The sequence below is a fragment of the Mytilus trossulus genome, chromosome 6, assembly GCF_036588685.1.
Source record: "Mytilus trossulus isolate FHL-02 chromosome 6, PNRI_Mtr1.1.1.hap1, whole genome shotgun sequence".
NCBI lineage: Eukaryota > Metazoa > Mollusca > Bivalvia > Mytilida > Mytilidae > Mytilus > Mytilus trossulus.
In genome coordinates, this window is record NC_086378.1 from 66728010 (window position 1) to 66872188 (window position 144179).

The following is a 144179-nucleotide window of genomic DNA, read 5'->3' on the forward strand; positions in this document are numbered from 1 at the left end:
CATTACTTGACATGTATTGACTATTGTATACTCTATAACATTGTATTAAATTTCTTAAAGATTTGGTGAAGTTAAACTCCAATTGTCATCTACAAAGCAAGCACCAGATGGACTGAAATGCACATCACTTTACACCTGTCTTCAAGGCAGGGGAATATAGGTGGATGCTTTTCATCTTGTATGATATCCAATGTACCCATTAGGAATAAGGAACAACTTGAAAAGTCCTTAACACATTTTTGCTATACTCAACTTCAGTTGGAATGCCTTATTCATATGTAGACCTTAATGGTTTGAAAATGGTTTAATAAGCCTGTTATTTAGTGGTTGTTGTTTGTTTATGCGTTACATATTTGATTTTCATTCATATTTTGTATATAAATAAGGCTGTTAGAGTTCTTCTTTCAAATTGTTTTACATTGTCATTTTGGGGCCTTTAATAGCGGACTATGTTTTATGGGCTCTGTTCATTGTTGAAAGCCAAACAGTGACTTATAGTTTTGTTAATTACTGTGTCATTTTGGTCTCTTATGGAGAGTTGTCTCAATGGCAATCATACCACATCTTCTTTTTTATAATACACATACAATAATTGCAATTGACTTTAATAAACACAACACAAACACATTGAAGTATTGTTTATTATTTTTTATGAAATGTATTTATATTTATGATAAAAGAACACACTCGTATATGTCAAAGGAATGTTATTTATATATAGTCTGCCTAATTGTTAAACATTTCTAAAATGCCCTGTGCTTCTTCATGTTAATAAAAATTGTGCTCAAACCTCAAAAGAATCTAATCTCCTTTTTTTACCCTGTAACTTATCCTTTACTCTTCTCACTCCTTGTATATTAATATTTTATTAGAAAAAGAGGGAAAATAGGCTAAAAAAAAATTGGTGCATACTGTAAGTCCTAAATGTCTCTATGTAAAAAATTTCAAATTTATTTACAATTTGCATACTATTCTTTCTGCAAATTACTTTTTAAAGTGTATGAATATGGTCCTTTGTATTTTTTTTTTTGCTCATTGCTGAAGACCCTACAGTTACCAATAAAGCTAATTTGTAAGTATTTGCTCTCTGGTGGAGAGTTTTCTCATTTTGCAATCATACCGCGTCATTATTCCATTTTTACACCCAATTAACTAAATACACCACAACTTTTGATTTATAAAATCATAAGCATCTGAGGTTCGTTTATGCTACTGTTTGCACATACAAAATATATATATACCCATAAAAGATAAGGACTCTTACTACCCACTGCTGCTGCAATGGTTTGCAAAAAGCATAACACTCAGCATTTAAAAATACACATATCACACTTCATACATATGCTAAATTATATCAACATTTAAAGAAAATGAACACAAGTTGCATATACAAACACAAATAAGAAATAAATTAAGCAGAATTGAATATAAACTCTCAAACAGACCTTAAATTGGCTTTTAACTTGCCAGTTTAAATAGAAATGTTGCAAAATCTATAAAGAAATAGAACTTTTTACTAAAAAATCTAGTCGATATGGAAATGTTTAAAGTATTAAGAAAAAATATCTCAACAAGAATCAAGAATTAACAGTTAAAAATGTGTTCCAATCTGAAACAGAATTGTCCAGCAACATACAATGTTAATTCTGATAAGATCACAATACTACACATTGTTCTATCCATGTTTTGAAAACCATAATGTGTGCAAGGTTTAGTAAGTACAGGTTTTTAAACTATTTGTTAGTTTGGTTTCTTTATGATATGTTTACTACCTATTTCTTGGTACTTATCAACTAATACTCAATTCAAATTCTAACTATTCACTATATATTGCTGTGGCACATCTCAAACATTCTATGTCATGCTAAAATGGTATGTATATTATGCCAGAAATTATACTTTGAGAGAAATAAAAAAGAAAATTAAATATTACTGACCACCAAAATGGTTCTCATGTGACTTTGATGTTACATAATGTACTGTCGAACAATCAACCACCAATGTAAGATGCTGCATTTAAACCCATGAAGTTGACTGTCAAATAAAATGTACAATTAGAAACAAATAGTGGATCATCTAAAAACTAACCTGATTTTCTGACACAGCAGAAATATCCCTTTTCTATTTCTAAAATCTCTAAGAGTTACAATACTGATGATAATATGAAATATTGGGAATTTTGTTAATAGATATAAGAAGATGTGTTATGAGTGCCTATGAGACAACTCTTCATCCAAGTCACAAAATGTAAGTAAAAGTAAATCATTATAGGTCAAAGTAGTCTTCAACACAGAGCCATGGCTCACAAGAGCAGCAAGCTTTAATGTATAGATCCAAACAGCATGGTCCTATTGGAAATATGTTCAATTAATCTCAATGAAATCTATAAAAATCACTTTATTATTATCATTTAAAATCTTAAAATATTTGAAAGAGTTTTATCCATTTATATTTTTCTGTAATTCTGATAGCTTTTGTTTTTCCTATATTATGTATATCTAAAATACATAATCTGTTTAGAATTGGAGTCATGCATTTCAGCAAATGGCAACATCACTAGAGAGAAAATGAAAACAATTCATTGTAACCCATTTGCAGTGCTTCTCTTGCTAGCTCATTCAAACAATTTATACATAACTCTAGCAACTTACTGACTCATCACAAAATAAGTTCTTTGATTGAGAACTACTAACGTCAAAAATATATAAATACTCATGAAAACTATATACATAAATAAAACATACTATATTAAACACATTGCTTGTAAAAAAACCATTAAGTAACAAAAATATATTCTCAACAACATTATAAAACTAATAAATTATTTAACTAAGTAGGAACTTATAATAACAGTGTATGACAAAACATTTGTTACATTACTTTTCACATTTATTCACCTTTTCAATTTCTGTTTTTTTTTTTATTTGAGTTATCTTTTCCTTGTAAACAGTTTTCTGTAAAAGAAACAGATACACCTTTTGGTATTTTTTAATATTTTGTTTATATCATTAGGAGTAAAATTCTTGCTTAACCTTTACTTTAAGTTAAATAATTGCTAAATCTTCACTTTAGTAAAATCATTGCTTAATCTTTATTCATAGTATAATCCTTGCTAAATATTTACTTTAAAAATGTAAAATCCTAACTGATAAACAAAATTTACAACCATAATGGGCCCAGATGTAAACTAATGTGAAAAGTAACGCAACATAATATTTAAACTACACTCATCGACCAGGTTAACAATCCACATTTACACATCAAGTGTATAATAATTGATGTCCATAAAAACAACGTTGATTGGTGTAATTTTGTACAGGTTAGTATAAACAATTATACAAATGGAATGACAGCGTATAATACTACAAAAATGTATCACTATAATGCTATGGTTGGAATGTTTTTGGAATTGGACTGATTTATGTGCTACATATTATTTCACAACATAAATCATAAAATATATTGTAAAATATATCCCAAAAATTTACTGATCTGACATTTTGTGGTGAGGTAGGAAAAAATCTCATACCGTTTCTACAGCGACTGGCAAGAAGTGTTTTCATATTCATATGTTTCCCTAAATATATATAAGAGTAATTTCTGATTATCATATGATTATAAGTATTTGCTGGTTAAAAAAAACTTTGGATCTGCCAATTCTTTTCCCTCAAAAAGGAAAAAATTTAGAACCTAAAAAATGTAGTTAATACTTGCCACATGTTTATGACAAGTTATGAACTTTGTTAATGGTTTTCTTTAGCTACATCTTAATGTTTTCTGTGATTTTTGTGTCAATGGCATTTCTTTGATAACCTCTGTTAAACATATTTTTATGGGGGGGTTGCTGTCAGTTCACATAAATCTCACATAAGGTGCTTTTCAAATATAAAATATTAAACTACATTTAGTCTCATACCAGCCACATGTTAGGCAAAGGGAGATGATGCATATTCACTCATGAAACAGGAATAGAATAACCTCAGCAAATGTTGGGAGTTACAATTATAATGAATAATGCTTATTTCTAAATGCCTTATTTTCTAAACAGCAATATACAACTTAATCTTATCAATTTTTTCAGTGGGGATTGTGTCAAAAATAGAAATTCTACCAAACAGTAACCCTATTTACATCATTCTATTCTTTCTGCATACAACAAAAAATTTTAAAGGTAGAAGCCCTTGTTAGTACATAATAAGTTGTACTTAGTTAACTATTTTAAATCCTATACATTTTATTAGGGGCTGAATGTTCTTGGAATCTAATTCCAACAAAACAAACAAGAATTGTCTTGGACATAATTGTATTGTCTTATTTCTATAAATAGATCATTATCCAAAGGTACAATTATCAGCAGTATAGTTTTGCACAACCTTTTAAAACCAATCACAGTCTTTTACATTTTGCAATTAATCCAGATCTCTAGTTTATCACCAATCATTTCATGGTTTTTATACCCTCATATATAATATGATTTGGTCCAATAAAAAATCTTAAAATCATCCTTTACTTATTTTTGCTTGTTCCTCTAAAAATAACAATTGGTCCACTAAGAAACAATCACTGGGATTTTTAACAAATTTTCTTAGTCCTTGCATAATGTCTTCTTCAGCTGAATCCAGGGAATTTTGTTTTTCATATCTTGCTTTCTTCAGGTAGGTATATGCCTTTTCAAATGCTTCTTCTCCAAGATATTTTTGACATTCACTGAATCAAAGTTAAGGAAAAACATTTTATAATCAATAAATATTACTAAATACAAATAAGCGCTTTAGTCTTTAAACTATTTACTTATACCAGCACTTAGTCCTTTGTTTAAATTCTAAAATTGCTTTAACTTTAAAAATGTCTTTTTCTTCAATATAATAAAAACCTTTAATAGCACAAGAAATAAAAAAAAAAACAAAGCTGAAATCAATCAAAATATCAAATAAAGAAATAAATCCATTGTAAACAATAGCTAAACCTATCAACCTTATCTCAAACTACTTTTGTAAGTTCAATCAACTGATATATAATAAAAGTATTTATGCTATATATGTTTTTTGTCTGAAAAGGATACGCCCTGAGATTTTTTATTTTCTGCTCTCTAACAACAGGTCCAAATGCTCCTGCTTCATGATCCTCTTGAAATGTCAGGGTGGATTCTATAAAAGAGAATGAAATGTGAAAAAAAAATATAATTTGAACAAATATTTTTTTTAAATGTATACTTTGAGTGAAAAATGGTTCATTATCAATTTCTCTTTTTTGTTGCTATAATATCTATCAATAATATTGTATATATAAATTATTGATTCTAATAGCTAACATTTTGAACTTAAGGAATATTCAGATGTGTTTTTTTTTAATTTTTATCTTATTTGTTCACTGAATGTTTGTTTTCTACTATCTTTTGTGCTATTAACATTAACTATTTATAGGCAAATCTATTATATAGCATTTAAATAAGGACAGGTTGACATGCCATGAGAATCTGCAATTGGGTCTTCACTTCCAAGAGGCCCATTGATTGTGATATTCATATTTGCAAATTGTCTCCCTTTCAATATTAGTTATTTGATAAATAGAGATTCTTCCATAGATACCAGTGGATTATTGGATATCCAATCGAGATAGTTAAATTTATAATCTTTAAATTATATAATCTATAATTTATAATTTAACTATCGAAATTAGATAAATCCGATATTGCATGAGTAACTATGGAAGAATCTGTTTCTCTAATGATTAAAAAGACAAATTTTCTTTTTTGTTAAAAATGAAAATACCCATCGAGTGCCTTTTCCATTCCACAAGGTTGTCCATTTCATTAACACCTGCTAGCATATTTCGATTCATCCAGTTAGCTAAAAAGGTTATGACCCTTAAAATCATCCAATGATCTTTTGAGATCACAGGCAACCACACTTGATTAAATATTTTTATACAATGGGTTCAGAAAGGGACACATTTCCATAGAATTAGAGAAATAGTATATATATATGTAGGATTCAAATCTATGGTGGGTTCCAAATCTATGGCAGATTCCTATGGTAAATGTGACGTCATGCCATCCCAAATCTATGGCAAGTTTTATAATTTCCTAATCTATGGCGGATTTATCTTGTTTCTGAATCTATGGCAAATTTTGTGCAAATGGAAAACCATGTAGTACATTTTCAACCAGTAAGTTATTGGCAATAACTTGTCTTGAGCAAGTGGGAAAATACGACAACAGGAGCATGTCTACAAACATTTGTGAAATAAACATTTCATAATGGTTGACCAAAAAGAAAAATCATAAATGATAAATTCATATGCCTTAAACAGACTTCAAGATTAAAATGATGTGCTCTGTAAAAAAAATAAACATTTTTGAATCTGTGCATGGTACCTGATAATAAACCTTGCCAGCTGTAGACAGTAAACTACTACGTACTAACTAGATGTAGGAAGATGTGGAATGAGTGCCAATGAGACAACACTCCATCCAAGTTACTATTTATAAAAGTAAACCAGTATAGGTCAAGGTACGGCCTTCATCAAGGAGCCTTGGCTCACACCGGCAAGCTATAAAGGGCCCCAAAAAGTCCTTTTTCTAAAACATGCGGTACTGAAAATAGTGGCGCCATAATTCATCGCAGGATTTGGCCAGTACAGCACATTTGGTCCATCTTCAGAATAAAAGGTCACATCTTCTTTAAACCGCCCAAAAATTGTTGTTAGGGAAATATCTTCATCTTGAATGGTGTTCAAATCTATGGGTTCCGCCATGGTTAGAGGCGTGGAAAATCTAATATGGCGTTATATTCAATTATGATGTTATACGGTACCCTTTCCCCAAGATCTGCCATAGATTTGGAGTAAACAAAAATCTGCCATAGATTTGAGTTGTTTGGCGTTTGTAATATCACAATTGCCATAGATTAGGAATCTGCCATAGATTAGGAATCTGACATAGATTTGGAACCCGCTATAGATTTGATTCCTACATATATACAGGGTGAAAGTTGTATCAAGAATTACCCATATGGTCATGTGACTAGTTAACGTACCTGCATCCTCTCCTTTATCAAGGACATCCTTTAAAAGTTCATAGAACTGGCCTTCCTCTCCGACAGTGGTAGATATTGAGTTAGGCACAATTGTACCCTGTTCTGAGTTTCTGTGTATGACAGTTCCCATCTCTTCATCAGAATCTGATGATTTATCAAAATCTTCATATTGAGAATAAAATGTATCTGCTACTTCTGGATTGTCAGGTATACCTGGAAATAAAGTTTTCCACAATCAATTATACATCTACAAGAATTTATACATATATAATAAAATAAAGAAACACACTTTAAACATTTTTCCTTTAAATTTCATGCATTTCAAAGGACAAAATTCTTGAGAAGCATGATCATTTGAAAATATAAAACATTATCTCAAAAACTACAAGGCTACAAAAAAATCTTAGTTATGAGGCTTAAATACATACAATAATGGTATATTTAGTACAATGTACTACATGTATACCCCATCCTGATATAACATTAAATACTACTATTCTAGAGGAAAAATGGATACACAGCTCAAATCATATAAAAACAAAAAATTATGATTACGTACTTTTAATATCAACATTAAATGTACATTGTATCTTGACAAATATTTTAAAATGACTGACAATTGGAACATTTTAATTCAGCACCTTAGTTAACTAAACATTTTGTATCAGAACAATTCAAATGTAAAACTCAATCTGAGAAAAGCGACATCTATGTATTATTTTAGATTTGTGCTTATTGTGCTAATTCTATGTTTAACTTACAAAACCCAGGTTCAGTTAGTATTGGAATATTTTTATCCTGTATTGCAAACAATCAGATTTTTTTATTAGTTTTGATATAACAAGAGTATGTGTCCTACTAATGCCCTACTCCAATAACTTCATGCATGGTTAACTATAAGCTTAAACCAGAACATGCCCTAGATACTGGACAAACAGAGAGAAATTGAGGAATGGAATTTATCTCATCTTTTGAGAAGATTTATTGGTTTCTTTACCATAGTTGTTTGAAACATATTAACTCAATTTTCACCATTTTCTTCAACTTTTTAAATTTAAATGTAAATTCATCATTTTATAGCTATATAGGTGATAACCCCATTTTCACAGTGCCTTCCCTTGGTACGATGTATGTTTTAATCAACAGCCCTTCGATAAACATAAGAAAACCAGTTGTACTGGGTCAGTATTAAACAGAAATTGCTTAATTTTCCTATACCCTATTAGATGAAATTTATTCAGTAATACATCTGTAAAAAGCTTATTACCATCTTTAAAATCTAAAGAAGAATTGGCGAGATCATATATCATCTTGTCTCTTAGCGGTGTAATGGGTCGGTCTTCAGGTTTAAAGTTCAGTAAAGTATGGTGTATCTCAGCACCAGTTAATGTTCGTGATTTGATTGTCTCCCCTTCTTCGTCACTGGATTCTGTTATTTCATGCTGAATAAACACTGTGTAAGGAGAGAAAGCAAGGTGTCACACTATATGTAAATAACACTTCTACACACAAGCCCATTTCATTTACAAATAAATAAACATTTGTTCTTATTAATTCATTCAATATGTAATAGGGTCAAAACGTCTTTCACTTACAATTTTATTAAACAAGATATTTTTTTTATAATTGTATATTATCATTAATACATAATATAATTGGGAATATTTAGAATGGACATCGCAAACAGACAGGTGTAAACAAAATAAAATGAAAAAAAATTAAAATGTCTTAATTTTTTCCAAATCCAAAGAAAGCAAAAATGATTTTGAAATAATAATTAATTTTGGAATTCATGCATAACTTTGCTTTGTAAACACAGATGAACATAAGTTATAGAAATACCAAAATTGATCTGAGCTTATGTCTCCTTCATTAGTATACATGCAATTAGTGAATCAAGAAAAGACAGATAAAGTGCATTTAACATCACAAAACACATGCTTATACTTAACCAGTGAAAGAAAGTGCTTGTTTTCAATTAACTGATTCTTGAATTTATAGATTGCAAGAAAAAGGTAAGATTAAAATCTAAATCTATAGCAGTTGTAAAATTGCTATTATTTCATACATTATCCAGAGGATGAAGGACAAGTAGATAACTTATTGGTGTTAAAAATATGATCAGATTAAATCTGTCTGAAAGGTAGTTGGTTATGTTTGAAACATGTATCCAGCTAATAAAATCTGCTTTCTCTTTTAAGATGTATGCCCAGATGCAAATAATGCTGACCTGTTTCATGCAAGAAAAATATTTTGTAAAATGAAGTCTAAGCTAAAGTTACATAATTTACACATTTTAGGTTTTTTATTATTTGATGTCAAAATCAATTTTGAGAAAAAGAATTCATATGGAGCTGCGTTAAAAGATATAGAATAATCTCAACTCAATAGGAAGGTTAAGACAAAATAAAGTCAAACTAAAAGGAAAGGTTGAAAAGATTGCATCTTGGCAATAAAAGAAACCTTATTACTGTTACACTAAATTAATTTGTAGACTATTTCATGGTTTTCAAACAAACAAAAATGACTACTAGATAATAATAAGATACCAAATTTTATCTTATTGTATCTTAAGTGTGCTATTAACATTCACACTTTATTAAAGTTACTAGTACATGTTATTGTTGTAATGACTATAGAAGTGTAGAACAGTGTGTAGTTAGTTATCAAACATACATGGTGCAGATCTAGTTCCAAAGTCTTTACTTGGTTTAATGGTCTTGTCATCTTCACGGACGACCGTTAATGCCTCTCTGAATTTCTCTCCTTCTCCTGAGCCACCAGCCCATGCTGGTACCTGTAAAGGCACAAAGGCATTTAACATACCCTTATGTATTTAAAAAAAAAAACAATATTTGCTTTTATATATTATTTTTAAACTTAACTTAACTGAACGCAAAAAAGCAAGGTAAAGAAATAACAATTTAAAATAAAGGTACCGGTTATCAACTTGTGTTCTAGGCAAAGTATAAATATAACTTGCTTTTGCATACACATGAACCTTATTATATTAAATTCAAACTTAAAACAACGGTACTGTTATTATTTCTTCTGACAATGGGTTATCATGGTTAAAGTTAGCTAATATGTTAGATTTTTTAGGAAGAGAAATGAATTGTGAATGAAAAAACTTTGATTCCATTCAAAATTCATACAATAGTCTGTTTAATACATGCCAAACTACTGAACAATACCAATAGTTTGACTAGATATAAAATCTCAGTTAGAATTTTTTTTAGTTTATGGGAGTCAAAGTTTGACAGCTGTTCCTGTTTTAAATTGGAATACAAGTATTCTAATGCATGTACACTAAATATTCAGAATTAAGTAACTTACTGATTGCATGTGTAAGGTTTTCTGAATCTGGTTTTTTCTTTGTATATTTTCAGACAGCTGTAATTTGGCAGATTCCCTGAAAAAAAGCAATAATACAATAAAACAAAAATATCTTTATTTCCTAAAAAATAATTGTCAATCATAATGGTAGAAAAATACTGGTAGCTTGGTTTCATATATTTTCATATAAAGGTGTATTTTGAGTTTAGCATGTTTAAATTTCTGGTTCACATTTTCCTACAACATCCAATAAAATTTGTACCAATCAATATTAAAGTCATAAGAAACCTCAAATTAAAAAAAATCATGCATATGTTTTTTATAACTAAATGGATAGTTTTCATTTATATACAACTTATGTACATATACTTTTTTCTGAGGAAAATTCTTTAATTTGTCCACATTTAGAAGAAGTTTACTTATTTTTAATTGCTTGCTTCCAGGTAGCAATTCGCCGAAATATTTTCTATATGCATAGTGACCTGAGTGTAACCCTTCTCGTAAAACTCTGGTGATCGCAATACCCATGGATTTGTCATTAACATAAACAGTTATCTGATTGTACATGTTAAACACGTGCTCAATACTCATGCTTTTTGTAATGTGTTTACTATGAGGTGACAATCAGTAAACTTCGGCTTTAAAACACGGCATTTAATGAGCAGCCAAATTTGTTAAATCATAACAGACTCATAACAGACAGAGCGATTAAAAATTGACAATTATATGATATATTTGCGTAAAAAATGACAAAATCCTGCACCAAGTTCTAAGTTTATGATATGTACATGCATTGGTTCAAGAATTGGATAAACATTATTTTTCACCACCCACTGGTTTCATATGACTTTAATGAATTCATAATAAATGGAGCAAATATAAATACCTTAATCTTTCAGCTTCTTGGTCAGCTTGCTGTTGTTTTCTGATCCTCATTCTTTCTCTCGGAGGTAAGTTCTTCCATTTCTGATCTTCTTCCTTCTCTTGTAAATCTTTCAGTCTTGATTTTTGCTTTCTGCACAATAAAATCTCATTCATATAATAGATATTTTATACACTCCTGATAAATACTGTTTCAATTGGTGACTTACAAAACTGACTCAGCTGCTCTAGTTTAACTTCATGGTCTTAAAAAGCAACTTCTTTAAACAATATACAAAATTAATTCATTAAGTTATCGGGTCAGCTTGAAAGTGAAAATGTATTTTTTAAGATACCATCAATCTTTAATTTTAAATAGAAACATATCTGTGAACATCAACAGAAATCTTTCAAAAGCTTGTAGTTATGTTTTTGCATGTATTGGGTTCCACCATCTTTTTTTAAATGTCTTAAATACACCTATATTTATCTCCCTTTATAAAAAAATATATAGCTAAATACAGATACAGTGAATTAATTCATTTTTAAGAGTTCTTTAGTAATTATTTCTTTTTATTGAGTTAATTCTGAATAGATAATAAAACAATTAGCAATTGTACTCTATGAACAACAATAATGAATCATGCCATCAGCAGCTGAGCAGGAGTATTTTTCTTAGAAATCTATTATAAATCCTAAATTCACACACCAAAAAATTCAAACTATCTTTAAGTAACCTACAAATGGGAGAAGGACCAGGACCAGGGACATTTGAGAAGGCTGATGCCTTTCAATTATAAAATTTGTTACGTTTTCTTAAATCAACGGAGGAAGTAAAAAGTAGCATTCTTATATTTCTTCTTAAGTTCTTAACTTTATATAAATGTCTATCTTATCTGTCTAAGAATTAGCTATGGAGAAGCAAGAATGTACTCACAGTAATTTAGCGATTTCTTCAGCATCTTTAGTAGCATGATCTGTATGTCTAGATTGATAGTCTTTGGACATTTTCTGTAATGAAAATACTGATCTAGTGGTGGCTTTATGTCAAATTAATAAATTCAAGAAAATAATCATAATTGAAAAAAAAACCAAGAGGCTTATATTATCTATAAAAGTATTTTCAATAACAGTGAGCCTCCTCTGGTAGATGTTAAAATGTAATTTTCATGAGGATCGGTTATTTTTTCTGATGTTAATATGAAAGAGCCAAATGATTTTTCCACTTTATTATTCTGCATTGAATTCATATGCACAAAGTTGAGTATTCACAAAATTTGTCAGAGCCCTGTGCTTGCCTGGGATTTTTTTTCAGTTGCTATTCTTTGATCTTAAAGATACCATAACATTCCATGAAGGTAAATCTATCAGTAAAATACTATGTACATTGTATCTCAACTCAATATAAGTTTTTAGAATCAAATTTCAACAAGGACTTACAGCAATATGACTGGCTAATAATGTTTCTTTTAATAAATCTGTTGCTGATGGTCTTTTCTCTGGATCTCTCTGTAACATTCTGTAATACATCATCTTATAAATGTACAAAATGTTTAATAATCATGTTTAATTTATCACAATTTCATGTGAAACAAGTTTTAAATGTATTATTCCTTTGCAATGAAATAAAATGAAGATATGGGAGAAATGAAGGTAACCTATGTATTACTACCACAAATAGCTTAAAACTTTTATCAAATTATACTATAGATGCAAATATATGGTTTGGAAGTTTGGATAGCACATCCTATTTTAAGTTGATGGTGATTACTGAGTTCAAATGGTTCTGATAGTTTGTTCTGATGATTTGGTTTGATTTTTAGTGTTTTAACGCTACTTTTAAGCTTCACAATTAGGCATATTACATGGCAGTCATTTTTAAATGGTGGAGAATGCCGAAGTGACCAGAAAAAACACCAACCTTTTGATAGGAAAACTGAAAATCCTAATCAATTAAGATTGGAGTCAAGTACAATCATACAAGCGGGGTTCAAACTCACAACCTCAGTGTTGACTGGCTCATGATTACAGTAGTAACTACTTAGACCACTCGGCCAGTGAGGCCCCTGTTTGTTCTAATTTCGTACTGTTACAACAATGTTCCAGATTATGGGAATGGTTTGGCAACAGTAGACTGGTTAACAGTCCCACATTCTGTATGTGTCTGTCCATAGTCAGGTGCCTGTTATCCAGTGGTTGTTGCTAGTAAAGGAGTAGGTCCAGTAAGGACCGATTTTAGCCTCAAATTTCAGGTTCATCGGAACCAAATAGTTTGACCACTTTTTAAATACTAAGTGCTTATTTCATTTAAATCAATTAGTATATGTGAAAGATTTGAATTGATGAAGTCATTAAAAACCATCTGATTCAAGCTCAAATGTGAAAAATCAACCAAATATGCCAGAAAATGTCACTTTTCAGATGGTTTTGGTAAAAAATGAAAGTGGCCACATCCGAGTTCATCCTCAACCTTTATATATGTTATGTATTATCATAAAATACAACTTACATTTCAATATTAAGGATGAACACGAATGCGGCAACTTTGGTTTTACACGAAAACTGTTTAAAATTTAACTAAAATGCTAGAATTGTGAAGATTTCAGTAATTTAGCATGACTTTATGGTGCTGATGCCCGATATATGTGCATTGTATTGTCAAACACAGCCCATATTTATGTGGCAGAAGCATTCTACTGTTCAATAAATAAATAAAAGTTTATAAAAGTTTATATTTTAACAATTTTGTAAAACTGCTATATTTTGGGGCCAAAAAAGGTTCTTACTGGACATACTCTTTTGTTTTTTGATTATTGTAATGTACTTAAATCCAGCCATTTTTTTCTTCCTGAATTGTTAAACATTTTTATTTAAGAGCTTTTTATAGCTTCATATATATATATAATGACTGATTAAATAAGTCAACCATCAATCTTACAGGGCGATGGATCATTTAATATAATTATGTACACTACAAAATGTAATATATAACAAGTCAAAAAGGGTACAACATCACCATTAAATAACTATCAAATGAACAAATATTAGATATTTCGGATAACAGATATCCTTCTTCAATAATAGCACGATGTCAAATGAATCATGTCAATATATTCAAACTGAGAAACTTTTTCTAAATCTTGAATTAATAAAATTTAAGCAAACACCACAGACGCTGATACAATTCTAAAATTTCCAAACAATTTGTATAAATTCAAGATACAAATATGCAGTATGGGTTTGTTGAAGGCTGTACAATGACCTTAAGCTGTTAACTTTTATGTCATTTTGTCTCTAATAAGTTGTCTCATTGGAAAAAAATACCGCATCTTTTTTTTCTAAGACAAAGTTATTATGTCACAAGCTTTGTCTATATGTAATCATCCTAACATGAAAAACATGACTAACCTTTTCAAAGTAGAACTTAATGCAAAAACTTACATATTTAATAGCCTGCTAATTTCACTTGAATATGTATCTGGTAGTTTAGGAGGATCTCCCTCCACAATTTTATACATTACAGCCATCAAACTCTTCCCATCAAAGGCATGGGATAAAGTACACATCTCATATAATATACAACCTATGGACCTGCAGAGACATAAACAACTAAAGGGATAAATAAAGTACACAAAAAGTCATCTCATATAGTATACAACAATTGGACCTGTAGAGACATAATAGAGAATAAGTATGAAGTAGACTAAATGTCTTCATATACAAGATTTCTAACAAACATTAACTCACTAGAATCATGGGAATATTCACAATGTTTCGGAATTCTCACCATCCACTAAAAATGTGATCAAATTATTTATTTTCTTTCAATTGACTTTAGACTTAGTTTTTTGTAAAAACATAAAGGATAACTGCTATCTTGTATGGTAAAATAGATATCTCTGGGTTTTCTTTTGTTTCAAACTTTTTATTCATTTGTTTGCTTTTATTTTTCATTATCATGATTATCATTTTAAAGTCATCTAACCATTATTAAAATTTTGAACAACTACCCAGATCACTGAAAACCTGCCATGATTATGAGATTCAACTTGCATGTATAAATTTATAAGACAAACAAAATGACATATCTTACCAAACATCAGATTTAGAGTTGTAACCTTCATGCTTAAGAACCTCAGGACTCATATAATATGGTGTCCCTGTAAAGGTAGAGGCAAGGTCAGCTGTTCCCATTAAGATTTTAGATATACCAAAATCTCCTATTTTTACCATATTTCCTTTCAAAAAGATATTCCTGTAATAATAAAGACAGATTACAATGTGAAGGATATATTTCAAGTTCAAACTATACTAAACAAAAAAGAAATACACCATCTTAATTATGTTATTGCAATGAAAATTTCTATTGCTTGTAATTTTTAAAACAGTGATTGAATCAACATAATATTCTTGGAGCCATTAACAGTAAATCAAGTGAAAAGGAATATTCTTTAAGTTGCAGTTTTAATTGAATTTCTCTGTAAAACTGTATTTCAATTTCAAGGTTAAGCTTAAAATATACTGGAGCTATACATTTTTTTAAATTCAACAGTAATCACAATTTACAACTTTTGAATATTTGACTATTGCTTGCAAATACCAAAATACAACATAATTATAGACCTACAAAATGTTCTTTTTATTATATTATACTTATGTGTGTGTTAGTTTTACTACTCTATTATTCTACTTACTAATTCAATGTTACAAGGTTTATTCAAACAGAGTTTATTACCTTGATTTTAGATCTCTATGTAGAATTCTTCTTGTATGCACATAATGTACAGTTAACACTAACTGAACAGACAGAGTTACTTACCTTGATTTAAGATCTCTATGTAGAATTCTTCTTGTATGCATATAATGTACAGTTAACACTAACTGAACAGACAGAGTTACTTACCTTGATTTAAGATCTCTATGTAGAATTCTTCTTGTATGCATATAATGTACAGTTAACACTAACTGAACAGACAGAGTTACTTACCTTGATTTAAGATCTCTATGTAGAATTCTTCTTGTATGAATATAATATACAGCTAACACTAACTGAACAGACAGAGTTACTTACCTTGATTTAAGATCTCTATGTAGAATTCTTCTTGTATGCATATAGTGCACAGCTAACACTAACTGTACAAACCAATCTAATATTGTTTTCTCTTCTAAGCTTTTCTTTGACTTGGCTAATTCATTTATTTTAGCATCTAAATCACCACCCTGAAATAAAATTTAAATCATGATATTAAACTTCTTCATCCAGGTTTCCCCTGAATCAAATTCATTTCCCAACAGTGACACACATTGGCTAATGATGTTCGGGAAAATGTAGTAAGAGAAGTCAAAGCAGTGGAATGGATCAGGGTACATGTTATAAGTTTTTTCCAACTTAGAAAGTATTTTTTTTTCCTGTGTGGAAATGCCAGGTGATACTTATACACTTAAGCAACCACATTCATAGACACAAATGGTTTAATTACCTGGGATAGATGTAGCAGACTTTTCACCAAAGAAATAACAACATTCTATAATATCTCAGAAATGTCAAAATCTACTGTCATTTGAAATATTGGAAACAAGAAATTGGTAGATCTACATACTAGTTTTCTCGTTTGAATTGTTTTACATTTGTCATTTAGGGGCCTTTTGTAGTTGACTATGTGGTATGGGCTTTGCTCATTTGTTTGAGGCTGTACAATGACGTCACCTATAGTTGTTAATTTCTGTGTTATTCAGTCTCTTGTGGAGAGTTTCTAATTGGCAATTATACCACATCTCTTTTTTTCATAGTCTTATTGAAACTCTGCACATCCTAATTTAGAAATTGGTAACATGAGTTTTGTAGATGACACATTCTATCAGCATTGATCAATATTAAAAAGTAACTGTGATTATACAATATAACAATTATACATTGTATAAGTGGAATAAGTGAGCTTAAAGTAATTAGTAATCTATACATACTGTATCATCTCGATATGATCACAGAAATTTAAAGATCTTTTTGCACAATAAGTTGTATTATTCATTGACTATTTACCATGAAGTAAAGTATTAAAAAGTGTCATGTTTCACAGATCATTTAACTGTATCTAATATTTATACATTGATATGTGCATTTAATGTAAATCCCCCTTTGTATCATTTAAAGTCAGAATTAATGATGCAAATCAGACTTAAACGTACAAATACTACATAAATAAATAATAATTGAGGAACAGGAAAAACATATAAAAACACAAATTTTAGATACATGCTGGATCACATTTAACATAATTGACTGAAATAAATGTATTTAACTATTTATAAGTTGAAGGATTTTGAATTTGAGAGGCTCTAAAGAAAATGAACAAATCTAAATTCAAATGATTTGTACTAAGATATAAAGCTTCATCATAGTCATCTAAAGTCAGTACATGTATGTACATGTGCAAGACAATTGCAAACCTAAAGACTACATTTTTTTTCTATTGTCACTGTATCCAAACATATTGAGCCAGCATCACAAATGACAGGACATAAACACATTAATAGGTCTGACAATAAGTAATTACCTCACAGTATTCTGTTACAATACAGAATGATTCTCCATCTATAAAACTGTCATGGAATTTAACAATCCCTGGGTGATTCAGTTTAGACAAGACTTTAGCTTCATTTACTGCATCTACAGTTTCATCAGGAGCTAGCTCTCCTACAGATATCTCCTTTAAAACTTTCCTGAAAATAAGAAAACATACTGTTGTACATGTAACTCTCCTACAAATACATGTATCTCCTTATAACTTTTTCTGAAAATAAGAAAACATATAGTGTTGTTACTACAATGTATCATAGAGATACATGTCTCACCTTTAAAACTTTCCTGAAAATACAAAAAGTTAGAATATTTTTTGAAAAAAACCAGTGCTACATGTATACATTTGTATGTTTATTTCCATAGTCATGATAGTGCTATCCCAAAATTCTGGAGAACACTGAGTCTAACAGGTACTCTTGTACATGTATGCTTTTTTTTATACTAGGAGTTTAATGTGACATCAATTTTCACTAAAACTAGTACATATCACTCTTGGTGAGGGATTTTCTCACTGTGCTGAAGACCCAACAGTGGCCTTGGGCTATTTTCGGCTCTTTTGATGGTTGAGGTCTCTTTCACTCATTGCCTATTTCCATTTTTAATTTTATCCTTTATACTTTCAAAAGTACATGTATCGCAATGCAGCCATTTTGTAAGTTGTATTCAAGTATTTGCTTATAATTCTTTTTCCATAAATTTACAATTGACAAGCAAATCCAATAAGTGAATATTCTGATATAAGATCATAAAAGTTCTTTTGTGAGGGACAATAATTAAAAACATTCTTTCTGAAGGGAAAACCAAGATACATTTAAATCTGTTAAAAGTTTTAACAAAGAATATTACACATTGAAAACTGTGATATTATGGTCCAAGGACACAGTTATCGTCCTTTGGTTTTCGTTGTCTACGAATATAGTCCCTAGCATGCCTAGTGTAAACAGTGTATAACTTGCATGTTTTACTTGATACACTTTCCCAATTTATTTCTTGGTATTAAATGCATGAAATATAAAGTAGGGGGATGTTATTACATGTCAAAAAAATTTGGGTGCTGAATCTTTATGTTAAGTAGTGAATTGGTCCAGTTCTAAAAGGTCAAATTTTATCACGTCTGAAGCTGTCAAACTGACTTTTAAACCCCCTTAACACAGAATTGTCAATATTTTGAGTTAGAGCTGGTAGAAGTTTCTATAATTTTGATATTATTTGTCTCACTGGTAGTACATTACACTGTAAAAATCTTTTTGAGAAAGAGCAAGTGCGATTTTTTTAATTTGAATTTATTGTCTAAAAGAAATGCACTACGAAATAACTGTGTTCTCGGGCCTAAGAGTCTCGTTTTGTACTTAAAAAATCAACTATTTCATCATTTTCATATACCAATGATATATAATTATAAAATAATGATACCAAAGAAAAAAAAGTTAAATTGTCAATTTGATGGATACATGTACATGTACGTGTGAAGTAAAAAAGATTTAAATAGATAAATATATGATTTTGGATCAAATTACAAATCAAATTCATTTTGGAGGTATCTACTAAATTATCAACTACATACAACATGTACAAAGTTTCAAAATAGTTATTTTTCCATTAATTTCTTATATTGCAAACTACAACATATTCATGTCATTCATTAAGAATGAAGCAAAACATTAAATATGAAAAAAGGCTAATAATCTCAGAGAACAGAAACTCATATCTAAAATACATTTTGTAAGTATACAATGTATTAGATACTTTTGTTGTAAAAATATCTGTTGCATTGCAATGTGGAAAACTCACAACACTGATTTAATTAATATATAAAGATACAAAATATAAATAAATTTCTTCAACCCAACTCTGGCAAGTAAAGTGAGTTAAAACATGTTAAATATTTACAGTATACATGTGTACTCTTTTGTTAAGAAAACAATACTAAGCTTTACATTCAACAATTAAAAAATAATTTAGAGAAAGACCATTGCAAAAACAATTGTTGCTTAACTACACTTGCCAGATTTTGTACGTCTTGCATGGATGTAATTTTTGTAAATGAAGCTGAATCTATGTCATATTTATAATATTACAACTATTTCTTTAATATCTGACATGTACATGTACATTTTGTACATGATGTACGTGCATACAAAAGTTGAAGGAATTCGAAGAGTTATGCAATCTCAAACTTTAAAAGTATTTTGCATGGACGCATACCTGTCAACCTGTGATGATGAAAATGCAGGTCATGGCCTGCATTGAAGAATCAAATCTCAGGTCATAACGCGTATGAACTTTTTTGAGCTGAATTTCAGTATTTATGGTACATTTTCTTATAATGTATATCAAAGATACCAAAACATGAATGCATGTTCACTTGGTTAAGTCATTTTAAATCTTATTATTATTTCATTGCACTTTAAAGATTTTTATAAATTTGTGTAACATAGTCTTATGTTCTTTACTTTTTTGTAATCATCAATTATAAGATTTTATTTTTCAAATGTATAATTTATACTGTTTGAGACTACTGGCTATGTTGCCATTACACATATTCACAAGGAAATTAGACTATGATGAAATATAGCAATTCAGTTAAAGGAAGTACATTTGTATAAATGTAAAAAACAATTTTCAAATTGTATAAAGGTATAAAAATAATGAAAAGTTATTTTTCAATATATATTGGAATTTTATATTTTTATGATTTAATCTTTTTCACCCATAGAACGTTAATATAAGGAATAATTTTGAATGGTGACAAATAGGGGAAATAACACTTAGTTGAAATATGTTAGTGCAATTTATTTACGACCTAAAGCTAAGGTAATTGGTGTTAATTAACAGTGTATTTGACACAAATTTGCTGATATTTCAAAGGCATATATTACTTATGAAATCAGCTCAAGGCTAAGAAATATGGGTGAAATCGGGTCATTTATCGGAATTCCCTGGTTATTTCAATGACCCGGCAGGTGATCCCTCAGAATTGTGAAAATCTCGGGTCACACCCACATAATACGGGTCAGTTTACAGGTTTGTGGACATCAGGTTAGAGTGATATGTTTTTTTTCCTAACAATAAGATGTTGAAAATATTTGTAAGTCTCAGGGGCAGCTTCACGATTTTAAGGGGCACAAACTTTAATTTTCTCTGAGCTCATCCAAAAAACCAAAATGAGGCTAATTTATCAAAATATTTTTTTATATGCTTAGCAAATTTTACAGGGGGGGGAGGAGGGGGGGGGGATTCAAAAATTAAGACTGATATCTACATGTTGAGTTTATGACTATTTAACCAATTTATCATTTGTAAAAGAAAAAAATTATTTTTAATCAATAATAATTCAATTATGAAAACCATTCTTATGGCATGTATGGTATGATTTATTGTTTCTCATTAAAAACGAATTATCAAATTCAAAGTTCCATGGTGTATGTTTGATAACTTTTTCATGAAAATATTTCAGTTACGAAAAAAGAACACCTGGGCAATTAGACGTTGCTTTTGAAGGTTGGAAAAAAACTAACAAAAATTGATGGGAATGTGACAGTACCTACATGATGAATAACAGTTAAAATTCTTGCCAAATGAAGTTCACAAATTTTTTTTGGTGCATAATGATAAAACTCAGGGGTGGGGGTGGTAGGAGTGATCCTGATCCTGACTTTAAATAAATTTAGATCCTGACATCGCAAATTTGAAAAAAAGAATTTCGGGATCCGGAAATCACAAGCTGAAAAACACCCGATCCTGGAGTGCAGATAAAGGGGTATCAGGTCCGTTCGCGCCCAATATACTTTCACACCCTACACGTTCGCACCTCGCACGTTCGCACTCAAGGTCCGTTCACACTCTACACGTTCGCACCCAATTTTAATTCAAATTCCAGTTGAATAAATGGAAAATCATGATTGTTGTTTTTAATTAGTGTCGTGTAAATACTGAATGTATTTATAGCTTGGTATGAGTAAAAGATTGAAGATTGTATATGAAAAACACAAAAGATAATTGTTTTTAACAGCTTGGTCCCTTTGATCTGAAACAATGACAAAATCTGATGTAGCAATACACTATTATAACCAAAACATCAAACATGAAAAAAATAATTTAACACACAAAAAAAAACGTAGTCAGAATCTCACTTCATTTTGAAACAAGTCAATAAAACAAAATTATAGCAATTCACTAACCAAAACATGATTAGGAGTTATTCAACACAAAAAAAATGCTGTCTCACTTTATTTTGAGACAATGAAAACAATTATACTTATAAACACGTAGGGTGCGAACGGACTTTGGGTGCGAACATGTAGGGTGCGAAAGTGAAAGGGGGCGAACATGAGTGGGTGCAAACGTGAATGGGCGCGAACGGACCCGGATTCAGATAAAGGTCCTATCACCCCTCTAAAATGTGTATTTTCTTAAAGACAATAAAAAATTGGAAAGATTTTGTCAAAGCATGTTTGATTTTTTCCAAAACTAATGGTTATTAAAGGATAATTATTTGAGACCTCTGACGAATCACAGTAAAATTTTAATCAATTTGACGTAGCCTGTGAAATGACTGTTTGACGGAAAAGGACCATGTTACTATCCTCTGTTAACAGTATGAGCACAGAGTTACAGCTACTTTTTTGTGGGTGAATTTTTAATATTCTTTAAACTGCACTGTTTGTTAGTATACATGTACTGCTTCAGATATAAAACTTACAAATCTGATTCTCCTTCTGCTACTCTGGTTTTCAGTCGACGATCTCGTACTAAGAAAGCTGTTCCAAAGTTCCCTTTCCCAAGTCGCTTAATAGTTTCATATCTATTGCAATATATTCTAGCTTTTTTCTTTTCTTTTGTATTATTTTGTTTGAAAGACATTATGAATAATGTCAATATTTTTCCTGTCAATTTTATGTGATTCACGAAGAATCATGTCCTTGTTATAATCTATTATAGTTTTCAGTTCGTATTTTTAACTAACATGGAATTATAAATGAGATGAGTACATGATGACAATGTTGTCACAAGTAAACAATGCATTTTCCTGCTGATATAGTGCCAACTTCGTATTCGTCTGTCGCAAGACGGCCATGTTGGCGTCGTTCGTTACTCAACAAATCAACTTCTGATCACTGATTATTCACTTGCAATTTAAAATCAAAAACTAAATTTTGGCAAGGAGAGGAAAAGCTCTTTTAGAAATAGCTCAGTTGTTCTCTTGACATCAAACTTGTGGTTTACTAAGATACAAACAAAGTTTTGTTTAATCGTGCAGGTGCCCGTCTTGTGAAATGCATTGTGGGGGGATTTTTCAGTTCCCTTTAAAACTTTCGAACGGAGAGTATATATCACAATTGCAGGATACCAGTCATTTCACATTTACGGAAACGGAAATGCAAAAGTTGAGGGGAAATTTCAGGATACATCCCCTCCAGGGAGAATCTCTTCAATATTATTTTTTCGATATTAAAAGTCTAAACAGTTTCGCGCTTTATTTTATAATAATAAAATAATACATATTTGGATAACAAACTCACTACATAAATGTAAATATACCGGAATTTGATGACACTGCATCAAAGTGAGAGGGTTAGCGCTATCAGAGACATAATACATGTCTCTGGCGCTATAAAACCAGATTTAATCTACCATTTTCTACATTTGAAAATGTCTGTACCAAGTCAGGAATATGACAGTTCTTGACCATTCGTTTTTTATGCGTATTGTTATATGATTTTGCCATGTGATTATGGACTTTCCGAATTGATTTAAGTTCAGTATTTTTGTGATTGTACTTTTCACTATACTATATATCATATATGCATAGAAATTCTGTTTTATATTCAAAACGAAAAATGAGATAGGAAAATAGGACTTGAATGTTTGTTTCAATAGACGGCTAGCACTGAGATACATATGTATATTTATATAATACAACTCGTCTAAACATCAACCCAACAATGTTCGATCTGTAAATTTAAATATATGACAGAAGAAAAGACTCCAGATTGGTAATGCTCTACAAAATTGAACACGAAAAGGTTGCAATCCCTAAACAAAATAAATTAATTCCACAAAAAAGACAAACAAGACATACTAATTCGAACAGCTTCCAAATTCCATCCTGCAAAACACAGTACAGAAAAGAGTCATATTTTCCAAGAACTATCACCGACTGGAACAAACTACCGGACAACATTGTAAATTACACTTCAGTAGACTCTTTCAAATCTTCAATTTCAAAGCATCAATATTAACTCAATTACAACATCTTACTTTATTATACAAAACATTTTATATTTTTAATTTTTCCTATTTTTTAAAAATTGTACATTTTTTCAATCTATGTCTTGTTGTAAGTTTCCTCCTGTGACATAATCTTCAATTTGTTGAAGGCGGTCACTATATGGTAGAATAGAATAGAATATATATATATCTGCTTGGGCGGATTCAGCCATTTAAAAAAGGGGATGCCCCAAACCCATGACAAAAAGGGGGGTTCTAACCACATATCCCAATTTAAATGCATTGGTCGTCCAAAAAAAAGGGGGTTCCCGGCAAACCCCGGACCCCTCCCCCTGGATCCGCCACTGATCTAATAGAAATGAATCACTTTTGTTTGCAACCTGGACATGTTTTATTAATCAATCAATACAGGCTATGCCATTAACATGATGTATTATAAAGACATATCGGAAACATTTTTAAACCATTTTTTAATTATACATAATATAAAATGAACCGGCCCTCAATAGTTTCTATGTTTAATTTTATGTATGCACGATGAATCCTGAATATCTCGGTTTGATACGTATTTATGAATTGCTTGTTGTGCTTCATTTTATATCGATTGTAAAGCTCATCAGTGGTTATGTGTGTGTTTTGCATATATCGTACTTCAAAGAGAGCTGTTAACGGTCTTATGTTATTTCAGTTGTACATTTGATTAGTATCAAATAGTTTTGTTCTATAACAGTTGAAATGCCAACCCTGATATATATACCAATCTAAAAACATTGTAGAATTTCAGTGGCGGATCCAGAACTTTTCCTTAAGGGAGGGGGTTAGTGATTCCCTATATAATCATCCAAGTTTTCCCAAGAAAGGGGGGCCGCCCCCTGGATCCTTTTGGATATTCATTTTTTCATAATATGACACTTTCACGTTGTTGATCAAATATTCTGCGCGGATATAGTCCCTTCGAGATACCAAGCAGACATCATAAACTGTGTTTTCAGTATTCACCAGTTTTCTCCCCGGGTTAGATGTCGGGTTCTATGGCATATCACTTTCAGATTTTGGTCCCATTAACCGTAATTCCTGACTGTCACCGTTTCTTTAATAGCTAAAAGACAATTTGTTACCAAACTGTGGCTAAATGATGAACTCGTGAATCTCTTGGGTAATTTGAGTTATCATTATTTGGACTACTGCTGCTTTCATAAACTATTAGAAGGGCTCATATTTTTGCAGTGTGCACTTTGTTTAAATCCTTTCTTATTAATATTTGAATAATCTAATCTCACTGCAAGTCCAAAGACTTATTACAAGTTTGGTGACATTACCAATTCAGTTGCCTATATAAAGTTTAAGAATTTGTCAAAGTCTAAGGTAATTATCCATGTGTTCCTTTTGCTGTTGTTTCATTTTGTGTAATGTTGGTTTATTGACATTTTGTGTTCTTTTTGGTCTCGAAAAATTGAATTTGATTCAAAATAACATCAATGTAGTAAATAAACAGCTGCAACATGAGCGCATGATCGATACGCCCGTCGTCTCAAGTGTGTGGAAGTTTTATGCAATAATCATAAATAGTTTCAGAGAAAGTTTTAAACAATAAACATATAATGCTTTTGAAATACGGCAGGACACAAAAAAAAATCCTTTAGGATATTCATTTTTTCATAATATGACACTTTCACGTTGTTGATCAAATATTCTGCGCGGATATAGTCCCTACGAGATACCAAGCAGACATCATAAACTGTGTTTTCAGTATTCACCAGTTTTCTCCCCGGGTTAGATGTTGGGTTCCAAGGCATATTACTTTCCGATTTTGGTCCCATTAACCGTAATTCCTGGCTGTCACCGTTTCTTTAATAGCTAAAAGACAATTTGTTACCAAACTATGGCTAAATGATGAACTCGTGAATCTCTTGGGTAATTGGAGTCATCATTATTTGGACTAATGCTGCTTTCATAAACTATAAGAAGGGCTCATATTTTTACAGTGTGCACTTTGTTTGAATCCTTTCTTGTTAATATTTGAATAATCTAATCTCACTGCAAGTCTCAAGACATACCACACGTTTGGTGACATTATCAATTCAGTTGCCTATATAAAGTTTTAGAATTTGTCATAGTCTAAGGTAATTATCCATGTGTTTTTTTGCTGTTGTTTCATTTTGTGTAATGTTGGTTTATTGACATTTTGTGTTCTTTTTGGTCTCGAAAAATTGAATTTGATTCAAAATAACATCAATGCAGTAAATAAACAGCTGCGCCATGAGCGCATGATACGCCCGTCGTCTCAAGTGTGTGGAAGTTTTATGCAATAATCATAAATAGTTTCAGAGAAAGTTTTAAACAATAAACATATAATGCTTTTGAAATACGGGAGGACAAAAAAAAAATTCCTTTTGGATATTCATTTTTTCATAATATGACATTTTCACATTGTAGATCAAATATTCTGCGCGGATATAGTCCCTTCGAGATACCAAGCAGACATCATAAACTGTGTTTTCAGTATTCACCAGTTTTCTCCCCGGGTAAGATGTTGGGTTCTAAGGCATATCACTTTCCGATTTTGGTCCCATTAACCGATATTCCTGGCTGTCACCGTTTCTTTAATAGCTAAAAGACAATTTGTTACCAAACTATGGCTAAATGATGAACTCGTGAATCTCTTGGGTAATTGGAGTCATCATTATTTGGACTAATGCTGCTTTCATAAACTATAAGAAGGGATCATATTTTTACAGTGTGCACTTTGTTTGAATCCTTTCTTATTAATATTTGAATAATCTAATCTTACTGCAAGTCTCAAGACATACCACACGTTTGGTGACATTACCAATTCAGTTGCCTATATAAAGTTTTAGAATTTGTCATAGTCTAAGGTAATTATCCATGTGTTTTTTTGCTGTTGTTTCATTTTTTGTAATGTTGGTTTATTGACATTTTGTGTTCTTTTTGGTCTCGAAAAATTGAACTTGATTCAAAATAACACCAATGCAGTAAATAAACAGCTGCGCCATGAGCGCATGATACGCCCGTCGTCGTGTGTGGAAGTTTTATGCAATAATCATAAATAGTTTCAGAGAAAGTTTTAAACCATAAACATATATTACTTTTGAGATACGGCGGGACATATGACCCCCCCCTCTTTTTTTTGTTACAAAAAAACTAAATATCACTTAAATAAAATTTTGAATCAAAAACAAAAAATATACAGATCTTTAGATTAATATAACAAAGAAGTGTATAAAGTTTTAAGCAATAATCATAAATTGTTTTTGAGATACGGCGCGACATGTAAAACCAACCCTCCCCCTTTTTTACAAAATACTCAATAACTCAAAAATAAAATTTAGAATCATATCATACAGATCTTGAGATTAATATAACTAAGAAGTGTGCAAAGTTTTAAGCAATAATCAAAAATCGTTTTTGATATACGGTGCAACATGTGAAAAGTGCCGTAACTCAAAAAGTTTTAATGTTATTTTCACCAAAAAGTATACAGATCATTTGACCATCATAAGAAACAACTGTAATAAGTTTCGTGAAATTTGGATAATTCGGCTTCAAGTTACGGTGCGACATGTTTACGCCGGACAGACAGACGGACAGACATTTGTATAACATAATACGTCCCGTCAAAATTGTGACGGGCGTATAAAAATGTTTTCCTTTTGGATATTCATTTTCTATAATATGACACTTTCACGTTGTTGATCAAATGTTTTGCACGGATATAGTCCCTCCGAGATACCCCGTGATGCAGACACCATAAACTGTGTGTTTAGTTTTCACCATATCCTGAGTTTAGTCAACAAGGAAACACATTGTCTGGCTGATTGAAGTCAATCAGAACAAATCAAGATAAAATATGTAAGGCTTGATTTTTCACACATTAGGATGATACATCTAGGTTGGTGAAAGGTTAGTACTCGAGTGTATCATTCGCTTAGAAGAGCTTGCTTCGCAACATATTTTTCCTATACGTTCGTTGATAAAATCAGACATAACCAAGAAACTAAAGTACCACTTCTATCTGGCAAAGCTATTGGCCATATTTTTAAGAGAACTTTTTGTCATGTTAATATTTATACATCATCATGCATGTACTACGGGGCGCCGAATGGGACTCTTGTGGTTTTGTACAAAATTCAATTCTGTCATAACAAAATCATTTTTGTCTTACAAAACTATGTGCTACAGACTTGTTTTGTGAGAACTTCAATTTTGTGATGACAAAATTCATTTGTGTAGACAAAATTCATTTTTGTAGACAAAATTCATATTTGTCATGACAAAAGTCAATTTTGTCTTAAAGTTATGCAAATATAAACATATTTGCATACAAAATTGACTTTTGTTACCTGATATGGAAATTAAATCACAAAAGTCAATTGTGTACGGTAAGATTCAATTTTGTGAGACAAAATTGACTTTTGTGAAACAAAATTGACTTTTGTGAAACAAAATTAACTTTTGTGAGACAAAATTGACTTTTGTGAGACAAAATTGACTTTTGTGAGACAAAATTAACTTTTGTGAGACAAAATTAACTTTTGTGAGACAAAATTCAATTTTGTCATTTTTGTTGAGACAAAATTCAATTTTGTCATTTTTGTTGAGACAAAAGTCAATTTTGTTAATTTTGTTGAGACAAAAGTCAATTTTGTAAATTTTGTTGAGACAAAAGTCAATTTTGTTAATTTTGTTGAGACAAAAGTCAATTTTGTCAATTTTGTTGAGACAAAAGTCAATTTTGTCAATTTTGTTGAGACAAAAGTCAATTTTGTGACGACAAAATTCATTTTTGTGATGACAAAATTCAATTTTGTAACAACAAAATTCAATTTTGTAACAACAAAATTGACTTTTATGAGACAAAATTGAGTTTCGTGAGACAAAAATCAATTTTGTTGAGACAAAATTCAATTTTGTTAATTTTGTTGAGACAAAAGTCAATTTTGTTAATTTTGTTGAGACAAAAGTCAATTTTGTCAATTTTGTTGAGACAAAAGTCAATTTTGTCAATTTTGTCTCACAAAAGTCAATTTTGTCAATTTTGTCTCACAAAAGTCAATTTTGTGTAACAAAAGTCAATTTTGTGTAACAAAAGTAATTTTTTTGTAACAAAAGTCAATTTTGTGTAACAAAAGTCAATTTTGTGTAACAAAAGTCAATTTTGTGTAACAAAAGTCAATTTTGTGTAACAAAAGTCGATTTTGTATGCAAATTAGTTCACAGAAACCAAATTAAACTAATTTGAATACAAAATTGACTTTTGTCGCTCAATTTTCAAATTAGGTAACAAAAGTCAAGTCTGTGTAACAAAAATGAATTTTGTCATGACAAAAGTGACTTTTGTCCGCTGATAGATAATTTTGTATGACAAAATTTCAAATTTGTAGTATGATACAAATTTTGTTAAACTGAACTCATTTTTGTTGAACAAAAGTCACTTTTGTCCGTACAAAATTGAATTTTGAGTACAAAACCACAAGAGTCCCATTCGGCGCCCCGTATGTACATGTTGAAATTGGACGTATAATTCCATTTGCAAGAATTTGATAAATAAAAAAAAATGATCCGCCCCTGATTGACGAAGTCTTAAAAAAGTTTTAAAAGTATCGACACATTAATGATTGCCCAATACTAAAAACATATCAATTCAATTTTATTTACAGACAAACACATAGGATGTGACTCTCTTTATTTCAGGGAATGCGAGATCCAGCTGTTACAAGGTTGGACATATCTCCTTTGTTGTCTTCTCCGTCCACAGGAACAATAACAAAGGCAAATGAGTTCTGGTTTGGTGCCAGTTTTGTTGCATTGATTCTGTACAACTCGTGTTGTCCTGGTGAACGTGGTGACTGGAGCGAGCCATTTATTACAGCTGACTGTGGCACGTGTTTAAGGGAATCCAAGGATTGTCTTTTGTTGAATATTTCCTGGCTCGTATGTGCATACATAATTTCGTAATGGTTCGCTGTCAATGAAAAATATATATTTTACTGCAATAAGTGAGCAGGAGCGCGGTTGCATAATTGAAATAAAGTACGGGTTAACATAGGATTATAAATAAGTCACTTTTTCGACATCATCATCAGACATGATAACAGAATATAAATGCAGTTCTATACATCTGTACACCCTATATACATAAATGTCCTATCAGTGATCCTTGACACTAAGTTTTCTCGTTACTTATATTTTGGCAGCACATAATCATATTGGATGTGTACGCATTGATATTTTAGTCTCGCAAACATGAGTTTTGGCTTTGAACTATTCTTAAGTGTCTGCGAGTACTCTAAAATTGGTGCTTAAAAGGGTGCCTGTCCCAAGGCATGATCCTCTGATTCAGTGCTTGTCGTTTTTTATTGATTATCATACTTGCTTTTAATTTATTGTTTTGTATAGATTTTAGCTTGCTCGTTCGTTTTTACACCGACGTACCTCTTCCATGGTCTAGATCATCCCCAGTTGCTGTAAATGTCAGTGTTATTATCTTGTCATTGTTCATACCACGTGATTTCAAGTCGTGTATTCTAGCTGGAGGTATCCTTGTTCTGTTGATATTGCCATGTGGTATACTTATGTCCGGTGAAATCATAGTTACTCGACTTATACCGTGTTTTAAAGGAGTTTTGATAGATTCGTATCTTTCCTCAAGGTCTTAAAGAAAATATGTGTAGATAAGCAACATAATTACCAGTAAACTTTTATCCTTCATATATCAATACAAAACTAGAATTCATGTGACATACAGTAAACAAATAAATTGCTTGTAATTGATAAACATTTTTATTTTGCTGTATAACACCATTTTGACCCCTATATAAACCAAACAAGTAGTGTAAACAGAGGGTATACAATAACCCGAATAATTCAGTCGTTATATTCCGCTGATCTATACGAAGGCTACATTAACGCCTGAACGTCTTCCTCGATCAAGACCGTCAACCGGAAAATCTACACCGCTATGCAATATGGGAATTTTGATTTAAATTGGCAGCTAAGGAAGGAGGAGTTCCAAATGTTAATTGATGTTAAATGATGTTAACTGATGTTAATTGATGTTAAATAATTATTATCGGATTTGTGTTAATTGAACACACGTGTTTGGAAAGACAATTACAAGACAGTTGCGCAGACTCATTATCCTGATCGCCGCCGATTGGCTCTCTCTCACAGAGAGCAGGCGACGCGGCCAATGATCATGAGGAGTTCAAGCCCTCGTGTGGGAGAAAATCGGACACGGAAAGGGCTTGAATTATTCGAGTTAGGTATACAATAGTTATCGCCCGGTTGCAATTATTCTGTGTTATCTGACAAAATTAGGGGTATCTTAAACTATACTCTAACTTCTAGTAATTAGATGATTGTCTCACTTATCTATAACGACTATGCTGTTATTTATTATACACGGAGAACAGCTGTGAAAAGGTAATAGTGTTGTCTTGCTGTGTTGGTTTATTTGTATGCTGTTTTCAGTTTCTTTTCTGCATTTTCGTTTTGGGATATTTTGGTCAACATCTCCTTTTTACACAGGTAATTAATAATCGGACTAAGATTGTCATACTTACAAAAATAACCAGGAACATATATATTAGTTAGATAAACTGTTCCCAGAAATAGTAACAAAAGAATTGTACGAATTTTACCGATTTCATCTTCATTGAACACAAGAGAAGTGTTCAGAATATGACCATTGCCGAATGAATCAGACACCTGTATTTTCAATCCATGAGCATTCTGATGATAAGGTAGGAATCTGGAATAAATGCCATCTCTAGTCTGTATATCTGCACCTGAGGGATACAAAAAACTGATAAGCATAACTTTACATTGGAACATTCTTGAATTTTAAAGTTTTTGGTCTATGGTTGAAAGTTGTTTCACTGGTAATAATTTCTGCGTTTTTCAATAAATTAAGGTACTCTTATTAGAAACAATTCCTCACCGAGAACTTCACAACGGTTACCGAAGAAATTAATGTAACAAACAAAAAAAAGAAATAAGAAGCCACGAGGCAACTATCCTAGCATCAGAGACCGGTCAACATATATTTGTTCCCCTGGAAACTTTGTTATAAACAATGTCATAATATCGGTTCCTGTTGGAAAAACTATTTTATACTCTTTCATGACAATTGTACGGCACTCAGTATTGAACAAAAGCTTTGGCATATAGTAAGCTGTTGATGGCCCTTTTTTAAGACATCCACGTACGAGTGATAAGACACAGACGCGTGTAATGAGAATGCTACAATGCCCTGCAAGATGTCTGGAAGTGTGAGTTTTTAAACGGTAATCAATCTATAAAACGAAATAAACAACACCATAAAAATAAAGTATGCATAACGATGTGGACATACCAGAACCATTATCATATAAGTCTGTTTTGTATGCTCTTCCATCTAATTGTGATATTGCTGTGACTTTAAGCCCAACCATAGGATGATGGCCTAGTCTAACATCTGCAAACACGGCTATACGGTGCACATCTTTATAAGGTTGTTGTACAGCTTTTGCAGAAAGGGTGATTGGATGCCGAAAGTTTGCAATATTCGAGGATGCAGCCACGTTGATATTAATATTTTGTCCAGTTGAGTGCGTTGTTGACACAGTAATCATCCATTTGCCTTTCTAGAATGAGTTTACATATTTTTCACGCATGGGTCATTATTCAGTATTTAAAACACTAAATTACATGTAGAACACTTTTATCAATGACATATTTTTCTATAACCATCATTAGATAAAATTATTTTAGGAAGAATTATACTTTCCAGTTGAGTTGATGCGACTGTCATACAAATGAGAGGTTTAGCTAGCTATAAAACCAGGTTCAATCCACCATTTTCTACATAAGTGAATGCCTGTACCAAGTCAGGAATATGACAGTTGTTATCCATTCGGTTGATGTGTTTGGACTTTTGATTTTGTATTTTAATTTTTTGAATTTTCCTCGGAGATCAGTATTTTTGTGTTTTTACTTTTTCCAGATGACTCAGTTTTGGTTGAACAAAATTGAACAACTTTCAATAAAATTATTTATAGAGATTTTTTCATGAGTTGTCGTTTGAACTAAAATTTAATACAATAAAACCTACGTTTTAGACATACAATTCGTACCTCCGGAGAGTCGACTGTGAAATGCAGCACGTTCAATTTGTCATCGACATCTGTAGCATTCGTCATTTTCCCGTTTGAATCTATTAGTTTTAACCGAGGTGCCGGATTCGTGTCATAGGAAACACGAATCGACAAAACTCCATTCAAATATTCATCCACTATGAAGGAATCTTGAAAAATTCTGCCTTCTCTTAAGGAAATATCTTGATGATAAAGCTGAAATGATAATGACCAGAACCATTTTTTTTCTATTCACATGCAAAAAAAAATGAAAACTTTTTAAAATTTATTTCTCTGATTTCGTTACACTTATATATGTACGAGCATGCAAGTAAATAAATAAAGTCTGAATTTTAATCAGATTGAGAAAAAAATGAATACCTCAGGAATTTCTAAATCGTTATTTCTGAGTATAGTTTGACCAACATTTAATCGATAATACCTAAATATAAAGGATCGGTATTGCCTGAATCGCTTTCCTGGCATATATGCATAACAGCGGATCCATCTTTTCGCCCGGAGGCAATCTGAGTGGAAATTGGATAGAGCATTGAATATAAACACACTTGTGATGATTCAAGTTTGTTTTAAATTTGCCTCATCGCTTCAGAGAAGAAACGTTTCAAGTGCACTATATAAATAAATTAGTTCAACAAGCACTATCATACTAAACTCTTTTTTTTTAGTGAGTTTGTTATTTCGAGATTCTCGTAGGCCTAATTCAATTGTTGTTTGTGTTAATTTCTAATGATTTGCAAGTAGTATATTTACCAAGCCAAAAGCATCAAGTTTTGTAACAAATTACCAAAGGGTACATCAAGCAAAGTACCAGTACTTGAATGACATACTCCTACATTTAGCCTAATACTATCAAAAATAAGAAAGCAATGCCTCAAACATGCAATAAAAAGAGGGCTTTTTGGAAAACTATGCTTTTTTTGTCATTGCTCTATTTTTCATGATGTTTTTATTAACTTTTTCATTTTCATAGCAACATCAACTATTATTGGTATAGCACATCTTGAAAGCATTATTTATTGAAAGGTAGGCAGTAAATGACGGTTCTATATATATAACGGTTAAGGAAATTAAGTCACTATTTGTATTCTTTGAAATATTACGTATTAGACTTTTATAAGTACCTTCACCATTTGATTGGTCGACCAATAACCATCTTGTTTTATATTTCCCAATATATTACACAATCCGTGATTGCAAATGAAAAAAGTCGCAATATTTGTATTTTTAAATCATAATTTGCTGTTTAAGGGGGCTCCTGGGTATAAATAATTTTTTTTCCCTAATATAGGATTTCCCTATATTTTTTCATAAATGAACTTTATCATATACTTAAAAGAAAAATGAAATAAAAAAATGGGGTCACCATTCATTTAAGCTAAAATCTGCCTCTGGGAGAAGCATACATTTTTGTTAATGTCCTTTTTTTCTGTTGAACTAATAGGAGAAAAAGAGGAAATATCGAAATAACAAAAGAACCTAATATAAGAAATCGCTTAAATTTTACAATTATTTAGTTTATGTACAGCTTATTTGAAAACAATAATTAAAAATATAGGTCACCGATGAGTTAAAAAAGATATTTCAAATTTAAGGCAAAAAAATGGCATTTTTGCACCAAAGGGAGATAGTTTTTCAATTTTTAAAGTCATCTGGGGCCAAACCAAATCAATTTTTTGGGTTGTTTTTTGTACCATATTATAAAGTAACAACTAATAGTGTATAAAAAATAAATTTGTACTGAAAAAATAAAGGTTTAATTTTTTGCTAAAATTTTTGTACCCATGAGCCACCTTAAACTTAACAATATGTTATTTTTAACAACAATTCTTAGTCAGTTTTCGGGTCGTTAAGCGATGTCTGACATATTTTGATAGTATGGACCTCCGCGGTTTATTTTTAATGTACTCCGGCTATTGAGAAGGAAATAATGAACTCCGAATATATACTCACATATACTGGTCCTTGTTCATAATGGTGAATAAAATGTGACAATTCATGTAAGGAAGTATATGGTTTGTTAGGCCGTCCTGGACCTGATAAGAGAAAACACAGAAACACTTGCACAGTTATAAAGAGAACTAGGGTGGTTATATCAGGCATATGATACATGAAAAAATAGTATAATAATCGTAGAAAATATAAAATTATTGAGATATGATTTGTAATTGTATCTTCCAATGAAACTCATACTTACATCCATTTTCTACAAAATAAATATTAGATTTCCTCAGGTGTTGCTTGTTAATCGCAGTATCATTACAAGTTATGACTATCAAATGATCTGTACTTGATTCTGAATTCAAAGTCTGCAATAAAGATACAATATAAAGACATGCATATCTAAAACAAGTTTCACTCATATGTTCGAAATAAAAAAGCTGTCAGATGAAAGCTATAAATGTGAACAAGGGATCGAATTAATATACATAGTTGTACATGAAAATACTTTAGCCACTGATAGCTATACATAAAATGAAATAGGTGGTCTATAAAAGGTAATGAATTGGTTTTGAAGACAAAATTGATATGATATAACACATTCTGATGGTTTTTTTTATATATAGAATATTGACCTGATGGAATACATAACCGGACATAAACATTTGAATTGTACCTAAAAGACAAAACATGAATTTGCTTCCATTAGAATTGGAGTTTCGGTAAGAAAGGCCCAGCTGATTTTTTTTATATATGCAACTGATTTTTTGCCAGATTTTACCAAATAGGTCTTTTGATCAATCTGTCATCCGGTATAATTTTGCTGAATGTTCAGAAATCCGACACAATTTTGTTTAAATATTTAATTAACATGTGTAACTGTGATACATGCAGCGAATTATATTAAAGATTATAAGATCTAATTTCAATGAGATTGTGTTCTTGTTAAAATAATGGTCCATCATCTTTTGGGTTCTATATACGAATTGGTCCATCGAACTTTTGGTTCAAACATACAAAGGACTGTTTTAGTAGATACAAAATGGCGATTAACCAAGTGTTTGGAAACAGCAAAATATATGTTTCTCTAAACTATAATTATTCAAGAACAGTTATCCTTTTTATTGCTAGGTCTTATGTAATAACTTAAATAAAATAGATTGAGAATGATGAAAAAAAAATTATTTATACGAATTTCACATTTGACAATTAAGAATCGTGGTCCTAAAAGATGTTACTGTATTTTTAATGATAAAACAAACATAATAGAATTGAGATTTCTCGAACCTCTATCGGGTTTACTTCTGGATGACATCTGACGTTTGTTGTTTCTAAGCATTGTAATTTTTTTATTTTATGCATTTTTTTTCAGGGGGGAGGGGGTAGTTGGACCGGAGTTGGACATATTCTGCTTTTCATTGATTACTTTCATTCTACACACAACATTAGTTTGCTTGGCTAAGATAGTCACCTTCATTGTCAATGCTGATAAAGTGTTATGCTTGACTCCTTTACTCAATATAATGTTCTTGTCACCATATTTGGCCGCTCTTCTTCTGAGATGATGTCCCGTATGTTGGTTTGGATGTCTGAGTAGAACACGTGTGTTTTGTGGAAGCATAGAAATAACATGGTCTGCAATCTGATTTGATCTCAAGGTGTCGTCGTCCTATTTGACAAGAAAGACATGTTATAAATTCAAATAACTGCATGTGTTGGATCCTCAAATTCGTTAAACACCCTTTACATTCGAATATCCAATATGGAGTCGTGCTTAATGAATCAACCAATTTGTTCAGTTTGAAATCAGAAATATGTTTAAATATACTCATAAAATTCCATACCCAAGATTACGTAGTTATCATTCATCCAAATTTTGAACTTTTCCCTTAATAAACAGTTTCAGAAACAAATATTATCTCTGATTATAATTATGTTATATTTGTATGATAGTATCATTCTATTTTGTATAAACAATTTTTTTTTTTTCTGATCTGTATTCCGGTTTTACTGCACGACGATCTTGCTATTTCTATATGCCTCTATTATTAATTGTTGTTGTTACCAATTATGTAATTCAATTGTATCTGATTTTATGCCCTTTATGGGCCCTGTAATTTGGGAAATACAAATATTCTATTCTATGCTATTCTATATGAAGATGAAAAATGTTATTCACTTTTTTATAAAGTTTAAATTACCAGGTAAATTGTGGCTCTCTTTGTCCTCGCCGCCTTTACTATCTTGAACGTTGGAACTAGATTAGAAATACTCTGTGGTTGGTTCAGACCATTGCGGAAGTCTGCTGTGCCTTCGATCACAGTCATTGTACTACGATGGCCACACAGTCTATTTTGCATGTTAGGAGCTTCGCTATTATGTCCATACTTATTATGTTTGTAGTCCGTTTGATCATCACAAAAATGAGTTATCTAAATGAGTTAAAATAAATAGTGAAATAAAACGGAACGTTTTCAAACAATTATGCTTTTAAAGTTATTAAAAAGCTACTATGATGAAATTGTCCATTTTTTCATTTCAATCACAAGTTAAAATATTCACCGAAAAAGGCTAAGATGTAACATTTTTTTTATTTGTACAGAATCAGGATATTAAAAGGGTTTGTTGTTTTTCATCCGAAAACGTTATTTTGTAGTTATGTCTAATTCTTCTTGGGTATATATGGTTGAACTATTTGTGTTTAGATGAAAACCAACAGCTAATGACTTTCAATACAGGTGTTAAACTTTTGGTCTTTTATTGCATGGATTTGAATATTGAGATTATGACGTGTCCTCACCTCTTTAATCCACTGATGATCCATCATTGATTCGAATCCTCTGTTGTGGTACGGGTATGGATAATATGTACACCTTTGGTTCAAAAGACCTGTAACGGGGTCTAATGGTCCGTTGACAAAGTTGCATGCAGAAACACTCATAGTCCCATTAGGAAATCTAGCCATTGCTCTTCCTAATAAACCTATACAACACCGAATGGGATCAGCTCTGCCGAACATAGTAGAATAGTAAAATTCATTTTCACCAGGATTTGGATATTCATTGAAAACTCCCCATCTGAATGTGCCCCATTCGTGGACGATAAATTTTTCTGTAATGATATATGGAGTGCATGCTTTTAAAATGTTTTAATGTTTAATCAAATTGCAGTGTTGGTCGTATTTATGTTTCCCCCATTATATACATGTATATTTTATATGGAATCACACTACAAAATAATATATCGCCTATAATGTTTTCTGACAGCTAATTATACAAATTTAAGATGTCGTATGGTTGCGTAAAAGACTTTATATACACCTAATCCGTTGGATGTATACTAATTGATACTTGTAAGTCTAGTGCATAAAACACGAGCAATTCATTGAACCTGTAATTGGCTTTGGACTAGCATACAGTAACTGAAATTGGTACTTGGTGTCTTTTGTCTTTATAATAGTTGTTTTAGTGCTTCGTACCAATATGGTCAGTCTAGAAATTTCAACAGTTTTAACAGTTTGTTCTTATGCTGTGTTGTTACACCACTGTCCAAAATGACCCCAAAATAACGTGGAATTATAACGCTTGCACACATGACACGGATTTGGTGCTGCAATTAAGGATAAAGGGCCACATGTATGTGTGTTTGTCTGTCTGTCTATCTGTCTGTCTGTCTGTATGATTGATGTTGACACTATATATACATTGAATTAACTGAGTATAGTACACCAATGGTTTAGCTTTCACGTTGGCATAATCACTGAAAATTAAGTTCAATGAACCATCGAAAAAGCGCAATGTCAAATGAACCTTGTCAAAGACATTTATGTATTCTAAAAAAAGGCAGATATAACTTTACGTAAATAAAGGCAACAGTAGTATACCGCTGTTCAAAACTCGTAAATCTATGGGGAAAAACCAAAATTGGGGTAACAAACTAAAACTGAGGGAAACGCATATATAAGAGGAGAACCACGACACAACATTAAACTGTAACACACAGAGAAACGGACTAAGCATTAGACAAAATCCAATGAGAATAACAAATATAACATCAAAACCAAATACGTGAATTTGGGATAGAAAAGTACCGTGACACGTCTTATAGTAATGTGAATTCACACTCAAATATAAGAGAAAACAAATGACACAACGGAAACACAACGTTAAAATGTTACACAAACAGAAACGAACTATGATATAACAATGGCCATTTTCCTGACTTGGTACAGGACATTTTTAAAGATAAAAACGTAACATTGAACCATGTCTAATACATAAGATTTTCCTCTGAGTTCAGTATTTTTGTGGTTTTCTTCTTTCTAATACAAAAGATACGAGCAGTTGTTTGTAAGATATATATGTATGGTATGTTTCCGTATAGAAATAAATCACAAGCGATAAAAACATTATGAATGCTGCTTTTACTGTTGGGTCTTTTTCAGGTGATATCTATTTGACGTGGCTCTTTACTTATATATACACCCCGTCGTTAAATTGTGCTGTGATTGAGTTTTTGAGTTCTTTTGTGGTCCTATCCTTTATAATGATTGAGTGAGTGCTTTTTCTCTGTGCCTTTTTGTGTTTCTTCGTTACATATTTGTTTGTTTTCTCTATAATTAAGATTACAACACAATGTTGACGTCTGTACCCATTCTTTGACATTTTTACCCATTATGTCAGTTTTTTTTTAACACAATGTTGTAATGGAATTTTATGTCACTGTCATACAAGTGAGAGATTTAGCTAGCTATAATCCACCATTTTCTACATAAGAACATGTCTGTACCAAGTCAGGAATATGACAGCTGTTATCCAATTGTTTGATGAGTTCATCTTTTGATTTTGCCATTTGATTAGGGACTTTCCGTATTGAATTTTCCCCACAGTTCGGTATTTTTGTTATTTTTACTTTTCTTTTTTAAATGCAAAAAGTTATTCTTGGGACTTATAATAAAACACACATATTCAGTAAATTACAATGTTGTTCTGCTTTCTATAGTAGAATCCCTTTAAGGATGTAATACTAACCCGGTGACAACTTGACGGGCGCTTTTGATGGATGCAGAAATACATCTGTCAGCATCTGAATATGGATTCCAGAATGACCACAGGCTGCGTACGATCGGGTATAGGGAAAGTTTCTATGTGTAGGTAGTGGTGCTGAAACAATAATGTCCGCATATTGCAAAGTCTGTCCTGCGGCTGCTGGTGTAATCCCGGGACCGTCCTTCCAACTATTTGGAACTAGTATAACAATCTCCTTAAAAAAAGCTCTCTTCTTGGTTGCCGTGAATAATGTTGATGATGCTTTAGTAAATGCATCCTGCAAGGAAACGATTTATCAATGGCAGGGTAGGTAAGGTTGATTAAATATTTATAGAAAGTTATCTTGTATATAAAAGCGTTTGTAAAATAAATTCTTTGCATTCCTAGTTTTAAAACCTTTATACAATAACTTTAAAGATATAGGTACATTGTAACTTGTAACCGACCCGTTTGCTTTTCCATATATAGTATATTCAAATGTTATTAATCTAATGATATTTTACATATCCACAATCCTGTTTTCTTCCACTATTGTCACATCCCAACAAGCGCTTTGTCACCTGAATTTTACTTGACTTTGAACAACACGATCGGTTCTACTAATGGTGCCGAAACTGAAACCTTTCAGGAGCATCTTAGTTTACCGCGTGTTTTGTTGCTACTGTTTCTTTTTTTTCGAACCATATTTGTTATTGAATTGTGTTGTTTCTAATAGTGTTCTGTACCTTTGTACTTTTAATCCAGATTTTTCTGATCTTTCGTATTATGTAATATTTAAGGGTTTATGAAGTCGCCAATGTCCTAGGGTTAGACAAAATATATTTAACAACCTTCTAATGCATGATGCGTTTTTACGCTGGATATGACTTAGCAACGTATTTACAAGGACAAGAATAACACGACTATATATGGTAACCAATGAACCCCTTCCGGTTGGATTAGCGGTGTTCAATTTTTAGTTTTCTGTGTTTCTGATCTGTTGCATGGTTGTATTTGTTGGTGTGTTTTTTCTTCAAATTTTATGGTTGTTTACTCTCCCTTTGATTTTTTTTCTTCGCCATTGTACAGTTCAAGTGACAACACCAAAATTGATTAGATGAAGAGGAAGCATTAATAAGTAATTCCTCAGATTTAATTCCCCTATGCTACATTAATGAGGCCAAAGTTACCAATATTAAAATGTCAACCTCAGAGTTCGACAGCCTCATAAGTTGGTCAGCGTAATTGTTTCTTTTTTGAAACAATTTTGAAACTGTATACATCCATTGTTCAAACGAGAGGAGATAACACAGATGAAAAAGAATTAGACAAGTGACAAACCAACGCATATAGAAAGTATAAAGAAATATAAAAACGAGACTTCGTCAAGACGTGCAGCAATAAGAATTCTACTTATCAGACTTACCTTAATTTTATCTAGAATAGTTTCGTCCGTAACACTGTCATGGATTGCCAGTAAGACATTGCTGTAACCGTTGTTTTGGAAGACAATATTAGATTGACGGGAAAGGGAGTCACAACACTTCAGCAATACCAAATACAGAAAGATCTTTGTATACATGATTTATCTCGTTTGTTATATCTTACTTGTTTGACTTTATGCGATGCATGTTGTCCTGATATGAATTTCATATTTAAGTTTCTAAGATACGAATTACGCGGGAATTGATAACGATCACTATCATTATATTAACATATCATCACCCCGATTTTTCAGGATAAGTATATATTTCAGTCATAGATATAGGAAGATGTGGTGTGAGTGCCAATGAGACAACTCTCCATCCAAATAACAATTTAAAAATTAAACCATTATAGGTTAAAGTTGCACTAAACTGCGTCTTCCTTGTCTCTATTGTTGGAGGTCTGCGAAGTTAAAATCAGGGACTGATCGAGGTGTTTTGAAAGAGGGCGTAATGCCATAAAACTGAAGCATTACATCCGCATATAGATAAGCAGACAATTTTAGGTCGATTTTTCGATAAAAAAAAATATATACTTTTTAATCAAAGGCTCCCCTCCCTGAATTCACAACTTAAAACTGTAACAACTACCGTCTAGATTACCTCTCAGTCTGCTGATGTCTTAAAATGGTTCGCTTTGATAAAAATCAGACATTTATTTTTTGTTGATATCTTATTGATAACCCTTTTGTCTGACCGTACTTATTTGCTTGCTACATTGAAACTGAGACTACTATAACAGTCTCAGATTGAAAGGGGAAATTTTCAGTACTAGAATAAATCATGAGTTACTTCCCCTTATATGTAATATTTTAATTTGTTCATTTTTTAAGCGTCATACATGACTATATAGATACATACATTACAAGTCAATAAACCTTTATCTTCTCTATCAATACCAGAAAAATGCGGTCATACTTTGCTATATTATTGAAGAACATGTTAGTTTGTATTTAATTTATTTTTTCCTAATCAAAGTTTATACATATGAACTAACTAATGTGTTTGGTTTTACAGTACCGACCGTGCGATATTGCAAAGTCTGTCCTGCGACTGCTGGTGTAATACCTGGACCATCCTTCCAACTGTATTACCAACTGTATTACGATCTCCTTAAATTAAGCCTTAAAAGTATATCCAGTCAAGGTCGTAAAACACTTCCATCATCAATACATTTCGATCTGTTTGGACAGGTGTAGCGGTTCACAATCATGATGCCATATTTTCTAGCTTTCAATCACACAGATGGCATGATCTTTTGTAAAATGTGATTCTTATATGTTTAATTCAATAAGTGTAAGCAGTGATTATTAATTGTATCATTTCTTCAAACTTTAGCACGACAACAACCTGTTTGCATTATATCCATTTGAAAACTTACTTTTTGTCAAGGTTGTTATTTATTATACTTCTTTGGTGGTAGGTTTTTTATTTCATGAACACAGCAGCAAAGTTTGCATGTTGGCTGTATTCAGGGAGATTTAGAATCCTTACATCTAATATATGATCTTTATTGCAGATCTTTTATATTATTATCGCTCCTACATTTCCACCAAAAGCATAACTGCGATCAAGCTGGTTAACCTCCAGGAACATCGGATATTATTTATATACTTAACTTGACTTGATTACTGAAGACAAGTTTTTAGTTGGTTATAAACTTCCAAGTTATAAGAATATAAGTTATTACTGCAACAAAATTTGGAATATCCTGGGGGTGTTCTTTTGTTGAGATAATTTCAACCTTTTTTGTTTTCTGTAGGTAAAGAAAATAGATCGATTATATTGCTAGATTAGGTTTCGTTACTATCTCATAAGTTCTGTTGATGCGATCTCGTCTGCCATTCAAACATACAAACAGTCAGGCATTATAAGTAGTGGTTTACATTATAATCAAACAAGTTTTTTCAGAACACCTTTCCGTGGAAAGACCAATTGGTTATGTTCTGATTATAATTTTATTTTTCCTTTCGTCAAACCGTTATAATGTAGTTTCGCAAGATGTCGCTTAGAAATTTTGGATGATATATCGTACAGTTAATGCGTTTTTAAAACTCCTCTTGTTGATCATTTTGTATACCTATGATGGTTTCTTTCTAAAAAGGTCAACGTTAGATCATTTTTTTTTCTAAATTAGCCAAGTATTGTTGTTTTTATTAATACCATGTACATAATAACTAATTACTAAAGGGCTTATATGTATTGACGCATAATAAATCAAAAACTCCTCCAGCAGTATTTGAAACAGGACTCTTATATTTCATATTTCGGTATGCCTGATCTTGTCCTGAATACAAAAGTAGTCATTTAAATTATAAAGACGTATTTCAGTTTAGGATTTCATTATTATTGTGTTATCAAAATGACTAAATTACAGTGCACAAAATAATTGAGCGAATATCTAGTATAAAGTACCTAGCCTTAGGGTTTATTGGTCTAATCCATAAGCTTTTATCAACTTTTTTCTTTTGTTTGCTTAACAAATGCGCTTTGCAGTCCTGTATTGCCCTAGGTCTTATACATTCTGTTGTTAATACTGTCCTCCTGGCCAAGAACAAAATAGATTGACGCAAGTTCATATTTCCTCTTAGGAATATAAACTTTTCATCCTATATACCCTGAAGCAATAGACACAAATGTAGTTGTACTGGTAATGAATTAAGCCAATGGGTAGAGAAGAATATATGCAATTTGTCGAAAGAAATTTGTGAGAATTACCAGAAATTTTTATAGATGTATTATTTGTATAATTCGTCTACAATTGATCTTCCATACAACTGTAACTGATACGATATATCAACCACTCTGATGTCTCGCCATTTATAATTCTTTGTCGCTTTACTGTAATATCGAACTGTTCGAACTAGGAACGTCCTTACAATGCTTATTTCAAATTCTTGATCTCTTTTCAGGTATATATCGAACTTATCAAGTAGGAACGTCCTTACAATGTGACAATTTAATCTTTGTAATTACCATCAAAAAATAAAATCACAAAAATACTGAACTCCGAGGAAAATTCTAAACGAAAAATCAAAAGCTTAAATACATCAAACGAATGGATAACAAATGTCATATTCCCGACTTGGTACAGACATTTTCTCATGTAGAAAATGTTAGATTCAATTTGGTTTTATAGCTAGCTAAACCTTTCACTTGGGGATGATGGAAATGTACAAACAAACATCGAATCGCAATCAACATTTTATTCATAACTTATTAACTAACATAAAATACAAAATAAAACAACATAATACTAAACTTGGATTTCAATGAATGTCTAAGGTATAATAAACATATATATATGATGTAAATATATCAACAATGAATATACTGGACAGTGGTCAAGAGAGAAAAGTCCAGCATTATTATGAAGAGGTGGCGCGAATTTTGACATACAGACTTAGAGCCTGATGTTCACCGTAAGCTACAAAATAAGTACTGACGTGATAATTTCTCCTCAAATCTTTTTACAATTGTTACGCGTAAATAAATATTCACTAAATTGTTGTCCCTCCACGCCACCCCCAGTCGATGCTTCCACACGGAAGCTGTGGTTCAGCAGTCTTTGAAACACTTGAACAGAATTAAGCTTACAAAATCCATTCAAAGGAAATCGAATGACATAATGACTGTCTAAATTAAATCCAGAATTTCTTGAATCCATCAATGCAGACGATAGTTCAGGGAAAACTTCTTCAAGCAGACGTTTTTCAGCACTGAGTGAAATCCTCTCGCCAAGATCTGGACTTATAGCAACTGCGATGCAGTCACAAAACTCTCTGCTACTTCCGCTAATGGCTGAATCAGGTTTCTCTGTTTTGATATTTTTAGCTTTTCTGATAATTTCAAGGTGATGGACTAAACCATGCAGCTCGTAATATTTTGCTTCCTCGTATAACTGCTCGTGTTCGCAGAAGTTTTCCGGTAGGATTATTTTAGAAGATCGGAGATAGTTCAAAATATGCCTGAATGTTTTTCCGTCACGGTCTATAAAGTAATGTTGCTTAAGAGTGTCTAAGATGATGGGGATGCTTCCGTTGAACAATTTTGCAAGTCTTGATTCTGGATATCTACAAAGACAGAGTACACACATATAAATTAAACCGTCAATACTGAACTTACACCAACGTTCATAGCTTGGAGATAAATGAATGACAGCAGTATGGTATAAAGTTAAGTGCCATAGAAACATTTTTTTTATCCCTTGAAATTATATAATAGTCATCATTTAAATAATAGCACCGATCACCACATTATAAATGCCCGTAAATAGCCTCTAGACATAGACAGGTATTATGGGAGTTTCTCCCCCCCCTAAAATATCAGAAAATTTAAAATTGTTAACAAAATCAAAACTTTGATGAAAGTAACGGTATGTAGGATCAATTTAATTCATTATACAATTAGTCAGGTTGCTAAAAGATGTCATTTGATGCAAAATTTGACAAATCATGTTTAATTTGCTATTGTGTATCACAATACTTTTATTACCAACACGTAGCATTTTGGATTGCTTTCTGGTTTTATGAAAATATGTAAAATTGTGAAGATTATCCGATATAAACTCCATCAGAATTTCACACTTTTTAGATTTGAATGTGAGTGAAACAATAAATAAAATAAAGTGCCCCTTCACATTTAGTTAATCTCATTATCCAAAAAAATATATGATACAACAGCGAAAGCTTCACATTGCTTATTGAACCACGAAAAGCGGTCAAATCAGGTGCCTTCTGGTAACCTTAGATAAGTTAATATTTACACTGGCCAATTATTCAAAATGAGAAACTACCTCAAGCGCGAAAACATAACTGTTGCTTTAAGTTATTTGACCATGCAAAGGAGATCTACGACCTTCTGCATATGCCAGGGGGAAACTTCAAGTCTTTCACACACACAATATAGATCTTTCACAGAAGTTGATACTCTAACACAAAAAATCATATCAATATATGGCATGTATAGTAGATTATCAAATGAAGAAGCGTTTTGAAATAAGTATTTATAAGGGTCTACAAACAAACGTGTAACGAACTGAAAATGAGAGGAGAATACTGATTCCCAATTGAAACTAAAATGTGTAGTTTAAAATCATACATGTTATGTAATTTATATATGTCACCACGAAGTCGAATGTGTTCTTGTTTTGGAAAGGATTGTACTTATACAAATAGTTCTTATTTTGTTCAAGACCTTTCCCAATCCAAAGATCGCAATGCAATTTCCTTCAAGGCAAACATTCATCTGAACGTTTTAATTTAAAATTTCACATCAGGACATAATCTTCAAACATTCATTCTTGTACTTTTCGATATCCTCTGGCATTTTCAGACTGTGTATTATTACTTCAATACAAAACAATTTTAAGACACGTAATATTTAAATCCAGCTCTAAGCTGTTATATTTGAGCCAGTAAATTAAATTATTTCCAGCGGATATTTTCTATGTATCAAGACTATCCAATTAGGCTTAAGTATAAAATGTTTCCGGGCAAAAACTTGGTTCTCGTGTAAATCTTTTAACAGTTTGGATCTTGTCGACAGAAGATTGATCCCGTAGGCCTTGTCATCAATTCTGAGTAATAAGGCAGAAAAAGTCCTCAAGCAGCTTACAGATATATTTAGTTGTTATGAACACTACGCTATATAGGCCTCCAGGTTTAATAAAATATTAATAAAGAGATGAGAAATTTCACGAACTGTTGAGCGGATGTTCCTATATAATTGATTTTTGAAAGAATATAAAGCATTTGCTATCACCACATATAAAGTTTACAAGTGAAATGTTTAACCTAAGGAAAAATAAGTCTTGCGCATGCACTGCTCATCCTATAAAATTTCTCTTATGCCTACATGGAAATGACCAAATTGAATTTCGTACCATTCTCAATAAACCATGCCCAAATCATCTGATCATTGACATGAAAGAAGTCTCAGCTTTTCAAATGAGACGGAAGATTAGGCGTATAAAAAGCCTTTGAAATTTCTGACGGTCAAATATGGTGACGGTGACCTACTTTTCCTCGTCTAGTAGTTTGGTGTATGAAAACAGTAATGCGTAGATGGTATGACCCCAAAGTATGAACTGACTTGTGTTATACTTTTGTTAGACTATTTTTTCGCGTCCACACTCTGATACAACCCATTATAATATTTGAGAAGAAAGATACTTTCACATAAAGTTACTCTTATTTTAAGCAGATCAAGGTTTAGGATCATAACTCATCTTGAACTATATATAAGAACATTAGGATGTATTAAATCGGTTAACTAGTAAATAAAAAAGTGCGATACTTAACCATGCCCCAAAAAAACAAAGGCGAATGAGGAATAGAAATATGGTTACTGTAGTCTGCTTTAGACCGTCAGTAAAACCCTTGTCACAGTCGATAGTCCGGTTTGCTGTGTGGGGTGTACAATTACACAGCCAAGTCCGGTCAGAATGAGGATGTTAAATTCTGCGTACTAAGAACACATGCAAAGATGTCACAGTGTGACACCGACGGGAAAGGGGATTCCTGTAACTATGGATTATTACACATCGAATTAACTTCTAATAAAGTCAGAGAAATAAAAACAAAAAGAATAACTTTAAACGGTTCCATGCCACAAAAACACCATGAAATTTGTTGATCTGATCCTCTATCTAATAGTAAGGGAAAGCCATCGTATCTCACATTTCCAAACGCTGATGTTTACCATTCAAATAATATATAGTACTTTATGAATTCATAAAAACATTCTTGTTAAATGTAAAAAAAATAGGGGAGATGTGACATGATTGATAATGTGACAATTATACATTAAAGACAAAAGAACAAAGATGTGGACATTAACTGTTTTTTATATACTTCAACAGAATTGAATGCAATCAGCACTGTAACCAACAACAAAACTGGATTAACTGATGCTGAATAGAGATTGGAACAGAGATTAGCGCGGGATTAAACATTCGCTTCATACCACATCAGACTATCTTCTGTTTGTTCTTGTAATCTCTTTACAGTTTGCTCTTGTGTTAGGTTAAAAGTCGCTGTCCAAAAAGAAGATATGGTATGATTGACAAAGAGACAACTCTCCACCAGAGACCAAATGACACAGAAATTAACAATTATAGTTCCAATAGGTCAATAATTTCTACAAAGATTACGACCGTGTATATATCTTTTCTTTCATATTACGTTTGTTTATCATATTTGTCAGTTTCTTTCTGCGAACATCCATATGAACAGCCAGAATCGCTTAAATCATTAAAATTAAAATTTACGAGCAATAGCTACAATAAAGAGTTGTTGACAAGCAGACTGATTACTAGTATGACATTCAAAATATGATGTCCGGGAAACAACATTCCGGGATACAACATTGTAAGTTAACTACTTATGCACCAAGAAATGGTCAAACTAAAAAAAATCAGACTGAATAATGTGCTTAACGTCTAACATTTCTTCCTGAAAACTGTTTCCTTGTGAACTAGCATATAATATGGCCCAGTACAAAGGAGGGTTAATATGCAAATCCCTTTACCGTGTTCTCATCATGATGTGCATGTTACATTTGCCACAAATAGTTAGACAGCAATCCATCATAACATCATCTTGAACAATGCTCTTATTGTAAAGTATGAAAATCGTTGGTAAAAATATGCACCAAAGGCATTGTCATTTATTATATTTTCTAAAATTTTGCCTCGTTCATCAAACACTGTTGCGCATTCATTATGCATATTACCTCACCACATATTAAATATTTTGATAATCATAATTGTTTTCTGTTACCAGTTCAAATCATGTTTACTTTTAACAAGAAAAGTGTTAGGTTATGTTTAAGAAACAAAAAGAAACATGGTCATGTGGTATTAAAAAAAAATCAAGAGTGTCGTCAAACGATGCGTTCATAAATTCTTTGTCAAAAAATTGAACTCAACAGAGGAAAATTTTCGACTCAACATCAAATCTATTTAAAGCTGAATAGTGTAACAAGAAATTAAAGGTCTGACGAACGAACAGATAGACGGACAAACGAATAAACGAACATTGTAAATGAAGTATACCACCCTCTCCATTGTTCCGTTATACAATCATGTGCATATCTTCTATTGTGATTACTAGTAGTCAAATGTTTCTGTATCTAAAATGATTCTTACAATCATTACAAATTTAAGGAAAGGGTACTTTTGTTAGAGGAAAGCTTTAGAAATTTCATCATTTTTTCATTTAACTTTAATACACAATCTATAAGCCATAACTTCCCTGGCATTAAGGATGTACTCGCTCGTGATTTCCATCTTAAAACATTATCTTACCTAAACTAAAATGCTTATTGCCATTGGATTAATAAAAAAAAAAAAGGACTTGTATGAAATGATCAAAATAAAACGTGTACAAATTTATATAAAAAGAGTCGACAAAATTAAGATATTAATTTTAAAGCAAATTCCCACAGACATGTGACGGAAAAAATTGAAAAAACGTTGATAAGAATTAAAAGAGGCAGAACAGAATGTTGACAACAGAATGCAACTCAGTACTCATTCACGGACTTTACTAACGGCTTGTTTATATAGGTTTTTATTTGAACATCTAGTGTGATCTGGTAATTATTTGTCCTTTATCAGTTTATGTCTGCAACAATCCATCGATTAAAGATAAACTTAAACGGTTATAATATTTTTGTGTATCAATTGTCTGTTTCTACATTTTATAGCATCATTGCATAGTTTCTATATAAATTGCATGTATAATGAAATTTTCAATCTTCAAATTTTGACAATAGTCAATCGTACTTTTACATTTAAAAACACGTTTAGAATACGACGCACTAAATAATGTACCCCCCGGGTACCCCCCGACGCACTAAATAATGTACCCCCCGGTTCTCCCACCTAAAAACATTTCTTCTTACCCTCTTTTACGGAAACAATATCGATATATAAACGACACATATAGCCTATTGGTGCTGATTATTTATTCCCTGCGCACCAAATAGCAATATCATCTGGTATCAGAGGAGGTTATAGGTCGGTGACACAGGGAGCCCGCCCCCTTTTTTTGTGGGAAAATTTTGATTGGTTATAATGCTCTTATATAGGGAATCACTGAAGCGTGACGAAAGCGGGCCGCCTCTTAGGCAGTCAGTGGGTCCCCACTTATGAAAATTTCTGGATCCACCACTGGTTATCATCTGGGTTTTTTTAAAATTATGACTGTTGTTTTTTTCATCCTCGAGTGACACACTATCAGTTTCATCCACAAGCTTCCGCAACTGTATATATATCATGTGACCCGTTTACCGTCTGCCCGCTTTAATTGTATGTGTCTCTTTATTATGGATAGACCAGTGCATCTGACAGGATGAATATCACAGGCAAATGCTTCCTACATTGACAAAGGCCCTTTCCTCTTTGTTCATGAAAAGGAAGAAAGGCCTCGATCATCGGACGAAACAAGTGCCTGGGAAGAATATGGAACTGTCTGAACCTTATCTGCCTGCCACCTTACCTCGTAAGTGTTTCTAGAGATGCTGTGTAGATGACACCTCCCACATCTATATGTACAGGTGCTGTATATCGTGTTGGGGTGGCGGGACATGGCACTCCTGACATCGGTATCTTTGAATAAACGCCATTGTGTAGTGATCTAGGCGAAGCTGATGTCTGGTTTGGCACTGGAGACGTCATCGCCCATTAGGTATCCAACGTCAGTATCTATAAAGAAAATACAAAAAAATGTCATTCACATCTTGGAATTAAAGTGTTCACATTTCCGTATGTATATATATGCAGAAGAGTGGTTTTAGATTTAATATCAGTTATCATGTTTAAATTTGACAAACAGGTTTATTGCAAATATCACACAAACTAACATTATCAATCATTCAGCGTAAATGAGGTCAAGGTCAGTTAACCCAACGAAATGAGGTCAAGGTCAGTTAGCCTAAACGAAATGAGGTCAAGGTTATTTAACCTAAACGAAATGAGGCCAAGGGCAGTTTAACCCAAACGGAAATATGACAAATGAACCATGAAAATGAGGTCAAGATCAGATGAAACCTTCATGACGGACATGTTCACCTTACAACCATTCCATACAAAATATATATCATTGTTGACCTATTGCTTAATAAGTATTATGTATTTCATGAAAAGTCAGGTCAATGGCAATAGAGATACTATAGGAATTTAAGAACGTACGGCATCTGTATACTAGTATAATGTATGAAGTATAACTGAATACAGAATTTTATACAAAAGTGTACGCCATTGCCGCTGCCGGATTATCATCCCTGTGTAATTTCGCTCTCTGTGACTTTCGTTGTTGGCGACACAATTTACAGAAACACAAATTAACAAACACTAAAAAATAGACTGGTCAATTTCATTTAACAATTCAATGTATTTATGAGAAGATTTTCTCACTATGTGTAGGGGGATAACACACACAACTCATTTTTGTCCCTCATAGACCACCATTACATTTCTCATTTGCTGATTAACGACTGTTGTCCACTCATTTGCAACTGATAAAACACGTGAATTATTACTGAAGAGTTGGAGAGCAATTGAAATATATGCAAGGAGAAAAGATTTTCGTGCAACTTTTACGAGACAAGAAAGGATTAATTATGGGAAAATATGAATTGATAGCAGTGGCGGATCCAGAACTTTTCCTAAGGAGGGTCCGCTGATTGACCTAAAAGGGGGGGGGGGGGGCGCTCCAGTCACGCTCCAATGATTCCCTATATAATCATCCAAATTTTTCCGACGAAAGGGGGGTGGCGCCCCCCTCCCTTCCCTTGGATCCGCCTATGGGTAGCATCCAGAAGATGTACTGATGATAAGACGAAAGTAAAGATAGACGCAATAATTTGACCATGAGTCACATAACTTTTATTTGTTAGGGATACGATTCCGAACCATACCTCGCAGAGGAACCTCCATGAAAGATAGGGAGGGTAAAAAACATATCTGTGCCAACAGAAATTTATTTCACACCAGAATATTTGGAGTAAACAGCTTAGTTCAGGTTGAATGTGCGTTGTACACTAAAAACCTGGCGATCTTCTGAATGGTTATGTTTCCGTTTCTTACTAAATTAAAATCACCAATGCATTTAACTGCATTGTGCATCCGTCTTTAATAACAAATTTATACAGTTTTAAAACTGTTTCCATCTTAAAAGTTTGAATGTAGAGTCTATAGATATAGGAAGATGTGGTGTGAGTGCCAATGAGACAACTCTCCATCCAAATAACAATTTAAAAATTAAACCATTATAGGTTAAAGTACGGCCTTCAACACGGAGCCTTGGCTCACACCGAACAACAAGCTATAAAGGGCCCCAAAATTACTAGTGTAAAACCATTCAAACGGGAAAACCAACGGTCTAATCTATACAAACAAAACGAGAAACGAGAAACACGTATATATTACATAAACAAACGACAACTACTGTACATCAGATTCCTGACTTAGGACAGGTGCAAACATTTGCAGCGGGATTAAACGTTTTAATGGGCCCAAACCTTCTCCCTTTTTCTGAAACAATAGCATAACATCACAACATATAAAAACATACGATAAAATATCTATACCAGGAAAGAATCACTCTATGGAGGATGCCACTGATTGCGGGTAATTGAATGGAATGTTAATCCTGACACGACAGTAGCGGACATAAGATGTACATGTATTTAAAGAGAATAGGCAATGATGTAACATCAATAGTACTAATCATATACATGTAGTATAGGCTTCGAGCAATAATTACTAAGGACTTAAGTTTTAAGTATGATATAAAAATAAATAATCTGAAATATTTTAAGAATTTATAATTTTATATTTATTATCTGAATCATTATGTAGAGAATAATGAGATTTTTGTCACTTATGTGTTTAAACATGAATATTCAAATTACAAATTAAGCTATAACACTTAAATATTGACATTTATAAATACCATTATAATTTGACAAATAGCCTGCGGGTAGATTTATTCATTGACAAAGAGGGACACACTGTGGGAAATAATAAACTGGTCGATTTGAAAATACATAAATACATGTAAATATAGCATCGTTTATAGAATATATTTTGATTATTTTTTAACACAAACGTCGTTTCTTATTAGGGAACTGTTGGTTTTCCTATTAAGTTGTAAGGGCAGGTGGGATTATGCATCAATGAGAATCAGATATATGTACTACATTGTACTATCAATTTATTATCGCCTGTTAAACCAACGATATATTTGATTTATTGTTTTCTATTAAAAAAGAAATATGAAAATTGTATAAGCTATTATAATTAATTAATTAAGTTTCATAGCGTAACTGATTATCGATCATTATCTTCACACAATAATACCAATAAACTAAGAGATCAATGAATGTATAACAAATATAACTTTACCTGAAATATCTGCTTTCTTCACTAAATTTCCCCTGTTATTGTAACATGTATATACCACTAAAATTTTCTAAAGCTTCTCAGATCCGCCTTCTTCATTTAAATGAGCTTTTACCGGCGTCGGCATTCAACTGGCGGGTATAATACCCCAAGGCAAAATCGTATTAACGCGGCTTTTTCTACATTATGCTATAGGCTTCATAGTTACATATAGGTCACGTTTAAATGAAGAAACTTTGCCTGAGGCAGAGATCCATAGCAACCAAACAGATGCTGTGTTCAATTAAGTTTGGCACAATACATTCATTAGTTATTTATAAACGACAAAAATGTCACCGGGCTATACTTTCATTTATCTGTCTTGTGTGTTAAACTTCTTGAAATACTAATTTATTAATGGGGACAATATGTCATTTATTTCTTCAGAATACACAAACAATATACTGGGTATTTATTTTTTTGATGTAAATTATATCTATAAAATAAAAAGTAACACAACAGCAGCAACAGTTGCAATTTCTGTTTGTAACGCAAATTGACTGTGGCTTGCTTAAACGTCAAGCAGCAAATATTTCGTGCATGATCCTGACGATAAAGCCAGATTTGTCACATTGATGAATCAACAAAAGTCCCCCCCCCCCCTTTCCTAAAAAAAAAGGCAAAAGGAAAAAAACATCAATACAGGTATCTCTCCCCAATAATTAATATTCATCTAAAAAAAACCACCTCCTCTCCACAAAGAAAAGTAGAAAATACAACACTTAAGCTTATGACCAATCCCATTAAACAGTCAGAGGAAAAAGAAAACGAAACACCTGCTTGTTGACACTTACTCGTACATGTAATAACAGTATAAAAGTATAAACGTCTAGTTCCTCGAAGGTGAAAACGACACATAAGTCCTATCGCTGTTAACTGTACATTATGCAGTGGCAGATCGAGGATTTTTCAAGAATGTGAAAAATTGGCTAAAAGGAGGTCTGGGAGTTAAAAATGAGAAAGATGTAACAAAATACCCTTTCTAATAAATAGACACATTAAGATCTCTTTTACCTAGCCCTAATATGGTGACATAGATAATTCAGTAACATGAACCGTTGGCAAAAGCTAAGATCTGAAATTTGTTACCAATTCATAGCTATTATTAGTTCTTTTCTTGTGATATATATATATATATATATCCAAATATCAATCAGTGTATCATCGGTTCAAGGAGACGATAGTACGAGATTTTATTATTACTAAATGTCGATTTTAGGGTTCTCGAATTTTTATATGTACTACTTAATATTTTCTTAAAAAATATATTTTATTACAGTATGGACAGAGGCATCATAAAATGATCAAAACTTTAAAGTACCAAATTTTAAAACAATTAAACTAGAGATCCAATGAGGTAAACTAAGTACGGAAGCCTATTTAGAACGTCCCAATATTATGTTAACAAAGGTTAATGTAGTACAAAATTTAATATTTTTGGCATTTATGAAAGTATAGGTTCATTAATGAAAAAATTGGCCAGCGAAATGTCTCATTTTTTAAGGGTTTTTTTGTAAAAGGGGGGCGAAAGATGCCAGAGGGACATTAAAATTCGTAGATCGAAAACAAACTAACAATACCATGGCTAAAAAAAGTCAAAGCAGACAAACAATAGAACACAAGACAGTCACACAACACATAGAAACTAATGACTAGGCAACACGGACCCCACCAAAAAACTGAGGGTGATATATCAGGTGCTCCGGAAGGGTAAGTAGATCCTGCTCCACATGTGACACCCGTCGTGTTGCTTATGTTAATACCAACCCGGTTAATAGTGTGATTCGGAAGGGCACATCTGAAGAACGGGATAGGGATTGTAATTACGACATAAGGATCATATCCGATATCATCTATGAAACGGATATTCCATAACGGTAATTAGGCAGACTGGTATTTTGCTCGGTATTTTGTAACACTGCTTTTCAGCTTTATGTTTGGTGTATTTAATTTCCACCAATTCAAATATTCGAATTACAAATAGTATAATGCATGTATTGCTGGAATGTAGTAAACAAAAGTGCTTTAAAATGTTACTGTTTTTTAAGATTTGTTAATAGATTTGCTTCCGGCTCCCATTTTTATATAGCATTTCTACATATTTTGCAAATAGCAGACAAAGGGGAATAACTATGACTATGAATCTCAATAAATAGATGCTTTATTTATTTCCATAAAATGGGCTCACAAGGAGCATAATATAATATCATTGTAATATAATATTCTTTTACAAATATAATAAACAACACAAGTTACAAACACAAATAAGAAACAACAGTTATCACATATTAGTATATATATAAAACCTTTGTCTCAGGCACACCTCTGGAAAGTAACAAAAAAGAATACTGCGAGTAGTCTAAATATATCTAGCTGAACTGCAAGAGGCACCTAGGGACGGTGCTATATGGCATGGAGGGTGCATATTAAAATGTGTTTCGGGACATTAATGATATGGTAAGATATTGTAAGAAGTTGCACATAAATGGTATGTCATCCTCGTGCCTGGTGCAGAGGAGTCAGTACTATTTAAAGTGACACAACTGCAAGAGGCACCAAGGGACAATGCTAATTGACATAAATAAGAAAACAGTTGCATTTTTGTCGGAAAACTATATATACGCTTCATTTTATTATCAAAATGTAACACAGCTTTCATGTTATGCTTCATAAACTAAAAACAACAAAAAAAAAGGTAAGATTTGTACATTCGTCTTCTAATATCATTAGTTTGACAAAAGGTATTGGGGTTCAAACCTAATCCACAAAATCACATGTACAAAGTTGTTTATTTGGTCAGGCCAAATGAGGTTGCATATTTAGGTTTATCCCATATTCAAAATATCCAATTGCAAGTAAGATAGGAATATGAATTGAGAAAACTTTTCAAATCAGGAGCAATATCATCTAAAGTTGTCATATCCTTCAAAAAAATTATGAATGGAGTTTGTAACATAGCCGTCGGAACTCCATCATGGCACTAGTCACTTTTCAAGAACTCAATGTAAACAAGTAAGATTGTATTCCGACTGTTTTTAAGACTGTTAAAAATATCATCAGCCATAATATTACCGATGTTGTAGTCTCTAATGAAGACATAAAAGAGTATGCTTTTTAAGCGTTCTCCGACTCTAGCTTCAGTTGCGTGGTTAAGCTGTGCGCATGACCCAGTTAGCATCTTTCTCTAACATCGTTAATGCTATTCTTAAATTGACATGGACATTTTATATTTAGTCTAGTATATAAAATTTCTTTAATAAGATTTCTAAAATAGATTGCAAAGAAAGTTATTATGGAAACTATTACTACTACTATACATATAACTAGTATAGATACGTTTATGAACGTTTCCTTTTTACGCGTGCAGTTTAGGTCTGCACGAGACAGGCTTAACAGCTGACGTCCACGGACGTGTGTTGGGTTTGCACACTCTAGCGACCCGAGATAATCATAAGCTTTTGGCATAGTCTTTGAAGATAGGTATTCTATAGCTTCAATTGTACTACAATCACATAAGAACGGATTTTCACTGATGTCGACTTTAACAAACTTGTAAGTTGAGAACGAGTCAATAATACTTTTTGTCAATGATGTTATTTTATTGCGCCTTAAGTTTATTATCCCTACTGACTTTATCCCTTTTATGGTCCTTCCGTAATCTCGTATCAATGGAAGGGACTTTATATTATTGTCGGAAAAGTCTAAATATTCCAACATCGGGAACCGTAGTCTCCAGCCTTGTAGTTTATGTAGGCTGTAATATATACCATTACCAGAAAAGTTTAAAGTTTTGAGATTATCAGCAATGTCTGTATAAACAATCTTATCGATAGAACTCTTCTCCAAGCTCTGCATACCACTTAATTCGAAAACCTCGAGGTTATTGTACATACAGGTTCTCTTTTGAATGTTAAAATAATGGCTATGATCTGTTAGAACGTCGAAGAAGTCGGTAAAATGAGATGCGGTGTGCATATCTTCAAATTCATCCTTAGTCCCTCTCTGGATTATAGAAAAAGCATTTTCAGGTCCGCATTCTGCAGCTTTTGTTAGAGAGGAATTAGCTTTTGACAGTGAATCATATAAGTCTCTAACATTATGAATAAGAGTGACGTTTTCTATTTGCAGATATTTTATTGTATCAGGAATGCTGTCTATTAGTGAATTCTTAAATTCAGTAAGGTAATCCTTAATAATACAGTGTTTAATGTTAATTCTATTTAGTTTATCCACTCTAAACGGCCAAGGAAAGCGTATTTGACCATTATCACAAATGACAAACAAGTCCAATTTAATATTTGATGATAACCGAGATGTGAAATTTCTAAAATCTGCGAACTTTAAATTAGAGTTACCTTTTATAAAACAAACAATGTTGAAGTCGGTGAGACTGGTTTGTGATATATTACAACGCCTACTCCAGTTCTCCAGAAGAACAAATTGAGTCATAACTTCAGAAACAATAGTGTCCATAGCAGTCAAATTGTTCATCTGATTCTGTTCGGGCCCCAAATCATATTTTTCGGTGGTGACTATCGGACTATTTAATACAAGTCCAAGTAAACAACAACTATAAAAAAACGTGAGGTAACTACTGTCCATTGTCTTTCGATTTCTTTGTTTGTTATTACACAGTGTATCGAATCTAAGTGAATGATCTTAGTCCTTATATATACAATAGTAGAAAGAATTAACACAATATATTGCAACAGAAAGATACTTTTTCAGCAAAAATGATCTTTTAAAGCATTTTTTCTGCACAGCAAACACATGAAACATTGAAATACCATTCGACATAAAGCTGAACCAGGATGGTAATTTAAAAATAAAATGAAATGAATAATGATAAGAATGTAGAAAATTAGCACTGCAATTTATTAAAACATGGTATTCAGACAGCTGCAAAACGTTTAGCTCCGGTTTAAGTCAAATTTGCAGCTATAATGATAAATGTTTAACATTAACGTAAACAACATACATGTATATTAATTCATAGAAAGTAACACCCTTCGTAAAAGATGCACTGATATTAAATTATCAACTGGCCATATTTAAAGGATTGAAATATTTGTGATATAAAGCCGAACGCAATAATAACCAACCTGCAATGTTTTATAAACTGCTCCAATTGCTGAATTTTTACTGAGTGTGGAGTCGTAAGGAGGGTGATGCAAGCCATTTATGACTTGATGTTCAGTGTGAGTCAAGGCTCCATGTTGAGGACCACACTTTGATTGGGTGTGGGTTCGTATGGCGGTTGATGCAGGCACTTTATATCTTGCTGTTCGGTGTGAGTCAAGAGACCGTGTTGAAGACCGAACTTTGGCCTATAAAGGTTTACTTTACAAATAGTGACTTGGATGGAAAGTTGTCTTATTGGCACTCATACCACATCTTTTCACATCTAAAGCAGGAGACTCTTACCCTGGCGAAACATCCGGTGTATCAGATTTTAATTCATGCGATTCACTCACTTTGTAATACCTCGACTTATGAAATTTGGATATCGCCGGGTTATTTACTGTTTCCTTGATTTATCCTGTACCCTGGCATCTCTAGCAGATCCGGAGACAATTCGCCATCGCGGTGATTTCACTTTCTCTGAAAATCGCTGCATGCCCATAGCAATCTGATCAATTGTAATCTCTGTAGGCCTGCACTTGCTTTCTTTGTATCACCATATGCAACTAATCAGTGCACAAATAAATACAGTTCGTCATAAAATTAAAATAAGAATAACAAGAGGCTGTCAGATTGACAGCAAACCGGATCATTACCTGCAGGGGTCTCATCCTGAACTGTTGAACAATTATGGCAGAACATTTCAACTTAAAAAAATGTGATTGAATAATTGACACAGCATAGGTTTGTGACATCAAATTAATGTGGTCGAACAACTGAAGACAAAAACAAAAAAGAAATTGGACATTTTTTACCTATTTATATGGTCCATTATCCAAAATCTCAGTACATTGTTAAAATCAGCATATCAAAGAACCCCAAATATTAAATGTTTGATGCATAAGCTTTATATATTTCTAAATTACACCATTTTCGTGTTTAAAGGGAAATAACTCAAAAGTTAAACATAGAAATCAACACCACTATTCTGTTCAAATGGAAATAACTCAATTTAAAAATAAATAAAAATTACAATAACTGAAAGGTCTACAACTCAACTCGTGAAAATTAAATTTGACCTTCATTTAGTCACTAAAAACAACATATTTAATGTAAAAAGATTTCGTCAAAGTTTTTTCATGTTAATGAACGGACATTGTTTGGTATTGAAGCTGAACAACTCCTATGTGAAAAATGCGGAAACTGTTTTCAAACGTTTTAGACCATATACTAATAGTATGCTCATATGATTTTGTTCTTGATTACAGAAATGAAATGTGAAGAGACATTATAAACATAAACCCAATCCAGTTTAGTGTCTATATGGATAGCCTATCATCTCTAGAATTCACAGTCGCTCTTCTTTCCTGTGAAACTTAATACGAACTAGATGACCACTAGAGTATGGAATTCTCAAAACTTTGTGTCCAGCATGTCTGTCTACAGCATATGTAAACTCTTTTTATCGATAAACTGCTTATCATTAGCGACAATGACGATTGCTTAATTTGATGTTTTTTTGATATTTTGAACTGTCTAAATACGTGTTTTATGTGTTTTGTTCTTATGTGTGTATATGTTATGAAATAATCTCTGTATAAGAGGAAATAAAGTCAATAATAATTGGCAAAATACTTTTTACAGCCTTTTGGTGACGTCTTAACATTAACTTCTGTCACTGTGAACTGGTTGATATATTAATATTGCACGCGGACCATAATTTGTTTGTTTCTTGAATTGACTCTTTAAATAAACTTATTCTAAAAGGCTACCTATTCAACACTATAGATAAAAGATCATTGAATATTGTTTTTATTGGTATAAATATTGATTTTGTTATCAGTAAATTAAAAGCTTACTAAATATTACTAGTATGTTATATACATATTTATGGATCTACAACCTGTCGATACCTGTAACTTGGCATTGCACAAGGTCATGTTTTTTCTCTGGCTGTTGGATATGTACGGATTGATAGTTTAGTCTTAGATGCATGATTTTTTTATTAGTTGTTAGAGGCTTTGAACGAGCTAGCAGACGACTGCGAGTACTCTCAGATCTGTTTTTGTGTCTTTTTGTGTCGGGATGTATAAATACCCGGCCACATCCACTTGTATTTAAGTCCATCTGATGAGTTAAGCCTTTTTCAACTGATTTTAATAGTTCGTTCTTATGTTGTTCTGTTATACCACTGTCCCAGGTTAGGGGGAGGGTTTGGATCCCGCCACATTATTTATGCATGTGCCTGTCCCAAGTCAGGAGCCTGTAATTCAGTGGTTGTCGTTTGTTTATGTGTTACACATTTGTTTTTCGTTCATTTTTTTTTTATATAAATAAGGCCGTTAGTTTTCTCATTTGAATTGTTTTATATTGTCTTATCAGGGCTTTGTATAGCTGACTATGCGGTATAGACTTTGCTCATTGTTGAAGGCCGTACGGTGACCTTTAGTTGTTTATGTCAGTCATTTTGGTTTCTTGTGGACAGTTGTCTCATTGGCAATCATACCACATCTTATTTATATCTTTCACTATAGCTTTTAAAAACTACGAGTACTCATAGACTTTTGCTAATTTATTTTTTAGTCTGTGTCCAACTCATTTAAAGGCAATAAGCAGTGTTTGTCCTTGGTCACTGTACATCAAATGTGTGTTTAGTTTCTTCATAATTAAGATGTTTGCCATTTTGTTGTTTAAATGGTTTAACATTTTTTCATGGTTTGGTCTCGATATGGTTTTTTTTTTCGTTGTTGAAGCACGTATTGTAAGTTGTTATCTTCATCCATTAGCGTTTGAACTCTACTTGATAGTGGTCTCATTTGTAGTCATATAAGTTGGTGGATTATAAACTTGCCAGTCTGGTATGTTTATAACAACGATTGTATCATACATTGGCAATCGTATCACATGTATATATTTTATACATACTAAGTATACATTATACGTGCAGTGCATACAACGAAAGAGAGCAATTTCTACTCACTATTGTTTTTATGTCGTTGAAAATGGATTGCGAGTTACAATCTGTCAGGACTTTTAACTAGTTCCTTTACTGCTATCAAATATCTTATCATTTACTTTTGTAACAAAATATATGAAAATAAGGGACATTTTTTAGTTCTTTAGCTGTTGACAGTTTGGACTTTTCAACTCTTTACCCTAGACTTCCACATATTTTTTTCAAACCAACGTTTTCCTATTTAATCAAATGATAGTTTGGTTAATTTGAATGAAATTATATCTGCTGCAACTCAATTTAAGCCTTCGTCTCTAAGGGGGTTAAAATTGCTGCAATATTTGTTTATCCAAACTCGATTTTATCCATTATTAAGTTTGTGATCCAACATTGAACTTTTCGTCCCTAAAATTTACGACAAAAGAGAATTTTTTGTTCACATCTGTTAATTATTCCTTTTTGGATGGGGTTGTTCCTTTTGCACCTACAAGTTGTCCGACCATCAATTCAAAATGCCTATATATTCACAGTTTTCTTTACATTTTATACCTTAAGTTTAATTTCATAGAAACAAGTTAATCCTGATCCGTTTATGAATCACCTTTCCTAGTGGCGGATTCTTAAGTTTGACTGCCTACGAGAGGCCCCACTCTGGGTCATTTTTTAGTGATTCCATTTGTAATCAACCGAATTTTTCCCCAAAAAAAGTGGTGGGGACCCTCTGCTTTCTAAATGCCATGTTGTAAAAAACTGCCTTTCAGAATCCAAGTTCGATTAAAAATACCCAATGATTTTGTAAAAATCTTAAATTAGTACAACATGTAGCACATTAATCCTTTATTTTACTGCTAATTCATAGACCAGTAAATTTGGGCTCAAAATGTTTTACCTACAGTAGTTATATTTCTGCAAATTTGTAGTAAACAATGATACAAAAAAAGCATTATTTTTTGTCAGAGTAGGGCTACTTTTGCTGTGAATTGGTGGTCTGACAACTAAAACTTTGTTAGCTACATGTGCGTAAGTGTCTGTTGACGTTTTGAACTTCAATGAATGTAATCTATATATTATTGTTAAATAATTAAGTCCAGTGCAGGACAGTCGGGCCAGCCGAAGGCTGGCCCGAAAATTTTTTTTGGGCCAGTGAAAAAATTACTTCACAGGCCCAAAATGCAAATTGGTAGCCCAATTATTTTATTCAATTTTTTTTCGTGTTGAGCCATAAAAAATGAAAAAAATAAAAAAATAAATTGATGTTCTTAATTCTTCAATCAAACCTTGCCGACACATAACCCTATTATAAACACATAATTTCCAAGTCTTCATTGTCACTGAATTAATGAAACCTCACTGTCCAGTGCCTAATATAGATCAATTTAGGGTTTTGAAGAGGAAAAAGTGACCTCTCATTCCATGAGAGTAGCGAGAAGTGAAGTTCCATTACCGTTTAGGTTGCATAGTGATTTCGTGGCCATCACTGAAGATTTTGTTGTTAGTACTGAGAATTTCCGCGATATTCTATTCGGTCAGTCATTTCAAAAGTTTGTATTTCAGTACAAAATGTCAGTGCAAAACAAAATCAAATGACATTTTTTTAGTCATTTTTAGTTTTTTTAACGTAATATTTTCTTATCACTTATTTCTGTCCGTTGGGGTTTACTATCCATAATGGTATGAAAAATATTTTGACAGCTTCTCAGTTGTATCCGTGTTTGGAGTTCTTTTCAGAATTCCCTTGTCCTTGTTTGGTTTAGTGGGTTAGACGAGATTTTACTCTCAATGACTGTCTTTATCTTTTATAAAACACAATTTGTTTTGCGACCACCATTGCCAGTAAAGCCTTATTTGTCCCACTAAAGAGGGGAGATAGGGCCTTTATCGGAATTCTGGGGTCGGGTGTTACTTTAAGCTTGGGATTTCGGGATTGACCCGGCCTTTCGGGATCCGGGAATCCTTTTTTTTCGGATTTCGGGACGTCGGGATTTACTTTATTTAAATTCGGGACCTCGGAATTTCGTTTTTTTAAGTCCAGGATTTCAGGATCAGGACCCCTCCTACCCCCCTCACTAAACAAGCAATATCACGCACGACGTAATTGTCATCCGCCATGCACTTATTCCTCTTCTATATGTATATCCTTCCAATTATGGAACACCTCCTCACATTGTACGTTTTAACGATGTGACCAGAGGATTTCCGAAAATGATTGTTCCGAAGTTGGGGTGTGTTATTTATATAGGAGTAATTACGATTTTGAGAATAATAATGAACTCGCCCAATGATTTATTTTTGGGTCAGTAACTATCTATCTTTTTACAGTTTCTAATCACCCAATCAAGGTTTTGGTCGCATTTGGCGACCAGGCGACCGGCTGTGTCCAACACTGAAGTCAGGGATTTTGTTATCACAAATTACTTATAACCATTACAAAATTCTGCTGTCCATGTAGAGATCTGGTTATACCTGTAGAAAACTTTCCCTAGTCAGAAGCCTATAATTCTGTGGTTTTGGAATATATTTGTTTTTCATACTTAAATAAGGCATTTAATTTTTTCAATCAAATTATTTAACATTTCATTTCAGGGCCTTTTATCGTTTAACAGTATGGTTTTGCTCTGACATTGTTGAAGACCATACAGAGACCTGTAGTTGTTAGCTTCTGTCATTTGGTCTCTTGTGGTTTTGACTCATCGGCAGTCAAACCACACCTTCTTATTTTTATATGAATATATAAAAGTGAGCATGTTCTGTTTGATTAATGTGGATCTGGGTCTTGTTAACCCAGTCTACAAGAATTAGTTTCCAAGATACAAGACAGTCAATGCAGTTGACCCTTTTGTTTTTTTTAAAAGTCATGAAGGATGTTTGTTGACCAACCAGAACAAAAAACTAGAAGCTCTAAAGATCCCCTGTATCAATCACCTAGGCTCATGTGCATCTTCAACAGTGGATATACAAAAGGTGAAGGGCTAACTTGTATAAACAAATATTTAGAAGTAATTTCTTTACTATGTACAACATGAAATGAAATGAGATGATTTCTCGAACATAAAACATGTAAAAGTAAAAACATGATTTATAAATGGTCCACAAGTAGTCATTAAAATGATAGTCCTGATACATTCTTTCTTCTCTCATACATGATGGATTGTGTTCTGTTCTTTCAGTATCTGGGACCACCTACAATCATAAAGATAAACAAAATAAAGTATGCTGCTAAAACATCAGTAGAAACAAATTATTTATGGTAAATACATATATATGCCTTAAATTAAAGAAGTCTATCAACAAATAACAGTTGCATTATATAGACTTTGTTGCCACTACAGCACACTGCAAAGTAGACAGGGCTATTCCACAAAAATAGATAGAAGGCAGTTTGTTTCTGCACCAAGTGGTTAGGGGTATTCCAGAAAAATATGTATTACAATACAATACAATATTTTTATTTTCCAAATTAAAGGGCCCATTAAGAGCATAACATTAATTACAACATGACATAAACATTACAGAGTGATTAAAGAAACATAAAATAATAATTCAAATGCATGAAGAAAGGATCAGTGGTCAAGGGGAGATAATTTTGATATATTTTAGAGTATTTAACTAATTTTCTGATTTTCTTAGTTGCAGGCCTTTATCCAGGTATGCACATAAAATAGATAAAAATCTGCTATCTTCATTAATCATGATCCATGAAAAAAGATCATTTCTATTTAAACTATCTAAACTGGGGTATTTTTTGATATAATCAGTGATATCTCTTCTGAGGTTATTGTAAATAGGGCATTCAAGAAGAAAGTGCATTTTCATGTATTGGAAGGCAGTTTGTTTCAGTACCAAGCACCAAAACAATTGTAATTGAGAATCATAGTGCATTATTAAGTGTGAAAAGTTACGCTAAAACATTTTTTATATTCACAAGAAATCAGGCCTAAAAAAAATAATATGCGTTTCCGATAACATCATTTTGAAAAATATGGTCGGTAGGTCGGAATTTTTTTTTTTTTTTTTTTGGACATCGTAAATGAAATTCGGAAAATTATCATGGTTTTTCCATGTCCGGATCCGTAATTAGTTTCAAAAACCGGAAGTGTGCCATTTGCAATGTTTTTGAAGCACCTCTTGTGCAAATTTCTTGGATTTTAACCTATTTGGAATACCTTTTGACATTAATAAAATGTTTAACTGGCTTTCTATGCAAGAGGAAGCAAGAGAGAAAAAATATTATGTCATCTATCAGAAGCCTGTGTCAAAAACAGGGTAGGTTGATATTTTTTTTTTTTGAAGATCCAATAAAAAAGTTAGGGTCGGGGCTAAAAAACAGGGTCGGTCGGGTTACCGGAAACATGGGTCTTTTTTTTCTCTGCCTCAGTTTGAAATAAAACATGTTATAATCAGTAAAATATATGCATCTTTCAATGTGAAATCATCTAAAATCCATGACCTTTTGAAATGTTGATCTTATTACATCCCTTTAAAACTTTCATGAGAACAGATTTGCTTGAAGAATTTTACCAAGTAGCTATGAAATCTCTGAGGCAAGCATAGAAAACAACATGTGTGAACAAATAATTACTAAAATGAAATTTTCCTTTTAGGTATTATTATCAAATTTAAACTTTTAACTCAAACAAATTGACATTGGTCAGACATGAATGATTTGATTTACGATTTTTTGTGTGTTTTTAACGCTACTTTTAAGCACTGCATTTAGGCTATTTTTGGGCGGTTGTTTATTATTGAAGGAAGCAGGAGTGCCGAGTGAAAACCACTGACTTTCAATAGAAATCTAAGTCAATCAAGATAGGAGTCGAGTGAAGCCTCACGAGCGGGGTTCGAACTCAATCTCAAGTGTTGACTGGCTGGTGATTACAGTTGCAACTACTTAGACCACTCAGCCACCGTCAGACTTCAATATACTGGTACTGCAATTGGTGGAGAACAACACTTACAGTCAAGTCATTTTAATTTTGATTTAGCAAGTTAAGAAACAAATATAGGACATGTGATTGTCAATATGCATTGTAATGACAATGATTACCTCGATATCCTCCTCTCATTCCACCTCCACCACCACCTCTGTATCCACCGCCGGGAGGTCCTCGAGGAGGTCCTGAAAAATAACAAGTAAAAGGTTATTAAGGTGTACAAGGTAACATATAATGAATAGAAATAACATAGTAGAAACTCCAAGATTTAATATATTTTCATCTAGCTAATATGCATAATTCTAGACTCATTAATGACATTTTTACAGTAATTATCTTGGGAGAATTAAACTTCTGTTAGTGAAACATTGCTATAGAGCAATTTTGGCAACAGTGTGTAACGAAAGGTTTTATCCTTAATATATCAAATGCCACTGTTTTTCAATCCAGTACATTTTTTAATAACTTAAAGAACAGTCCATGGCAGGCGGATTAGCAAACATACATGTACTCATAAAATATGATCATAAATTTAACCTTAAGTGTGGTATAAGTTTGTCATTACAATTTTTTTTCATTCTTTTTTCCATCTTATTTAAAGTCATGTGATACGAGTGAGTAATGATTTTTACCAATGCATGAATATATCATAAACTTAGTCCTCTGTACATGATTTTCTCATTTTTGTTCTCTCTGTCTGTTATGATTAAACAAATATGGCAGCTCATTAAATGCTGTGTTTTGAAGTTGAAGTTTACCGATTGTCACCTTATAGTAAACAAATATCAAAAAGCATGGGTATTGAGCACGTGTTTAACATGCGTATTGCGACCACCGGATTTTTAAGAAGATGGTTATGCTCAGGTCACTACGCATACGGAATATATGTCGGCGAATTGGAATTAAAAAAAAGGAAACTTCTTCTAAATGTGGACAAATTAAAGAATTTTCCTCAGAAAAAAGTAAATTTTTAAATTGTTATTTGGATGGAGAGTTGTCTCATTGGCACTCACACCACATCTTCCTATATCTATATATGTACAAAAGTTGTTTCTTATGACTTTAATTTTGTTGTCTTAACAGCTGCATGCAAGAGGACCACTACAACAAACAAGATAATTCAATATAAAACCTATCAACAATGCTTTTGAGTTTAATATGAAAGTTATTTTACACATGTTCCTACACTTAATCATGCATGCAACCTATTTATATGACAATAATTTACCTCCACGTCCACCTGGCTGCATACTCTGATAAGATGGACCACCAACCCCTCTAGCTGGACCCTGCAATCCTGGTCCACCACCACCTCCTGGACCAAGGCCACGTCCAGCTGCTCTACCCATACCTTGACCAGGGCCTGCTCCTGATAAAGGAACTCTTGCGATACCCTCCTGTAAATAGAATAAAAAATAAAATCTAGCATTTTTTTAATTTTCAAATAAGCCGATGACTGTCACTGTATAATAAACATGTATAAATATATTTAACATTTTCAGATACTTCTAAATAAATATTTTTCAAGTATACTGGTACTCTCTTGTGACATGTGGTGCACATGTTCTTTTTTACATCAAATTACTAATGCAAAGCAACTACATGTACAAAATGTATGGCTATTTGTATAAATATCTTTTTTGTCTACAAATTAATTGTCATGCACAGAACTTTTTAATAAATTGACATCCAACATCTAAATTTGTATAAATATCATAGTTTTTTGTATGTCTCATTGGTATGTACTCCACATCTTCTTTTAACCAGATGTTACTACTTTAATAAATCATTTGTATGTGTGCCTCAGGGATAAATGAACTTGTATTTTACCTCTGCAGGAGGGGGCCCTTCAACGGTCATGGAAACCAGATGTTCTCCACGTAACAATACCAAGCCTAAAACTCTTTTCTCTTCTTTATCACTTCCTTTAGAGCTTTTTGGTTTGATTTTACGGAACTCATCACAGTCTCCTAAAATTAAGTTCATGTGCTTGTCAAAAGCTTTGAAGGTTCCTATGAATGTACGGCTGTCCTGCAGGGTGCATCGCATCCTGTAGTTGACATGCTGCAACATCTTAGAACTCCTCCCTACAGTCTACAAAGTAAAACAGCAATGATATAAATATGTTTAGACAAATGATACTGATACTTCTTGAAACAGTGGAAGAATTGGTGCGAGACTATATGAATAAATTGAAATAAGCCACACTTTAATATATTTTGGTTTAGCCCAACCTTACCCAAAATGTAGACAGTGGATAGATACTGGTAAATTGAAGGTTGGCATTTTTTAGGCAAAGAGAAATTAATTGAATAGTTTGTATCTACGACTACTGAAACACCCCTTAGAGCTTGATGCTAAATTGTTATCTAATCACTTTGGTGCTTATCTCTACAGGGTCCTTAATTATTCGCTAAATGATTACTACAGTAAAAGACTAGAACAACATTAATGTACAAATGTAGGTGTCCCAAGATCATGACAGTCTCCTCTTCTGACAGGAACAATCAAAACAAATAAATTTTATTTATTTACACAATACAAAAAGTTTTTCTATCGAGTGTTTTCATAGCCTTGGTCAAGTTACAGAACCAAAATAGAGATCCAACCAGCTACATGTATAGACTATCTACAACAATGAACATGTCAGAACCAGAGGCTGAGGAAGGTAGAACAAGAGATCAGAGCAACAAAGGAGGCTTTTAGTACTACAATAGACTGGTTACTACTGCCAGACACAGGGGCTAATAATTAACTCATAGTCAATGAAGAAACCTTCTGTTTTACAAGCGGGGTTAAAAATCACGGAAGGACGAGGTTAACTCAGAACACAAATTATAAGGGGTTCCTTTCGTCAAAGCGTCTGCATTATCTTTGTTAATCATATCTAAGATATAAAGATACACAATAGACATACACTGTTTTCGGTATGCATAACATTTTAAACTGTCAAATTATAAATACATCTGAAAAAGCGACTACAAAACAAAAACAAATTGGCCGCCATAACAAATAGTCATGCCGGTAGTGAATTTCCAAAGTATGTCAGAAGATTCAGAAATGTGCATTACAAGAAATACCTGTGTCATTTTGATGGTTTGATGTTGTACGATTAAAAACTGGTTGTTATCATTATAATAAAACAAATTAGACGTCGATTAATTTAGATTAATGTAAGACGCCAAGCAAAAATATTCAAGACGGAAGTCGTCAGTGTAACGTTGTGTAGCGCCACCTAGAACGGAAATTGTGTTTTTCATCGGTCGCACTAGTTAGGGACAAGATGAATTATAGCGACAAGAAGCGACAAGAAAAAATATTAACAACAAGAAAACAAATTGAGCGATAAAAAAGTTCATGTATTATTAAGACAATAAATTTAAAGGAAAAAATAATTAATTACACTATGTTCTAAGTTCTTTGATGACCATTTACATGTTTGCATGTTTATATACACAACTGACAACTGCATTCTTATAGCTTGCAGGTGTTAAATTTGGAATTGAATTTTACTATAAAATAACAGGTCCCAGATTAGAATTATAAAAAAGGTGCATGAAAAGTTTAATCAATAGTTACAATGTAATACAATTTATGACGATGCTGATATCTTCTTCTTATGGTATTCAGTTTAACTACTATCCAGCACTGAGATTTTTTTATACTGACTACAAAACAAAAAATACTGACTACAAAACAAAAAAGATTATTAGCCGAAATAGTCATGCCGGTAGTAAAGTAAGTATTTCACTGAGAAGATCCAGAAACATTCAAAAACCAGAAATACCAGACAGTATACCATTTTGATGATTTGTTCACAGTGTTGGACAATATGATATAATCAGTCTACTGATATATAATAATCAAATAAACATAAATAATCACAATGACATATACCAGTCCACGTCCACTTGTATTTTGTCCATCTGATGAGTTAAGCCTTTTTCAACTGATTTATATAGTTCGTTTTTATGTTGTACTTTTATATACCACTGTCCCAGGTTAGGGGGAGGGTTGGGATCCCGCTAACATGTTTAACCCCGCCAAATTATTTATGCCGTATATATATGTGCCTGTCCAAAGTCAGGACCCTGTAATTCAGTGGTTGTCGTTTGTTTATGCGTTACATATTTGGTTTTCGTTCATTTTTTTAATGTAAATAAGGCCATCAGTTTTCTCGTTTGAATTGTTTTACATTGTCTTATCGGGGCCTTTTATAGCTGACTATGAGGTATGGGCTTTGCTCATTGTTGAAGACCCGGTACGGTGACCTAGTCATTTTGGTCTCTTGTGGACAGTAACTGTTGTCTCATTGCCAATCATATCACATCTTCTTTTTTATATTTAACTATTACATACACATTTTGCTCTTATCCACTCCTACTGTAACATAAAAACGAAATTATTCTCCAATACTGCAACATGGTGGATATAACTTCGAAGATCTTCGAAGATGTGGTATTCGTGAGTGCCGATGAGACAACTCTCCATCAAAGATGTTTTAACTTCCTCTCAACGCTTTTTCGGCTGGGTTGATGTACACGTGTTGTCCTCGAAACAACTTTACATTCACTGAGTTGCTGCATGTAGTCTTCGTTGTATTTTTGTTAAGAACCTGGACAAGTATTGCACTGTGTACTTGAATCTGCATTGTTGGCTTTACTAATAATTCATCTAAAACTGAAAGAGGACTGTCTGTGGAAAAATATATATATATAGATGTAGTAGTCATATATAAGAAAATAAAACACTTGGAAATCATTGTTCAAAATATTAATTTTAATATTATATGTCACATCAACGTTGGATATTTTCACTAACAAATATCTTTTAGATATTGTCCAATAAGATAAAAAAAAAATCGTTTAATTGAAATATTGTCCTTTTCTGTACATTTGGGATGAAATATAATCATGAAATATTATCATGAGGTATAATATTTCATAGGGTATTCTGCTTTACACGTGACATTATCTCATGTGCTCAGGAAGGGTAAGCAGATTCCGAGCCGCGTCGTGTTGCTCATGTGAGTACAAACCCGGTGATAATTCTTAATTGGTATGTCAGATTGGGGGGGGGGGCAGAATGTGACAACGGTTGCGACACAGGAACAAATCAGCATTAACCTACCCGCGCATCTGTGAAACATATATTTATAACCGTCAACCATCCTGATAGGTATTTTCCCCACAGATTAGGAAATAAAAATACAACTAATTACATTCACGATCCGATCGCAATGCTTGACCTTGTTATATGTATTCATTCACGATGATCATTTTTCTTGATATATACCGAATGAACCCCGTGATATGGATCCATATATGAAAATGAAAATGCATTCCTCTTTTTCCCTTTTTTCTCCCCACTTTTTTTAAGTAAATCATTTTTGTCTGATTTGTATAGCCTGACAACTTGGTGTCCGTCCCTCCCTGTTTGTAGAAAGAAATTAGTTGATTAAGTGGAATGCTGAAGTAAGAATGGAGCGGGTATGTGCACCCTCTAAAGCAGTAAAGTGACTTTTATGAAGTTTCCACCACTGACTCTCCTGCAAACTAAGCAAGACAGAGTGTTAACTTATGCAGTTTTGATGCACCAACCTACGATATAAGAGGGGCATTATGGTTTCTTTTCTGTGCGTCCGTCCGTCCGGCAGTCCGTTCATCCGTCCGTCTGTTTCGCTTCTGGTTTAAAGTTTTAGGTCAAGGTGGTTTTTGATAAAGTTGAAGTCCAATTTACTTCAAACTTAGTACACATTTTGCTTATGGTATGATATTTCTAATTTTTATGCCAAATTAGAGTTTTTATCCCAATTCCACAGTCCACTGAACGTAGAAAATGATAGTGGCAGTTGAGCATCCCTGTACTGAGGACACGTTCCATTCTTGTTTCTTATGTTTTAATATACCTGATTTGCATACATGCCATCTAAGTATACAGTAGCAGTTTATATGTGCTGTCCCTCAACTGTGGTTATACTGGCTGGGATTGAAACTGGAAAAAAGAATAAGAATTAAATAAAGGAAAATAAGATGAAAATTTAAACATTAGCTAAAAAAAAATCTTCATGTTAACTTTCAAGACTATACTTCATTTTTTTTTTTTTTAAATACTGTAATGTTATGTAATTCCTTGATATCTGTATCAAGACGTTAATTGTTCTTTTCTTGTCTTTCTTCCATCAGTATATTTTTACCCAATTCATTATAATCATTATTTAGCAACCCATTATTGTGTATTATTTATTTCTTGTCCACCCCACCCCTCCTAAAAAAAACGGTCATTATGTTAACCGCATCCACACCCTCAATATATTCAATGTAAGTTATATTTTATATTAGTCCAAATAATACCGTATAGAAAGGCTACTTTTAATGTTGCTGTTATACGCCTTCCTAAGACAAAGGCGTCCAATTTCATTATTATTATTGTTTTTTTTTTTTTTTTTATCAAAAAGCCGTATAAAAAGTGACTATTTCAGATGAAACTATTGGCTTTTGCAGTAGAGGAAAAAGCTGATGAAAATAACGGGCAAAAACCAATAATCAATAATATTGTAAATAAATTATACATTGTTATTTGTTGTCATTGATCAGTGCATTAAAATTCCAATAAAAACAGGTGCCTGAATGACGTCGTCTTGACAACTAATACAACAATCGATAGATGGCGCTGAAAGAATTTGTTGCTGAAACTTGAAGGAAACATGGCTGAAAGTCTGAGAACGTCCGGAGTTAGACAACGTTTAATTCAACCAGAAAATGAAGATCCTGATTGGGATCCATCGTTACCTTATGGAGGAAAAGTTTATTTAGCCAGAAAAAAGAAGCCGGATCCGCTCTATGTTAGAATTATTGAGGTATTTAATAATTTCCATAACTGAATAATGTATTGTTGACTTAATAATATTTCTGACAACTTTCCCTATTTTCAACAACCATGCTCGATCTCTATCTTTTTTATTACACTAATCGTTTTTGTAACACACAAAGTAACATATACCTCTCGGTCTCAATCCAATCCTTAGTCCGAGATTACTCCAACGGCGGTTTTGCCAGACAAACTGGTCCGTGGACTATCCAATCCTATACCACTCCTCTGCACTAACACTGAAACTTTTTAAAGGATCAACAGTCTGGAGACGAGTACAGGGTCTTGTTCAAGGATCTTCAAGTTTAGGAAGGGATTTGTCATTATTTTCATTTGATAAAATGCAATCTCAAAACAGTTTCCGACAAGGATTTTTATCCACGTATGTGTCAACTCATTACATAAACTGCTTGCTAAATGAATTAGTTATTGATAACTCACTTGGAAACTCAACAGATATATATACCCACGACACTTACCATATATATAGAGAAAATCCTGGATAATCACAAGTCTCTTCTATGTTCCTTTGGAATGTCCAACCAAAGATGAAGAAATGAATCTTCCATCACTGTATTGGATGCCTAAACTACATATTAAAGTGTCCTTACAAACAACAGTATATTGCTGTGTCTTTCATGTGCTCCACGGAAACTCTTTCTAAATTATTAACATCTAGTTTATCAGCAATCAAATCAGGGCTTCAAAGTTGTTGTGAAACTGCCTATTCTATAGAGATGGCGTGAATCAGATGTGGATACCGAAAAATTCCTAAGATCTTTTAGACTTACATGTGCATACATCTAAGACTTTTTCGTCTTGCAAAAGTATTAACACATTTGAATTTTCTGCGCTTTACCTCAATATTCCACTTTACAAACTAAAGACAAATTGAAAGAGTTGGTTGGTATTACTTTGTTTCATAAAAAAGAATGGCCAACGTAGATAAAAGTATTCTGTCTTATGGAGGGATACATCCTACTTTGTAAAGGATCACTCTGATTCAAACAAAAAATTCTCTCTGACATTAGCAAGATGCTTGATTTCTTGATTGAATACATATTTGTTACGTTCGGGAGACGTGTTTTTCAACAAACGGTCGTCATTCCAATGGAAACTAATTGTGCCCCTCTTTTTGCCGAATTTTTTTTTGTCATTATGAGGAACTTCTTAGGAAGAAAGATAGAAATATCTTTTAGTTTTACTTTCCGCTATATAGATGATGTTCTCTCACTAAATAATTAAAAATTTGGTGACTGTTGAACGCATCTATATCCCGTCGAACTAGAGATAAAGTATACAACAGATACAGCTTAGTCTGCTTAATATATTGACTTACATCTAGAAATTGACAGTGAGGGTCGGTTGAAAACAAAGCTTTATGACACAAGAGATGATTTCAGCTTCCCAAATGTGAACTTTCCATTTCTATGTAGCAACATTCCAGCAGAACCTGCACACGGAGTATATATATCCCAGTTGATACGATATTCCCATGCTTGTGTTTCCTACCACGATTTTCTTGATAGAGGATTGCTGCACACAAGAAAGCTATTAAGAGTAAATCTGAGTTCCAAATGGTGAAGTTGAAATCATCCCTTCGTAAATTTTACGAACGCCATCACGAGTTGGTCGACCGTTTTGGAATAACCGTTTCACAGATGATATCGGATACTAGTATATGTTCCTTACGTCTAACTACAACCCCGTTCCTTTACATGAATGTGGATCTGCTTTCCATTCCGGAGCACTTGAGATAACCCCCAGTTTTTGGCAGGGTTCGTGTTGCTTTCTCCTTAGTCTTTAGTTTTCTATGTTGTGTCTTGTGTTCTATTATTTGTCTGTCTTTTTCATTTTTAGCCATGGCGTTGTCAGTTTATATTCGATCTAGGAGTTTGACTGTCACTCTGATATATTTCGCCCTTCTTTTATCTCAGGAGGACGTGTTCACCAAGTAATGCGTAGAGCATTCGTTTGAGAACTATGATAGGCTACCCAATTATTTGACGGGTTCGTGTACGCTTCATTTTTAGGTTTGTTTTCTTGTCTTGAAAACTTTTGAATCTTGTTTTCGTTCCCGTGGATTTTTGTTTCAGTCCCATTTTTACCTTTTCAAGAGTTTAATATAATCTTTCTTTTAAAACTTAAAAATATTTCTATTTACAGGCAATGGTTGTGATTGGAACTTTAATGTTTGCACTGTATGCATACTATTATTTCGATCATCTGCATTTCCACGTCACTTATGCATATGGATGGCTGGGTTATCCACAAGCTGAACATCAAGTCGGACAACGATATCTTCATGGTATGCATCTATTTCTAGGAATTAATTAATATAGATAACAGGAGATAATCATATTGCAACCTAATGAGATAAACGAAAATATATAGAAATAGGAAGACGTGGTATGAGTGCCAATGAAACAACTCTCCATCTACATGCAAGTCACAATTATAAAAGTAAACCATTATTGGTCATGGTATAGTCTTCAACACGGAGTCTTGGCACACACCAACAGCAAGCTTACGCTATAAAGGGCCCCAACTATGTCTCCATACATGCAATCTTCATCAATATCAACACTTTTGAATGCTCTTAAAAATTGGTGGATAAAATTATATAGAAAATAACAAACACAACAAGGCCATACTACATAATAGGTTTGTTTGCCCAAACGCTACCTACCCAGAAAAAAGCTGCCTACTCAAATTCTTTTATTGTCATGATTTAAAGAAGTTTTTTTTTAATCAAATAGGCATGAAGACTAATAAACATCTGATACTTCAATTCCTTTTTTTGAAAAAAAAATGCCTACCTACCTACCCACTGTCTCCACCTGGATAGGGTTTGAACAAACCAAAATATTTTTAAGTATGGCTCAAAGATCTACATTCAACGCCAATAGGATTATTTATATGACGTACAAGATAAAACTGACGAGGGTTCACTCTGAAATCGACACATGAATATATCGCGGGGTTGATAAAATATGGTTTGCAATTATATCTCAATCCTCAGTTTCAATGTCGAACAAGTTAATTGTGAGGTATGATGTGGTCCATACCTAATAGAATGTGCACATCCAAATAAAGAAACCCTTAATATGAACGATCTCATGCATATACAGGCTTAAAATTGTCACTAAACTCGGTTTACAACTTTAAATCTTTACAACTTTACATCCGAAGTTTTGATGCATCAACCGCTGTTGCTAAAAATATGTCAGTTACTAGATATCTTACATACGAAAAGAATCTAGAGCAAATCTGATAAGAAAAATAATCAGTATAGGTCTTTCTTTGAAATTTCAGAAAAATCGGACAATTACCGAGTTTTGAGTTGATCCTGAAGAAAACAATTTTTTTTATAAATTTTATCATTTTATGTTTGGTTTCGAAAAATATAAGAGCTAGATGACAAATGAAAATGTTAAAAACGTTTAACAGATGTTGCTGATGTAGAACAAATGTATAAATAGTGATTAAATACGGTCCAAACATTCAACATCTACGAAATTTGCCGTTGGACTAAATTACCTCGGGATTCATTTAATGATTATTGAACCTGTAATGTATTTTCTGAAATCCCTTGAGTAGGCTAATACCTTAAAAGTTATAACTACAGTGCAAACTGTAAGATTCAAAAGATTATAAGCACTATCTGATATAATATAGAACTCGTTTGACGACTCGGATAATTATTATCCCTGGAACGCTAAGTTGCCTTATTGTTTTAGCATTTGTCTCAAGAGTTCGAGAAATAGTTAAAATTAAAGCAGAAAAATGGTCAGTGCAAAATGGCCCACCAAAGTCCTCATTTGAACGAAATTATCTGATTACTCCTTGGAAAATTGTACTTGAAAACACGTTTTTAACGATTTGTATTGACGAACATATGGAGTGAAAGTAAGAAAAAGAAAACAATTGGAAAGGATTTTTATTAGTATCATTATTGCTACTATGGTGCTAGTTGAGTGACCTATCCTCCTAAGGGCCTCATGTTTGATATTTTTTTCTTCTTTCAACAGGGAAAGGTGTAGAAAAACACGAAGGCAAAGCTATGGAATGGTTTAAGTAAGTATATAAATATAGGAAAATATTATCGGTGTGAAATGTGAATACAAATGTATAAGACTGTTTTCCAATTGGTAGCAGCGAGTATATGCTAGAAGATAGACATAAATAGGAAGATGTGGTATTGATTGCCAATGAGACAACTCTCCACTACAGACCCTAATGACACACCAAAATTAACAACTATATAGTTAAAACGAGAAAACTAACAGCCTAATAAGTACCAAAAATAATTAACGAAACACAAATGTGTAACACACAAATAAACGACGACCACGGAATTACAGTCTCCTGACTTAGGACAGGCACATATATAGAGAATGTGGTGGGGTTAAACAGGTTAGCGGGATTCCAACCCTTCCCTAACCTGGAACAGTGGTGTAACAGTACAACATAAGAACGAACTATACAAATCAGTTGAAAAGGATAATATGAATTGAAACAAACTTTTGACCGTGTGTCTTCGATGGCCAAGTGGTCTAAGTTGTTCTGACATCAAAACATCAATGTAGGATAACAAACTTTATTCAAATAGTTTGGAGGGGGGGGGGGGGGTAAAAGTTGCTGCAAGTTTTTTGTTTTTACATCGATTTTACATATATCTAAATTGGTCAATCAATTTCCCCCAAAATTAGTTCAGACGGAGTGAAAAAGTGGGGGGGGGGGGGAGTAGTGAAAAAACAATGTGAATTAAGTTATTTATCCTATATTGAACTTTTGGTGTCGTCTCTAAAATATTCAATACAGGATTTTACATCTCAAACTAAGATTATGATTAACAAAGCAAGGTTACTCAATATATGATTGATCGTTTGTTTTCCCTAAAATATATTCCCTTACTTTGTTTTACTTGGGACGAGATAGTATGTAAGAGATTAACATAAATGTCTTTTTTTTTTGTCTTTGTGTTGCTGTATTATTGATCGTAAAGACAGACACATCTCCTTTGTAGTCCTTTCATAAGACGTCGATCAGTTGTTGTGTATGATATCGACAACGTGGCTTTATTGTCAATAAAGAAAACACAATTAACTCTTTATAAATAAAAAAAATTTAAAAGCGAATTATGGTCCCTTTATATGATATTGATTTTTAGTCTTCTGTCAGTTTATATTTTCCCAATATTTTATTTGAATACAACAACTTACTGTTGGTATAATAAATTCTGATTTGTTTTCCGATAGAAAGGCTTCGGACCAAGGACATCCACATGCATCTTATAATTTAGCTATTGGTCACATGAAGGGCTACAAAACTGGACTGAAACCAGGGTAAGAAAAAATAAAAAAAATAACTGATCAGGTCTAAACCCTTATATACTGTGGCTTTAGTGATTCATTTGCTAATATATAAACTTTTACTAATGTATGGTGCCTGCTCATTTAAAAAAGATTTATTCCAACCTATTCATTTATGATGGTATGGGTGGGATTTACAGTTTAGAGAAAAGAAAAAACTAATCAATAATGGGGAATAGGAGTGCAGAACTATCCCCTCCCTAAGGCTATCCAGACCATAATTTATTATAATTTCGAAAAAAATATTCATACGAATTTCAACAAAAGTCATGTATCTTTCTATTTGTTATTTTCAGAGAATCACACCAGCTTATAGCACACGCAGCATCAAAGGGGGTAAAGGAGGCCCACAGGGTTTTGAATGAAGTTTGTGCACGAGGAGGATGTAAACATTAGAGTATACAATGTTTGTTATACAGCTATGCAAGAGAGCGGATAAATCGACTTTCATAAATATTTAATCATCTGAACACTCGGCTAGGTTAACTGAATTAATTATAACGATCATTGTTCAAAGTTTGTTTAAGAAACTACAGTATACTTTTAACAATTATTTGGTTTTTTTTCCTTTACAGCAATATAAGCATCTAAATATGTCATGATTACTGATAATTGATATATCTATATAATACTAAAATTACGAGGTCCAATTTGTCAGCCGTCATCGGGTAAAAACGACAAATCAAAGAATTCGACTATATATATAACTAATATAGGACAATGGTGTAGATTAAAAATTACACCACTCAAGACCCTTTTGTTTCCAAACAATTAATATTGCCAATAATTAACAAGTTCCGGGTCGAATCCGATACCGATACCAATAGTATATTCATCGGTTACCTATTACCTTATCTGTACGTTACGCATTTGACAGGCGCACCACCAAACGGTGTATTTAGGATTTTGCAACATACACGGGTCATAATCAAAGGGCTGACACTACTAAATTCAATCATTGTCAAATTGTTCCCTATTGTATTTTTATTCAACAATCAGCAAGATTTTCTAAGATAACTAATATAGGACAATGCTGTTGATAAAAAATACTCCATTCCTGGATAGCCAGAACCTTTTGTTTTCCAAATAATTAATATTACCAATAATTGATAAGTTCCAAGTCGACGGGTTCAAACAGAAAGATTTGAAAGCAGAGAATCTGTGTATCTTATAATCGACATGACTTTATCAGATGACAATACCAATTACTAAAATAAGGCTTATATATATATAATTAGGCATAGTTATATACTTTAAATCAGTCACGGACCTGCGATATCACGGGTGTGTACTTGTAGTATTGATATTTCATGAGATTTTACTGTTGATTTAAAACTCGGGAACTTTATCCTTCAACATTTTGTCGTACAAGAACTATATTATATATATGTAGATATGGATTCAGGAACAATTCACTCCACACGCTCTTTTTTTTGTGTGTCTATACACACGTTTAAAACTTTTGTTCATGTTGGCATTGCTGTGCCACCAATAACCACAAAGACTGGATCTGCAACTCGTCTATTCTTATATCTATCCATTGTTTATATATCTTGTACCTGATGCAAACCATATGAGTTTACGTTTAGCAAATTTCTCTCACTTTTAAGTTTTTATCCAACGTAACTTTCAGTCTATAAATCATTATTTATAGATATCATAAAGGACAAGTAATGAGTTTATAAAATAATGATTAAAAGTATAACTCTTGAAGTAGTTAAAATATAGATGTTTCTGAGTCCTAATAAAGAGTGTTCTAGGGTCGGATAGATATGTTTTCTGATTATTGTGTTGTCAGGTAGCAGTCTCTACGTTATTTCTGTCATCTCCTTTTATTTAATTATAAAAGGCAACTATGTATATCTCCAATTTAGCATATGAACATGAGGTCTGCATAGTTTTCAGAAAAAAGGAAATGTATTTGGATCACGATCAATTCATTTTAATCATAAATTGACATTAATGGGAGAAATGTTTTGTCATAATAATAAGCGCGCGAGTACTACTGTGCGTAAATGCTTTGGCGATTTAATGCAAGTGCTAGTGGTCCATAGGTCTAATTTGTGTTTTCAAATAGTGCGTAGTTTTTGACAATTATTATTATATTAAGACATCGCAAAGTCAGATTAAGTATATGTCTAAACTAAACTAAATCATTCCAACCAATTGTTTTTTTTTCTGTGTTTAAAATAGTTTGTGCTATTACGAAGATATTGTAAATATTTTAGCATTATGTTGATAAATAAATATTAATATTATTCTGTTCTTGGAGTGGTTTTTTACCGTAAATATGAAGCGATTTTAACCATTTCTAACCCCCATTTCCGATTGATTATGCTTATAAATGAGATTAGTCAGCAACTTCTCTTAACCCGACATTGCTAGTATATTTCTCTTTATTCCAATTTCTGGACTCTTATTTTGAGTAGTATCATATTACATGTATACTATAATTAAGGATGGGTGCAGAATTATTGTGATTTTATTCCTGTATCAAGAAAAATTAATGGCGTTTTTTAAACACTGTGGTCATGTGTTTGTAAAATTGAGAATGTACATGGGGAATGTGTTAAAGAGACAACAACCCGACCAAAGAGCAGACAACAGCAGAAGGTCACCAACAGGTCTTCAATGTGAATCTTTGATACACCTGAACTAACGTAAATAGAATATATTTACATGATCTTTGAAAATTCAACAACACACGAAAAGTATCAGAAAAAAATGGGTATACCTTGGATCCATAAATCGGACCTCATTTTGTTCATTTCTCGTTTTAATATCTACCTGCTACAATTTATAATCTCATATTTAGACAGTTTTAATACGCATTGACCCTTTTCGACGGGCGTACCGTGCTCATGGCGTAGCTCTCATAATACCTACCTACATGTTACACAAGCATGATTGAGAAGGTTCAGTTCAATAAGTTTTAGCTGTGTATAAATACATGAATGTTTGTTTTGTGTATTTTTAAACATGTTAAATGATTTCAAATTTTAACCATGATAACTCATCAAATGTTATGTTGATCAATGTCCTATCAAGAAGGACAACATCCTGCTCGCCGTTAAGCAGTGGTGGATCCAGGGGACCCCCCTTTTTTTCAACAATTAATGCATTTAAATGAGACATATGCTTGGATTCCCCTTTTTTAATTGGCTGGATCCACCCCTGTTAAGGGTGAGAATAATTGACAATAGATGTAATATGTAGTCATATATATTATGCTCTGCAATTTACATGGATAGACTAGGTGTTTCGTGTTGGAAAGTTTTGAAATTTGGATAGCCATTTGGAAAATATGGTATTTTATATAAAAGAGGGGCAGAAGATATCAGAGGGATATATTCAAACTCAGAAACAAAAATAAACTGACAACGCTAAAAAAAGAAAAAAACAATAGTACAAAAAACACAACATAGAATATTAAAGACTTAGTAACTGATAAAATTTATCATATGTCATAAATGCAAAGAAAAACATGTACACAGAATCTATTTTCCAATCAGTTTGCAAATAGGAATTTTTATCTTGCAAAAGGCTACCTTCAAAACCCGCAAACAGTTTTTGCAAGAGTTCTTTCAACGTGCAGACTTTGATGATATTTCTCAACACCAGGTATCTTCGTATACATCTCACACAACCTAAAGGAAGACCCTCACGGGGTTAGTTGTAACCTTCAGTCTTAGGAACTTGGTTTATAATACTTGCCGTTTAAAACGGAAAACTCAACCTGGGTATATAAACATATTATACAAAGTTTTTTAGTTTGTGCTGGGTAAGCATTCGGAAAAAGTAAACCCCAGAGACTTCACGGTCTCAACATATAACATTTTGTATCGTAAGTAACGTTTCTTCATGCTTTTTGTTGTGTATGTTCTTCTTTTTTCTGATGATATGAGCATAAGTATTGTTTTTGGTTATGAAATTGCTATATAGAATAGACAAATTACATTGCAGAATATATGTTACGTGTCAGGAGTTAGAAAAAAACCACATGCATATATTTTGTCTCGAGAATTCTGCGTCTTTTAACATTCTGTTTTTACTTGAAAAATCCAATGGATAGATGTCGAATATTTTTGGCCCTGTACCTGAGTGACGGTATACAAACTCAGTATAAAGGCAGCCACATGATTTATGCTTTCCCTACAATAAAATAAAATCTTTTGGCACAACTGAAAAAATACTAATATTGCAAACCCAGGTTTGTTTATTGTTTTTTTTTTCCTTCGGTAATTTTAATAAAGGCTTATTTCATAATTTCCTCCAATGTAGTCCCTTAGCACAAGGGTTTGTATAGTAAGTCTAACTATACAGATCTATACAAATCCTTGCTTTATAGCAGAACAACGTATATTTAAAATTTCGCGCGCACCTGTCGTTTTAACTGGTACCTAGCATACAGAGTTGAAATTTTAAAACCAGTAGAAACAAATAGTTTTTATTTTCTGTACAAAGAGAACACAAAGGCATGTTAAACTTATTTTGTAAATCATAAACAATTAATAAAAATATTTATTAGACTATGACATTTACAACAAGACCATTAAAACATCGTATTTTTCTCGGAGGCTATATGGGATTAGAACGGAAATCAAGTTCACGCATGTCAAATCAAAAGTTGTAACCAAGGAAAGATCTTTTTCAACACAAGCAAATCTGCAACATAAACAACACACAGAAAAATGGTAAGAATAACATACACATTATCTTAAACTTATGATTTAGTGATCCATCTTCTTAAATCAATGAAACTTAACTTTCAGAAGATATGTTAAAAACTGAAAAGAGGTGTTTAAAAAAACACAAATATGCACACTTTCATATTTATGACATTTTGAAGAGAACACATTTGAGTTATTTGGATTGTATATTGTTAGTTCAACTCGCCGTTAAGGATATATTCTACAAAACATATTTAACATTGATTTGTACCCATGAGGGATTTTGATATAAAATCAATTTTTAACAGGTAAGCAGTATCGACCATGAATGACTCATCAAAGATTTGTATAGTAATATAATAGCATACAAATCCTTGCCCTTGGAAATGTATTTCAATACTTTTTTTCTTGTAAAAATAACACACATTTAAACACATACACCATGTTAACAGCACTTGTAAAACAGAATGTCAAGTTGTATTTAGGATGAACTAAAGAAATAAAAGTTTCATGCATTTGATTATTGATATTAAACATCATTTGGAAAGCATATACATGTACATGTAACCAAGCCAGTCATTGCTATAGCAATTTACTGTATATTGTACAAAATGTATGTACTGGTTATTCTTCAATTAACCTGGAAAACCCTTCAAGAGGTTACAGTGAATTCTGTGTTTACATATGATAAGCTTAATAAAAATTATATCAGGATGAAATATCATCTGGCGAAATTTTTTCTCCCTAAACGGGAACCTTTGTGTTCAACTTGGTTCGTTTAGTCTGATGCGCTATTACCACTACATCATGTCTCCGTTGCTCTAACAAAACTTACTTCTTTGAAATATCTTAAAGTGTACATCATATGAGGTATCAGGTCTGTTCGCGCCCAATATACTTTCGCACCCAACACGTTCGCACCCAAGGTCCGTTCGCACTCTACACGTTCGCTCCCAATTTTAATTTAAATTCCAGTTGAATATTTGGAAAATCAGGATTGTTGTTTTAATTGCTTTGACGTAAATACTGAATGTATTTATAGCTTGGTATGAGTAAAAGATTGAATATTTTAAATGATAAATTAAACCCAAAAGATAATTGTTTTTAATAACAGCTTGGTCCCTTAGATCTGAAACAATGAAATAATGAAATAAATTTATTCAACTCACAAAAAAAACGTAGTCAGAATCTCACTTCATTTTGAAACAAGTCAATGAAACAAAGTTATAGGCAATACAGTAAAAAAACATGATTAAGTGTTATTCAACACAAAATAAAACGTTGACAGAATCCCACTTTAATTATAGAAAGGAATATTATTATTTTTTAACAATACGCTCTAAAAAACATGATTAAGATTTATTCAACACTTAAAAAATGCTGTCTCGCTTTATTTTGAGACAAAGAAATCAATTATACTTTTAATAATACTACTTGCCAAAACTTTATTGCAAAGTTATTAAACACAAAACCAATTAAAATTGGGCGCGAACATGTAGGGTGCGAACAGACTTTGGGTGCGAACATGTGGGGTGCGAAAGTGAAAGGGGGCGAACAAGAGTGGGTGCGAACGTGAATGGGCGCGAACGGACCCGGATTCATCATATGACATCTACATTAAATATCTGCCCTCCCATTTATCTTTTACAAAATTTTATTATTATGTTTCAGTCTGAAGTAGAAGAAACATTAAAGAGGATTCAAGGCCATCGTGGGGTCATAGGAACTATTGTTGTTAATATGGAAGGTATGATGCTTAGATATATCTACATGTAAAACATTGTTCAATCGATGGTCAATTGTACATTTTTTGAAATCAGTCATAGACATGATTGACCAGAAATTGTTTCAATTTTTTTAAACTGTTCAGTTTGATTACAAATGATAAAACTATAAAACTCCACTGAATTGCAACACTGCATCTTATGAAGTATATTTTCAACAATTCCATGTATGTTAACCATTTAAAATGGGCTAAGAGTCTTTCAAAATTCATATTAAACTAATATATTTATTTTATTTAGTAAGATTTTTACGTAATAAGTGTATCTAAGAAAAAAGGATTTTCAAGTTCGAGTTCTTCATTAACATTTTAAGGTATTTTGTAATAATGTAGTTCATGCAAACACATGCAAGTATTTGAGACTCCAATTAATCTGGCATCCCCTCACATATAAAAGTTTTACGTTCATATGGTCATCAATTTACAAATAAGTGGTTTCATATCGCTTGTACCTGTAAAAAATCATGTAAAGAATTAAAAATATTTGTATGAACTATTTTCAGGTATTCCCATCAGAACAACCCTTGACAATTCTACAACAGTACAGTATGCTGGTCTGATCACACAACTGACATCAAAAGCCAGAAGTACAGTCCGTGACATTGATCCACAGAATGACCTCACATTCCTTAGGATACGATCGAAAAAACATGAAATTATGGTTGCCCCTGGTATGTGTACAGCTAGATTATTTTATTAAATGAGTCTAGTAACACCATTTACATAGTCTGTTTCTATGAAAGAAGATATTAAAAGAAAGACAAAATGAGAGATAACAGTAACATTAGTTTTGAATATTTACATTTATTGTATTATTCAGGTTAAAAACAAAGGAAAAAGACATTGTACATTGTATTATGTCAGTGGTTAAAAAACTTTGCAAAATTGAATCATCAAAACTTTTGAAAAAGTATTTCTCACTCATTAGTTTAATAGTTTGAAAGACAATATTCTGATATTATATGCAAGTTTTAAATGCTTCGTAACCATGATAACATGTGGACGTCAGAGCCTATGTTTTGTCCACTTAAATGCTTTACAAACAATCTTCCTGAATTTCTTCCTCTTTTTTAACATACAAATTTAACAACTTACAACAAACTTTGCTAGTTAAATTAGTGTTTTATATGCTTGCATATGTGCTCTTGGTTTAGGTTTTGTAGCATTATTTATATTGTATATTTATTATATATATTTGTATGCACATACACATTACACATTTTAACAATATTAACAATATTTATAACACAGATTGATTTTGTATTTTGCTTTTACTAATTTTATTAACATGATGATCATATAAGATACTTTTACTAACCATGACCAAAATCACAGGAAATTAATAACTATCTTAAAGACTATGGGTCTCAGCTCTCAATTACGAAAGTCTCTGTATTGTGTTCTAAAGATTGGACATCTTAACCTTGTAATTTGCTATTAACATTGTGTTGTTAGTTAGCATGAGACATGTCAGCTATTGTTATGTCATGTATGTGTATTGTCAAAGTCAGTGTGAGCTTTACCATCCTAAAATTTGGGTGTTCCTCTTTATAAGGTTAACTGTTTCTAGTGTTTTGATTTACCCTAGGCTACTCTGTACCCAGGTACCATATGATCAAACTTCTCTGCACTCTCCATGTATTGTAAGTGTGTCTCCAGAAATATTTATAAAACGTTAAAAGGGGATTTTAGTTGCGTAAACTATGATTAAGAAGAAAACTCAAAGAAAGGGGGTTCCATCATCCCAACCAACTCTCAATCCAATATGATAATTTAACGTGTGTAATTTATGCTTTAATAATTGTGTTTTAAAACTTTGTGTGTTTGCTAGGCTAGATAATCAAAACTGTTATGCTAAGCTTGAGTTGAACCATTTCATCTAATAACAAAAATAAGTAGTTTTTATGCAAATTTATAATGATACAAATGTTAAAAATCTAATAAATGAGATAAACATTATTATTTATATTAACCAAATGATATATACGAAAATTATCAGAAATTTTGCAGTTATTAATGTAGAAAATTAAATGTAAATTTTACAATGCATGATTTCAAAACTGTGCATATAATTGAGAGCATTGCTTTAGATGTATATTTCTCTATTTATACAGAAAATGAATATTTGTTGATTGTCATCCAGAATCCTGATGCGGTGTAAGAGTTGTCTCCCATAAGTATACAAGGTACTTGAATGGATGCTTGCAAAATTGTATGACAGTTCAATTTTGAGAATGGGCAATTGTTACCTTAAGTTTTGGTTTTCTATGAAAACAATTTTTCCTTATTTTGATTGATTCTAGTTCTTCAGTTTTATTTTGGTTTGAAGTCTTATCTTTCATGTACATTAATTTTGTTATTATTTATTACTGATGGAGGTTTTCTTTGAATTCAAGCTCCTTTTCTTAATTCTTTTGTTCAGTTTTGTTGAATCTTTTTAGCATGTTTATGATAAGAAAATTTGTGCAGTTTATTAAGACATTTTGTATTTACATTATTGTCCCCATAGTTAATTTTATTTAGTTTTATAGTATGCATGCATATTTTCTTACATTTCTTGCTCAGAACAGAAACTTACTGCTTACAGATATACACATTTAAAATTAATAACTTCACAGCTAACTCTCACAAACGATGTGTTTTTATATACTACATTGTCACATACTACACTTATGCACACACACTTTTCTACATCTTTTCATCCTTATCCTAACCTAAGGATAGAGTTATGCACGCACATGTTTCTTCCTCTTTTTATCCTTATCCTAACTACAGCTTATTTTACAGATTAGAGACAAAAAAACACACCACATCTAATAAATGATCATGCATGAGATGCTTAGATTGATGAAGTACAATTTCAATCATAGTGATACTATCTTTCACAGAATTTTATATATATTTTTGTAAATGCTTTATATTCTGAAACCAGAAAAAAAGATCCAATATATACATGTAGCTCTTCCAGCATGTCCTTTCATATAAGTCTTGACTGAACATTATGAATGTATATGCACAATTGTGTTGCTCTAAGGTTTTTGGCCTGGTAATGCAATGCAGAAATTTATTTAAAACACTTTCTCCCATAGACAGATTGAAAAGATTTTAATAGGAAAAAAAACACTATCGAAACTACACAGTGATGTTTTAAACTGAAGATAATAACGTTTAAGTGAATAGATTAAAACTTGGTAAATAAACAATGTTGTTCTACTCTTCAGAATTGAGTAAAAAAAATATAAAGAATCTCATGACATACACACTCATTTTAAATCAGTGCTCAATTTATTCAATAAAGTTTATTTCAAATCTATCAAAAAAGACTGTTGAAGTTTTTCAAAGACAGACAATCTAACATTTTTTTTATATATAGAATATAAGTTCTGAAACACATTGCTGAATATTATTTTTTTCTCTATTTCAGAAAAGGAGTATACATTGATCTGCATACAATCACCATACGACAATTAGACTGTGGAAACTTACATCTGGAAGAAAACTTTCAATATTTCTTGTTTTAATGTTATATAATATGTACAATTTGTCTAATGTATTTACGTTTCAACTTTGTGACCAAAATTAAGCATTAATTTAATTCATTCTAAAAAGGTTATTTATTGGTCAATATGTGAAATTTATCATTAATACACATATAAAAAAATAGTTTTCTTTTTTTGCTATAAAGACAAATTAATTATTAAAGTCATTTATGTTGCAAAAGTGTGAGTTAGCAGTCAATAGTATGTTGATAGTGTTGTCAACATTTTGGTTCATCATGGTTAAAATTTTGTCTTGTTTGCAACGAAATCCCCATATGAGAGATACAGGTATTAGTTGACTTTCTAGGGTGGCAAAGTTTACTTTATGTAGCTTTATATTTCAGAAGGCAGAAGACTTCAAAGCTTCATATCTTATATGCAGATACCTTCTGTAACAAAGATTCATTGTAATACAAATTTATGTCCCTGTATAATTAGCAGGGAGGGAATTTAGTTGAACCCATGTCCATCTGTTCTTCTGTTTGTCCCAACATTGTTTTTTTTTCAGTTCTCTGAACTTAAGTTTGCCACTATATAAATAACACATAGCTGAGAGGGTGATAGAGCAGATTGGTACCCCGAGAAAACATTGTCAACAGCGGCGAAGCCAAGGTTGACAATGCCTTTTCAAGGGGTTCCAATCTGCTCTATCACCCTCTCAGCTATGTGTTATTTAATTTATTATACTGAATGTCCTATAATTTTTGGCTTTAACAGATTAATTATACCCCACGCAACGAGTTGTAGATGTGCATATCGACAGGAAATTACGATTCAATTTTTTTTCTAGGAGTTACACCTCTTTGAACTTATTTGCTTTAAGGTACTACTTCAACAGTTTGTCATCTCAACTCCTCTGAAACCACACAACAGAATTTCATGAAATTTTGTAGAAAATAAGGACATACTATGCATGTAGATGTGCATATTGACAGGAAATTATTATTCAATATTTTTTCTTATACAATTTTTTTCCTTACACTTATTTAATTTCTCCAATGACAATGTGGGGACATGGGGTATGTGAGCGTGCTCACTAAGGTTCTTTAATTTTATTTTAAAAGTATTTTCTATGACGTCACGTTCATAACAACGTTACGGGTATTAGAAAAAAACGACTTCATTGTTCTTTGAATAATCGATTTCTGATTGGTCTAGACGAGAGAGTAACATTAAAAAAAATTGTCACCCCCTCAGCCATGTGATAGAGTAAATTGACACCCTCGTCTTAGCCAATCAAAATATGGCATTTTAACGTGAAGTATAATAAAAATAAATGTTATGAAACTTATTCATAACGCTTATTACCCCATAACACAGATCAATATTGAAATTTGGTGTTTGTAATGATAGTAATTTGGAGTACACATCTCATTGGCAGGTTTCTTCTGACCTTGTCCTGGTTAATATTGTTTATCTTTCAAGTCCCCTGTCAAGAAGACTTTAGGTTCACAGTCCATCTGTCTGTCATCCCTGCACATCAGGTTTCCACACTTGTTTCATCATGCTTGAAGATTGGGATTTGATATTCGGTGTATTGTTTTATCATGACGTGTTACAGTTCAAGTTTTAATTTTGTTCCAGTCTGAAGACTTCGTTCAGATTTATGGTCCTTGGACTTACAAAATTCACTTGAATAATCAGTTTTCAACAATCTTTTCATCATGCTTGCAGAAATTGATTTATTTTTTGTCATATAGATTGCCCCATGACAAGTCATAGATCAAGTTAGCATTTTGATCCAAAACAATGAAATTTAAACCGGTTAGGGACTATGTATTGCCATGCAATATTCACAGAATGTTCATTATCAGATACTATGAGCAATAAGCTTGACAGTTACATTAGGTGCATGGAATGATTGTGAGGTGTGCACGTCTGTTCGGCAGATTTCATATATATGTATGCTGTTGACCTCATTTTCATGGTTCATTGAATTGGTCAGTGAAGTTTTTGTGTGTTTTCTCAGATACTGCGATAGATCAATGATATATGGAATGCTTGTAAGGTAAACTTTTTTGTCTGGCATGATTGATGTGACCTTGACCTTATTTCATGGTCATACGTTTAAATATTTTGTGGTTTTTATCTAACCTTGAGCTCATGTTCATGAATCTTTGGTAATGTTTTCACTCGTATTACTAAAATATAATTAGTGAACCTCTAGATTGCACAGAAATAACAACAAGCACTTTATAGTATCTTATATCATTGTATTTGAAATAGACCAAGTTTAGTTCAGTTAAGGATGTTTAGGATTTTTAACTGGAAGAATGTTTCATATTATTGAAACAAAACTTAGATATATGGTCGGGCATCACTGTGTACAAGTTTATAGTTACAGGAGTTCTGAACCATTACTCTAGAACTTTTTCACTAAATATGGATTGATTGATTGATTGTTGGTTGCTCAACATCCATAGAAAAAATCCTTATAAAAAAAGATGTGAATGATAGTCAAGAGACATCTCTTCAAAAGAGACAAAATGACATAGAAATGAACAACTATAGGTCACTGCACAGCCTTCAACAATTGGCAAAGGCCATACGACATAGTCGGCTATAAAAGGTCCAAAATGACAAATGTAAAACAATTCAAACGAGAAAAATAACTGCTTGATTTAATGAAGAGTAACACAGCTATACATGACAACCACTGAATTGCGGGCTCCTGACTTGGGACACTTGTAAAGATATAAGTGAGACCCAACTCTCTAATCTGGGAGAGATGGTTAACAGTACAACATATTGTGAACAAACAATTAAAATCAATTGAAAATATCATTCCTCTGAACATGGCTTAAAATAGAAATACATCTAACAACACAGAGTGCATGTGGCCATTACTAAAAGATTCCGAAAATAAAAAGATTACAGAATGGAGAGAACTCCTATTTACTGACGGCTACCAAAAGCAATAAAACAAGAGTGCACATGCTGAAATGTCTGGCCTTCTTTACTAACCATTGAAATTATGTTGTTAGTCCTTCATATAAAGCTTTACAACTAATATCACATCAATTTAACATGATCAAAGAAAATGAGGTCAAGATAAGATAAACCAACCTGGAACTACATGTACACTTTACTATCATTCTATACACCAATTAATGGCAATTATGCTTTAAATATAGTTAAGCTAATGCACATCGTAGAAACAAACTAAACAAGGAAAACTTAGCATTGATCAATGAACCATTAAAATGAGACCAAGGACACATGAATGATGCCAGACAGACATGTACACCTTACAATCATAACATGTTTTAAATATAGTTGCCCTTAGCATATACCGTACATGTAGTATCTAAAAATAAACTGAACAAGGAAAACTTAAGATTGACCAATGAACCATGAAAACGAGGTCATGGTCAAATGATTATTGCAAGATAGACATTTGTACCTTACATTCATTCCATACACAAATATTGTAGAGCTACTGCTAATAGTCTTGAAAAAACAGACTTAAAAAACAACAAGAGTGCACACACTGAAATGTCTCACCTTCTTTACTAATCCTTGATACTATCTTGATAGACCTAAATATAAAGCTTTATTACAACTGTCACATAAACTCAACATTAACCAAGAAAATGAAACATTGATCAATGAACCATGCCAGGTAGACATTTACATTAGGTACCGTACAACAAATATAGTTGACTTATTGCTTATAAATAAGGAAAAAACAGACCAAAACACAAACACTTAAAACTTAGCAATGGATCGTGAAAATGAGGTCATGGTCAAATAAAACCTGTGTAACCGACATATAGATCATAAAATATTTCCATACACCAAATAAAGTTGACCTAATGTATAAAGTATTAGGGAAATAGACCAAAACTACAAAACTAAACTTTGACCACTGAACCATGAAAATGAGGTCAAGGTCAAATGACACCTGTCAGCTAGACATGCACACCTTACAATCATTCCATACACCAATTATAGTAGACCTATTGCATATAGTATAAGAAAAACAGACCAAAACACAAAAACTCAACTATAACCACTGAACCATGAAAATGAGGTCAAGGTCAGATGACACCTGTCAGTTGAACATGTACACCTTACAGTCCTTCCATACACCAAATATACTAGACCTATTGCTTATAGTATCTGAGACATGGACTTGACCACGAAAACTTAACCTTGTTCACTGATCCATAAAATGAGGTCGAGGTCAAGTGAAAACGGTCTGACAGACATGAGGACCTTGCAAGGTACGCACATACCAAATATAGTTATCCAATTACTTATAATAAGAGAAAATTTAACATTACAAAAAATGTTAACTTTTTTTGCAATTAGTCACAACCATGAAAATGAGGTCAAGAACATTTGAGACGTGACTGACGGAAACTTTGTAACAAGAGGCATCAATATATAAAGAATGAATTATTCAGGTCTTCCACCTTCTAAAATATAAAACCTTTAAAAAGTAAGCTAACACTGTCGTAGCCGCCAGATCACTGTCACAAAAGTCGAAGGCTCTACAAAAAGGTAGACATTAACCTCAAAAGCTAACAAAACATTTAAACAGACTTATTAAGATGGGATATAGTTACGATATCGTTGTCAGGTCATTAAAAACTGCAAATATTTGCCTTAATATTGATTCACTTATAGGGTGTTTGCATCCGAAATACACACATTTTTTCTACACCAGTTGTTGGCATGATACAGGTGATGTTCTTCTCATATATTTTATAATGGTATAATATTAAACCCTTAACGGGAGGGATTTTGCTTGATATTCACATGATGAAAACATAATCGTTCAATCAGTTTAAATGAGCTCTGGAGCTGGCATGTTAGTAAAATTTGCCTATAAAAAGATTTACACACAAGTGATTGTTATGGCACCTCAGACACAGACAAAAGTCAACATTTATCATAAATTCTGTTTATTTTATAAATATTTAACATGTTTGATCCTAATATACATACAAGAAAAAGATCTAGAAAGAATTCGACAACAGGGCAGTATTACTTGAAATTTTATAAATGTACATGTAAACAAAAAGTTGTTTGGTTCAAAATAAAATAAATTTGGATGTTCAATCTTGACGGTTAATCTTTACCATTTACAAACAATTTGCAGGATTTAGATGGTCTTTGTGAATGGAGGCAATAAATGCTAACTTTCTATCCAATGTTTTACAGGCTGACTAGATAGAATAACAAACACATTTCAAACTGTGTTTTTTAAACATGAAAACAATATTTAATGGATAAACTCATTTGTTATCAATCTTGTCTCTATTACACATAAACAATACAAATGTTTTGATACATGTGAATCTTGAACAGAATCAAGATGATTTATGAATGAACTTTACCTAACCTTTGTCATGAAACAAGTTATAAATGTAATGAAAAGACTAAGCAGTTATTGCACTTCATAAAGGTACTCTCTTATCAACCAGGATAACTATATGATATCTATGTAAGTCCCTGTGGTTCTAATTACTGGTACTGAGAACATCAAAATCATTATTACAAAAAATAAAAAAAATATGATGCACAAATTAAACTTTTCACAAATGATAAGTATTTTTTCAGATAATCAGGTTATGATAACACTTTACATTAAACTTGAATTTTTTTAAGAATCTGAGAAGAAACAAAGATCCCTACACTCCTATTATACAGAGGGGCTTTTCTGTTGTTGAATGATTAAAAATCTCTTTTGATTTCCAACACATCTATTTATTTTGTAACCACCATCTTTGAATTTTCAGATTTGTAAAAATGATATTGATATTTTTTAAATAAGGATTACATAATTGTGACATATTACAACTAATTCTTGGTCCTAGAACTTTACTCATTACTCAGAGAATTAAAACTTGTGCTCAAAAATACAAAATCCAGTATTTTGATTGGTTGAATTCCAAGTATCATAATGATCATACTTAAAGTTTGTATTTACCACAAAGCCTGATGTTAAAAAAAGAAAGTTTATGATTGTAATAAAATCAGATTCAAAACTGTACCCTGAATCAGAAACATTTAAAGCTTGTAAAATGTTTTTTAATATGAAATTTTAACTAATGGACATGACATAATGTCTAAAATACATTTCAATACAGAGTTGAAAAAAATTTGTAAGGGTTCCACGGAACCCAGTGTCTCGCCTACTTTGCTGTAACTCCCAAGCTCAACAAAAATGAGGAAAACAATCAATAAAAATATTCCTCTTGATACTATATTTTGATTGTAAGAAGCTTCTGTCCAAGTTTAGTAAAAATCCAGGATAGTTTATGAATGGAATAAATGTTTTAAAAACTTTAACTCCAGACTGTATAAATGCAACTGGAAGAAAAACTAAGTCCATTTATAAGTAAAATACAGATACACAGGTACCAAATATTAACAAAATTTCCTTTCTAGATACTAGCTTTTGATCATAAAAAAGCTTCTGTCCAAGTTTGGTACAAATTTAAAATTGTATAAGAAAGTCATTAAATTTTTTAAAAATTTAACCACAGAGTGAATGTTTTGTTTCCTGGCAGAAAACCTAAGTCCATTTAAAAGTATAATACGGAAAAAACGAATTTATTTTTTTACAAAATTTACTTCTGGATTCTATCTAGATCTTATGACCATAAACAAGCTTCTGTTCAAGTTTGGTACAAACCCAGGATAGTTAAAGAAAATTATTAAAATTTTAAAAACTTTAACCACAGAGTGAATGTAATGTTTCCCAGCAGAAAAAACTAGTCCATTTATAAGTAAAAAACAGAAAAAATGGAATTTTATTTTTACAAACTTTACTTCTGGATACTATCTTATGATCATAAACAAGCTTCTGTCCAAGTTTGGTAGAAATCCAGTATAGTTTAAGAAAGATATTCAAATTTTAAAAACCACAGAGTGAATGTAATGTTTCACCCCAGAAAACTAAGTCCATTTATAAATAAAATTCAGAAAAAATGGAATATTATTTTTACAAAATGTACTTCTGGATACTTTCTTATGATCATAAACAAGCTTCTGTCCAAATTTGGTAGAAATTCAGTATAGTTTAAGAAAGATATTCAAATTTTAAAAACTTTAACAACAGAGTGAATGTAATGTTTCCCCGCAGAAAAAACTAAGTCCGTTTATAAATAAAATACAGAAAAAATGGAATTTTATTTTTACAAAATTTACTTCTGGATACTATCTTATGATCATAAACAAGCATCTCTTTAAGTTTGGTAGAAATCCAGTATAGTTTAAGAAAGTTATTAAATTTTCAAAATTTTAACCACAGAGTGAATATTTGTGGACGCCGCCGCCGCCGGAATGTAGGATCGCTTAGTCTCGCTTTTTCGACTAAAGTCGAAGGCTCGACAAAAATGCAGGTGTTATAAGATTGAATTGTGTCACCTGCAGTCTTAAAATTATACAAATCTTAATGGTTAAATCCATGAATTCTGGTAGCTAAAAATATGTGCAAGCTAAATGGAAATTTACACCTTTGACACTGTCACAAGACACAAATATTATCTAGATAACAAAGTAACATGCAAACATCATATTCTAAATTTCATTAGGGCTATTCCAGAGAAAAAAATGTAGGGGAGGGGGGTTAATAATACATGGTTGATGGGTATCAGAGCAACTTTTCACACTATAATGCATTATAATTCTTAATGACAATTGTTTGGGTGGCGGGTGCTGACAAAAACTGCCTTCCAACCCCCCCCCCCCCCCCCCCCATACATTTTTTTCTAGAATAGCCCTTAGCTCAACTTTCCATTAAATTCCAGACATCTGTTTTTTTAAAAATACACAAAAAATGTCAAATGTCTCACTAGTTCATGATTTCAAATAAGAATTGTATAATTTGAGCTGTGTAGGATATCAATGCATTTATTAATTTATTTAAGGTCGAAAAAATCTCAATGCAAAGATTAATACTGTTTGAAAATTGATTTGATATAAGAACCCTACAAAACAGACCAAGACTAATCTTTTATTACATATTTGAATGTTCGAATTCAATCAAAGTCAAATAGATATAAGAAGATGTGGTACGAGTGCCAATGAGTCAACTCTCCTTCCAAGTATACATGTACAACAGTACATATACACCAGCACTTGCATTTGCATAAGGTCTATTTCTATCTGAGACAGCTCATTTATTAAACCTTAAGGTGGTACCTTACACTACAGGGAGATAACTCTGTAAAATCAGCTAAACGTTTTAATTACGTTGTGTTGTTAAGGGAATAGTAAGCATCTCAATTATCAAAATAAGTGTCAAACTGCTATATAACCAGTGTAATTTTTCTGATAAAATGGTTGGTTCAAATTTTTTGAAATTTGTATATTTTTGTTAAAGGATCAAAGTAAATACTTTGTCAAAATTTTATAAAAATTAAACGAGCCAAATAAATTTGAGTCAAAGTGTTAGGTACTACCTTAAATGTAAATAAAATCTTATATGCTTCAATAACTTAAAACAATAACAAGACACTTTACAGTTGTAGGTAAGTATATTTAAACTAAATTTATCATAATATGCCCAAAAATACATTTTTTTTAGCAGACCACATCCCTTTGTAAATCTGATGTAAAGCTCTGTCCAATGATTTGTATATGATTTTAAATGATAGGACATCTAGAAATCTATACACATAATTTGCCTGTACATCTATACAATTTTTCTTTTGAAGATAAGAAATTATCTCCCTTTGCACTTGATTTGTATGTGCTTCAACAATAAACATATATATAATATCAGCTGTATATGTTCAGCCTTTCTACATACATTTATAAATTACTGAAATTAAGTGCTATCGAAAACTTTAAATAAGGAAACATTCACATAGAGAGGTTAAAAAAAATCAATATTCTGGTACATTTCAGTCTTTATCTGATCGTTGAAGCAATGTAATAAGATGTGCAAATACATTTGTTTTCGTTTTATTTTCTTATCATTATAAAATATGAAGATCTTCCTGAACAATTTTGATGTTTTCTTGTTTTCAATATGAGCACAAACTAATAAAATGGAATGTTACCAGGTAGTTTTGTGCATATAATTTCTAATTGAATCTACTGTAAATTCAGAAATTATTGCTTGCATTCAGGGTTGGCAAAAACCCGGGTTTTATGAGTATTGCCCAGCCCAGTGGGAAATACTGGGAAAACCCGGGTTTTACTGGGTTTTAGTGGGTAATACTGGGCAATATAAAATACTTGTCTGAATTTTAAAAAGGATTCAGTGATAAACACAAATTTAATACATTTAATAAGATATTTATACCCTATTTTGTTTGTTTAGCATTTGCCTAGATGGGCAAACTGTAAATATAAAGCAAAATTATTTTTTTTTCTCAATAAATATAACTCCTATTAAGAATTAACAATTGCTTGTAAGAAAAATTACATTTAAATAATGTCACTAATTAATTAGTAATTATTCAGATTAGAACACATATCTGTTTATGTAACAATAATCAGCCCTTATAATTCTATAAGTTTTATTTCATGACCCCTTAGGGTGTTTATTTAGCAATATGAATGTATGACAAATAAAATTAACAAGTCACTTAAACACTGCAATAAAATGCACATTTCAAGGTTTGGATTGTTAAAACAATGCTTGGTAATTAAAAAGGTATCTTTAAATGTACAAATCTTCTGTTCTGCCTACATATAGAATTTATAGAGAAGAGAATGAAATTGACATTTCAATCTTCTAGAAATGACTGTCAATGGTTATCTGTATAAAAAGTATATATTTAGTAGTTATACTATGAAACTGTACCAAGTCTTTACTATTTAGTGTTAAAATAAGCATAGAAAATCATATTGCCCAGTATTGCCCACTATTACCAATTTCTGGGAGTATTGCCCAGCCCGGGAAAACCCGGGTTTTCCCACCCGGGAATTCCCAGGCGGGTAATACTTTGCCAACCCTGCTTGCATTTATTATTGCGATTTTGTCAGTTTAGACTTAAATGAGATTTTAATTTTTAAGATTTTGAGAAAAAATCATCTGTTAATTCATATGAAATATTTCAAAATGCGAGTTTAATTATTGCATTTACAACTTCTGTTGCATTTTTCGCAATAATAAAAACCTCGCATTAATTTCGGAATTTACAGTATTTTAAGAAAAATCTTTAGGAAATCAGAATCAAATATTCCTGTAAGTTAGCAATTTTATCTAATATGTCTTATCATGTCTTATCTAAAGTAAATTTATGAAGACTTTCAAAACGAACACAGAATAATAAGTGATGAGGCACAAATAACAAACATGTCGGTTTCACAAATGAAGTTACAACATATACTATCTAATCTATAGGTATCATGTCGATCTGTCTATATATTCTGCTATTTGTAAATTTCTCCAGTCTTTAGATAGATCATCAAAATGATTATCAAAGTCAACTAACTGTCTGTAGGAATCTGGCGTAGATAATAACATTCTGCTTAACTCTAGTGTTTCTTCGTCTGTTGTTGGTCTACAATGTATACATACATTTGTTACTTCCTGTTCAAGCGCGCAACCATCAAAAGAATAGACATTAAGGTTTTTTATTACATAAAATTGGATATCACAAAGTCATTTTGTAGCATTTATTTCAAAAATGGACAACATTCTCTTTGATAGAAAATTGTTGTACAACTTTACTTTATTTGAAATTGTTTAATTCATCATACAGTACAACATTGTTAAAATCTGCTTCCCATTCTGAAGCACCCAAGATCACCACCTTCAATTGTTTTTGGTTCGTTTAGTGTTCAATCTTTTAGTTATGTTTTTTGTATTGTTTTTTTTTTTAAACTTTTGTTCAAAACCCTCATATGGTCATGAAAAGGTGGAAATGATTTGAAAGTTGGAAATTAAAGTTCACTTCATGTACAAGAGTATGTACAACTCTCATCATAGGTTTAACCAATGAACTGTAATTATAAACCACTACAGACATCTTCAAAACTCAAAATACTCAATGTGATTCAAACTTTTTAAATATACACTTTAATTTTCAGTAGATGTCCACTGCAAATGTTGTTGGGTCTGTCTATCTAGATAGACACATAAATGGTGACAAATCAAACAACTAGTAAAATTGACCATTATCTGAAAACTCATCACCAGTCCTTGAACTATGTCAAGATGCAAATCTAAATTGGTTTATGTCAAGAAATGAATCAAATAGATTTATGCAAGACACATGCCATTTTTTTTCATGCCAAGTGTTCTGACATCAGTAGCAGAACTTAAACTTAACTAAATTGAAAACACTCCAACAATATGGTCACCTGTATTCACAATTTTCTAAGTATGAAAATGTCAACATATCTATACCTTTTATCAGTTTTGGCCCAATTTGATTCTTTAAATGTGTATATATTGTAAGCCTCTGACACTGCTAGTGGCGATACTTTATTGTTATCAACCTGAAAAACAAAATCATACATTGAAACCATGCATAATATATATTGGACATCATCACATAATTTTTCACATTATTCAAACATTAATCCAAAGTTTCTTTGACTATAAAATTTGTGATGCAATTTAAACTAAGATATGTCATTCATGTGTTTGTATATATGCAATGTTTTTGGAAAAGTTTCATATATGCAATATATTTTTTAAAAGTTTCATATATATGAAATGTTTTTGGAAAAGTGTCAGACATTTTTCATGCTAAACTTGCATTAATATGAATCCACTTTATTATTTAGAGTTTGTTCTTTAATACTGTGCTCTCATTTTGTAGATTTTTTTTATTTCCTAAGTTTCTGACTCTCAGCATATAATTGACCAATTAAAATATATTTTTCTCTCGCCAAAAATATATTCAAATATAAGAAGTCCTGCATTTAACCCAGGTTTGAAACACCATTTTCTACATAAGGAAATGCCTATACCCAGTCAGGAAAAGGACAGTTGTTTTCCATAAATTGTTGATGAGTTTGAGATTTTGATTTTGCCATTTTATTTAGGACTTTTATAAGGCATATTAAATCATTTGTGTTCTCCTGGCTATCTTTGCTATTCAGTGTTCCAGCTAGGATTTCAAAAGGGCAGGGTACCAATCCTAAACTAGAGGCTCTAAAGAGCCTGTGTCGCTCACCTTGGTCTATGTGCATATTAAACAAAGGACACAAATGGATTCATGACAAAATTGTATTTTGGTGATGGTGATGTGTTTGAAGTTCTTACTTTACTGAACGATTTTGCTTCTTACAATTATATCTATCATGAACTTTGCCCATTAGTAACAGAGAACAATATTTGGTAAAAATTTACATAAATTTACCAAATTAATGAAAATTGTTAAAAATTGACTATAAAGGGCAATAACTCCTTAAGGGGTCAATTGACCATTTAGGTCATGTTGACTTATTTGTAGATCTTACTTTGCTGAACATTATTGCTGTTTACAGTTTATCACTATCTATAATAGTATTCAAGATAACCAAAAACGGCAAAATTTCTTTAAAAATTACCAATTGGAGGGCAGCAACCCAACAACCAGTTGTCCAATTCATCTGAAAAATTCAGGGCAGATAGATATTGACTTGATTAACAATTTAACTTCTTGTCAGATTTGCTCTAGATGCTTTGGTTTCATAGTTATAAGCAAAAAACTGCATTTCACCCCTATGTTCTATTTTTAGCCGTGGCGGCCATCTTGGTTGAATGGCCAGGTCATCGGACACATGTAAAAGATTACTTAGATTTATGAAAAATGGTTAAAGATTGACTATACCCCAAATGATTGTGGCCAAGTTTGGATTAATTTGGCCAAGTAGTTTCAGAGGAGAAGATTTTTGTAAAAGATTACTTTAAGTTACGAAAAATGGTTAAAAATTGACTATAAAGGGCAATAACTCCTAAACGGATCAACTGACCATTTTGGTCATGTTGACTTATTTGTAGATCTTACTTTGCTGAACATTATTGCTGTTTACAGTTTATCTCTATCTATAATAATATTCAAGATAATAACCAAAAACAGCAAAATTTCCTCAAAATTACCAATTCAGGGGCAGCAACCCAACAACTGATTGACCGATTCATCTGAAAATTTTGGGCAGATAGATCTTGACCTGATAAACATTTTTATCCCATGTCAGATTTCCACAAAATGCTTTGGTTTTTGAGTTATAAGCCAAAAACTGCATTTTACCCCTTTGTTCTATTTTTAGCTGTGGCGGCCATCTTGGTTGGTTAACCAGGTCACGCCACACATTTTTTAAACTAGATACCCCAAAGATGATTGTGGCCAAGTTTGGATTAATTTGGCCAAGTAGTTTCAGAGGAGAAGATTTTTGTAAAAGATTACTTTAATTAACGAAAAATGGTTAAAAATTGACTATAAAGGGCAATAACTCCTAAACGGGTCAACTGACCATTTTGGTCATGTTACTTATTTGTAGATCTTACTTTGCTGAACATTATTGCTGTTTACAGTTTATCTCTAACTATAATAATATTCAAGATAATAACCAAAAACAGCAAAATTTCTTCAAAATTACCAATTCAGGGGCAGCAACCCAACAACCGATTGACCGATTCATCTGAAAATTTCAGGGCAGATAGATCTTGACCTGATAAACATTTTTACCCCATGTCAGATTTGCTCTAAATGCTTTGGTTTTTGAGTTATAAGCCAAAAACTGCATTTTACCCCTATGTTCTATTTTTAGCCGTGGCGGCCATCTTGGTTGGTTGACCGGGTCACGCCAAACATTTTTAAACTAGATACCCCAATGATGATTGTGGTCAAGTTTGGTTAGATTTGGCCCAGTAGTTTCAGAGGAGAAGATTTTTGTAAAAGTTAACGACGCCGGACGACGACGACGCCAGACGCCAAGTGATGAGAAAAGCTCACTTGGCCCTTCGGGCCAGGTGAGCTAAAAAGGGCATTTAACGCACGATATGATAATATGAAAAGGGCATATTTTAATAAAAGATATTAATCAAACATTGTGTTTATTTGTTGAATCACAGGTTATACAAGAACAACATCATTAGCCCATATAGAACTCTATCTTTCTACTTTTAAGGCTGAAAAACTTGTCAAGCAGCTTGTCACACAAGTTTTTTATCATTGCTTGGCACAGTTGAACTTTATATGCAGTATGTTTTAATTTGAAAGGTCACCTGTTTTATTCTGTTTCTATGGTCTGCCACATTTTACAAGTTTCACCTTTCTTTCCCTGTTGTGCTTAATGGCAATACAGCACAAAACAGCTGTGCTCAGTAAATGCACAATTTTAGGATATATATATAGCAACAGTGAAAAGTTGTATCAAAAATAAAGAATACAGAAAAAGATAACCAAGGCACCCTACTAACACTGCTACTAAATTATAAGACCCTCTTTAACTTTTCCCATAACTCAAAATAAATACCTAAACATATATATTCTTAAGCAAGAAGTATGTAGACATATTTTGGAATATATGTAAATGGGTTACTCAATGCTAGGAGAAAAATCAGATTGAGTTATCTTTCTTTATTCGGGTGTGCTCCTTCTTTGAAGGATTATAAACAGTACGTAAATATGATATAAATAGGATCACAATATGGCGGCCGATTTTGTTATTTTCGTATTAGAAATGAAGGCAGTCAATGAGAAATACGTCTGAATTTTCTATTTATTTCACGGAAAACAAGTAAAACAATGTCTTCAACGAGTTTATTATGGTTTTCAACTTTCTGTCATTACGTTTCCTCCATGAAACTACGGTAAACATCGCAAATTGTGCCCAAGTTGATGTATGCACATTTCTTCAAGGATAATTGCCGACTGACCGATTCTATTTGAACAAATTAATGTTGATGATCATTAATGATCCATCCCATAAACGGATTACCTATAACAACAGATTATGACACCAGTTGTAACCGTTGATTAGCTTGGGGTCGTAAACAAAGTGATAAACTTTTCCCCAGGTAAAATTTAGTAATTAGCGTATCATATCAATACGAACAAATTAATATACAATCGATCTTCAAAAAAGGCAGGGCGCCCTGGAAACTGTAACCAGATGCTCTGCAGGGTGTAGCTTTATACGACCGCAGAGGTTGAACCCTGAACGGTTGGGGCAAGTATGGACACAACATTCAAGCTGGATTCAGCTCTAAATTTGGATTGTGATTAAATAGTTGACACAGCATAGGTTTCTGACACAGAATTAATGTGTTCTAATGAACTTAAAATTTTTGTTTCCTCTTACAGCAATTCACTATGCTGTTGAATATTAATCCTCTCGAAAAAATATTTGAAGAAATTTTCTTTTTATTTATGAAATTTCAAATGAGAAAATTGAACCCAATTTTTTTTAATCACATCCCCCTTTCCCTTATTCCAAAACTAATCTCAATTAAAATTTCTAATGGAGTTTGCAACAATAACTACTCATTTAAATACATCATAAAATATTAAGATGTTAAAAAACTGCTTGTTATCACTGAATGGTAAAGATTATTTTAATTTATCAGTTGGTAGTAAAAAGTGAATATACATTGTATATTGTATATAACAAAGATTTAAGTTGATTTTGGACAAAGAAAGATAACTTCAGTTAAAAAAATTCTTGCAATTGCACAATATTGGGCAATTAGATATTTCTTGCTTACTATTCTGGACAAAGAAAGATAACAATACTGTGCAATTGAAAAGACTTGCTATTGCACAATACTTAATATAATAATTTTAGATCCTGATTCGGACCAACTTGAAAACTGGGCCCATAATCAAAAATCTAAGTACATGTTTGGATTCAGCATATCAAAGAACCCCAAGATTTCAATTTTTGTTAAAATCAAACTAAGTTTAATTTTGGACCCTTTGGACTTTAATGTAGACCAATTTGAAAACAAGACCAAAAATGAAGAATCTACATACACAGTTAGATTTGGCATATCAAAGAACCCCATTTATTCAATTTTTGATGAAATGAAACAAAGTTAAATTTTGGACCCCTATTTGGACCAACTTGAAAACTGGGCCAATAATCAAGAATCTAAGTACATTTTTAGATTCAGCATATCAAAGAACCCAACTGATTCATTTTTTGTCAAAATCAAACTAAGTTTAATTTTGGACCCTTTGGACCTTAATGTAGACCAATTTGAAAACGAGACCAAAAATGAAGAATCTACATACACAGTTAGATTTGGCATATCAAAGAACCCCATTTATTCAATTTTGATGAAATCAAACAAAGTTTAATTTTGGACCCTTTGGGCCCCTTATTCCTAAACTGTTGGGACCAAAACTCCGAAAATCAATACCAACCTTCCTTTTATTGTCATAAACCACCTTGTGTTTAAATTTCATAGATTTCTATTTACTTATACCAACGTTATGGTGCAAAAACCAAGAAAAATGCTTTTTTGGGTCCCTTTTTGGCCCCTTATTCCTAAACTGTTGGGAACTTAACTCCCAAAATTAATACCAACCTTCCTTTTGGGGTCATAAACATTGTGTTTAAATTTCATTGATTTCTATTATCTTAAACTAAAGTTATTGTGCGAAAACCAAGAATAATGCTTATTTGGGCCCTTTTTTGGCCCCTAATTCCGAAAATGTTGAAACCAAAACTCCCAAAATCAATCCCAACCTTTCTTTTGTCGTCATAAACCTTGTGTCAAAATTTCATAGATTTCTATTAACTTAAACTACAGTTATAGTGCGAAAACCAAGAAAATGCTTATTTGGGCCCTTTTTGGTCCCTTATTCCTAAAATGTTGGGACCAAAACTCCCAAAATCAATACCAACCTTTCTTTTGTGGTCATAAACCTTGTGTTAAAATTTCATAGATTTCTATTTACTTTTACTAAAGTTAGAGTGCGAAAACTAAAAGTTTTCGGACGATGACGACGACGACGACGCCAACGCGATAGCAATATACGACGAAATTTTTTTCAAATTTTGCGGTCGTATAAAAAGGGAACAGGGCGCCCTCTGAAAACGGCCTAGCTGGAACACTGCTATTTATTACATGTACATGCTATATAAACTTCTGTTTAATACCATAAAGATATATATAGACTATCAAATGATCAATAAATACTCACTATAAAAATACAAGTATCAGGGTTATTATCATAGATTCTTTTTCCTATTATTTTTGCTGCATTGTTTAATCTGAAAGGAGAAAAGACATATCTAAATTTCTATGTCAACTTTCCACACAATGCAAAGTATATATATATATCAAAAAGATGGATTTTAGAAAAAGACTTAATGTGCATGCCCTGTTTGGTTTAAAATTAATTCACATGAAAAAACTAGAGGCTCCAAGGAGCCTGTGTCGCTCACCTTGGTCTATTTGAATATTAAACAAAGGACACAGATGGATTCATGACAAAATTGTGTTTTGGTGATGGGGATGTGTTTGTAGATCTTACTTTTCTAAACATTCTTGCTAATTCCAATTATCTCTATCTATGATGAACTTGGCCCAATAGATTCAGTGGAAAATGTTAGTGAAAATTTACAAATTTTATGAAAATTGTTAAAATTGACTAAAAGGGCAATAATTCCCTAGGGGTCAATTGACCATTTTGGTCATGTTGACTTATTTTTAGGTCTTACTTTGCTGTCCATTATTGCTGTTTTACAGTTTATCTCTATCTATAGTAATATTTAAGATAATAACCAAAGACAGCAAAAGTCTCCTTAAAATTACCAATTCAGGGGCAGTAACCTAACAACAGGTTGTCTGATTCATCTAAATTTTTAGGGCAGACAGATCTTGACCTGATAAACACTTTTAACTCATGTCAGATTTGTTTTAAATGCTTTGGTTTTTGAGTTATAAGCCAAAAACTGCATTTTACCCCATGTTCCATTTTTCGCCGTGGCTGCCATCTTGGTTGGTATGCCAGGTCACATGACACACTTTTTAAACTAAATGCCCCAATAATGATTGTGGCCAAGTTTAGGTTAATTTGTCCCAGTAGTTTCAGAGGAGAAGATTTTTCTAAAAGATAACTAAGATTTACGAAAAATTGTTAAAAATTGACTAGGGCAATAACTCCTTAGGGGTCAATTGACTATTTTGGTAATGTTGACTTATTTGTAGATCTTACTTTGCTGAACATTTTTGCTGTCTACAGTTTATTTCTATCTATAATAATGTTCAAGATAATAACCAAAAACAGCAAAATTTCCTTAAAATGACCAATTCAAGGGCAGCAACCTAACAACGGGTTGTCTGATTCATCTAACAATTTCAGGGCAGATAGATCTTGGCCTGATTAACACTATAACTCCATGTCAGATTTGCTCTAAATGCTTTGGTTTTTGAGTTATAAGCCAAAAACTGCATTTTACCCCTATGTTCTATTTTTAGCTGTGGTGGCCATCTTGGTTGGTACGCCGGGTCACCGGACACAATTTTTAAACTAGATACCCTATTGATGATTGTGGCTAAGTTTGGTTAAATTTGGCCCAGTAGTTTCAGAGGAGAAGATTTTTGTAAAAGTTTACAGACAACGGACGCCAAGTGATGAGAAAAGCTCACTTGGCCCTATAGGCCAGGTGAGCTAAAAAGGAACTTCAAATATTTTATTGCATTAGTCATGTTAATTATACATGTAATAATTGAATTTAAGGGATTACAGGCCATTGAAGATTTTTTAATAAATGAAAGGACATTATGAATTGCTGTGAAAATTGTAACTCACACATTATCGTCAAGATTTTCATTGGCTTGGTAATATCCGGCTATCACACAACCTATACTCTTACTGTATGCTTCAATCTGAAAATACACAATAAAACTATAATCACACATCCTATACTCTTTCTGTAGGCTTCAATCTGAAAATACACAACCTGTACATTGCTATAAGAGTTAAATTACAAAATAAATTATGCAAGTTGAAAATACACTCTATTTAACTAAGCCAGTCTAAGGGTAAATTGTAATATTTATTGTGTAATTTGAATACACACAATTAAAATAAGGTTGAATTACAAAATAAGTTACACAATAAATAAATTGGGAATGTGTACCCTATAACTTTTTTGGTAGAAAAATGATTCCGTTAACTCTGGAGCTAGGCCCCCCAGTTAAACAAAGAATATGCTTAAAATTGATGTCTGTGTTATAGGGTTCAATGGGTAAATCTTTCATGTCAATAATGCCTAACTGAGGTTGGCAAAATCAGAAAATCACTCATAACACAGAATCCAAAAAAGAACATGTACAAATGTACATGATGAACGCTACAATGATTTCCTGAAATCTCCCAAAACTCAATATGAACCCACGAACAGATATTACCCGAAAACTTGACTGATCAAATTGAGGAATTCTGCTTTATTGGATGATAAAGTCTACCACTTAAAAGATATATATATATATGTAATTTTTACTCAATTCGACAATTGAAGTACAATTTAACCTCAGGAATGACAGTTCGATCCTGGTATGTAACAGTTTGGTGGAAATAATTCTTAAAAGTTGAATAAATATTTCCACCATATTGTTGTACAAAGAATTTGTATTTAAGACACACAAATTTAATTCCTGAAGTTTAATCTTATTTTAAATCTATAAGAGAAAAAAAATTGTCAAATAACTCAATTTCATATAACATTGCTTACAAAGGTTTTTTAAGTAGAGTGCACTTTCACTAAAAGTAGGAGGCTATTGCCAAGGCCCCCTAGAGGCCGGCGCAAAATCATGCAAAATCCTCCAATTTTTCTCGATATTGTACTTTTATCTCCGTTTGTTGCTTTTCATTGTTTTGTAAATCCTTGTGGGTTTCATTTTCCCCTGGGCCTACAGCTATCGTAATTCTACCGTATAGTGAAAAGCCTGAGTAGTTCAGACTGAAAAATGCATGTATACTGTTACTTGTTTGAATAAAATATTTATAACGACTCGACTAATAAAAATGACTGACACATCTTATGTTTGTTATATAGGAAACACAAGTGATTTACTATCTAGTTCTGACTCATTTTATATTTAGCGTAAATAAGATATTTTTAGACATTTCCTCACATAAAAAAATGTACAAAAATACTTTTGTGATTAAGTGAAAGAAGGCGGTACCTCTACATGGCATAGACGGTGGAATTCCGTCGCATACCAACTACTTTGGAACGCGCTGATATTATTGTCAAATAAAAAAGGTAAAATACGGTTATCTGGTTAACTATTGGTTTTCTGGTTCATATTGCGTTTTGGGAAGTTCTTTGGAAATCGTTGTACCCCAAATGATTATTATGTACACGTATGGACTGTAAGCGAAAAGAGTAAGAATGACATAAATAATATATTCAACTGTTCAAGAGATAAAATATTTATCCAGATCTGAAACACTATGAGTCTAGAGAAATCAAAATCATGACAATTAATCAAATCCTTTAGTTTCTGACATAATCTGACTACAATGTACTCAAAGATATTCCTTAGCTGATTAAATTTTAAATGTAAACAGATTTACACCTGCAACAAAGCAGCCTCCAGCATCGGTGCTATACTCAAAGACAAATGAAACAGTGGAATACAGTCAACAAATCGTATATGTTTGTGATCTTTGTTTTTTGGTTCTTCAGCTAAAAGTACACCATTGACAGCACAGTGTGGATATTTGGCTGCATGAAGCAAAATCTTGCAGTAAGCTGCACTTGTCAAAAATAAATCCGCCATGCTGGATGGCTTTCAGTTTTCTCTTGTTTGTACATGAATTTTATCGACATCGTCTGAAAATTCCGAACGTTTAAAACGGTCTCACTAATTAGCGACAACAAGAATTTTAGCGGCAACAAGCGTCAACAAGAATTATTTTAGCGACAACAAGCGACAAGAAACTATTTAGCGACAAGAAAACATATATTTTTTAATTAAAATTAATTATTGCAATAAATATTAAAAGAATATGCAAAAGAAAATAGTTTTAGCGACAACAAAGTTAAAATTGATAGAAAAAAATGAAACATTATTTACATATTTATTTTATCCTCTGTTATGTATAACAGCTTCCATCTGACAGATTGCTTAGTGAAACATATATATATATGGAAGTGTTTAACGACCTTGACTGGCTTTTCAGCCCTCGCACGGTCGGCTCGGTGCCCGAAGACGATTGGTGAGCATTTAAATATTTTGTGCCGTGGGTCAGGAACGGGTAGCAAAGGACGCCGAATGGAGGCCGCCATCTTGGTTTTGGTGAGTTGTTTTTGGTTTGTTGACTATTTTGGATTTTACTTCTTCACAACGGCTGCTTTCAGGGCCAGTTTGGTCAGCTTGGCAGCCCGCTAGCCTCGATGATGGAGTACTGGTAGATGAATCGTGGACGTAGTTCTAAAGATGACAGGAAGCGTTATCAGGACCCAAGCCGTGAGGCAGGAAAATGAAGGTCGTATCACCCAACAGCCTAGGATACAGCCCTCGGACGTTAATCGGCATGACACTCCCCATAATAGACAATGGTTTTGGAGGCATGTTAACGCGGGTACGCCAACTACTACGTCTCTCTGTACGGCATGGATTGGTTTCTGTCATCTTAGTAGTATGTCGTTGACCATCTAGCAATAAACCCTCATCGAAGATAGCGGGTAAAGGAGAGCTGACCCAGCACGTCCGTTCAGCTGTAAGGACTGAGACGTGACTGATGGGAATGAGTGAAACATATAAATTAGATCATTCATTATATACTGATGGACACAGCTCATGGCACAAATTTATCTCTAACTCTATTGAAAAATATAATTTTACACTGAGACAATAATCTCAATTTAAAGAACTTAAAGGAAAATATTAATAACCAACATTCTAATAACACTTTGCATAATCTAGAAAAATTACGTTCAATTGAACAAGACAATAAATTACATTTCTATGCCAATATTTATTCAGAAGAATTTAAATTGCAAAATTATCTATCTTATAAATGTTCTCCTAATATAACAAGAAATCTTACAAAATTAAGAATTAGTTCCCACCCTCTTTTGATTGAAAAGGGTAGATATTTCAGACCAAAAATTAAGAGAGAAAACAGAATATGCTCTAACTGCAATCAAATAGAAGATGTAAAACATTTCCTTATTTATTGCAAAAAATTTGAAAATTATAGAAAACAACTATTTAATAAACTAAATTTTAATTCACAAGATCTGTGCCCTGAAAAGGTTATGGAAACCATTATTAGTTTACTTAACCCACAAAATATTGATGATACAAAAAATATATGCCATTACATACAATTATGCTTTGAATCTTTATAATTTTATTCATTTAACCTTGATTTGATATTTTGTCATACATAATATATATTTATTCATGTGATGTAATATCATGTTAATGTGGGGGAAGACATCATTATACTTGTATTGATTTTCCTGATTTAATAAAAACTTTGAAAAAATCTTGAAAAAAACCTTGTATAACAGCCAGTATTACGTTTAATTATTGTATTATGAGATTACTTTTCCTTGTGTTTTAGAACATATTATTTATCTTATAATTTGTTTTTTAAAACTCTTTTCAGCGTGCAATATATATTTCGCTCGCAAAATGAATTATTTGTGCATCATTGTCCTGAAAATATTGACAAAATACAAAGAACTGAAATCAAACAAGAGTAAAAAAAAAACTGAAATGTGAATGTTTTCATCTTTTTATTTGTTTATTGCCTCATTAAAGTTTATTCTCGCGCGTGTAATTGTATAGTCTGACGCGTGTACAAAGTTGAAGGATGTTATTGTAGCAATAAAACGGGGGACACGCGCGTCGTAAATCTCCATTGATGTTCCACATTGTGTGTACTGTTATTACCTTAGGGTGAAGCCTCATCTTGTGTTGTTCTTATGATCAAGAACAATGAATTATACTGTTAGAAAGGAAACATATTTCATGTTTTTGTTTCAATAAATCCTCCAAAGGACAGTTGACCTTTTTTGTTTTTGTTTAAATTTTATAGAGTGTGCATTTCCTTTGCTATACCAAGCTGACTGAAGCCATTCAACTTTTATGTTTAGTATATAGTAAATTGTCAGTATTTCAGTATTATTCTCGCAAAAGTACGTGCTCTGTGCAATTGCTAGAATCTAAAACGCAACTCGGTTTACCTTTGACTAATAAATCAGTTACTTTGTACGTCTTTGATACTGCGCGGTGTCAAACGAACCCTTTGGTACAGGGTTTCAATTTCCTTTTGGGCAAGGGAAAAAAGGTAACAACTCGAACTTTGATAAATGCATATTAAAAGTATTATAATTATACTATACTACGTTTGCGCGCATTTGGGGATTAAAATGTTTTACGTTTGCGCGCAGCTTTTGATTACGTTTGCGCGCATTCATTTTACAGGTAAACTCAGGTAAAATATAATTTTAAATTAAATCATAATTAAATAATAACTTTTCATTGACGGAACTTTCAGTATACTGTACAAAATATTTTGAACAACTTTTCACTTTTCATGTACTTATATTGGGGCATTATGTACAACTAGTATTTGCTCTCTTACCATCCAAAACAGATGAAATTTACACTGTTTAGCTCAACATGATATCTTCGTACTGTACATACAGAAACATTAATATGTTTAAACCAAGGATCGTACATGTTGACTTTAAAATCGCAATGCACGATGCATTTAAATCTGTGTTTCCAGATACTAGAAAAGACTGCTGCCGTTTTCATTTAAGCCAAAGTTGGTTGCGCAAAATTAAGAATCTAGGGATCAAATTTATTCGTTCATAGTGTGTTACGTTTTTGATTAGTTAAGCCTTATATTTTATCGCGTGTTTTTCTATGTTGTGATGTTATATACTATTGTTTCAGAAAAAGGGAGAAGGTTTGGTACCATTAAAACGTTTAATCCCTCTACAAATGTTTGCACCTGGCCTAAGTCATGAATCTGATGTACAGTAGTTGTCGTTTGTTTATGTAATTTATACGTGTTTTTGTAACTTGTTTTTTTATATAGATTAGACCGTTGGTTTTCCCGTTTGAATGGTTTTACACTAAGTCTTGTAATTTTGGAACCATTTATAGCTTGTTGTTACTCTTTATAAATTGTTATTTGGATGGGGAGTTGTCACATTGGCACTTATACCACATCTTCCTATATCTACTAAATCCGACTTCCATCTCCTCGTTGGTGAGCAGGAGACTTATACTAACGAAAGGGGTACTTATATTTGTAAAAATAGAACAATTTAATGAATAAATAAGTATTATTTTCTGTATTTTACCTGAGTTTACCTGAGTTTACCTGTCAAAAAATGCGCGCAAATGTTATCAAAAGCTGCGCGCAAACGTAATGATTTTTGCGCGCAAATGTAATGGTAATGCGCGCAAACGTAATGCACCGATAGTGGACACGTCCGTTCATGATATCTCCTTGGACAAGGGTAAATATTGAAACGCACTTATTTTGTCACATCGCCGTGCCAAACTGAATCCCTTGGGATACTGACGGGTTTTCCTCTTGGGCAAAGGAAATAGTAAGGGAAGTTATACCCTGCAATATTAGTCTTACACTCTAAAAATGGCACACCCATTTGGTAACTGTTAAAAAAACTGCACTCGAATGTGTGTGTTTTGTGAAAAATGTGAAACATGGTTTCACCAAAAATGACAGAAATTAACGAAAGATCAGTTTCGGATCTTAAGTCAGACTAAAAGCTGTGATTTCATATGTACACAATGTTGTCATACAAATGATCATAAATTTGACTATGATCTTAATTTCTATTAGTAGATTAGAAGCTTATGCAAGTAAAAATTTGTTGACGGATGGCGTAAATCATGTAACGTGACGGTACCCAAATTGCACCTATTTTGACAGTTTTTTCACCTACGTTTTTTTATGATTCAGAAAAAAATGTCCATACTGTGTTTATTTTGTAGCCTATCCTTCTTTATTGTATAGTTACACCAATTTAATTTTTAATTCATATTGAGTCATACAAAAAATGGGTTTGAATCAACCTTCAAACTATCCATGATTCTGTAATGAGGAGTACCCAAATTGCATCCATGCTTAAATTCACATAGTTAAAAGTCTAATAACCGAGCTTTTGTTTATTTTTTTCAAATATTTTGAACAATTGGATATTAGTCCATGCTTACTCTTCATATTTTACGAAATGGATACTCGTAATATATTGTATTTGCTAATTTTAGAAAGATGACGTTTTGATGACGTCGCATGATGACGTTTTCGAACATTTTGCTTTTTCAGTAAACAGTCCATCTGTTGATAAATACTGTGAACGTTTTGTGTATATCTAAATATGTTTACCTATATTGAAAGACGTGCATAGTATTAAATAATAAAAATACAAATTGATTAGTCTCTAGGAAATCTTGTAAGATTATCGTTGCTATTTTTTCTAAATAGGTGCAATTTGGGTACTCGGTGCAATCTGGGTACCCTTACGTTAGAGAAAATATTGCTAAGAAAAGAACCACTAACACAAATTATTGGGGAGACAAAGGCTATACATATTCTGCAATGAACTCTTTGGTTGAAGACAGGGTAACTTCAGTTCTAGACAAATATCAAAGTGAACAAAGCATGATTCTTAAAGAAAGAAACCCTGTCCAAGTCTCAACAAATGGTAATTGTCTCTTCAATTCTTTATCAGTGTGCATGTGTGGCAATGAAAGTCTTGCCGGACTGAGAGTTTTGAAAAGCTTAAACAATAAAGATTGCAAAGCGTGGCTGAGAGTCAGTCTACAAATAAAGCATCGAATTAACACAACAAGAGTACACTTAGAGCATAGTAATAAGCAAATGAATCAAAATATTATATTCCATTATGCCCACTCCCTATATATATCCATACGTTTATTCATACTTTGACTTTGATGAAAACAGATATATATATAACATTACATACATTATCTTATACATATTCTTCATATTTAAAAATAAAAAAAAGAAGCTCAATCTCTTTCTTCTTCTCAAATGTTTAATTTCTTCATCTACCAATATACTAATATAAACTTCACAATCTCTTCCTTCCTCACATATCTAATAAAAAAAATAATGTTTTCTTGTCGCTAAATAGTCTTCTTGTCGCTTGTTGTCGGTTGTTGTCGTTAATTAGTGAGACCCGTTTAAAAAAAATATTCACCGCGATTCTTCAATATGTCTGCGCCCAGTGTCCACCCACTTATTTAGATAAATTTGGTAAAAACTCACAGAACTTTATTCACAAAGTCAGTCACTCAATGTAAAGAAATGTATAAAGACAACTTTAAATGTTGTCTGTGAAAGTGGACGAAGTGCACATTTGAAAAGTACTAGTGTGAATATTCTGATAACATCCTTTTATACATACCCACACCTGAAGTAATCAGGCAATCATGTTTTTATCTTAAATAAAAAATAAAAAATGGGGTTACACTAATGTCCTGAATGTAATATTTAAAAGATCTAAATAAATACGAAAAATCTAAAAACACCACAAAGAAAAATTGTAAAAAATAAATAATATAACTAATAACTATAAACAAAAATATGGAAAACATCTATGTTAAACTAAATATTTATAAATACATATTTGAAAATTTTTACCACACATGCGCCGGAAAGTAAACATCAGTATGTTGATGGTTTTCTGAAACTGAAGAAGAACAAAGATTTTAAAAAAACCCATTGATTTGTCAAATATCATGAATATCATAACACAAACATATATATTACAAAAATATTGATTGACTGTTGGTTGTTTAACGTTCATTGGCAAATATTTCATGCATGGTCAGGACGATAACGAGTTAACAATAAATACTATAGGTAGGTCTTGTAAGTGAGGTCATCTGGGACACAAGACACTTGTTTCTGTCAATGTAGGGTTTACTATCCATACCCTTAGGAAACATTTTTATACAGCCATACGAAAAGTTTTTATACAGCTGCAAAAAATTTTATGCGTCTTTTAATGCTGTCATGTTGATGTTGTCTTCGTTTTCGTCATCGTCCGAAGACACATTTAGTTTCAAGGCAATTACTTTAGTTATAGTGAATGGATAGGAAACAACAAAAATCCGCCATAGATTGGGAAATAACAAAATTTGCCATAGATTAGGATTGTAAAAACTCTGCCATAGATTTGGGATGGCATGACGTCACATTTGCCATAGATTATGAATCTGCCATAGATTTGAGTCCTTCATATACATGATATATATATGCTGATAGGAACTTGTAAACAATCAATGATATTTTTCTATAAAGTTGCAATAATATTTGATGACGATTGAAGGCCTTGCTACATTTTGTACATCAGGTCTTGGTTCTGCATGCAACTATCATGACTATGAATTACTTATCATGCTTATTAGCAATGTTGATGTCTCTCAAATTGTCATTTTCTGATTTCTGCTTACAGGTGAGACATATCACTGTGTCAACAGTTTATTGTATTAGCAAGATAAAGTTCCAAATCTAAAATTGTCATTGTTTTTATGTAAATATAGAAAAGTGGAGGTGGGGGGAGCTCCACTTTTATTCTTAATATAATTTTCAGAATGTTAAATGAATGTACATGTATTCTGTTGTTGATAACTATTGCTGATGATGGCTTTGATAACATTTTTTGTAAGCTGTTCACTTCCTTATAAAAAAAAATATCTAATGGAAAACAAAACTGGTCAAAAAAATGTTTGAATCTGTAGCTTGATTGAAGTTCAATTTCATGATAACTAATTTGTCCTGTAGATATAGTTTGTTTTATAGTCCCAGCTTAATCTTTCATGTGTTTCAAGCAACTGTCAATATGATGAGCAACATTATAATGACATTGTTGCTTGGATATATAGGTTATATCCTTGGTAGTTTTATAAGAGTTTTCTCATTTATTTTACATACTCTGAAGATTCCTTTCCTCTCCTATTGATATGAAGAATTCAATGTAGTGAAACAGTGATCATGGTGATAGCCATTTATTTTGTAGTGAAGAAAAATGCAATGGTTAAGGCAGAGCCATGGTTTGACATTGGCTGTGATGGCAGGAGTAATGGCTTCCTTGGGATCAACATTTGCCAAGTTGGCTATGAGTGGAGATATTGTACTGTCTTATTGTCTACTCTTAGCAGGAAATGACAAGTGTCAACAGGTAAGCTGTTAAACATAATGTCCATCACATTCTTGACCATCCGTCTTCCCTATCTAGAACTGCTCACAGGTAAGCTGTTAAACATGATGTCCATCACATTCTTGACCATCCATCTTCCCTATCTAGAACTGCTCACAGGTAAGCTGTTAAACATGATGTCCATCACATTCTTGACCATCCATCTTCCCTATCTAGAACTGCTCACAGGTAAGCTGTTAAACATGATGTCCATCACATTCTTGAGCATCCATCTTACCTATCTAGAACTGGACAAGGTTACCAGATTACTGATGGATTGTTATACACAATTTATAGGATGTTAAGCATGTTAAGTAAAAGTTACCTGGAGAATATAAAGTAGATCATGTAGATGGCAATTTCATCCTTAGCTGTCTGTCTATCTTTGTTTTTGTTTTTTTTAAATTTATTGTCTATTGTACATTATATATACAAGGGACATTTCCATTACTTTTCAGATAAGTGTGTACATACAAGTGCTATTTTTCCTGATGATATTTGTATGTAATGGAGTGATGTGGACATTCTTTACCAAGTCTTTACAGTACTGTTCATCATCAGTGGAGGCTACTGTCACTAATACAGCTTCTAATTTCCTTTTCACAGTAAGTACACTATATAATATATGGATGTCATTCATCTGACATTTGTTATCCAGACTTGTAAATAGGCAGTATGATCAATACATAGACTAATGAGATTTGAACTGGATTGTTGATGAAATTATACTTTTATAAAAGCGGGAATTTCTCGCTACATTGCAGACCTGTTGGTGACCTTCTGTTTTTTTTTTTTTTCTTTGGTCAGGTTGTTGTCTCTTTGACACATTCCCCATTCCCATTCTCAATTTTATGTCCAAGGGATATAACTCTACCTTCAAAATTAATTACTTGAACCAATTAATGAAAAAAAAGCGTGTACAAGACTATAAGTATCAGTATAAGATTCCTGGTGATAATCAGTTTAATATCAATCAGCTTACAAAAATAGATTTTTGTCTGTTGCAATGGCACACATGGCAGCAATGTTACTTTATGGACAGATTTTGTCTCATGTTCATTTATTGACAGTGTCCCAAAAACAAATTGAAAAATATTATCTATGTTTCCTATTATGTTATATTATTTGTTTATATGTCTAATTTTGAAGTTTTTAAGGGGCAAGTGTATACTTACAATAAATATCCTCCTCTTTGAATGATGTTTTATTTCAAATGTAATTTATAGTTCCTGAATTACAGTATTACTCCCCTTTGTATGTATTCTACAAAAGTACATTAGAATTTGCACTTTGAAAAATTAATCAATGGGAAATCTTTTGCAGCAATATTTCAGAGGAAATATCAGTTTACTAACAATACTTCATTTCTTTACCAGGCATTTGTAGGTCTGTTGTTATTTGATGAGACTTTGTCATTGCGATGGTGGTTTGGATCTCTATTAATCCTGGTAGGACTGATACTGATAAACAGAGGAAATCTGAAGGACGAACTCAGGAAAGCAGATAAAAAAACTGAGTAGTTTAAGGATGTTTCATGATTGTTACCAATGACAAGAAACAGAAGATTAGTCAGTCTTCTGCAGTATGATCACTAGATGGATGACATAAGAAACAAGGCTAATGATCTGCAGTCCCTGATGTCCAAATGACAGGATGGAGACCTTTGGACCATGAAACATGGTTATTATTAACATGATTATGATTCTACACATGCAGAGTAATAATTGGTGTTGAACTCGATGGCAGAAAAAATACAGAACTTAAATTGTTGCCATGTAAATTTATGATAATTAAATCAGACTGATTTGAAAACAATGATTTGAAAATTTTATGCACAAATGTCCATTTGTGAAGTTAAAGAGATGTCATATGATTGCCAATGAGACAACTATCCACCAAAGTTCAAATAAAGCGGAAGTAAGAAATTTAAAAAGGCAATTACATGGACTTCAACAAAGAGATAATGTAGGATTATTTATTTCATTTATGAACTGGTGTTGGGTTGATGTCTCATTAAGGTCAACTGCATAGTCTTTTATTGGAACAAAAACAAAAACAAACTGATTTTTATAGTTCGTAGTTATGTTGTACTGTTATACCACTGTTTCAGGTTAGGGGGAGGGTTGGGATCCTGCTAACATGTTTAACCCGGCCACATTATTTATGTATGTGCCTATCCCAAGTCAGGAGCCTGTAAATTCAGTGGTTATTGTTTGTTTATGTGTTACATAGTATTTGTTTTTCGTTAATGTTTTTACTTAAATAAGGCTGTTGGTTTTTTTTGTTTAAATTGTATTACATTTTCTTATTGGGGCCTTTTATAGCTGACTACGTGGTATGGGCTTTGCTCATTGTTAAAGGCCGTACAGTTACCTATAGTTGTTAATGTCTGTGTCATTTTGGTCTTTTGTGGAAAGTTGTCTCATTGGCAATCATACCACATCTTCTTTTTTAGATTGGCCTTAATTCAAAGGAAAAAGTGTCATTAGTTGATATCTTTATCATCCTCATTTGCATCTTTACCAGATTAGATAATGTGCAGAAATTTTTTTATCGGATAAAACTGGATGTAACCATTCATTTATTTATTTAGTTCCAGAGACATTTTTAAAACACTTGGCAGATGATAATACAAAACATTTCACAAGTCAGACTTATATTATATGAATTACCCATGTATACATGCTCTATTAGGTTGTTAGTTTTCAGAAAAAAAATACCATAATGGTTGATTCCTAAACACTATTTTTACAAAAAGAGTGAACATAATGAAAAAAAAACCCAATCAGAAGTCATAAGTTAAGAATAACACTACACTTTAAGGGAAAAAGAAACAACAGTCCATAAAACAAAAAATAATCAAAGACTGGGCCACAGATACCCAAATAAACTGATAAGGGCTAATGGAGCCTGGAGCAATGGGGATCCTACAAAACTGAGATAATAAAAGGGGGGGGGGGTAAACCAAACTAACTGGTGGGTGAACTAAGGTACTCTATATATGCTCAGTAGGTCCTAAAGCAGCAATAACCTCACTGAAACTGCAGGGTGTTAGCTCAGTAGTTCCTGAAGTCCTAAAGCAGCAGTAACCCCACCAAAACTGCAGGGTAAACTAAGGTGCTCTGTATGCTATGTATTTTTTAAAGCTGCAGTAACCCCACCGAAACTAGAGGGTAAACTAAGGTGCTCTGTATGCTCAGTATTTTTAAAGCAGCAGTAACCTCACCGAAACTGCAGGGAGAACTAAGGTGCTCTGTAATCTCAGTAGTTCCTAAAGCAGCAGTAACCCCACCGAAACTACAGGGTGAAGTAAGGTGCTCTGTAAGCTCAGAAGTTCCTAAAGCAGCAATAACCCCACCGAAACTGCAGGGAGAACTAAGGTGCTCTGTAAGCTCAGTAGTTCCTAAAGCAGCAGTAACCCAACCGAAACTGCAGGATGAACTAAGGTGCTCTGTAAGCTCAGTAGTTTCTACAGCAGCAGTAACCCCACCGAAACTAAAGGGTGAACTAAGATGCTCTGTAAGCGCAGTAGTTTCTACAACAGCAGTAAACCCACCGAAACTACAGGGTGAACTAAGGTGCTCTGTAAGCTCAGTATTTTCTAAAGCAGCAATAACCCCACCGAAACTACAGGGTGAAGTAAGGTGCTCTGTAAGCTCTGTAGTTCCTGAAGCAGCAGTAACCCCACCGAAACTGCAGGGAGAGCTAAGGTGCTCTGTAAGCTCAGTAGTTCCTAAAGCAGCAGTAACCCCACCGAAACTACAGGGAGAACTAAGGTGCTCTGTAAACTCAGTATTTCCTAAAGCAGCAGTTATCCCACCGAAACTTCAGGGTGAACTAAGGTGCTCTGTAAGCTCAGTAGTTCCTAAAGCAGCAATAACCTCACTGAAACTGCAGGGTGTTAGCTTAGTAGTTCCTGAAGCCCTAAAGCAGCAATAACCCCACCGAAACTGCAGGGTAAACTAAGGTGCTCTGTATGCTATGTATTTTTTAAAGCTGCAGTAACCCCACCGAAACTAGAGGGTAAACTAAGATGCTCTGTATGCTCAGTATTTTTTAAAGCAGCAGTAACCTCACCGAAACTGCAGGGAGAACTAAGGTGCTCTGTAATCTCAGTAGTTTCTAAAGCAGCAGTAACCCAACCGAAACTGCAGGATGAACTAAGGTGCTCTGTAAGCTCAGTAGTTTCTACAGCAGCAGTAACCCCACCGAAACTGCAGGGTGAAGTAAGGTGCTCTGTAAGCTCAGTAGTTTCTACAACAGCAGTAACCCCACCGAAACTACAGGGTGAACTAAGGTGCTCTGTAAGCTCAGTATTTCCTAAAGCAGCAATAACCCCACCGAAACTACAGGGTGAAGTAAGGTGCTCTGTAAGCTCAGAAGTTTCTAAAGCAGCAATAACCCCACCGAAACTGCAGGGAGAACTAAGGTGCTCTGTAAGCTCAGTAGTTCCTAAAGCAGCAGTAACCCAACTGAAACTGCAGGATGAACTAAGGTGCTCTGTAAGCTCAGTAGTTTCTACAGCAGCAGTAACCCCACCTAAACTACAGGGTGAACTTAGGTGCTCTGTAAGCTCAGTAGTTTCTACAGCAGTAGTAACCCCACCTAAACTACAGGGTGAACTAAGGTGCTCTGTAAGCTCAGTAGTTCATAAAGCAGCAATAACCTCACTGAAACTGCAGGGTGTTAGCTTAGTAGTTACTGAAGCCCTAAAGCAGCAATAACCCCACCGAAACTGCAGGTATGTATTTTTTAAAGCTGCAGTAACCCCACCGAAACTAGAGGGTAAATTAAGGTGCTCTGTATGCTCAGTATTTTTTAAAGCAGCAGTAACCTCACCGAAACTGCAGGGAGAACTAAGGTGCTCTGTAATCTCAGTAGTTCCTAAAGCAGCAGTAACCCAACCGAAACTGCAGGATGAACTAAAGTGCTCTGTAAGCACAGTAGTTTCTACAGCAGCAGTAACCCCACCGAAACTGCAGGGTGAACTAAGGTGCTCTGTAAGCGCAGTAGTTTCTACAACAGCAGTAAACCCACCGAAACTACAGGGTGAACTAAGGTGCTCTGTAAGCTCAGTATTTCCTAAAGCAGCAATAACCCCACCGAAACTACAGGGTGAAGTAAGGTGATCTGTAAGCTCAGAAGTTCCTAAAGCAGCAATAACCCCACCGAAACTGCAGGGAGAACTAAGGTGCTCTGTAAGCTCAGTAGTTGCTAAAGCAGCAGTAACCCAACCGAAACTGCAGGATGAACTAAGGTGCTCTGTAAGCTCAGTAGTTTCTACAGCAGCAGTAACCCCACCGAAACTAAAGGGTGAACTAAGATGCTCTGTAAGCGCAGTAGTTTCTACAACAGCAGTAAACCCACCGAAACTATAGGGTGAACTAAGGTGCTCTGTAAGCTCAGTATTTTCTAAAGCAGCAATAACCCCACCGAAACTACAGGGTGAAGTAAGGTGCTCTGTAAGCTCTGTAGTTCCTGAAGCAGCAGTAACCCCACCGAAACTGCAGGGAGAGCTAAGGTGCTCTGTAAGCTCAGTAGTTCCTAAAGCAGCAGTAACCCCACCGAAACTACAGGGAGAACTAAGGTGCTCTGTAAACTCAGTATTTCCTAAAGCAGCAGTTATCCCACCGAAACTTCAGGGTGAACTAAGGTGCTCTGTAAGCTCAGTAGTTCCTAAAACAGCAATAACCCAACCGAAACTGCATGGTGGACTAAGGTGCTCTGTAAGCTCAGTATTTTTTAAAGCAGCAGTAACCTCACCGAAACTGCAGGGAGAACTAAGGTGCTCTGTAATCTCAGTAGTTCCTAAAGCAGCAGTAACCCAACCGAAACTGCAGGATGAACTAAAGTGCTCTGTAAGCACAGTAGTTTCTACAGCAGCAGTAACCCCACCGAAACTAAAGGGTGAACTAAGGTGCTCTGTAAGCGCAGTAGTTTCTACAACAACAGTAAACCCGACGAAACTACAGGGTGAACTAAGGTGCTCTGTAAGCTCAGTATTTCCTAAAGCAGCAATAACCCCACCGAAACTACAGGGTGAAGTAAGGTGCTCTGTAAGCTCAGAAGTTCCTAAAGCAGCAATAACCCCACCGAAACTGCAGGGAGAACTAAGGTGCTCTGTAAGCTCAGTAGTTTCTGAAGCAGCAGTAACCCAACCGAAACTGCAGGATGAACTAAGGTGCTCTGTAAGCTCATGAGTTTCTACAGCAGCAGTAACCCCACCGAAACTAAAGGGTGAACTAAGGTGCTCTGTAAGCGCAGTAGTTTCTACAACAGCAGTAAACCCACCGAAACTACAGGGTGAACTAAGGTGCTCTGTAAGCTCAGTATTTCCTAAAGCAGCAATAACCCCACCGAAACTACAGGGTGAAGTAAGGTGCTCTGTAAGCTCTGTAGTTCCTGAAGCAGCAGTAACCCCACCGAAACTGCAGGGAGAGCTAAGGTGCTCTGTAAGCTCAGTAGTTCCTAAAGCAGCAGTAACCCCACTTAAACCATTGTGGTGACGTCAGCCCATTCATTTACCGTGGATTCTTTTTCTAGAATCAACGCTTCCTTAATTCGTCGCTGAAATGGACTCACCTTTTGTCATTCTTTTGTTTCCTTTGTGTGCCTAATTACATTAAGGTTGAATTGGCCAATTTTACTGATTTCTGTTCAGTAATGGAATTATTTTAAAAACTTACCTTTAATTTTCGTAATTTATATATGCCTGCACTCGGAGTCGAACCCGTCCATGAATTCTCTTCATTGTCACTTACATCAACACATCGACGAAACCTCTTAGCTACCAATTGGTTACGATTCAATCGTCTAATTCATATATATAAATTGAATATTTGATATACATCGGTACAACGGACACACGTAGATTGTACCTTTATATATACAATAATAGGCAATCATATAGTATGAGTTGGTAGCCGCGAGGTTTCATGGAAATGCTCAATGAGTTAGAACTTGTCGGCTTAGGTTCGAATCCTGTTTTTGTTTTTGTCCCTGTTCTCGACTTTTCCTGGTTTGTTCCTTGTTTATTAAGTGATTTTGGATATTTTGTTTAATAAAAGCGAGTTTGGTCGTTTATTGTTGGATGATTGTTATCTATTCTACATGTTTAAAACGGAAATGTTAACATTATAGGTGTCTATTTTTGTTTTATAAATCAATATAGTATGATTACATTTGTTTATTCACAAATTCCAATGCTAGAAAATCGTGATGTAGGTAATGAGACTTCTTGTTAGAAATTACGGACACATGCTTTATATATATGCCATATATATGTTTTTTGTCAAGTTGTTGTCCCAGGCTTTGACACATTCCCCAATTTTATTAGAAATAAGATCAAATAAATTATTTTGTCAAAACATATAATGTTCAGATGCCTGATAAATGAACATCTTTAAGGGAAGACGTTATGTGTACAACATGTATTTGTATTGTTTTAACCATAATGATTTAAATGTAATATATGATATATTGTAATGCATCGTTTGTCACGATAACATGGTTATTTAAACTCACTAACAATACCTTCTAATTAAGAATAGGCTTTAATTTTGAAAAGACATTATCACAATAGTTTAAGTTATAGATACAATGGATAAGAGTTGATTCATGAAAAACAAACCATTCGCCCTGCGGGCTCATGGTTTCTTTTTCAAGAATCAACGCTTATCCATTGTATCTATATCACCGAAACTACAGGGAGAACTAAGGTGCTCTGTAAGCTCAGTATTTCCTAAAGCAGCAGTTATCCCACCGAAACTTCAGGGTGAACTAAGGTGCTCTGTAAGCTCAGTAGTTCCTAAAACAGCAATAACCCAACCGAAACTGCATGGTGGACTAAGGTGCTCTGTAAGCTCAGTATTTCCTAAAGCAGCAGTTATCCCACCGAAACTACAGGGTGAACTAAGGTGCTCTGTAATCTCAGTAGTTCCTAAAGCAGCAGTAACCCAACCGAAACTGCAGGATGAACTAAAGTGCTCTGTAAGCACAGTAGTTTCTACAGCAGCAGTAACCCCACCGAAACTAAAGGGTGAACTAAGGTGCTCTGTAAGCGCAGTAGTTTCTACAACAGCAGTAAACCCACCGAAATTACAGGGTGAACTAAGGTGCTCTGTAAGCTCAGTATTTCCTAAAGCAGCAATAACCCCACCGAAACTACAGGGTGAAGTAAGGTTCTCTGTAGGCTCAGAAGTTCCTAAAGCAGCAATAACCCCACCGAAACTGCAGGGAGAACTAAGGTGCTCTGTAAGCTCAGTAGTTCCTAAAGCAGCAGTAACCCAACCGAAACTGCAGGATGAACTAAGGTGCTCTGTAAGCTCAGTAGTTTCTACAGCAGCAGTAACCCCACCGAAACTAAAGGGTGAACTAAGGTGCTCTGTAAGCGCAGTAGTTTCTACAACAGCAGTAAACCCACCGAAACTACAGGGTGAACTAAGGTGCTCTGTAAGCTCAGTTTTTCCTAAAGCAGCAATAACCCCACCGAAACTACAGGGTGAAGTAAGGTGCTCTGTAAGCTCTGTAGTTCCTGAAGCAGCAGTAACCCCACCGAAACTGCAGGGAGAGCTAAGGTGCTCTGTAAGCTCAGTAGTTCCTAAAGCAGCAGTAACCCCACCGAAACTACAGGGAGAACTAAGGTGCTCTGTAAACTCAGTATTTCCTAAAGCAGCAGTTATCCCACCGAAACTTCAGGGTGAACTAAGGTGCTCTGTAAGCTCAGTAGTTCCTAAAACAGCAATAACCCAACCGAAACTGCATGGTGGACTAAGGTGCTCTGTAAGCTCAGTATTTCCTAAAGCAGCAGTTATCCCACCTAAACTACAGGGTGAACTAAGGTGCTCTGTAATCTCAGTAGTTCCTAAAGCAGCAGTAACCCAACCGAAACTGCAGGATGAACTAAAGTGCTCTGTAAGCACAGTAGTTTCTACAGCAGCAGTAACCCCACCGAAACTAAAGGGTGAACTAAGGTGCTCTGTAAGCGCAGTAGTTTCTACAACAGCAGTAAACCCACCGAAACTACAGGGTGAACTAAGGTGCTCTGTAAGCTCAGTATTTCCTAAAGCAGCAATAACCCCACCGAAACTACAGGGTGAAGTAAGGTGCTCTGTAGGCTCAGAAGTTCCTAAAGCAGCAATAACCCCACCGAAACTGCAGGGAGAACTAAGGTGCTCTGTAAGCTCAGTAGTTCCTAAAGCAGCAGTAACCCAACCGAAACTGCAGGATGAACTAAGGTGCTCTGTAAGCTCAGTAGTTTCTACAGCAGCAGTAACCCCACCGAAACTAAAGGGTGAACTAAGGTGCTCTGTAAGCGCAGTAGTTTCTACAACAGCAGTAAACCCACCGAAACTACAGGGTGAACTAAGGTGCTCTGTAAGCTCAGTATTTCCTAAAGCAGCAATAACCCCACCGAAACTACAGGGTGAAGTAAGGTGCTCTGTAAGCTCTGTAGTTCCTGAAGCAGCAGTAACCCCACCGAAACTGCAGGGAGAGCTAAGGTGCTCTGTAAGCTCAGTAGTTCCTAAAGCAGCAGTAACCCCACCGAAACTACAGAGAGAACTAAGGTGCTCTGTAAACTCAGTATTTCCTAAAGCAGCAGTTATATCCCACCGAAACTTCAGGGTGAACTAAGGTGCTCTGTAAGCTCAGTAGTTCCTAAAACAGCAATAACCCAACCGAAACTGCATGGTGGACTAAGGTGCTCTGTAAGCTCAGTATTTCCTAAAGCAGCAGTTATCCCACCGAAACTACAGGGTGAACTAAGGTGCTCTGTAAGCTCAGTATTTCCTAAAGCAGCATTAACCCCACCGAAACTACAGGGTGAAGTAAGGTGCTCTGTAAGCTCAGAAGTTCCTAAAGCAAGTTGTAACCTCACCGAAACAGCAGGGTGAACTAAGGTGCTCTATAAGCTCATTTTTTATTTATGCTTGAATATATAGATTTGATATTTTGTGTATTGTTTTATCATGACAAGGTTCAGATCAAGTTTAAATTTGGTTTCGGCATGATGATTTTGTGCAGAGTTATGACCAGTTATGGTCCTTAAACTTGCACAATTCACTTAAATGATGAGTTTTCAAAACTTTTAGGAATTGTTGGTACTCAATGCTCTTCAACTTCGAACTTGTATGGCCTTTTTAACTTTTTTTTTATTCGAGCGTCACTGGTCATTCTTTTGTATCTACGAAGCGTTAGTCTGACGCATATAAACTGATTCGGAAATTGTACCACAATGTTTACTAACACAAGTAGAAGGTAAGGATTAATTTGAGGGGTTATGGGGCCAACAGTTTAGGAATTAAGGATAAAAAAGGGACCAAAACAATATTTTTTCTAGTTTCCAGACAATTACTTGTGTGTCAGTGTATGGATCTCTCAGACATTGTAGCACAATGTTCGATATAACAAAGTGAAGGCTGGGATTGAGTTTGGGGTTAATGGCGCCAAACATGTAGAAATTAGAGAAAAAAAGGACTGAAAACAAGCATTTTTGTCTAGTTTCCAGACAATAATTTGTGTCTAAATTTATGGATTTCCCTGAAATTGTACTACAAAGGAAGGTCTGGGATTGAGATTTTTTGAGGGATTCATATTTTCGAATTTTTGAAAAATTTCAAGAAGAAATCTTCAATTGCAGACGGTATGGCGCAACAAAATTGTAAGATCTTTGATCACATTTATATTGTGTCATAAACCTATACTATGTCAAAAATGTTATCACAATCCATTTTAGACAGTATTAAGCTCAAGCTTGAATATTGTGTCCAAATTTGCCCCAACTGTTCAGGGTTCGGCCTCTGCGGTCATATCAGGCTGCGTTCAATGAAGAATTTTATTATTTGTTCTGTGTGAAACATTTTCTAAAAACAGAGTCATATATATATATATACAACTTGTACATATGTCTCTGCTAAGAGGACGACGATTGAATTTAGAAGCTGGGGAGGGGGTATGTTCTTTCTTACAAATATATTCTGAACACCAATTTGATGAAAACAATTAAATGGTTGGATGTCTGTCTTTTATTTTAAACAATAGCAATGCAGATTTAGCCAATGTTTACCAGATTATATTATAGTATACATTATGTCTCTGATAACTCATAACGAACATGATAACTGAGTAATAGAAATTAACTGTAAGTAAGTCGTGAAGTTTTCGGAATTTGACATATTTTTTAATACGTTAATTGAATTTAATTGTTTTATTGTCATAATTATGTTTGAAGCAAAAAAAGGCGTATACATTCCTCCCGGCATAATACGGTATACATGTAATAAGTGAAAGTGATGACCTTGAGCAAGGACAATTAGGTGGTGTTAGTACTATATATCATATGAGTACTATTCAAACTTTGTTTATTTCACAAAACACAGATAACAAAATAAGACGTGAAAATGGCGAGCAGAGGAAAGAAAAGAGGAAAAGTTGTCGAAGAATCTGTTGTAAGTATTTTTATTTACTAATAATATGTGCAAAAAAGACTTATGCTACCATGATCTACCATGGTTACCACAAACAACACTGACAATCCTTTACATGCATGCACGTGTCGAAACGTATTATCTGTTGTAAATAACTGTCACATTATATAGTTATATATTATATATATTTGAAAGTTTTAAGGTTTGATATCGATGTATTAATTGGAAGACAGTGTGCGAAGTTAGATCTATAAAACGTCTAATTATAATGAAGAGAGATACCATTTGATTGTTAGGGGGTGGGGCTGTGATGAAAAAAATGTCCTGCATATTTGTAAGTTGTAATCTCCTTCATGCCTTTAAATTTATCCCTTTATTCGGCCCTTCTTTTTGATTAGTTTTACATAAACTGTTATCTTGCCTTTTTTGTTGCAAAGATGGGCCTCGGTACCCGTGTGGTCCAAAGAAATTACTACTGTAATCACACTGACTGACCTAAGAGGGGGGCCGCTCCAGTCACGCTTCAGTGATTCCCTATAAAACCATTTTTTCCCAAAAGGGGGGGGGGCGGGCCCCCCTGCCCCCCCCCTAAATCCGCCTCTGTCGACTCTATATAATCTTCATCGACTTGGATTGACAGGTTCTGCTATCGAAGTTTGGTATATTCTCCGGACACTCCGGCTTCTCCACCAAATTAAACTGACCGCCACGAAATGGCGCAAAGGCGGTCAAAAATCGAAGTTTTTGCACAGTGTCTCAGCCTGCCTGTTTTTAAACTCAAATTCCTGTCCATCCTTTCTTTTTTTCAAATCCCCCAATAAATATTAAATGGTAACACCCCCTTAACCCCACCACCGCAGGCATTTTTTTGTTAACTCAAATTACTTTTTCTTCAATATTTGAATATATATATATATATATATCATTGTTTCATATGTATTTTGATCTAGACGTTTCATATGTATTTTGATCTAGACGCCATTTTATTAACAATCTATGTGACCTCCGCAGACTGCTGATGGTCTTATTGACCGATAAAAACACAGATATAGATGAACAGAAAAACACGTGGAATTTGATTTTCTCAGGTCGGTTTGCTTGAAATCACAATTCAAGTTAAAAATATATGGTAACCATATTTTTTTTATCTAAAATTTTGTGTTGTAAGATTAATTAAGATGCTATGTTGAGTATGCATTCTCAATTATTTTACCGTTAGACGCATTAAAAATGAATTTATGTGCATCACTATAAAGATTTAACAATCATGATGTTTAATATCCTATGCTCGTATTTTTTTTTTTTTATACATGAAAATATGTTTTTGTTTTCTTTTAAAAATTATAGATTGAAGAAAAAGAAAATATTTCCAGCAGGAGAACGGGGAGAGCAAAGAAGGTTGTTAATTATGTCGAAGACTCGCCAGTTGTCAAGAAAAAGGCAAAAGATGATGCAAAACTTGAAAAAGAAATTGTTAAATTATCAAAGAAAAAAGAAACACAGAAGAGAAAATTGAACACAAAAGAAACAGAAAAATATATGGAACCAGAAAAGGAAAAATCGAAAAGTACAAAATCTAAATTACCGATGAAATCCAGAGGTAAAGCCAAAGAGATTAAAGATACTGTGGATGATTTAGAACTTGATAAAGATGAAGATGAAATTGAAGCGTCAGCGCCGGAAGTTCAACAAATATCACACAGATCCGACAATAAATCAACAAGTAAACGAAATAAAAAAGGAAAGAAGGACACACAAGATGAAAAATTGACAATTCCAGAGAAAGAAACTGAGATTTTGGATCAAACAGAACATCAGGATGAATGTGAACTTGATACAAGCGCAGTAACGGAAATTGTAAATACCAGTAGAATAAGAGGACATTCGAATAAGAAGCAGACCAAGGCAAATACACGAAAACCATTATCAAACCGTAGTGAGAAAAATCAGAATGCACAAGATAAAAACATTACAGCAGATATTGAAAGTGGAACAAAGTCGAAAAACCAACACATCACAAAACATAACAAACAAAAAGAAACACAAGAACAAGACAAAATTTTGAAGGAATATAACACAAACACGAATGATACTGATGACATTGGCGCGGAAGAATTTCCTGATGTTAGTGATGGCGAAATTGATCCCAAGAAAGACAAAGGAAACAATGCTAACAGTACTTTCACTCTTGGAGATATTGTAGAAACACCAAGGACTACTAACACGAGGAACACACCAAAAAGTGACAGGAACACAAAACAGAACACTTCATCCGTTGCCAAACGTATGTCTGAAGTGTTGGGGAGTATAAGAAAGGAAAGTGTAGGTGGTACTCCTAAGTCAGGACATTGTGCTTGTGGAGATATGATGACCGAAATAAACGAAATTTTAGAACTTGTAACGGAACAACTGACAGATCTGAAATCCGAAATGGAAAATGTGAAGGTAATTAATATTGCTGGAATGCATATAGATTCATGTACTATATAAACAATAAAATTGAGAATGGAACTTTAACAAGAATGTGACCATGGAAAACGGATGCACCAAACGCATGATCATTTTCTATGTTTATGTACCGTTTAATTGTGGTAAAAAAACTAATTTTGAATTAAAAGAAGAAAGATTATATCATAGAAAACATGTGAACTAAGTTTCAAGTTTATTGGACTTCATCTTCATTAAAAACTACTTTGACCAAAAACTTTAACCTGAAGCGGGACGAACGGACGGACGAACGAACGGAATGACGAACAAACGACCGCAAGGACTGAATAAAACAATGGCCCTTTTAGGGGCATACCCATACTTTTGATAAGGAGCTTTTGACTGGTATATATTGGAGACAACTATAATATATGACTATGTACAAAGATATTGCGGTTTTATAAACTATATTTCTCTTCATTTCAGACAACGAACGAGTCTTTACAAACTGATTTGGACACTAATCGCAATGAAACCAGACAACTGAAAGAAGAAATGAACAACTTGAAAAACGTCACAGTTCAACAGGTAAGTAAGTAAGCTAAGTGTGTAAGCTATGTGTGTAAGACGCCAATGTACTACACTCTTTGAATTTTCATTCCGGTAAAAATCAACATTTTATCTTTAAAATTAACATTAAATTCAAAGAATTTACCTATCAACAGGGCTGCTGTAATTGCTTATTCGTATTAATTTTCGTTTGTAATAAGTGTTTTAAAACACATAAAAGCAAATATGAAAGAAAAAAAAATGTAAATATGGTCATTTGCAGGCGATAACTCCTATATAAGATTTCTTAATAGTTTTGATATTTCTGCCCAGCTCTGTAGTCCTTTAATATTTGACTTCGAAGGTTCATATCATTTACATTCAACATGTTTTATCGGATTTTTTTTTACTTTAAATGATCTTCAATGTTGAACCCCGAACACTGATGGTAAAAATAATCCGATGCGGTTTTCAAGAAAATAGACAAAACTTGAGCTAGACCCGTATGTTCTATTTTTAACCACGTCTGTCATTCTGGTTTACACTTGGGGTCGTCAGAAACATTTCTCAAACAATATACCCCAATGATGATTCGGTGGTCAAGTTTGGTAGTTTTCAAGGAAAATATGTGTTGCCAAAGTTAACGGACGGGGAACAAGTTTTGATGACAGTATCTTCAAAATGGTTACAATCTACGTTTCAATTTTTACTTTGTGTTAAAGGCCACACTATGGCTGATATTAAGAACAGCAGTGAAACGCAGTTCCTTTGATTTTTGTATTTTTGCTGTACATGTGTCCTGGATGGATTCCCGATACTTTCTCTTTTATTTTATAAACCAAATATTATCTGAATATATTTTTAAATTATGGTAATTACTATTATAATGTAGTATTTTTTTACAGCGGGAAGATTGCGTTCGGTCATATATTTAACTCTTCTTGTTTGGTTGTATTTTTTAGATACAGACCAATACAACACAGACCAGCAGAACACCAAGGGTATAACAACAATAGTATCGTGTATCGTTTTAAAGGGATTTTTTATAGAGCTGATTACAAAAAAAAATCAGACATTTGTACAAGATTTTATGTTCTTTTAATTCTTTTTAATAAAACAGTCTTATAACTAAAATTTATAAATCGTTTGTACCAGATCATATTTTCTTTTAATAAAACATAGAAACAAAACTTTATTTGATTTCTTCCAAGAGATATTTTGGCATTTATGTTCGGAAATTCAGTAATATTATTCAATAAACATGCTATTTCAATATAAGTTAGTAATTTTTGTAAACTAAGTTATCCACAAAGTACTTTGTCGAGATTTGTTTCTGGGTAGTAGTACATTGTAGCAACGGTGAATACATGTTTATTGATAATATTTCTGTATTTCAGAAATCAACTTCAAACCAAAATGAGATTGACCTTTTATGGACTCAATGTGAAGTTCAGAAAAAGACCATTCGGTCATTGCACAATGAAGTGGATAATACTAAAACTGAATTTAACCAACGTTTTGAGAAATACAAAGTAAGTTAGTATATACATGTAATAAAAGTTATTTTGTGTACGACAGTCTACGCATTCCATGGCTCATACGAATATGTGAAATTGAAAAAGGGTAATTCATTTCTGTATTTTTTTAATTAACAGGTCATGTTTCTTTATTTTTTGGTTATATTTTAACCCGTTATTCTCGTACATTTTGTCTTCATTTTTTGCAATATTTGGTTCATTGTTCTCGTTTAAAAAAACCCAATCCGAACCTCCTCTGCCTGAAAATTTTGCGGTTTGTTTCGGAGGTTACGCATTGATTTATAAATTGACAAAATATCTCGATTCATTTAAAGCAGTTGTTGTCGGTGGTACCGCCTCGGTGTAGGATATTGGAGTTATTGTTCTACGTTCGACAACCTGTTCTAATCACCTTGCACCTCATTATAGAAAGTGTAAAAGTTGGACATAACACGGTGTACGACAAACCTTTCCCCAATGATTTCGTCTTGGATTGTTATGATTGGCAATAAAACAACTATCTACCAAAATACAGATATTTTCACTATTGCAGGTCACCGCACGGTTTTTGTCGAGCCTGCAACTTATGTTGCAGAAAGCTCGACATAGGGATAGTGATCCGGCGGTGGCGGCTTCGGCGGTGTCGTTAGCTAACTTCTTTATTAAAAGCTTTATATTTTAGAAGGTAGAAGACCAGGATGCTTCATACTTTGTATATTGATGTCTCATGTTACGAACTTTCCGTCAGTCACATGTCCAATGTCCTTGACCTCATTTTCATGGTTCAGTGACTACTTGAAAAAAAAGATAATTTTTTTTGTAATGTTAAATTCTCTCTTATTATTAGTAACAAGTAAGGAGCCTGTAATTCAGTGGTTGTTGTTTGTTTATGTGTTACATATTTGTTTTTCGTTCATTTTTTTGTACATAAATAAGGCCGCTTGTTTTCTGGTTTGAATTGTTTTACATTGTCAGTTCGGGGCCTTTTAAAACTTCTTCTTTTTTTGTAATCAATGAATTTTGTAAAATTTTCAGAAAAGGTATCAAAAGTTCACATGAATAATTGTAGCGCTTATCTGTATATTATGAACATTCATTACTATATAAATATAGTGTATTTACTTTCAATTCGAAGTTTACTAATCGATCCATAGTGGTCATTGATAAAGTATACAGACCCTCTCTATTTAATAAACTCTGTGAATGCCGTGGATAGTTAACTTGAAAATGATAGCCGATAGAATTTTGAAAATACACTTTATTCTTTGTATATGTATGTTCAAAGAATACAGAAAAGTATACAGACCCTCTCTATTTAATAAACTCTGTGACTGCCGTGGATAGTTAACTTGAAAATGATAGCAGATAGAATTTTGAAAATACACTTTATTCTTTGTATATTCGAAGTTTACAAATCGATCCATAGTGGTCATTGATAAAGTATACAAACCCTCTCTATTTAATAAACTCTGTGAATGCCGTGGATAGTTTACTTGAAAATGATAGCAGATAGAAGTTTGAAAATACACTTTATTCTGTGTATATGTATGTTCAAAGTATACAGAAAAGTATACAGACCCTCTCTATTTAATAAACTCTGTGACTGCCGTGGATAGTTAACTTTAAAGAAAATGATAGCAGATAGAATTTTGAAAATACACTTTATTCTTTGTATATGTATGTTCAAAGTATACAGAAAAACGCAAACCGGAAGTCTAATCTTACTTAAAATTTCGTCCAATGACGGAACAATATCCGGATGCCTTTTTTCTCGTTTTTCTCCAAAAATAACTCTATCTGAATAATCATATGAATGGATGACAAATGCCACTATGCACTGTACCTATAGGACACAGAGGCGTGTTGATAAGTTTATTGTGGAAAGAAGAGAAGCGACACCAAAAATGAGGTCTTCTCGTTTAATAGTATAGATTAGATAACTATATTTGGTATGTGCGTACCTTGCAAGGTCCTCGATCATGCCCGTCAGACAGTTTTCACTTGACCTCGACCTCATTTCATGGATCAGTGAACAAGGTTAAGTTTTGGTGGTCAAGTCCATATCTCAGATACAAGGTCTACTATATTTGGTGTATGGAATGGTTGTAAAGTTAACATGTCTAGCTGACAGGTGTCATCTGACCTTGACCTCATTTTCATGGTTCAGTGGTCAAAGTTAAGTTTTATTAGTTTTTTTTTTAATACTTTATGCATTAGGTCAACAATATTTGGTGTATGGAAATATTTTATGATCTTTATGTCGGTCACGCAGGTTTTATTTGACCTTGACCTCATTTTCACGGTCCATTGCTAAGTGTTAAGTGTTTGCGTTTTGGTCTGTTTTTCTTAATTTATAAGCAATAAGTCAACTATATTTGTTGTATTGAAGAATTGCTAGCTGTACATGTCCGCCTGGCATGGTTCATCTGACCTTGACCTCATTTTCATGGTTCATTGATCAATGTTTCGTTTTCTTGGTAAATGTTGAGTTTATGTCACAGTTGTAATAAAGCTTTTTATTTAGGTCTATCAAGATAATATCAATGATTAGTAAAGAAGGCGAGACATTTCAGCGTGTGCACTCTTGTTGTCAACACGCAATACTAGTACTATATAATATCAAGCTATAAAAGATATACTAGTAAGCAATTAAATGCAATGATTCTAAAAATATATATTACAGACAGCAGCCAATAACGGCTTCTAATAGACGGCATGCTTCTGGAATGAGATTATGGGACAGACACATTCTTTTTTTTTTAAAGGTTAAACATGTTTAAACCAGTTTGTGAAAGTAACCCCAACCAATCTTTCACTTTGAATATTGGTTAACAATTGAACAAACTGTCAAGTAAATAGTCAAACCCGTGAAATATTCAAACTTATCTCATTTAATCTTGCTGTCGATGTATTCAAATTTTGCATCTTTGTCTCTTTCGTCATGGTTGGTTGCCTTTGAATTATTTGCATCGGTTACATGTCTCTGGTTACATGTTTAAATAGTTCCATTTGAATTTGTCTCTGGTTACATGTTTAAATAGTGCCATTTGAATTTCAAAATTTAATTTATACCATCAAAATCACAAAACGCTCTGTGTCAGTGAAACTTATTCAAAGTGCTCAACCAATTAGAATTTTGATACGAGAAACAATATTTCTTGTCCAATTATGTCTATCATCGGTAAAAATAAGATAAAATGGCATATCTAAATCAGCAACATAAATATGTTTTACTAAATTCTTTACAGAGAGCAATGATTTTTGTGTTGAGCAAAACAAGACCAGACATAACACATGCTGATGTTTCAAAATTGAGGAATTTACTCAACAAAACTGAGAGATGTTTGGATTCGACACTTGACGAGATCTGTTCATCAATGGAAACAGAAATGCCAAGATCTACACCAAACAAAGCTACCAACAATGGTCCTGTTATTTCGATTAGTTGTCCAAGCAGTCCACCGAAAGAAAACAGTAGAAATGAAAAGGTTTTGGTGCCACGAAAAAACGTCCAAAACATTATTAAAACTGCTAATCATCTGTCGACCCCTAAAAGGAATCCTCAGGAATCAAACCCTTTTCAAACAAGACCCAAACTTAGAAGGACACCTGTTTGTGAATCTAAAAAATGATTCATATGATTAAGGCATACAATTTGTTTTTATCTAGAATATTTTTGTTTTATGATAATGTAAAATTCAGGCAACAATGACTTAAAACAGAGAATCAGTTGGTGCCATTTGTTTTATTTTAATTTTATAAACAGTATCTGCAAAACGTTCAGACAATGTTTAGATTGCTGAACCTTTGAAAACAGTTGTTATGATGTTTTAGAATATTGAATGAATAATAATGAGAAGTTATAAATATATCGTAAACATCAACTCTGCAGTTATATCGATGCTCAATTTCAGGATAACTATCAAGATTTCCGAATGCACAAGCATGAATGATAATTTAGGATTAACAAGCATGAATGATAATTAAGGATTAAAAAGCATGAATGATAATTTAGAATAAACAAGCATGAATGACAATTTAGAATAAACAAGCATGAATGATAATTTAAAATAAACAAGCATGAATGATAATTTAGGATAAACAAACATGAATGATAATTTAGGATAAACAAGCATGAATGATAATTTAGGATTAAAAAGCATGAATGGTAATTTAGAATAAACAAGCATGAATGATAATTTAGAATAAACAAGCATGAATGATAATTTAAAATAAACAAGCATGAATGATAATTTATGATTAACAAGCATGCATGATCCTTTAGAATATTCAAGCATGAATGATTATTTAGGATAAACAAACATATTCGAATGATAAGTTTATAAAGGAATCATGGATGATACGTTTGTAAAAGTAAGCATGAATAATACGCATGTAAAAGGAAGCATGGATGATACGCATGTAAAAGCAAGCATGGATGATACGTTTGTAAAAGCAAGTATGGATGATACGTTTGTAAAAGCAAGCATGGATGATACGTTTGTAAAAGCAAGTATGGATGATACGTTTGTAAAAGCAGGCATGGATGATACGTTTGTAAAAGCAAGCATAAATATTTGTTAAAGCATGCATGCATATTTGTAAAAGCAAGCATGGATGATACGCATGTAAAAGTAAGCATGAATGATACGTTTGTAAAAATAAGCATGAATAATACGTATGTAAAAGCAAGCATGAATGATACGCATGTAAAAGCAAGCATGGATGGTACGTTTGTTAAAGCAAGCATGAATATTTGTAAAAGCATGCATGCATATTTGTAAAAGCAAGCATGGATGATACGCCTGTAAAAGTAAGCATGAATGATACGTTTGTAAAACAAGCATAAATGGTACGTTTGGGAATGCAAGCATAAATTGTACGTTTGGGAATGCAAGCATGAATAGTACGTTTGGAAAAGCAAGCATGAATGATAAGTCAGAAAATTAAGTGTTGGTTAGTGAATAGGAAAGCCTCTCAATACATATTCCAAATGTTTCATTGCATTACTGTAAGTTTTTATTATTATTCAGTTATTCATTTTTCGTTTTTCTAATGTCCATGCATGGCTTGCCAGACGTTTGTAACCATACACATACGTGGTTGTATTTAATGTTGAAAATGTTTTTCTCAGCACTGTGTTCTCAGGTTTAAAGAAACTGTTTTAACTTTTGTACTATCTTAGATAATAAATTACGATTATCAAAATATTATTGTAGTTTACTTTGAGTTATTTATCTTATGTTTTACTTTTAGTTAATTATAAAATAGTTTAGTCTTTCAAGTTTAGCAATGCACAAATTTAGGATACATACGCTGTAGTGAGGGGGTGCAAGGGGGGTCCCCATAACAGCAAAACAGTGAATTGATTTGGTGAAAAAAAAGATAACAAGGAATTGAAAAGGGGTAATAACAGATAACAATAAATAAAATATAAAAATAAATCTGTCCAGGACTAACCCATTAGATGACTCGTAGATCTTAGTATATAACTTGAGGTATGGACCTATAAAATTGTAATTTGTGTAAACAAAACGTTTCGGCTTTTGATGCAGTTCTGCCTTGGTTGATTTTTTTCCGTAACTTGTACAATAAGTTACTGATGAGTCTTTAGAAGTCGAATCGCGCGTCTGGCGTGTGTACTAGATTTGGTCCTGGTATCTATGATGAGTCTATTTACAACCACTGGGTCGATGCCACTGCTGGTGGAGAATTATTTCCCCGAGGGTATCACAAGCCCAGTAGTCAGTACTTTTTGTGCTGACATGAATTGTCATGGATATGGTTATATTTTATATAAATTTACTGTTTACAAATTTTTGAAATTTTTGAAATACTAAGGCTTTTCTACTTCAGGAATAGATTACCTAAGCTGTATTTGGCAAAACTTTAAGGAATTTTGATCCTCAATGCTCTTCAACTTCGTACTTTGTTTGGCCTTTTTAACTTTTTTTGGACTCCACCGTCATTGACGAGTCTTTTGAAGACGAAACGCGCGTCTGGCGTGTGTACTAGATTATGGCCGGGTATCTATGATGAGTTTATTTATGGTATGCATGTTGAATTTTTCTGAACGAAATTACTTGTTTCTATTTTTGATAAAGGGATATTTTTAATCTAGGGCATTTGAGAGATCAATTTTTAATGATTTAGGGTGTTTTATTTAATTTTGAAAACTATGCAGCCAGTGACACTTAATTATCAATTTGATTTTTAGATTTATTTTCTGAAAAGCAATATAATATCATTGATGCATAATATTTTTTTTATTTAATGACCACATGATAAAACTTACTTATAAAATACAAAAATACCCAGATCAGTGGAGACAGGACATGTAACTGAAACACGCATGCCAGTTATGGTTATTCTGATAATAGAAATTGACTCAAGTGACAATTCTGATAGTATAATAGAAATTGGACCTAGTGAAAATTTTGATGATACCAAGTGAAACACCAATCATGTATCTTATGTGAAATTATATAATATGGAAAATTTGGAGAAGCTGTAGGATTTTAAAAAGGGTGTTTGTCGAAAAATTAAACTGAAGACACATCTGTATTTGCATCAATGGTTCCTGAGCTTCAATTTTCGCCATGTGAAGCAGTTAAAAAGCTTTTAAAAATATGGTGGTCCGGGTTCTCTTTCATGTAAATGAAAAGAGAGGGAGTTGACTTCTAATATAAATGCTAAAAGAAAAAGATGTTGTATAATTCCCAAAGCCATAATTCAAACCCACACCACTTAGTAATGTAAAACAATTCAAAGGAGAAAACTAACTGTCTAATTTATCCACAAAATAGTGAACGAGAAACATTAGTAACACAGTAACAAACTACAACCACTGAATCCAGGCTTCTGACTTGGAAATAGGCACATACAGAATGTGACTGCGTCAACTTTAGCATGCTAGTTGGTGTCCAATACTCCCCTAATCAGAGACAGTGGTGTAATAGTACAACATAAAGATTATTATGTGGTCATTGAATAAAAAAAATATAGGGTGTACCAATTCTTATTTTATAACAAAATGCATACTATAAGTTATTGTACAAGTTATAAGTGAATTATAATTTGTACAAAATGCTACATGTTCACAGACAATGGAATTTATTACAAAGGATAATGATAATATAGACTGGAATGGTCCTGGGTCCAATTGATTTTATATGTTTATGGTATGTATGGTACTGAAATTCTTCTACAAATACAGGGCCACCCGATATTACCAGTAGAAAGACCAAAAGATATTCATTGTAAGAAGATGTGGTAAGCGTGCCAATGAGACTATTATCCATTCAAATTACAATTTTCAATTATCTTCAATTTCTACGGAAGATTGGCTGTCAAAATGCTAACATTCAAATTTTCAATAACAGCTAACAGCAAATAGATTCTCACAATAACAGATAACAAAATAGAAAATAGTCCTATAACAGCTAACAAAGAATTAGACAATAACAGCTAACAGTAAATATATTTCCAGAATAACATATAACAAAGAATTAAAATGCCCCAAAACAGCATAACAGTTAAACCCCTTGCCCCCCCTCTGTAGTTTTAAAACATACACATAATACGGTAGGATATACACAACCTCGTAATCAATATAGGGAAGAAATTGACAATTTTCCTATTCGCCATCATATATGTATCACATCGCCTCATTTATTTCATGTTTCTATGGGAAGCAACATCTGCAGAATGATTCTGCTTTATTCCGCAATTTAACTTTACATATAACTAGAAAGCACCCGCGAAATCGCGGGCATATACAGCTTGTGAACTGTTGTAGGATGATTTTTTGTAAAAGATATCATGTATTGAGAATTACATAAAAGGTATCTCCCCTTTTCCAAAGTCCGATATTTGTTTCCTTTCTGTTAAATTCCATTATATTCGTGTTTCTGGTTCACGACCACAATTATTCTTCTCCTTTGCTACAATGCTTCTTTTGATAAAGTCAAATCAAATTAAAAATTTGCACCGTTTCAAACATGAAATAAATGTAACTGTTTATATATAGACCATTATTAGTCTAAAAAATATGCTTCTATGACAATCCTTCAGTGCTTTTTTTAGAGCCTTTTTAATATGCCAATGGTAGTATTTGAATCATGTATAAATGACTAATACCGACTAAGGCTAATTTGAGGAGCTGTCGATCGGAGGGGTCCTGAACCCGAAATCCCAGGCTTAAAACCATGAAATCCCGAGATGCAGAATTTAAAGAAATTCATATCCCGAAATCGAAAAATATATTCCCGGATCCCGTAAGGATCAATCCCCAAATCCCGAGCTTAAAAACACCCGATCCTGACGCCCCGAAAAAGGTCCTGTCTCCCTCAAATCTCTCCCTTACTTTCATTTTTGCCAAATCACTATTTTCCCTTTTAACAATAAATCATATAAAGAATTTCCCAGACATCAAAGTAGTATAATCGTAAACGCGAAAAATATTTATCCTCTCTAAGGGATATAATAGTTGTGATTTTTGCGATCTAAACACCGTGATACGGAGAACGCTCTACGATTGGTTGTTCTTGTGTCACATGTTTTACTTATTTTAATATAAGTGCAACTGGTATGACCCCCTGAATAGTAAACATTTAAAAAAAAATCAGTAGACAGAATACAGAGATTCTCTATATTTTAAAAAAGTATAATCGTAGTTTACATGTAGATAAACGCGAACAATAATTGTCCTCTCTAAGGAGGTATAATAGTTGTCGGGTTCTTGCAATGTAAGCACCATGGAATGGAGAACGCTCTGATTGGCTTATCTATTTTCTTTTTTGATATCTATCATACGATTGGTTGTATTTGCGCATGTTTCAAACAGGAAGACTTATTTATGACTAAAAGTCAGTCTGATGACGGAATCATTTGCGGACTTCTTTTTTGTCGTTTTTCTCCCAAAATAACTCAATTTGAATAATCATAAGAATGGATGACAAATGCGACTATGCATGTTACTTATAGGACACAGAGGCATGGTGATTGATTTATTGTGGAAGGAAGAGAAGCGACACCAAAAATGAGGTCTTCTCGTTTAATAGTATAGATAAGAACCAATACAATTGTCTTGTGACCGTTATGTGGTGTGTTAGATTAACACAAAATACAAAAAGACTAATTCAAATTTAAATATAAAAATAATAGCAAATACATGAAGAAAGGCCATGACAATGTGTCACACAAGATAATACAATAAGAAGTGTTTGAGTTATCCTTCTTTGACCATCATTACGGTACAAAACAAAAATGAAAACAAAAACAGCCACAACGATTCCAGGCAATTACATGGTCCGTCACAAATGTGTCTATAAGATACTTTTTGTGATTTAAATCTGGATCAACAGGATGACTTTTATTGGCATTTCATCGTTTTCAGGAGGTGTTTTGATTTGATTTTATTAATTTGTGTCATTGACGTCTGATACGATGCTTTTTGTCCGCTTTTGCTTTTTGTCCGATAATTTTGCTTTTTGTCGTCCATACCATATGTTTTTTTTATTTATGTTGTACGGTACCTAATTTATATGTTGCTGTATAAGATATGTGTAATTGACCTAATGATGGGGTTCTGTTATCAATATCTACAATGTAAACGGTAAGCCGTGGTTATGATGTACATGTCAGACTGCCATATTTTATTTGACCTTGATCTAATTTTTACGGTTCATTGTTCAATGTTGATTTTTTTTTGTCTGTCATTTTAATACTTATAGCAATCGGTCAACTAAATTCTGTGTACAAAAGTTGTAAGATGTATTTCTAGTTTGGTTGATGTGACCTTGACCTTAAATTGGTTGATGTGAACTTGACCTCATTTTCTTCGATCATGTTAAATTGATGTGATAGATTTTGAAAAGATATATATTTAGGACTACCAACCCCTTATCAATGGTGAGTAAAGAATGCGAGACATTTCAGCGTGTGCATTCTTGTTGTAACTAGCCTCTGTATATAACCGGTCAAAAATATACAATACTTACAGATTTATTTTCATTTGTATGTTTCGTAGAGTATGATGGATTTCGCTGGACTCAGACTAAGTAAACATTATTTTTACGGACAATCTTAGCCTCAGATATATCTTTCCGCATTCTGAACTTTATCTGATATTTGAAATAAGCGAACCACGAAATGTTCATATTATAAGAACAAGTGAAAAGAGGATTCCAACCCCCAATGTTACTGTAAATTTCATTTAGGCCTCGTATGAATAAGACTGCAAGGATACGGGATAAGAGTGTTATAATTGCAATGAACATTCTCTACAGAAACAATATTTAAATCTTTTAATAAAATTCAAATCAAAAGACTGAGCTTGTCACTCCGAAAGCTAATATTCCAAATTGACACTGCTTTGTCGCCGTTTGTGAATAGTTGGATCCTTCCACTATCAAGTGTTGCACAAACAATTTGATTACCATATTGAAATTAGTTTTCAAGAATGTTTGTCCTTTAGAACTGTTCTAAATGCACTGCTTTCACAAAGATTATTTGAAATCAAACAAGTCATGCCATGATGGATGGCATGATTAATGAGACTTTATCAACATCACTCACATTGCTGTTAATAAATAGTATTTGTTAAAAAAAAATCGTGAGAGAATAAGTTAGAACAGACTTTGCTGAAGTGCATCTTCGCTAGCCAAGGTTTACGATCCGCTCCCGCTCTCTTCACGAAGAGAGCTGGAGTGGATCGTAACTCTTGGCTAGCGAAGATGGCGGAATTGCAATAGGTTCAATTATCAAACATCATTTGCATAACTAAATATACAGAGGTTTCCAAACCACCTTGTCTTGGAAATACA

General features: G+C 32.9%; 10 protein-coding genes across 16 annotated transcripts; 4 read left to right on the forward strand and 6 right to left on the reverse strand.

Annotated features, from left to right (window-relative positions):
- Positions 1 to 623: 623 nt before the first annotated feature.
- Positions 624 to 23124, reverse strand: LOC134721711 (serine/threonine-protein kinase Nek11-like). 4 transcript variants are annotated; one of them, XM_063584885.1, is made up of 14 exons: positions 22517 to 23124; positions 17789 to 17954; positions 16306 to 16454; positions 15328 to 15489; positions 14676 to 14825; positions 12675 to 12753; positions 12172 to 12245; positions 11260 to 11388; positions 10374 to 10449; positions 9744 to 9834; positions 8305 to 8490; positions 7038 to 7250; positions 5063 to 5147; positions 624 to 4707 (listed from the first exon to the last, which is right to left on the reverse strand). In XM_063584885.1, exons 1-14 carry the CDS (start codon positions 22675 to 22677, stop codon positions 4500 to 4502), a joined length of 1929 nt encoding a protein of 642 aa, XP_063440955.1. In that variant the 5' UTR covers positions 22678 to 23124; the 3' UTR covers positions 624 to 4499. The 4 variants fall into 4 exon arrangements, with proteins under 4 accessions (XP_063440955.1, XP_063440954.1, XP_063440957.1 ...); XM_063584884.1 differs by having other exon boundaries at positions 9714 to 9834; positions 22517 to 23123; XM_063584887.1 differs by lacking the exon at positions 8305 to 8490.
- A 6623-nt stretch (positions 23125 to 29747) lies between these two features.
- Positions 29748 to 41759, reverse strand: LOC134722938 (calcium-activated chloride channel regulator 1-like). Its single transcript, XM_063586572.1, has 12 exons — positions 41592 to 41759; positions 40169 to 40463; positions 37939 to 38249; positions 37340 to 37570; positions 36610 to 36807; positions 35395 to 35506; positions 35151 to 35233; positions 33180 to 33395; positions 32420 to 32690; positions 31707 to 31853; positions 30499 to 30717; positions 29748 to 30028 (listed from the first exon to the last, which is right to left on the reverse strand). The coding sequence occupies exons 1-12, from the start codon at positions 41745 to 41747 to the stop codon at positions 29754 to 29756; spliced, it is 2514 nt and encodes an 837-aa protein (XP_063442642.1). The 5' UTR covers positions 41748 to 41759; the 3' UTR covers positions 29748 to 29753.
- Positions 41760 to 44840: 3081 nt separating this feature from the next.
- Positions 44841 to 54284, reverse strand: LOC134721712 (BTB/POZ domain-containing protein kctd15-like). Its single transcript, XM_063584889.1, has 3 exons — positions 54062 to 54284; positions 51153 to 51358; positions 44841 to 45722 (listed from the first exon to the last, which is right to left on the reverse strand). The coding sequence occupies exons 2-3, from the start codon at positions 51329 to 51331 to the stop codon at positions 45110 to 45112; spliced, it is 792 nt and encodes a 263-aa protein (XP_063440959.1). The 5' UTR covers positions 51332 to 51358; positions 54062 to 54284; the 3' UTR covers positions 44841 to 45109.
- A 2962-nt stretch (positions 54285 to 57246) lies between these two features.
- LOC134722940 (uncharacterized) lies at positions 57247 to 58847 on the reverse strand. The gene is made up of 2 exons (XM_063586573.1): positions 57492 to 58847; positions 57247 to 57301 (listed from the first exon to the last, which is right to left on the reverse strand). The coding sequence occupies exons 1-2, from the start codon at positions 58697 to 58699 to the stop codon at positions 57247 to 57249; spliced, it is 1263 nt and encodes a 420-aa protein (XP_063442643.1). The 5' UTR covers positions 58700 to 58847.
- A 6313-nt stretch (positions 58848 to 65160) lies between these two features.
- LOC134721713 (small nuclear ribonucleoprotein-associated protein B-like) lies at positions 65161 to 70382 on the reverse strand. The gene is made up of 5 exons (XM_063584890.1): positions 70183 to 70382; positions 68933 to 69196; positions 68331 to 68499; positions 67216 to 67287; positions 65161 to 65351 (listed from the first exon to the last, which is right to left on the reverse strand). Exons 1-5 carry the CDS (start codon positions 70189 to 70191, stop codon positions 65335 to 65337), a joined length of 531 nt encoding a protein of 176 aa, XP_063440960.1. The 5' UTR covers positions 70192 to 70382; the 3' UTR covers positions 65161 to 65334.
- Positions 70383 to 73711: 3329 nt separating this feature from the next.
- Positions 73712 to 79841, forward strand: LOC134723680 (secretory immunoglobulin A-binding protein EsiB-like). Its single transcript, XM_063587239.1, has 5 exons — positions 73712 to 73961; positions 76139 to 76280; positions 78004 to 78049; positions 79234 to 79320; positions 79644 to 79841. Exons 1-5 carry the CDS (start codon positions 73809 to 73811, stop codon positions 79741 to 79743), a joined length of 528 nt encoding a protein of 175 aa, XP_063443309.1. The 5' UTR covers positions 73712 to 73808; the 3' UTR covers positions 79744 to 79841.
- A 4021-nt stretch (positions 79842 to 83862) lies between these two features.
- Positions 83863 to 89463, forward strand: LOC134721714 (dynein light chain roadblock-type 2). 2 transcript variants are annotated; one of them, XM_063584892.1, is made up of 5 exons: positions 83863 to 84041; positions 85689 to 85764; positions 86304 to 86471; positions 87915 to 87986; positions 89225 to 89463. In XM_063584892.1, the coding sequence occupies exons 1-4, from the start codon at positions 84039 to 84041 to the stop codon at positions 87959 to 87961; spliced, it is 294 nt and encodes a 97-aa protein (XP_063440962.1). In that variant the 5' UTR covers positions 83863 to 84038; the 3' UTR covers positions 87962 to 87986; positions 89225 to 89463. The 2 variants fall into 2 exon arrangements, with proteins under 2 accessions (XP_063440962.1, XP_063440961.1); XM_063584891.1 differs by lacking the exon at positions 87915 to 87986.
- Positions 89464 to 99464: 10001 nt separating this feature from the next.
- LOC134721715 (ER membrane protein complex subunit 8-like) lies at positions 99465 to 110030 on the reverse strand. Its single transcript, XM_063584893.1, has 5 exons — positions 109786 to 110030; positions 108011 to 108087; positions 106397 to 106466; positions 100660 to 100751; positions 99465 to 99811 (listed from the first exon to the last, which is right to left on the reverse strand). The coding sequence occupies exons 1-5, from the start codon at positions 109987 to 109989 to the stop codon at positions 99655 to 99657; spliced, it is 600 nt and encodes a 199-aa protein (XP_063440963.1). The 5' UTR covers positions 109990 to 110030; the 3' UTR covers positions 99465 to 99654.
- Positions 110031 to 115414: 5384 nt separating this feature from the next.
- LOC134723681 (transmembrane protein 42-like) lies at positions 115415 to 119215 on the forward strand. Of its 3 annotated transcripts, none has more exons than XM_063587241.1 (4): positions 115415 to 115486; positions 117255 to 117416; positions 117893 to 118039; positions 118811 to 119214. In XM_063587241.1, the coding sequence occupies exons 2-4, from the start codon at positions 117264 to 117266 to the stop codon at positions 118952 to 118954; spliced, it is 444 nt and encodes a 147-aa protein (XP_063443311.1). In that variant the 5' UTR covers positions 115415 to 115486; positions 117255 to 117263; the 3' UTR covers positions 118955 to 119214. The 3 variants fall into 3 exon arrangements, with proteins under 3 accessions (XP_063443311.1, XP_063443310.1, XP_063443312.1); XM_063587240.1 differs by having other exon boundaries at positions 115465 to 115529; positions 118811 to 119215; XM_063587242.1 differs by lacking the exon at positions 115415 to 115486 and adding an exon at positions 115494 to 115515 and having other exon boundaries at positions 118811 to 119215.
- Positions 119216 to 128604: 9389 nt separating this feature from the next.
- LOC134722941 (uncharacterized) lies at positions 128605 to 138564 on the forward strand. The gene is made up of 6 exons (XM_063586574.1): positions 128605 to 128881; positions 130208 to 131305; positions 131774 to 131875; positions 132799 to 132837; positions 133234 to 133368; positions 136602 to 138564. The coding sequence occupies exons 1-6, from the start codon at positions 128834 to 128836 to the stop codon at positions 136983 to 136985; spliced, it is 1806 nt and encodes a 601-aa protein (XP_063442644.1). The 5' UTR covers positions 128605 to 128833; the 3' UTR covers positions 136986 to 138564.
- The last annotated feature ends 5615 nt before the right edge of the window (positions 138565 to 144179 follow it).

What these genes read in the sequence shown, in the direction of transcription:
- LOC134721711 (XM_063584884.1), bottom strand. Translation starts at nt 22,677, where the DNA reads ATGTCTTTCAAACAAAATAATACAAAAGAAAAGAAAAAAGCTAGAATA. An exon ending in TGATAAAGGAGAGGATGCAG is followed by an intron (nt 5,148 to 7,037) that starts GTACGTTAACTA and finishes TCTCTTTTATAG; the next exon opens with AATCCACCCTGACATTTCAA. An exon ending in AAAATAAAAAATCTCAGGGC is followed by an intron (nt 4,708 to 5,062) that starts GTATCCTTTTCA and finishes ACTTTGATTCAG; the next exon opens with TGAATGTCAAAAATATCTTG.
- LOC134722938 (XM_063586572.1), bottom strand. Translation starts at nt 41,747, where the DNA reads ATGTATACAAAGATCTTTCTGTATTTGGTATTGCTGAAGTGTTGTGAC. An exon ending in GTTCAATGAAGATGAAATCG is followed by an intron (nt 30,718 to 31,706) that starts GTAAAATTCGTA and finishes ATTTTCTTTAAG; the next exon opens with ACCTTGAGGAAAGATACGAA. An exon ending in TGATCTAGACCATGGAAGAG is followed by an intron (nt 30,029 to 30,498) that starts GTACGTCGGTGT and finishes TTTCATTGACAG; the next exon opens with CGAACCATTACGAAATTATG.
- LOC134721712 (XM_063584889.1), bottom strand. Translation starts at nt 51,331, where the DNA reads ATGACGTCTCCAGTGCCAAACCAGACATCAGCTTCGCCTAGATCACTA. An exon ending in TCTCTAGAAACACTTACGAG is followed by an intron (nt 45,723 to 51,152) that starts GTAAGGTGGCAG and finishes CTGTCTTTGTAG; the next exon opens with ATATCCAGAATCAAGACTTG.
- LOC134722940 (XM_063586573.1), bottom strand. Translation starts at nt 58,699, where the DNA reads ATGGACAGTAGTTACCTCACGTTTTTTTATAGTTGTTGTTTACTTGGA. An exon ending in CACGTCCGTGGACGTCAGCT is followed by an intron (nt 57,302 to 57,491) that starts GTTAAGCCTGTC and finishes TGTCAATTTAAG; the next exon opens with AATAGCATTAACGATGTTAG.
- LOC134721713 (XM_063584890.1), bottom strand. An exon ending in AAGGGCCCCCTCCTGCAGAG is followed by an intron (nt 68,500 to 68,932) that starts GTAAAATACAAG and finishes TTCTATTTACAG; the next exon opens with GAGGGTATCGCAAGAGTTCC. An exon ending in GCAGCCAGGTGGACGTGGAG is followed by an intron (nt 67,288 to 68,330) that starts GTAAATTATTGT and finishes GTTATTTTTCAG; the next exon opens with GACCTCCTCGAGGACCTCCC.
- LOC134723680 (XM_063587239.1), top strand. Translation starts at nt 73,809, where the DNA reads ATGGCTGAAAGTCTGAGAACGTCCGGAGTTAGACAACGTTTAATTCAA. An exon ending in CGGACAACGATATCTTCATG is followed by an intron (nt 76,281 to 78,003) that starts GTATGCATCTAT and finishes TTCTTTCAACAG; the next exon opens with GGAAAGGTGTAGAAAAACAC. An exon ending in AAAACTGGACTGAAACCAGG is followed by an intron (nt 79,321 to 79,643) that starts GTAAGAAAAAAT and finishes TGTTATTTTCAG; the next exon opens with AGAATCACACCAGCTTATAG.
- LOC134721714 (XM_063584892.1), top strand. An exon ending in TATTGTTGTTAATATGGAAG is followed by an intron (nt 85,765 to 86,303) that starts GTATGATGCTTA and finishes AACTATTTTCAG; the next exon opens with GTATTCCCATCAGAACAACC. An exon ending in TGAAATTATGGTTGCCCCTG is followed by an intron (nt 86,472 to 87,914) that starts GTATGTGTACAG and finishes CTATTTATACAG; the next exon opens with AAAATGAATATTTGTTGATT.
- LOC134721715 (XM_063584893.1), bottom strand. Translation starts at nt 109,989, where the DNA reads ATGGCGGATTTATTTTTGACAAGTGCAGCTTACTGCAAGATTTTGCTT. An exon ending in TGGAGGCTGCTTTGTTGCAG is followed by an intron (nt 108,088 to 109,785) that starts GTGTAAATCTGT and finishes GTGTATTTTCAG; the next exon opens with ATTGAAGCATACAGTAAGAG. An exon ending in GAAAATCTTGACGATAATGT is followed by an intron (nt 106,467 to 108,010) that starts GTGAGTTACAAT and finishes TTCTCCTTTCAG; the next exon opens with ATTAAACAATGCAGCAAAAA.
- LOC134723681 (XM_063587241.1), top strand. Translation starts at nt 117,264, where the DNA reads ATGCAATGGTTAAGGCAGAGCCATGGTTTGACATTGGCTGTGATGGCA. An exon ending in GAAATGACAAGTGTCAACAG is followed by an intron (nt 117,417 to 117,892) that starts GTAAGCTGTTAA and finishes ATTACTTTTCAG; the next exon opens with ATAAGTGTGTACATACAAGT. An exon ending in CTTCTAATTTCCTTTTCACA is followed by an intron (nt 118,040 to 118,810) that starts GTAAGTACACTA and finishes TTTCTTTACCAG; the next exon opens with GCATTTGTAGGTCTGTTGTT.
- LOC134722941 (XM_063586574.1), top strand. Translation starts at nt 128,834, where the DNA reads ATGGCGAGCAGAGGAAAGAAAAGAGGAAAAGTTGTCGAAGAATCTGTT. An exon ending in AAGTTGTCGAAGAATCTGTT is followed by an intron (nt 128,882 to 130,207) that starts GTAAGTATTTTT and finishes TAAAAATTATAG; the next exon opens with ATTGAAGAAAAAGAAAATAT. An exon ending in AAAACGTCACAGTTCAACAG is followed by an intron (nt 131,876 to 132,798) that starts GTAAGTAAGTAA and finishes TGTATTTTTTAG; the next exon opens with ATACAGACCAATACAACACA.